Here is a 107,373-nt window from a genome sequence, read left to right as displayed (position 1 = left end):
CCTAGGTAACGGGATGGGCTTACTGAAGACCTTATGCTGACCCGGAAGTGACCTTCTGCTGGCCCGGAAGTGACGATTTGCTAACCCAGAAGTGACGTTTTCACGAACCAAATGAACTGGTTTGCAAACCAGGGTAAGTTTGGTTCGTGAAACGTGACAAACCACAAACCCACAGTTCATTTTTTTCCAGGTTCTCGCCCATCGCTAGTCATGAGTTTCACCTGTATTACCCTGAGAAGAGTTGGCTATCTTTTGTCTCTTTCGCTTTCCAGTGACTAGTTGGGGAGGCCAGAAATGCATTTTTTTGCCCCAAACTGAGTAGGTGGTCAGGCTCTGTAATAAAGTTGGCACTCATTACATACAAATGTCTGGTTAACTTGTATTCAGAATCTAAAGGATACAACATCAGATATGTGCAGTTATTCGTTCGGAAAAGTTTTTCAGGTTGCATCGAGCTGTTGCGTCTGTTTTAAAAATCTATTTTATTTTCCAAAGAAGGACTAAACATGGAACAAGTAAGAAAACATTGTAATATGAAAAATGAATTGTTGACTCTTCAAGCCTTAATGTGATTAAAAGAACTCTTGACTTCAGTGGAAAATATTAACCAAAGCCTATCATTTCGAACATTGTGGGATGCTGGTGGTTTTGTTTCGTGGCTTCTTCCTCCAAGTTTTCTATCTCCTTTTATGTTGGAAACTAGGTCTTCCAATGGTTTTAAGTCTTTGTAATGTGTAAGGTTACAGCTGCAGCGGGTATTGTGGCTCTTGGAAGCTATTATTTGTAAATTTAGCTCTACGTGGTCTTGTGGACTGAATTGAGTAATTTGCTCCTATACTTTAAACCAGGATCAATTGAGAGTGGAAGACTGTAGGCTTAACTAGCTTGTTTCCATGTATATGGTAGAGATGTGTTGACCTTGCTTTTCAGTACTTTGAAAAAAGTCTTGGAACAAAATTCAAGTCCAGTTGCACTTTAAAGACTTAACAAGATCTCTCGGGGCTTTCCTGAATCAAAGCTCATTCCTCAGATACGAATGTGAATGAAGATCCGTCAGCAATTCTATCCGGATGAGAAGGTGGGAGAGGTGTTACAAAGAAGGGCCCGTTCGAATCAAGATGCAGAGGTACAACCAAAATGTAATCAGCTTGATTAGAGCTAGGAAATATGCAAAGAGGTGGGAAAGACAGAAAGCTAGCATCTCCGATGAAATAAAAATCCCATATTTCTATTAAACTCTGGTGGGTCCACTGTCTTGAAAGTAATGAATTTTAGGTTGAGAATCTCATACTGAAAAAGTCCTCTTTTAAAATTGATGTGGTTTATAAATGGTGGCACTTGATACCGCTTTGCTACAGTTCGCTGGAAACATCGACAGTGTATTTCTTTTGCAGTGAATGGGAGATGCTCAAAAAGCACGCGTTACATGTTTCACAGTCTTAAAGGTGAAGGGCTGGCAGTTGAAAACAAGCACTGCTCAGTTTTGTGTTTCTGTCCTATGATATATTGTCGAAGGCTTTCACGGCCGGAGAATGATGGTTGTTGTGGATTTTCCGGGCTGCATAGCCGTGGTCTTGGCATTGTAGTTCCTGACGTTTTGCCAGCAGCTGTGGCTGGCATCTTCAGAGGTGTAGCACCAAAAGATCTCTCAGTGTCAATGTGTGGAGAAGATGTTAGCAGGTAATTTATATCTGCTCAGGAAGGTGGGTTTGGGCTGAGTCATCCATAGTGCCACACCTCTGAAGATGCCAGTCACAGCTGCTGGCGAAACATCAGGAACTACAATGCCAAGACCACGGCTATACAGCCCGGAAAATCCACAACAACCACTGTCCTATGATGTCCAATCAGACTTGGTTTATACCTTGTACAGCGGAATCAGGTAGTCAGCATCATTTAAAAATACAATCACTTGTGTTCAAAATCTTGCATTAAAAAAAAAAAGACTCCTGTCTTCCTCCATCAGCCATTGGCAGTAAAGGCAGCTGGGGTAGGGATATAGGATGGAGGCAGAATCAGACTTTCCTTTTCCTAGTACTGTGGCCCCATTCCAGATGCAGCATTGTATAGTGGTTAGAGTTGGGATCTGAGAGACCCAGGTTCAAATCCCCGCTCTGCCATGGAAACTTGCTGGGTGACTTCGGGCTAGTCGCACCCTCTCAGCCTAACCTACCTCACAGGGTTGTTGCTGTGAAGATTAAATAGAGGAAGAGGTACATTGTCAGCCACACTGGGTTCCCATTGGCGAGAAGAGTAGAGTATAAAGATCTAATCTTTTTAAAAAAATGAACACATACCCTGTGTCTATTGGGGGGGTTAATTCCTATGGGCAAATGTGAGCCTGTAAATCCACACAGATAAAAATGGGGGGAGGGCAGAGAGGGAAAACCACTGGAAGAAAAAAATTACTTTAAGATCCGAAGAGCGTTCACAAGTTTATCTCCCACTGAACAGCCAAAAGGCAGGCAGGCGCTCCGTCGGTGTGGAGACTCTGGCAATGTGTCACGGCAGCGTGTCTGACCGCGAAAGTGTCTTGCTTGAAGGTTTAATGCAGGGAACCTGTCATTGCCACCTTTGGTTGCTAGATGGCATTAGATTTCCAGGAGAGAAAAAAGACAGGCTGGATATGAATGGCAAGTTACCATTGATGCAGCAGCTGCGTGCAACAGAGACTAGAGAACCCCTTCTGCCTTGCAAAGTATTTTCGGGAGGGGGTGATTGGCATCTGGGGAGGGAAGGGAGTGTAATTTTTCCTCTGCCAGCTGGTTTCCTTCTCTGCGCCCCCTCTATCCATTGCTCTTATCTTCATGGGTTTGCAAGCCCCCGTGTCGACAGGGTAAATATTCTTTTGCTTTCATTCAGTAGGGGGAGGTTTTATTAATTTGGAGAGACTTAGAAGGAGCATCTTGAAGATTAGTCATCGTCACCAGCTGCTTGTACACAGTAAAGAGGGAGGGGCACACCTCCAGTTGGAATTAGGTTGCCAATATAATCAGCCAAAGTGCAGGGGAGAAAAGATTTCTAAATTAGCTTGCTTCCACCCCCACCAATGCACGTCCTCATACTTTTGCTCAAAAACTGAAGTGGAGAAGGCAGTGCCCTGCTTAAGCAACTGTACCATGCTCCCTTCTGTGTACACCATGCGTCCTGATGCATTTTCCCATAACTGGCTCGCAAGTGCTTTGTGTTGACCAACATGAATACTCTCCTTGAGGAAGAGGGGTTGGCAGCAGCGCAGTGTTTGCAGCTATGTTTCCGAAAAGTCTGAGCCAATTTCAGCACTTGGGGCTCTTTGGTGGAAACCAAGTCAGGGGTGAATAGACTTCTGAGCATGCACTAACAGCAGGGATAGCTAATTGCACAGCTGTGAAATTGGCACCGTTGCCAATATGTCTGTCTGTGTGCTGCTCCCATTGGGCAAACAGCTCCAGTGGCCTGTTTGAAGTTTTGAAATATAGCCTGTGTGATATTGCATGGCTGAGACACCTGGATTCAAGTCCCCACCCAGTCATGCTCATAGGTGATTTTGGACCAGTAACCCACTTTGCAGGGTTATTATGAAGAGAAACAGGGAAGAACCATGTACCCTGCACTGAGCTCCTTGGAAAAAGGCTGTGTGGGGTAGTAGGATCAAGGGGACTCAGGTTCGAATCCTCACTCTGCCACGGAAGCTTGCTGGGTGACCTTGGGCCAGTCACACTCTCAACCTAGCCAACCTCACAGGGTTGTTTGGGGGATAAAACAGGAGACGGGAGTAAGCTGCTTTGGGTCCCCATTCAGGAAAGAGTCAAGGTAATATATGAAATTAATAAATAAAAATTTTGTGAGTGAGGATAAATTAACACCACGTGCTCTAGTTTGGCTCTTAGATTTCCTGGAGAATCGTTCCTAGTCATAGCTAATGATGTTGAACTAGATGGCCGAACGATCTGATTTGGTATAAGGCCAGTTTGTATGAGTATTTTTACGTTCAGCCCCTCTCCCCCAGTACTGCCAGCCTGCCTCTCAGAGGCACTATAAAAATTCACCAAGTGTTGCAGTTGAACATTTTCGATCAAATATCAGGCAGCATGGTGCAGTGGTTACGGTGTCTGCCTAGGATCGGGGAGATCCAGGTTCGAATCCCTGCTCTGTCATGGAAGCTTGCTGGCTGATATTGGGCGAGTCTCACACACTCAGTCTAACCTACCTCACAAGATTGTTGTGAGGATAAAATGGAGGAGAATAGAATGATATAAGTCCCTTTGAGTCCCCCACTGAGGTTGCATACAAGGGTCCCCTTTCTTTTACCGGATGGATCCTTTAGCTCACAGAAATATTTCTCTCCATTAGAGGAAGGATACTGTAAGATCCAACCCAGATGGTTCTGCTTTTTGGGTTTATTGTGTTATTTTTCTGTTATTTTTCTCCTGTGAGTTCAAGGATGGTGGGAACATTTGTGAGCTGAAGGGTGGAGGGGTGGGGAGGATGGGGGAATATAAGCATTCCAAAAAGTTGGGTTGTTTTATGTGGAAAGGACCTTGTGTTAAAATGTAGTCATGGTGGCATGCTTTGGTTTTGCAAGAAGACTCCCCCGGGGGGAGGCGTCTTTCAGCAAGCATTTTCCACATTACCAATCACAAAGCAAAAGAAAAAAAGAATTTATGCATCTCTCTGGGACCGCAGAGCTGTGGAAATGAACTGATGGTCTTTGAAACGACTTCCAGTGAAGGGAAGTGACTTCCCAGCCAGGCAATTCCCTCTGAGGAAGGAAGGAAATAATTGCTTTTTTGTTCTTTTGCCAGAGAGGGTTGTAACGTGATAGGAATGCCAGCTGGCTTTTTCTATTTGGGTCCCTTGAATTCTTTGAAAAACCTATTTTCTCATTATCCCGTACTCTGGATTGTGTGTTCATCTCAGGATCCCACACTGAACTATAAATAGATTAAAGCCTGAGCTTAGATGCGGAGGAGTTTCTTTCTTACACCAACACGGATTAGAGAATGTGCTTGTCTTTTCGTCGATCTACCTGGAAAGCCAATGTGGTGTAAGGGTTAGATGATAGACAGAGAGCAGGAAGATTTGAATTCAAAATTCTCCTGCAGTATGAAGCTTGCTAGTTGACCTTAAGCCAGCCCCCTTGTCTCTAAGCATAGCCTACCTCACAGGACTGATGTGAAGGAGAGACAATCTTGGTGGTTTTCAGTGGGTTGCCCTCGGAGAAAATGGTCACATGGCTGGTGGCCCCGCCCCCTGATCTCCAGACAGAGGGGAGTATAGATCGCCTTCCGCGCCGCCAAGCAGCGTGGAGGGCAATCTAAACTCCCCTCTGTCTGGAGATCAGGGGGCGGGGCCACCAGCCATGTGACCATTTTCAAGAGGTTCTGGAACTCCGTTCCCCCTGAAAAAAAGCCCTGATTATCAATATGTTCCCATTCTGTGGTTCCCCGAGGACGTTGAAGGGAGTGTGATCCTTGGCTACTTTTAGGATGCTATAAAACTGCTTTATTCAGAGCAAGATTTGAGTCCACCTTGCAGATCCAACAAAATTTTCAGAGTATAATCTTTTGAGAGTCAAAGCTCTCCTCAAAGGAAGCAGCCATTTCCTCCAGGGAAACTGATCTATTTTATCTGAAGGCGTGTTTTAATTTCAGGAGCTCTCCAGGCACCACCTGAAGGTTGGCAAGTATACTCCCGCAGAAGTCCAAAATGCCCCCTGAAGGATATGGGACCCTTAGGAATACCCTGGGAGGCGGATGGTTAGTGAAAATTGTCTTCCCTTCTTGCTTAGAACTCATATATAAGGCTGCACTGATTTCCATCAATTCCCTCAGGACTGAAGAGAACACACACACACACACCCAAAAGTGCTGGTACTGAGTACTAGTGAGTATCACCACACACACAAGTAGTGCCACACACACAAAACATGTACACACAAACACACAAAAGGCTCTGCCTAAAGGCCCCTGTCATATATGGGGTGGGGTGGGGGTGGTAACAAAGTCCATTTCTAGTATAAACATCAGTTGGCAAAGGAAGAAGGTGACCTGGCTTGTGGTTTCTCCCTGAAATAGGAACAGCTGGGCCGTCAAGTGATGTCACCTTTCTGGCGCAAAAGAATGAAGAGGTTTTAAACATGGAAACATTTTTGGCCCTGGCAGATTTCCTCTTTCTGAATAAGACAAGCAGGAGGCAAAAGTAAATATTAATTAGTTATGGGGGGGAGCTGGGGAGGGTGGCAGCGTTGTGACCTTTAAGTTTATTCCACTGGAGGGGAAGCCTCTCTAGAAATATGTTTGCACGGACCCAGAGAGATCAGAGAAACTCCAATGGCTAGAGAATATGTTTTCTTCTTTTTCCCATCGGATTTTTAAAAAACCTGTCCTAGTCTTTATCATATGTGGGAAGGATTTTTATACACTCCTGTTCCCGCCCAAAACCTGTGAGTGCCGCCTCATTTTCTGTTTCTTGGTAGCACGCCAAGGAATTGCTGTATATGTTGATTTCCAGATCGACTTTGGAGCATGGATGGAATGAACAGGTAGGTACCGGCTGAATAAATAAGTTGGGACTTGTCGGTGTCTGTGCAACTTTCTTTATGGGATGTCTTTTAGAAATTGCTAGTTTTTTGTAGCAGCTTTGAGAAACCAGGAGTGGAATTAGCAGTGCAGTCTTAAACAGAGCTGCACCTTTTAAGTCCATTGAATTCAATCTGTTTAGAAGGCTGTAACTCTGTCTAGGAATGAACTGTGTATTACTTTCAGCAGAGGTGCAAAATGAGAGCATTTGAAAAGAATCCTACCTTGTTACTTTCCCCTCTTTTTGCATCAAATGAAAGTGGAAACACAGATTACCCACGACAGAGGCAAGGAGCAAAAATTAACTCAGGATGAAAGTTTATGAAAAGAGGGGGGGCGGGACTATGTATAAAAATATATTAAATTAAAACACTGGAAATCATAAAGATGCAAGGTTTATTTAGCCAAGTATGTAATGGTTGATCCATAATGGGAAATTTAAGTAAAATGGTGATTTTTGGCTATTGTTTTTGGGGGTGGGGTATGAAACCTGACCAATATTGAACAGGATACACAAACAAACAAACATACAAAAACTTGGAGTCCAGTGGCGCCTTAGAGACTCATAAGATTTTCAAGGTGAAGTTCTCAAGAATTAGAGCTCCCTTCTTCAGACATAAGTAGGAATGGAGATCCCTGAGTCTTTATATTCCTGCCAAAAGGTGGGTGAGGTGTTACAAGGGAGGTTATCAGAATTTCAAGTTACAATGTAGCTTGATTAGATGCGGAAAAATCCTGTGTTACTGGACTTGGTCTCCTTGCGAGTAAGAGAATTATGGGGGAATTAGCAAGCAAGGAAGATGGCTATGCGAGAGGCGGGTAACTACGGATCTTTTTCATCCATTTTTACAGGGTCCTTTCCAATTATAGCAAACGAGACTGGTGCTTAAAGTCAAAGAGCAAACTTTTATTGAAAGAGGAAAATGCATGCACATACACACAGGGCAAATAGCAAAAATGGTCTCACACACACACAGTCCTAGGAAACTAGGCAGAAGTTAGAATAGAGTGAGGGAGGGCAACGTATATCTACCTATCCTGAAGAGTAGTCCAGTCCACGGAGGAAGAGAGCAGCTTCAAATGCCTGCATACTCAGCCAGGAGAGCAAGAGGCTTAGGGCAAACCTCAAGAGAACAGCGCTTTGGATCCAGTAAGTGTGTACAGAAACAGAGTCTTAGGGAAGAGACCCTAAGGGAGCAGCCTGGAAGCATGCACAATTTGAATGGGGCCGGGGCACTATTCTTATAGGGTAAAACGCTCCCTGAGGTGGGGGAGCCCAACTAGCAGTTGGAACAAAGACTCCAATGGTCAGTTCCTGGGAGTTACAATAACAAAAGGTTTGATTACCTTGATTGGTAGTTGCTGGGGTGTGTGAAAGAGAATGCAAATCTTGTCCTGGCTATGCACAACAGGGCAGTTTGTTAATGAAGTTCACCGGAGCTAAGTTAATGAATGTAGTTGGGGAATGTACCTTCCCAGGAATGAATTATAAATACGTATGAATGCTAGTTGATTTTCTCCTCAGTCATGGACAGGAGAGCTCATCATGGAAGGAGGGAAAGGAATGTGTTAAGTGGGAAGACACTACAAGACCTTTGTTGCTCTGGAATCCTTTAGAGGTTGGGGAAACTGCAAAACTAATCACCGCAACTCTCTCCACATTAACATGTGGTATTCCATTCATGCCTGGATCTCCCGGGCGGGACTCAGCAACTGTTAGCTGGAATTCCCCTGGCTGCAATTCAAACTGCCATTTTAAATCCAGGGGCCTTGTGACATTTGATATCACAGGTAGCCATATTAAATGGCTATTAAAGATGGCGGAGGCCAGGCCGACTGCTTACATCTGAACTGTCGTAGAGACAGGATGGAATACTAAATTGGTCATGGACTAAGTTGGAGTGGCTGTGGCATCTCAGTTCTTTCTAAAATGGTGAGGCTTTCCCCTTTCCCCACACATCTTTCTTACTCTTCAACATCCTTTCCTCTCCTCTTTGCCCCGCTGGAAGAAACATACAGGATGCGGACCAATAATAGATAGGATTATCTGTAAGAAACTACAGTGGTACAGTGTCCTTTAAAACAGCCAATTCTGTATTTAGAGCAACTAACGGAGGGTGGGAAGGCAGATGAGTGCTGTTGATTGTTCTGGACTTCCTGCCAGATTTCCTAACAATAACCCTCTTCTGGCATGTACGTTTGCCCTTCGGCTCTGGCGCACCCATGCTCTATGTGCATTTCCCACTGTCCGAATGCCACTTCTTTGCGAAGGGTAGACTAACAAATTATTGACCTGCTGGAAGAGACCTCTGTTTGAATGTCCGCATCGCCTGGTTTAGTTATTTTTGAAGTACACCCTGAGTCCAGGGAGTTCAGAGGTAGAGAAAAGGTATCAAGTTCAGTCTCTGCATCTACAGTTTCAGGGGGGAAACCTCCCACCCTCTTCATGTGATAGACTGTGCCAGAGGTCCACCTTGTTTGAGCACAAGGATTCCTTTGATCCAACCCAATGATAATAAAAAGTTGGGTCCAAAAGGGCCCTTTTTCTTACAGAGGGATCTTCCACTCATCTAAGGAGCCTTCCCTCAGCCAAAGGGAACCCTCAGATCCAACATCATACAAGAACAACATCATATAATGACTGTTTTCACACAAATTGAATGCACTTCCTGTTGGAAGAGGAGGGTTCAGCGCTGTCCCTTTCCTCAAGTTCCAGAGGGGGACAAACCAAAGAGTTAGAAAGAAAGAGAGGTCAGGGCACTCTGTTTACTGCTCTGACTGTCCTTTGATATGTAGATTGCTATTCTCAGGATTTCTTCCTCCTGACTTCCTCCCTCTCATTTCTTCTCTTCCTGGCATTGTTCCAGGCAACACCTCTCTCCTTCTCCCTCCATCTTGGCAGCATGGATGCAGGCCTTGTCCTAGCATCCATGCCCATCCTTAGACTAGATAGGTAGTTAGGATCTTTCTCTCCTCCTTTCCTATCAACGTATGTTCCTACAATAAAGAACTCTCATTTCTTTTCTAAATATAAAGCAAGTGTATGATTTATTATTTTCATTCCTGCACATACACTAGCTAGCAGAACGAACTCACAATCACCTATAATTACACTTCCTATGCCAAATGATAGACTCTGCTAATGGCCCAAACATAGAATCTTTTTAATTAGGTTTCTGGGGCCTACATAATGATTTATTTATCACTTTCAATATACTTTAGCCATAATTTGCAACAGGATTTTCCTGTTTCACACAGGAAAATGCAACTTCAAATAATTGCTGAAGTGTATTATTCAAATACAGATAAATCAAGATGGGTAGTCTGTAGAAGTAGAAAAGAGCAAGAGTACAGTTGCACCTATAAGACTAGCAAAAGTTGTGGTAGGGTATGAGCTTTTGTGAGTCACAGCTCAGCTCATACCCTCCCACAAATTTTGTTAGTCTTATAGACATGACTGGACTCTTGCTCTTTTCTACTATCCAAATGCTATGTGTGTGACAGCAGCCACAGATGCTACTTTGGTAACAAAGACTAATAGCACATGCTCTTGAAACAGCTCAAAAATGCTCCTCCCATTCTACTTACATGGTTCCCTGGGGGGGAAGAGGCGAGCAAGGTGGGCAGGGACTTACCTACCCTGCTAATATTTAATCCATATTCTGTCTCCTGGGTCAGGCTAGTTCTCTCGTCATGGAAGCAAAGCTCCCACGACAGTTTCTTTTCTGTGCTAGATAACTAAGCGACCAGGAGAGAGATGGACAGTGAGGGGGTCTCTTGAGGGACTTCTAGACATTTCAGCATGTTCCATTTGCACCGCAGCCCTTATCTGTGATCCAGGAAGCGAACTATAGGAATACAGATAGACGCCAGGAGGTGGAGAGATAAACAAGTGACTGGGATGTGTCGTCTAATAGCAGATAAGGCGGAATGTCTGTTCTGGCAGGATCCTTGAGGCTCTAGTTTGGAATTCAGTCTGCAGCTGCAGGCAGCCCCGGTGGCTTGCCCAGCAAGGGAAAGAGGGTTGGGGGCAAAATGGGGACGTTGTATCAAGGCTCTTCTCTGCATAGGTCACTCCGTTTGAGCATGGGAGGATCTTGCGTCTCGGACTATGTCAAGAAATTTGCGGTAAGGGGACAAGTTTCTTCTTTAAAAGTGTTCAAGAATGACATTTGTAGTATAACAACATTTGGGTTTGAACATCAGATGCACAGCTGGGGCTTGGCATGGGATTTGCGTGCCATTTCCAGAACAAGTCTAACATGCACGACAGTCTAGGGTGTTGGGTTTTTTTTTAATAACCAAAACACCATTTTGTTGTTTCCTGTCTTTTACTAGGTTGGTTCCCATAGTTAGATTACTTTCATATTGCTAAGAGTGCCTTTGGTGCACTTTGAAGCCTGTTTATTGACTCAGCACTATGATGATGACAACAATGATGACTAGATTCTTGGATAAATTCCAAGTCAGTGAAAGACCAAAAAATTCCAGCCCAAACATCTGGTGGGCTGTGTTAATATCATATATTAATAATAACAATAATGATGATGATAAGTGCTTATATATTATTTTCAGTGTTCAAAACACTGATACACCCTATTGTTGCAATCCTTACAACAACCCTCCAAGGTAGGCCAGTATCAGAACAGGACAGATTTGGGGCCAAAGCTAAGAGAGAAACTGGCTTGCCTAAGACAGAAGTAATTTAAGCCCTGGACACCTTCCCACCTTTCTTATCCTCTCTGTACATGCTCCTAGTTATGTCTGTAGCTCAATGGTTAAGAAGTTTGGCTGTGAAACAGCACTCTGTGGGTTCAACTCCCACTACTGCCATGAGCTCAGTAGGTGGCCTTGGGTAAGCCATTCCTCTTAGCCCAGCTCCCCAGCTGTATTGTGGGGATAATCATAACACTAACTTGTTCACCACTCTGGGTGAGGTACTAGGGTGTTTTTTGTAATAGTATTTTGTAAGAGGGTATTTTTTGTAATAGCATCCTTTAGATATTGCTAGCTATCTCCTTAGCTTTATTTGACAAGCGCCCACGCTGGCAAACTTTTAAAAATGCCAGTTAAAGAGACTTCTGTTTCCTCCTATTTGTTGGTGATCCCTGGCTGATATTTACTGAAATATTTGTTTGTTGCCTTTCTCCCCATCAAAGAGAGCTCAAGAACTGGTTGAAAAAGGATGTGGTTTTGATCCCAGTTCTGTTTTAATTCTGACTTTGCTTTTTTTTGTGAACAGAAATATAATCAAGGTAGATGATTTGCCTGCCTCTCCTCCCACACCTTTAAGTCTGCTTGACTACTGAGCCAAAGAGAAGCCAAATTCGTGTGTAGAGGAGAATAGCATCACACCAATTGGCCCCCCCTCCAATGCATACACAGACAGCCAAACATCTGCAATAGGTGTGTGCCAAGACACCTTCAAAGGGGACTTGTTTTGTATTAATCCCAGTTGTGTGCAGAGTTACCCATTTGGACAATCTTACACGTGTGTATAAGCTGGTAGCAGTCATGCAGATGTTTGCATAGACAGATGGGTCAGAGAGGGCCTATTCTCCAATACGTTCTTAAGGCATACATGATTTTGATCAGAACTGTTACTGGACAAATGTATTGCTCACCTTCAAGATTAAAATAATTTCATGGTGATCTTAAAAAAAATCAAACCCAGCTGGATTTCTTCTTCATTGGAAATGTTGTACAGGTAGAAGCACCTATGCCTGGCTACCCCAAAATTTATGCCTAGCCACTCCAACTTTGTCCAATACTGGAGGTGGGGAGAAACCAAGCAATCTTCAATAACGGCTTGAGATAAATTCAGAAACTGTAGGTAGCTTTGATGTCACATTAATAGATTCCCCAAGCAACAGTCAGGCAATGCCTTTTTATTAGGACCAATCAAAATTTCAAAATAGTGAGCAAGATTTTGAGTTCCACAGGGCTCTTTGTCTGGCAGGATGTTCAGAACACACACACAAGCAAAGAAGGCGGAAGGGAGAGAAAGGAATGGAAAAGCTTGTTGCCTGTATTTTGCTGCTTTAGGCCTGGTTTTCACAAGCAGGAAAAGAATGAGGTGGCCCAACGTGACTGGATGACATCGCTTCAGAGTGCACGTGGTGGATTCCACCATTGAATGTTCCTTGTTGTTTCTTTTTTACATCCTCCCTGCAATTAGAAAACTAGCACCTCAGGGACAAAGGTTCCTACCTGTTTGTCTTTGCTTGCTAGGCTGTTCCTTTTTAAAAAAATTGTAAGGAGGCTTTTTAACATAGGGGTGCAGTTCCAAAATGTGATTCTCCATTTGCAGTCTGCAGGGATCTCATTAGAATTGCCGGTTTATAGAAGGTGGGTGGAGATCTTTTAGAATTACAGCTTATCTTCAGGCCACAGAGAGAAAATGGCTGCTTTGGAGGGTGGACTTGATAATATTATACCCAGCTGAAGTCCTCCTCTTCCCAAACTCCGCCGTTTCCAGGTTCCACCTCCCAAATCCCCAAGAATTTCCCAACCTGGAGCTGGCAACCCTAAGGTTGTCCATTTTGCTCCATCATTTTACCTTGCATGTAAAATTTTACCTCATTCCCTTGCATGTGTGAACCAACCTCAGAGCCAATACGATCCATTTAAACCACCCGTTAGAGGATAATTACACAGGTCTATTTCATGGGGTGACAGTTATAGCAAACTGCTGTGTGTGTCTGTAAAGGTCTTGGATGACTCTGAAGTGCCACATAAATGCATTTTATTATTATGGCTGTGTAAACTACTGACTTATCCTGTAGAGCTTTTCCTGCAGACCGACTAGCCATTATTTATGGATTGCTGAGGCTCGGCTTCAAATGCCTTTTTTCCTCAACCGATAAATTATTCTCGTACGTGTGAATGACGTCAAATGCAAAATGTCACGGAGATCTAAATTGGCAGATGAGAATGCCGGAGATTATTATTGTGGGAGACCCTAGTATCAAAGGGACACTTACTTGGCAAGATGGTTTGTGGCGCTATTCCCACTGTTGCGGGGTGAGGGGTGGGGGGGGGGGTGAAATTGGGCATGGCTGTGTGGAAAACGTTCCACTTAGTATCCATGTGAACAAGCAAGAGGCATGAATTGCACAGGAGGCCGGAGAGATGTGGAATGCAGGATTAACCCTATGGCATTCCAGGGCAGCTGCCTGGGGGCCGGGACCACCACTTTGCATCTCTCTTTGAGGTTCCTTCCCTTCCCTGTAGGCGTTGCTGTTCAGCTTTGGCAACTGGAAAATTCTGTACGGCTTTCACAATTGCTCTGCACGCCGATATCGAAAGACACAGGCAGCAAAGTCAATCAAACTGCTGTCTAATTATTTCTGAAAGTCGCTACAAAGACAGCATGACCCTATATAACACACACACATTTGTTTTTGGGGGTGCATTCAGAGTCCAGTGTATTGAGTTGTCACCCCAAAAATCTGGTTTTGGTGGCCAGTGTATTTCACAACCCATTTCTTTGTTTAGATTCTAGAACCTTGCTTTAAAAACAATAGCTTCGATTTTCAGGTGTACAGTATCAGTTTTATGCCTTTTCCTCCTGTTTGCTCAAAATTACTGCAGGCATCCAGATTAAATTTTTTGCTGACGGTAGTGCCTTCTATCAGCAGAACAGAACTTCCTGCCTTCCTTTTCTTTTCATAGCTGCAGTGTTACCTTGTAGAGAAAGTGGGGGCTTTGCTCTTCAGCAGATTTGGTTGTGCAGATTTTTATTCTAGTGCGTTTTTCATTCTTGTGTGTTTTAAATCTTGAGTGCTTTTAAATTTGTCACTCATCTAGTGGATATGACTTGATTTTTTATGTATTTATTTATTTTCAATTTATATACCGCCCATCCCCAGGGGCTCTGGGCGGTGAACAGTTAAAATCGATAAAAACAAAAACTAAAATCAATATACAAATAATAAAACAAATTAACAAGGTGCAGTGGTGGGGAGAACCTTCCCCACCCTAAAGGTGGGAGGCCGACATGGCACCGCCCCCTTCAATCACCAAATGCCTGGCGGAACAGCTCTGTCTTACAGGCCTGGCGGAACGATAATATGTCCCGCTGGGCCCGGGTTTCCATTGACAGAGTGTTCCACCAGGCTGGGGCCAGGACTGAAAAAGCCCTGGCCCTGGTTGAAGTGAGGCGGGCTTCCTTAGGGCCGGGGACCACAAGTAAATATTTATTCGCTGATCGAAGCGATCTCCGGGGAACGTACAGGGAGAGGCGGTCCCGAAGATATGCCAGTCCCAACCCACTCAGGGCTTTAAAGGTAAGAACCAACACTTTGAACGTGATTCGGAATTCAACCGGAAGCCAGTGCAGCTGGCGCAGGACAGGACAATTATGATTTTCTTAATTGGACTGTTATAGTTCGTGTCCTCCTAACAGGTTGCAGCATTTTTTGCTGCCTTGAGTCCAAGGAGATAATGTGGAATAGAAATATTTTAATAAAACGTGACTGCAAGAAAAATCTTGTGATGAATGTGTACACTGTGTGAAGATCATATGCGTGTCAGTCACACCTGAGGCATGTGAAAGTAGCATCTCAAAGCCAAGGAAGCCTCAGATTTATGCAATGCAGTTTTTTATTTATTTTATTATTTTACTTCATTTATATCCTACCTTTCTCCCAAATGAGGAACCAAAGCAGCTTACATCACGTCTCCTCCCGTTTTTTCTCTCACAACACCCCTGTGAGGTAGGTTAGGCTGAGTCTGTGTAATTATCTGGCAAGCTTCCATGGCAGAGTGGGGATTCGAACCTGGGCCTCCCAGACCCACTCTAGCCCACACAGGTTACTGCTGTTTAGCTGTCAGATTATTAGAGTCTGTGCAGGCTGCTTGTAGGTCTATGTGTAGGTATAGTGTAACAACAACGACATTTGATTTATATACTGTCCTTTAGGACAACTTCATGCCCACTCAGAGCAGTTTACAAAGTGTGTTATGATTATCCTCACGACAATCACCCTGTGAGGTGGGTGAGGCTGAGAGAGCTCTGAGAGAGCTGTGTCTGACCCAAGGTCACCCAGCTGGCTTCAAGCGGAGGAGTGGGGAATCAAACCTGGCTCTCCAGATTAGAGTTCTGCCGCTCTTAACCCCTCCCTAACTGGCTAGTAGTGTTTGACACTGTGCTGTGCCATTTCCAGTTCTTAAGGCTGTCGGCAAAAGGAAATGTGTGGTCGTCTCTCAGTATTCAGCCCACACAGGCAAAAAAGTTGGGGATTGGGACAAATATTGGCCTTTGGCCTCGGAATGCCTCTGGAAAAAATATTCCAGAGATTCTTTGCTTAGTCAAGAAGGAACAGGGGTTTGGTCTGCAGAACAGACGCTTCCCACTTGGAACAAACAATCACAAGTGGCTGATAATAAAGTGGAAGGAAGGCAGAGTTCCTTTTCCAATTATGGAGCAGGTCAGGAGGTTCATAGATAAATCTTTGGAGGGAAGGTCTGTCATGGCTGTTGGTCACAGTGGCTAATTAAAAATCGCCGTCTGGACTGCTTTTAGACCTGGCAGGGAAAAAGACAGGCAACTGAGCCTGCCTGTCTTTTTTCAACTACTTGGACTTAGATGATCTGGGAAATGGTGGAAGGGGAGAATTAGCCTACCTCTTTCCCAGTTCTTCAGCCCCTGATCATATACCCCCTCCCCAAGCTACGTTGTAGGTTCTAATTGCTGGAATTCCAGTTACAAAAGTCTAGTATCGTATATAGTCACACTAGTTTCTACAGAGCGAACCAATCTTAGCAGTGCATTTTCCCAGTGGCAGTGTGAGTTTATTTTTTGAACAGCTATAATTTAGCCTTTGGAAAGACAAGACATATTTTCCATTTGGACAATGCAGCCTCTGTCACGTCATTTGAAGATGGCCAGTTCAGGTTGTTGTTGTTCTTTTTAGAAAAAAAGGTGTTGAAGAGTTTTTGAACATGATGTCTGGCTGGTTGAACTGAGTATGCCAAAGAACAAAACTCACCACCTGCATCTTGAAAAAAAATGAACCACTGCAGATTTTTTTTAAAAAATCAGTGGAAGCAACTGTGAAGATTTCTCTGCCTTAAGGTGCTTAAATTCTGATAATAGGTTTCAGCAGAGAGACTGGAAGGAGAGAGAGAGCGAAAGAGAGAGATTCAGGTGGAACAGAATTAATCTGAATGGTACTTCGGATCAGGACTTCTTAGGGTTGCCAGCTCCAAGCTGAAATTCCTGGAGATTTGGGGGTGAAGGCTGGAGAAGGCCCCTGCCTTGGAGAGGGAAAAAATCTCAGCATGGTATAATTCCATACAGCCCACCTTCCAAAGCAGCCATTTCTCCAGGTGAACTGATCTCTGTGGCCTGGAGGTCAGTTGTAATTCCAGGAGATCTCCAGCCACCACCTGGAGACTGGCAACCCTACGACTTCTGTTGCTTTTTAAACCATTTTTGTGAGGTGGGTGGAAGCTCATATCCTTCTAATGAAAACAAATCATTTGAAATGTTTTTTTAAATTAAAAAAACAGATTTCATTCATTTTTCAAACGTTTCTTTTTTAAAATTACGTTGGTTTTATTGTTTACTTTATTACACGAGTGCTTTTCTGTATTGCCTTTCAGCCTACACTTTGAAGGTGGTTTTTAGTTTAAAATATTAAAAAAAAACCAAATTGCACATGCACACAGATAAAGATGAAGTTGTCCAGTGCTCTGCAGAAAGGTGGAGGCTCGATTTCCTGGGGGGGGGGTGAGTTTCCTGGCCTTCCCCTCAGGCGGATGGATATACAGGGAGAAGGCCCCCCTTCAAATAGATCCCGTTCTATTTGTATACATGGTTGTGATCCTAGACGCTGTCAGCTAGGGCTGAGCTGTTCTGTTAGGAGAAAAAAAGTGTTGTGCATTTCTGACTGCAGGGATCTTTGTCTATGGGGAAAAAACCATCTGCCCTGATGTAAATTAAAGAGTGTTACAATTAATTGGGTCTATTGGTTTTAGTTAAATCCTAACTGAAACCAATAGAAGCAATTAATTGTAATGCTTCAATTTCTCTCTCTCTGGGCCAAGCTACACATGACGAATGACACTTGAACAGCAAGTGTATTTCTCCCTGTTCACTTGCCCTCCACTCAATCCACTTGCCGTTCAAGTGTCATTCGTCATGTGTAGCTTGGCCCTGACTCTTTTTAAATGGATTGGTTGGTCCGTCAGTGTTTCTTGGGAAATTTTCTTTCAGTGTTGAAGCACACCTCACATCTGTCCTGATGTATGCTGCCGAAAATGTCCCCTCACAACTTATTTCCCTCGTTCTGTAATGTTTGGATGTAGCTGTGTGCCAGTTTAGAAATGTGGAAAATTCCCAATATGCATGCAGTCCATGTGCTGAGTAACACAAAATGTGTCGAGTCGGCTAGGTGACTGGTTGCTATGAGGGAGCCATTTATGGTGGGAATCCTTGTGGCAAAAAAATAAAAAAAGTGCGTGTCTTTCATGAGATCCTCTGTGAGGGGAAAAAGAGAGATGTCCTCCTTTGTTTTGTATGTGGTACAGAAGTTGTGTCCTTCTGAATAATCTCCACAGGAGTACTGAACACGTGTTGCCTTTGTTTATGTGAACACATGCTCGATTCCTCCACCCCACTGAGGTGTCCTAGCAAAATATCGTTAGCACTGATGCCCTTCAGAAAGAACTACTAGGAAAACCCAATTGTCTGAACAGCAAATCCTTTTTCTGAAGAGGGCGGGATTAATTATTTCGCTGTTAATTGTGGAAACAATTTTGATATGTCATCTTGCGGATTTTTAAAAACAATGGGGAGCTCTCTTGGCACCGATGAAGGAATTTAGTTTGAGTTGTTTCAGTTGACAAAGGCATGCTGGTACTAGATATGTACTTCGTATCGCTGTCATTATATTCTATTTTTAAATCCCAACTGCCAGCCAACCTGAAGCACAGCAGGCGTGTGTGTGTGTTTGCCATTGTTTATGTGTGTGACACCACCTATTTCCTTTCAGGCATCCCTACATTATACCTAACCCAATTTTTATATGTTCGTCTAGTGACAGAAAATGCATTTTATGTGGTGATCATTTTCATTGCCAGTCATTCTCTCTGAGTAGAAAACCTGATCAAAATTCTAACTTCTCTTCAGCCTTCACCAATTCTTAAGATGCTTGGTTTTCATCAGCCTCTTAAGAAAAGAATTTTAAATGGTTCTGTGACGTCAAGGAGGACGGAGGGGAGAGGGGTGGAAAAAAACCCTGTTCAAACCCACTGCCAAGTTACCATCACCATTATAAGCACACTGTAAGAAAACAAGATAATACAAAACCCCAAACACACACACACATTCCACATAGGAACCAATCAACAACAACCTCCCAGAATATTCTAGAACTTCCTTTCATTCCAAAGTGACTAAGGGAGATGGACCTTTTAGAGAGCTACCCTCTCACGTAACTGAGACATAACATAATCTTCATAGCTCAAGATGGGTAGCCGTATCTGAAGAAGTGAGCTGTGATTCATGAAAGCTCATACCCTACCACAAGTTTTGTTAATCTTATAGGTGCTACTGGACTCTTTCTCTTTTCTAGTTCTTAGCTCAGAATGTCTGAAGGTGATCTAGTGTCCGAAAAAGTTTTTGTAGTTAGGCCTCAGATTGCCGGAGGAAACAGTATAGGCACCATGGACAAAAAACTCAACCTGCTCAATGAAAAAGTCGACAAATTGTTATATATACAAGAAGACGTGACGGGAAAACTGCAGAAGGTCGATCGAGGGATTGACGACTTGGGAAAAGGCCTTCATAAGCTCACTGCGTCAGGGACACCTGCCGATCAGATAGGTGGTGCAAAACGGGGTCTGAAATTTGAGGATGGCGCTCATTCGATGGACCCCCAAAACATGTACTCCGAGGTTCTAAACCTTATGAAAGTGGTGCATCAAGATGACACAAAGTACCGCGAGAGGCTGGAAAAGATGGAGAGAATGGTTGACTCGGTGGACAAAGTTGTGAAATTCTTGGCAGAAATGTTAAAAAATTCTAGGGTGATAGATTTCATTCTGAAGGGTGGTGTGCCTTGGAAGAAAGGAAGCTTGGTTGAAATCCTAGAGGAGGTTAGTCGATCTTGTTCTTTGTTCTCTGTTTTTAATTCTGCCTCACTAGGAATGTCTTTATAGCCAATTACTTTAGCCGGTTCTTGCTTGGGTTATCTCTTAGACCTTTTAGCATCTGTGTTGCTCTTCTGTCAGTCCACCCCTTCCTGAATGGTGCACCCAGAACAGGCAGAATCAATGTAAATTATTTATTGCAAATTGTTCCAATCAGATTGAGAATAAAAGGGGGTGAATTCGACTTTAAACTTGCCCTCCCCATGAAGACTGCAGGATGGCGCATGCAATCTATTCCTAATTGCCACAACAACCTTGTGTGGTAGGTTCCTCCATGGCAACTTCACGCACCTGAACAGGGTCTCCTGCAGGTGCCGGCCTGCACATAGGCGAAATCAACAGCAACCCGTACATGGGCTTTTTCTGTGGTGGCCCCTACTCCGTGGAACAGCCTGCTTGAGGAAGTCAGGAGAGCCCCCACTCTCCTAGCTTTCCACAAATGATGCAAAACTGAATTATTCAAATAGGCTTTTGTATTTTAGGGAGGGATCTCAGATGCTCCGCTAATGAGTTAGGGAGGGACCATTGACTTCACCCATAGACTTCACCACTATGTTGCTTTACATGCTACCTGTTGCTTTAATTGTATGTTCCTATCTCAGCCCTAGAATTATGTTCCGTTTTAGCATTTCTTCAACTCTGCATTGGATTCTTACTAGTGTGATGTCTTTGTGACCTTGCATTTATTTACCCTACGGCATTGTTTATGAAATTGTCCTTGATACTGACTGTACTGGTCTCACACTGTGTAATCCACCTTGAGTCTCAGTGAGAAAGGCAGACCTTAAACAACATAAATGACATAAAACAAACAAATGAGTTTTGCACAGAATGTGTGTGTGAGGAGGAAGGAATGCCATTGGAGTAGCAAACTCCACTCCTGATGTGTGTTCACTCGGTGGCGTGTCACTCTCTCCCCAGGATTGGGAACCCTACTTTTTTAGGGATCTTGAATGCACGCAGGAACTTTTATGTGTGCGCACATGTATATGGTATGTGGGGAGTGTTAAATATCTTCACATGACAGAGATGGTGCTGGCCAGGTTTTTTTTTTTCTGGGAAAAGAGGTGGTGGAACTCTCAAGAGGGAAATGAAGAAGAAACACATGGGATTCTTTGAAATATTATTTTCACGCACTGTTGTCGAGTATTTTCAAGAGGTGCCGGAACTCCGTCCCACTGCGTTCCTGCTGAAAAAAAGCCCTGGCTTTTTTCTAGTTCCATGGAACGTTGTGTGAAAGGGCTGCCTGAGGCAAGATCACATCCAGTGAGCTTCATGAGAGACTTGAGATTTGAACGCAGGTCTCGCCAGTCCTAGCTCGACATTCTAAGCACTTCACCAGACTGGTTTATTCGCTGGAATATGAAGCAATTGTATGTGAATAAGAAACGTGTTTTTAAAAATTTATATGTGATACTTCAAAGTAGTTTCTAGTGATGGAAGACTCCTGTTGAAAGAAGGAAACCACACCCCCTTCCTCTCTACTATTGCATTGCTTATTAGATATATTATACTGGAATTTTATTGCATTTTAATTATTGCCGAGTGGTATAATTCAGATCCATTGCATTCTTGTATGTATTATACTGATCCTTATTGCATTATTTTTGTAATTTATTAACGCTCTCAAGGTTTCAGTGAGAAAGGCGAATGATAAATTAAGTCAATACATAAACCAACCATTACCAGTTTTATGTTTTTGGGAAAGGTAGTGCTCAGAACAGGTACAATCATTACCTATCTGCTTTAAAGGAAATAAACAGGACATTTTGACTAACAAAACTGAACTTTTTTTCTTTTGGTTCTATTTCTTAGACGAAAGATAAACCCGAAGAGAAAGCTCCGAAAGGAAAACATGTTCTCATCAAGAAAGGAATCCAAGCCGAAGGCAAGAATTCCTTGGAAGGTGCAGTGTATTCGTCCAATGTTTAGGGCACATTGGTAGGATAGCCATAGCTTGACTGAGGCTGAGCTTTAGTTCTCATCAGGGGTTCTGTTTACGGAGGAGGTGGGAGCCTCTTTCACCTTTGAGCCAGATAGCAGCCGCAAAGAAAAAGAACCTCATTAAGTATTTCCTTCTTCCTGTACAGGAATAGAACTGCAGCAAAGACACCAGAGAGAAAAGATACTAATACTATAATTTTGCAGAATACAGGGATGAAAGGTGGACTGTGATATTATGTCCTGCTGAAGTCTTTCTCCCTGATCCACCCCCAAAGCTCCAGGAATTTTCCAACCTGGAGCTAGCAAACCCACCTGTGAATCTTAGCCCATCTCAGTTGGTATTGTGATGCCTAACCAGTAGTGTTGCCACCTCCAGGTTGGGAAATTCTTGAAAGTTTGGGGGGGGGTGGAGTCTGGAAAGGGTGGAGTTTGGGGAAGGGAGGGACCTCAGCAGCGCATAATGCCATAGAGCCCATCCTCCAAAGCAGCCATTTTCTCCAGGGGAACTGATCTCTGTAGCCTGGACACCAGTTGTAAATCTGGGAGAGCTCCAGTGACTACCTGGAGGCTGGCAACCCTACTTAATCAGTAGAAGTGGAACCCTGACCTGGATAGCTCAGGTGAGCCTGATCTTGTCAGATCTCAGAAGCTAAGCAGGGTCAGCCTTGGTTATTAACTGGATGGGAGACCTCCAACAAAGACCAAGGTTGCAGAGCCAGGCAATGGCAAACCACCTTTGTCTGTGGGGTTGCCATAAGTCAACTCTGACTTGAGGGCCAGATTTCATTTTGAACTTCTGTTGGTACAAAATGCAGTAGTAAATTTTCTGATGGGCTCTGATTAGGAATACACCTTTCTAGTCTTAAAAGGACCATACTGGATGCCTATTTGATTCCAGGCACAACTCAAGGTGCTGGTTATGATCATCTCTAGAGCCCTAAATAGTCTGGGCTCCTCCTTAAGAGTGGCCACTAGAGACAAGGCCTTCTCTGTACCTGCACCCTCCGCATGCTTATTTCCCTGGTTCCTAATGTTTGGAGCTCTCAGTGCCACGTAAAAGCATTCTAGTTCATCCTGACTCTGGGTTGGTTTTTAATTTATGTACCCACCCTTCATGTAGCTGGTTACTTTCTGGTGTGGTGTTTATTATGCTATACATTTTTCATTGCCAATTTTATCAGTATTTGGGTGGATTTGGGGCAGGGGGGTTGGATTTTAGTTTTTCAAACTGATCGATCAATGGAATTGGAAGTAACGTAAGAACAATAGAAGAGCCCTGCTGGATCCGCCTGGCAGTCCATTTAGTTTAGCATCCCGTTTCCTATGGTGGTGAATTTAGATGCTCAGGAAAGGCTGCTATGTCAGGGAGGACCAAGCTTTCCCCGCTGCGTTGCCTGCTCAGCAACTGGTATTCAGAGGTAGACTACCCCTGAACATGGAGGTTCCATTTAGCCATCATGTTTAACAACCATTGATTGGATGAGTCAGGTTTTAAAGTCCCCTTGGCTAGGGGTCTTTAACACCACACCATGTGGCATTCCACAAGTTTAATTAAGCATTGGTTTAAATGCATCTCTGGCCCCTGAAAATGGGAAGGACGGTGTCTAACAATGCCAGATTTCTTTGCAATTTGTGCATCACCCTTTACTGGCCTGCCGTGCTAATGTTCTTCCTGTTGGTAATATAATTCTCGCCTTAGAACACAAAAGGGAGAAAAAGTTGGATGAACCTGATGGAGTGTGTGAAAAGGTGAACTTGGCTGGTATGGACCATTCCAAAACTGACTCTGGTCCACATGGGAAAGAAAGGACGGCCCAGTTGGAAAGGACAGAAACTTTAGAGCAGGCAAATAACTCCAAGGATTGCCAACAGCAAAAAGATGCCAGTATCAGGGGCCTGGACCAGCACGATGATCTTTCCTGCATCGCTGGAGGCGATCCAGCAGGACCTGAGAATACGGACAAAGACCCAGGCTTGGAAGAGCCTCCAACAAAGACTGGCAATCCAAAATCCAAGGAAAGCGAAAAGGAGATTTCTCGACTCGTTTCTCCGGCTCGGGAAGCCGTGCCATCCACCTCTAAGTCTGGTGGTGAAATTATACGGACGAGGTAATGGCATGTCTTTTAGACTTTCCAAGGGAAGAAGTCTTTCAGGATGGGGTGGAGGAAGCAAGCTGTCATTTGGCAGGGCTTTGGAACGGTTGGAAAGCAGAACTAACAAACTTCACATTTGGACGCTGAACTGGAGAAAATGGTTTTAAGTACCAAATGACCGGACTAGGTTTGATTTTGCTTATGGCCAGCAGAGGGAGCAATAGCCCATAGGAATGAGGGCCACTGAAAGGGTGATTTTTGGGGAGGCCTTCGGTGAGACATGGGGAATTTTTTTTGATCCAGACTGTACAGCTGATTGATTCTAGAGGCGTGTGATGGGGCCATTGCCCTCATAATCCTAAGTCTGTAGTTTGCAGACTTGTGCTGTGAAAAATAAGTTGAATTACAGATTCCTGTGAGTCCAATGGACCCACACTTCCAGAGGAGGTTGTCTGTTGCCCCCCTGCATGGCTGCTACATTTCACAGAGAAAAATAAGGACAAGATTATATAAACACAGTTCTCACATCAAGGATTACAGCCTTTGAATCTTTCTTGTAGGCACCGTGTTAGGCTGCATTTCGTTTCCTGCACTTTGTGTGACTTTACTTTGTAATATCTAAATGAAACCTCTAAAGAATGGAAACTCTCACATTAATGCAATTTTAGCAAGACATCCCAACCCACTAGAACAGAGACAATGTCTTACTTCTATATTGCCTGTTTCTAAGAGTGTTCCCAAAGTGTCCCACAGCAGCCACATAATATAATCATAAACAATAGTAATACAATTCGAAAATATAAAATGATTAAAGCCAACATTTAAAACCAGGATAAACGGCTAGTTAAAAGAGCTCTCAAAGTCTAAAAAGGCAGTGTGTGTAGTGGCTACAGTGTAGGATTAGGAATTAAGGAGAGAGCCAAGTTTATTCAACCATGAGTGGTCTTGGGCCAATTGCATGCACCCTCTCATTTTCTCAACCTAGTGGGATAAAATGAGAAAGATGTCCTGCGTAAGATGTCCCAAGTTGTTTGGAGGAAGGGTGGGATAAAAACGTGGTAGATAAATATCCTTGAGAATTGTTATTGCAAGGTCTGTACTGACAGGGCAAGCGTAAGACCTGGGGGAGGGAATCGTGTGGTCTAGAATCAGCGGCCAAGATGGTCTTCGCATGAATCCTCCTCAAAAGTACCTGTTGCAACTCTGCATGAGTAAATGTCCTGGGCTTGCTTCCTGCTACTCAGAATGCTTGGCCAGACAGTGACAGAGACAAAAGAGTGTGCTCTTCCGAAGACAGAGTATTCTTCGTACTACTCACTGTAAAAGGGTAAATCTTTCAAGGTGTCCGAACAACGTGTGGCTAAAGTTGTGGGGGGAAATGCCTTAGCTACCAGAAATTTTCAGGAAACTTCAGGGTGTAAATGTTTTAACAATTGTGGCTTGTCTCGTGTAAATACGTCTGATGGTGCTTGCATGCTTGTTGCTAATTCTCCCAGTACCCGGTCCTTTAATTCAAGACTGCTGCTTTTGTGACAAGCCATAAATTGGTCATAATATTGAAACAGCTTACTGTGAGGTTGGATCCTGAGAGCAGGTGGTTATAGCATTAAAGTAGGATCTAGGAAACCCCGGTTCGAATCCCCACTCTGCCACAGAAGCTTTCTGGATGTCCTTGGGCCCTCAGTCTAACCCACTCCACAGGATTGTTGTGAGAGTGAAATGGAAGAGAAGAGACTGATGTAAGCTGCTTTGGGGACAAAGGTGGGATGCAAATGAATTAAATAATAAGATCCTACAGGTTTTCCTTCAATGGAAGGAACCTCTGCAAGCAGAATGGATCCATGGGATCTAAATCAATAGTTGGCTTGCTTCCCACTGTTAAACCAAGGCCATTTCCACACGTCCTTATAGAGACAACCCACTCATGGTACGCTGGCGACGTCTCTGTTTGCAAAATGGTTGCGGGCTGTTTAGCTTCTGGTTTTTTGGAGTCTTTTCGGGACCGTGGAAAGTGCATTCCCAGAAAAGGTGCCGAAAAAACAGAAGCCAAACATCCTGCAACCATTTTGAAAATGGAGACGCCTGGAGTCAAGGGGTAAAGCCGCCAGCTTTTGGTGCATGAGCTGTGCCTTTAAGGATGTGTGGAAACGACCCAAAACATGATTACTCATTGGAAATAGCATTTTGCTGTGCAGAGTTGCCTGTTCGCAACCCAGAGAGTCTCACGGACACTTTAAATCTGGGGCTGAATTGAAAGACGAGGCAGCCGTAGCTGCTTCTGCATTCCACCCCCGCCTGCTGTAGTTCAGGGTTGTCCTGCACAACTGGGAGAAGAAAGGGTACGCAGCAAGGTGTGTGTGGGGGAACACCTGGATGCTTTCAAGGTTATCAGGGCATGTCTGGGTTCCAGCCTGGCTACCTGGAGCTGAGACCTCTTTGCTTTGCAGGATTGCCATCAACATGCACATGAGCGATGCTCAGGAGAAGCCTTCGAAGAGCCAGGAAGGAAACGCAGGAGGAGGCCACGCTGGTAAATGCGCCAGAGTTTCTGCTCCACCTCTGGCAGGTGAAGGAGCGACACGTTGCCCCGACTCTTGGAAAGGTAAGCAGGCCTCTAAGAGCAGCAGGACTGATCCCCCGCAAGGTGGAAAAGGGGCGAGGCTTTTGGATAAGCAAGGAGAGCGGGCGCCTAAGCCGACGGATCCAAAGCCGCTCACAAAGGCTGATGAGAAAGGGGAGCTGAAAGGCAAGTTGGCGAGTTCTGTTGCAAAGGATTCTGGGAAGGATCCAGGGCCTGCAAGGAAAAGCCCCAAGGAAGTGGCATTGATGAGGAACGACTCTTTAAAAGTTGGCAAATTGGAGGCTGTGGAATCTGGCAGCGTGCCTCCAGTGGAGCCGGAGAGCGGATCAAGCCTGTGTGCAGGGAAGCCACCAGAAAATGCTGCTTCAGTAGGAGCTGGCAAAACGGAAGAACAGGTCATTGGTAAGTAATAGGCAAGGGCACCTACTCACACAATCGCTGCATATCTGAAACTGGTTTCAGTGGCATTGATTTCTTCCAACCCCCCCCCTGCCCCCGATTAGTTACGAGGGGATAAAACTGTTTTTGGATTATACCACTTCAAGCTGCACATGACTGAGCATTCCTCTATAAAAAGAAAATATCTCTTGCAGTTAGAAAGCTAGTATGTCAGGGAAAAAAAACTCGACTCACACTTTGCGCTAGCTTTCTACAGGCAAAGATATAATTTTTTTGTACAGGAAGCAAATCCCTCCCTCCCAGCTTAGCCAGTGGCAGACAATTTGCTGGCTAGCAATGAGATTAACTTCAGTCAAGCAAGATTCACCTTTACCCTGGATCTAAAATCCTTTTAAGGCCATGGCCAATTTAAGAAGAGTGTGTTTGTCTCTCTCTTATATAGTTCTTTGGAGAGGGGCTGTGGCTCAGTAGTAGAACATCTGCTTGGCATGCAGAAGGTGCCAAGTTCAATTCCCAGCACCTCCAGGTAAAAGGATCAGGTAGCAGCAGCAGGTGATATGAAAGACTCTGGAGGGCCACTGCTAGTCTGAATAGACAAGAGTGACTTTGATGGGCCTAGAGCCTGATACAATACAAGACAGTTTCATGGGTGGTCAAGAGGAACCTGGGTGAACGTAACCATGGTTAATACAACAGCGCTGACCAACTGCATACCTGTCATTAAGGTACGCAAGGTGGAATTTACTAGTGGTAGAGAAGACAGTGCACAGTCCTGCCTGTAGAGGATGCTTAACAAGGAGATGGCATTGTATGTGACCCCTGGAGGTAAAGGTAAAGGTAGTTCCCTGTGCAAGCACCGAGTCATTACTGACCCATGGGGGGACATCGCATCACGACGTTCTCACCCCTGGAGACCTTCGTCCAAATCCTACAGCCACAAAGTCTTAGGAACCTATCAGTCACTACACGTTACTTCTTTTACGAGTTCTGCATGGAGACAACTCGTACTCTGCACAGACACGCATCACTGTAGGGGTTGGCTTCTATTAAAAAAAACAGCATGCAAACAGACTCAGAAAGCTGCCATTGGAGGAGGGAATGCGCCTGCCTTTCTTCCAAGCTTCTCCCCCCCCCCCCAAAAAAAAGTGCAGGGAAGAAAAGTTTTCCTCTTTCTGCTGTTGCACATGCACACAATACCTCCATGTGAAGCAGCAGAAATGGGGAAATGTCTCCCCTCCGCACTATTTTTGCATGGGGAAAGTACTCCAAAGTGCGTTTTAAATGCTAAGTATTATTATTATTATATTTGCATGCATTTGCAGAGAGGCAGGCTTCTCTGGACTTGCTTTTCTGTTCTTGGATACATGGATTTTGGAATATTTTTAAGCGGTTGGAAAAGCCGCATCTTTTGTGTATGTGTTTAGTTAATGCAATTGGCTGTGTTTTGATGCGTCCCCTGTTTCGTGCAGGTGGAAGAAATCAAACCACAGGAGCAGACTCTTTGTTGCTAAACCAAATGAATGAAATGGCTGTTTCTTCTTCAGATGACAGCCCTCCGCCCCCTGCCCCATTCGAGCATCGCATAGTTAGTATCAAGCAAACGGAGGTATCTGCGGGCTATCTGGTTTGCCATCACGAAGTCTTGGGAGGGTAAGTCTGGCTGTGATGTGTCCTTAATAAAATCGCTTCTGCCCTAGTCTTTCCAGAGATGAGAATATCTTAAATTTACCAGTATGGTCCCTTGTGCAACTTGGAGAAGATGGGAAGTATCACTTTGTCCATTTTCTTACCTGTACACTTTACTGGCTTACTTTTGTCTCCGAGTCTTTCTCAGTATCTGCTACCCAAAAGGTTTAACTCCACGGTTCTTAAACTTTTTAAAACAGGATCCATTTCTAAAACTACTGTACTTTATAGGACCCTTTTGCAAAGTAACTCCACGTTTCTTTCCCCCTCCCCAGCGCAGGTCACTTAACACTGAACACGCTTCGATATTGTTTTTCATCTGTAGTATTTCTCAGTTCCTAGCATGACGGAGCAACAGGATGTATTTCATAGCCATTTCACGCACTATGCAGAGCCTAAGCCAAATTTGCTAGGGAGCATCGAAAATCTTCCTCTCTCAGCTCCTTGTTCCATCCTCATCCCTTCTGACCTTGCAACTCGGGTTGCCAACTCTGGGCTTTGGTCCTCACAGGACTTCTTGAAGTGGCTGCATATTCACTGTGGCACTATCCAAATCTCACTGCGGTAGGAGAGAACACAGGAAACAGTTTTTGCTTCCTTCTAACAATAGTTCTCTGTGTTTGGTTTTAAGGTGGGGAAGGCCGGAAATTTCCTGTAGTTCTCTTGTTCTAATTCCCTGTGTTTGATTAGTCTTAGGGCCAAGCTACAAGTGACGAATGACACTTGAACGGCAAGTGGATTGAGTGGAGGGCAAGTGAACAAGGAGAAATACACTTGCCGTTCAAGTGTCATTTGTCACTTGTAGCTTGGCCCTCAGTATCTACAAATATTTGCATGACTGTACTTGGAGATTTCAGCAGCCTCACCTGTAAAAGAGACAATTGATATGAGGACGGCATTAAAAGGGTCAGTTCAGAAAGGCAGGGTGAATTCCTAAGTTTGAGAAATGCTGATTTTAAAAACCCTAGTCAGCAACTTGTTTGTCCTGAAGACAACTTCTGCAAAGGAATCATAGGGTAGTGAGCAAAGACTTCACCCCCAAAGCACTCTACAGGAGAAGTATCTTTCCTGAAGCTGTCAATCCTGTAAGAGCTAAACTACACGAGATGCCTGACACGTGTCAGGTTCCCGCAAGTTTACCTGGGAAGTGTAGTTGGGCCCACAGCAGCAGCAGCAGCAGAGCCAGAAGGACGGGAGGGAAAGAGTCAGCGAAGGGAACCTGAAGCTGACAAGCGGCTAGCAGCGGCAAAAGGATCTGCTGAGGCTACAGCCGCCGCTGCAGCAGCTAGACTCAACCATCCCTTCTCACAGAGAGGGGAAGGAGACTCGTGTGGTTTAGCGGTCACTTTTTTGCCTCCATATTTGGTCAGGAGGTAAAGATCACACCTGAAGGGCCTGGATTTTGCCCAAGGGTTTCTAATTGCTGACCGCTATTTTAAAAAACCATGCATAAATGTTCAGCTGGATCTCAAGTAGTTTGTGCTTATGTGATGCTTTGGATTTAAGGGAATTTGCTCCCATATTTTGAAATTAGTCCAACTTGTTGAAAATAGTATGATGATTTTGTCCCTTTGTGGAGAATCGGTGGTGGTGAGTGCCCTCAAGTCAGAGTTGACTTATGGAGACCCGGGTGGGGTTTTCATGGCAAGGGACTAACAGAGGTGGTTTGCCATTGGCTGCCTCTGCAACCCTGGTCTTCATTGGAGGTCTCCCATCCAATTACTAACCAAAGCCGACCCTGCTTAGCTTCTGAGATCTGATAAGATCAGGCTCACCTGGGCTTGTGGAGAATTACTTTTGGAAAAAATTTACATTAAAGATCCACGTGTCTTCTGCGTGCAAGATTCATGGAGATACGCAGGCAGGAATATAATCTACTTTTAACGTATTAATTAATTTTATGTAAAATTTTTATATTCTACATTCCCAACCATAAGTTTCTGATGCCAAAACAAGGATTCTGTCTTTAAAAGCCACAAAGATTTTTGTGTTACCTTTAGAGCTCTGCCCTGCATGCATATGTTCTTATTCACTCACAGATAACTTCCACAAATTCATTCAGCTTCCCCCCACAATTTTAAACAACAAAAATCACAATTCTCTTCTAAAAAGTTCAGATTTAGATTCAGGAAAATCCTGTACAAACTCTGTAATTTGGCTGGAGTGTAGAAGCAAAATTATCCAGAATATGAAACTTCTAATGTAATTACCCTGGGCCTTCTTATAAACCAATCATCACTTTGGGGTCAGGAAGCAATTTTCTCCAGGCCAGTTTGGCTAGGGACCCTGGAGGTGTTTTGCCATCTTCTGGGCATGGAGCATGTGCCACTGGGAGTGGGGGAGGGGAGGTAGTTGTGAATTTCCTGCATTGTGCAGGGGGTGGGACTAGATGAGCTTGGAGGTCCCTTCCAACTCTATGATTCTATGGAAAACGGAGTAAACCTGAAGTTGGTTCCCAATTCCTCAGTCTGGGAACCTGGAATCAATTTCAGCCTTGTAGAAATGGCTTCTACTTGTTGGCTTTCATGTCATTTAGAAAATGACAAGTTCATCCCTCTAAATATCTGCACAGATATAACTTTGGTTAATGCATCTCCGAAGGACGCTAAACGAGAAGTGTACAGTTACTGTCTCGAAGGGGACCGAGCTTCAGGTTGTCATTCCACTGTGAAATGGAGGGGAAAACAAATGAGAGGTAATATTTTAACGAATTAACTGAACAACTGGCTGGAAAGATCAGGCTTAATCCCCCCTAAGCTGGGAGAAAGAGGAGCTCCCGTGCTGCTGACCTCCCGATTCCATTCGCTTTGTACCAGGTTATTTTTAATTGATGATAAGAATAGTCACTCTCTAGAGGCGTCTGCATATTGTTGGCCTTCTAAGCCATTTTCCCTTTGGGCTTCGTTATGTGTGTTCTCCATCCATCAACAGGGGGCGTTTCGGTCAAGTTCACAAATGCACCGAAAAGTCAACCGGACTCTGTCTTGCCGCCAAGATCATCAAAGTGAAAGCAGCGAAAGAACGGGTAAGGACCTCTCCTCCAACGAATGAAGGGGGATGTGGATTGTTTTAAGGGCATGGTGAAAACAGCACAACAGATGCTTCTGCATGTGACTATACAGTGGTTTGACTCCAGATTAAACTGGTAATTTTTGCATATTTGCCGTTCCTGATGCAGACCTGGACCATTTCCACACACATTGAATAATGCACTTTCAATGCACTTTTGCAATCCTTTAGAAATGGATTTTTTGTTCCACACATGGAAAATCAATTTCAAATGTTCACTAAAGAGTAATGAAAGTGGATTGTCCAACATGTGTGGAAGCAGCCCCCCTGTGGGATATACCTAAGGTCTCCTGTCCCCCAGGAACAACATTTGGGGGAGATCAATGGGATGCAGAGCATGTGGAAAGAAACAGGGAGATAACGTCCCAACCTCGGAAAATGTATTAAAGCTTGCCTATCATTGCCAAGCCTAATAATATTCTTGATTTCTAACATTTCAGGAAGAAGTGAAAAACGAAATAAACATCATGAATCAGCTCAATCACGTAAACTTGATTCAGCTTTATGATGCTTTTGAGTGCAAGAACAACCTTACCTTAATCATGGAATAGTGAGTCCTTAATCCTCTTAAGATGCTCTAACCACTATACAGTATTTTACTACACTTATTTTCCCTTACGTATTCTTTGGATACCTTTCCAAGAAATTCAAAAAGCGGGAAGTGGGGGGGAAAGAAGAAATCCGCTAAGCTAATGTGAAAGTATCCTTTTACTCTGCCTGCTTTCCATCTCTGTGTTAGTGTTGATGGCGGTGAACTCTTTGACCGGATCACAGACGAAAACTACCATTTAACCGAACTGGATGCTATCTTGTTTACCAAACAAATATGTGAAGGAATCCACTACCTCCATCAACAGTACATTCTTCATCTTGACCTCAAGGTGAAAGATGTTTCAACCTATTGCTTAGATATTGAAACTGTCATGTTTAAACTCACCCCCAATTCTGGGCCCCATCTTTTGGGAGAGTGTTGGATTGGGCAGGAGAGTCAGCTCTTAATCTGACCTTTTAAAAAAACACATCACCGCCCCTTCAAATGAAGTTGCAGATAACCAGGAGTGAAAGTGATTTATGTTTCTTACTGGTCCTAACCTATGGGTTCAAGAACACTGGAATTTTAGAAGGTGCTTTCCACATCTCTGATTCTATGAATCACTTATTTAATTCTCATTTTGTCCTCTACTAATTCATTGGTCCATAGTTGGGGGCTTGAGCCCCATCTCTTGTCGTGGACAACTTCCTTCCCCTGCTTTTGGCTTTATTCCAAATCTGTGCTATGCTTTGGCTGATATTAGTTTAGGCTTCTGTTTGGTGGGAATGTGCACCTCCGCTACTGCTGTTCTGGTTTGGCTTCACTTATCAGCCAGTCTGGGCATCCGATGGGGAGCAAGGTTGGCCATATGAGAGCCAGCGAGGTGTAGTGGTTAGAGTTGCTGGTAAAGGACAGGGTAGGCAACCCCTGCCATATGTGCTGGCTATGGAACACCAGGTCCTTTTGCTTGGCACTCTGTCTAAGCAACTGAGGGCCAAGCTACACACGACAAAAGACACTTGCCTGGCAAGTGGATTGAGTGGAGGGCAAGTGAACAGGGAGAAATACACTTGCCATTCAAGTGTCATTTGTCACTTGTAGCTTGGCCCCAAGACACTGGCTGCACTGCTGGGCCCAGTAGTCTGGCAGAAGGCAACAAGCACGGCTTGTGCTTGTCGTTGCTTCCCAGACATTCACAAGGTGAATCCCTGAGATGCTGTCAGTGCTGCTGGGGTTTGGTTTGCCCAGGTGTGACTGGCTAAGTGCAGCCCATCACCCGTCCCTGGTTTTTCTTTTAAAGAAAGAGAAGGGCAACAGGGAGGAGAGGAAGAGAAGGAGAAAAACAGGCTGAACAAAGGCCACGTGTTGCGGGCCAGGGATTGAAGCAGGTAGTTTCCAGGTCTGGAAAGGCATTCCGTCATTTCAACAAGCTCTTTATCTTTGCAGCCTGAAAATATCCTCTGTGTGAATCACGCTGGAAACCAGATTAAAATAATTGATTTTGGACTAGCAAGGAGGTAAAACGCTATGGCTATTGTTCTCTTCCCTGTTTTTCCCTCTCTAGTTTTGCATATCTGTGTGGAAATGGGCTTAAATCCAATGCTAGTAACAAGACAAATCATACAGGTGTGCTATGGGGCTGGCATGTGCGTCCAGGCAGTCTGGGTCTGGTAGTTACAGTAAGGGTTGGATCCCTTGCGAGTGGAAGATGTTGGGAAAGGTGAGCTCAAAAGTTGAGCTGGTGATTGTGGGATAAAATCCATGCGAGGTTGGGGCTGCAATGGGGGTGGGCAGGAAGGGAGAGATTGAACAGGAAAGTTTGTAGGACTTTCCCCTACGTTTGTATTCCAGTCGCATGTTCTTCTTACGAAATGTCTCTTGGGCTGCTGCTCATTCTGCAGTCACAGAAACTTGTGCTGTGAAATCCAGGATGTTCAGAGAGCTAGTATGGTATAGTGCTTTGAGTCTTGGACTAGAAAGGCCTGAGTTCAGATCTCAACAAAGACCATGAAGCTCTCTGGATGGTCACTCTTTTCCAGCCTAGGCTACATTGTAGGGTTGTTGCGAAGGGGACTACTGAATAAACCCTCCCTCCTGCATACAGCTTCCTGAATTCCTTGGGGGAAGGTTGCGAAAGGAATGAATCAGAGGAGTTAGCCGTGTTAGTCTGTAGTAGCAAAATCAAGTCCAGTAGCACCTTTAAGACTAACCAACTTTATTGTAGCATAAGCTTTCGAGAATCACAGTTCTCAATTCATTTTGTGAGAATCATAGTTTTTAGGGTTTTTAAAAAAAAAAATTAAAGAGCAAATTGCTGGTCCTTACAGTTACAAAGACAGATAAGAAAATCGTGCGGACAATTCCTGATGAAATCTTAGAAGCCAGCCTGCGTATATGTAGGACGAGAGGAAAAGAGGCCGGGCAGATTTTCCTGCCATCTGAGGGCACCGGTTGAATACCATGCAGACCACTTTTGCCTCTCCCACAACAAAGATCAAAAGTGGACCAATTTGTACAAAAATGCTCACATTGCATCATCTGCAAGGGTTCAGCTTTTTTTGTGGTGTAGCATTCTGGGGATTTTTTAAAAAGCGACTTCTCAGCCTCAGGGATAGTCAGCGTGCCCTTTGGGAGGCATATTCTGCAGACGTCGCCCTTTCTTCATTTCTGTTCAAGGTACAAGCCCCGCGAGAAGCTGAAAGTTAATTTTGGCACGCCGGAATTCTTGGCTCCCGAGGTGGTGAACTATGACTTTGTGTCGTTCCCGACGGACATGTGGAGCGTGGGCGTCATAGCATACATGCTGTAAGTAAACCCTTCCAGAGAGCAGGTTGCAGTCAGGACAGCACAAGCACTGGAATAGTCAAAATGTGGAAAAGTGCTGAAGGACCTCCGGAGAGCTGATCCTGGTGAACTCCAGAACAGGGGAGGGAGACATGACTCGTTTACGTGCTTGAACAGCAATAGCGAAGCTACATTCACCAGCATGTTCTGTTTTTCATGCTGGCAGCCCCCTGCATAAAGAAAGGAAGCTTTTCAGGGCAAAACACCTTTTTCTCTGCCGTTTCTATGTACAGGGACATTTGGGGTTCCTGCCCACTATGGGAAGCGTATTTCTGCTGTTTTTTTATTAAAGATTTTTTAACTTATAGTTTAATAGGATAGGATCTTTTAATGCTGCCATATTATATCGGGAGGGGCCATGGCTCAACTGAAGAGACTCTGCTTTGCACTTCAGTCTCCAGCATTTCCAGTTAAAAGGACCAGGCAGCAGATGATGTGAAAGACCTCTGCCTGAGAGTCTCTGTACACGAGACATCTGACACATGAAGAACACGTGCAATATTAGCCAGGAAGGGTAGTTTAAAAAGACAGAGCCGGCGGCAGGGCAAAGGCTTTGCTATACACTGGAGCTGTGTGAAGGGGCTGTAAATGCCAGAAGGGAAACTTCAGCCCATTATAACCTCTCCAGGTCCAAGCCCAGCTCTAGGAGGCAGCTCCAGCCCATTTCCATTCCTCGCTGCCCTCCGGTTGTGATCCCACACAGTTTTAGACTGGAGAGGTGGAATTGACAGAATCTTTGAGGAGGTGAAGATGAAATTAACAAACCCTCTGAGGAGCGATCTATGCCAGCTCTGTCTTTTTAAACTACGCTTCCTGGCTAACCTTGCATCTCCCTACATTTGACCAACACGTATCGAGGAGTCTCATGTAGAGAGACTCTGAGAGCTGCTGCCAGTCTGAGTAGACAAGACTGACCTTGATAGAACATAGCCTGACTCAGCAGAAGAAAACATGTTCAAAAAGGGTGGGGCACACGGTGCTGCAGGCAGGTTGCTTCATTTCGTGGTCCCACCCTGCCTGTGATTCCTTTGGAAACCCTCTGACTTTCTGCCCAACCAATGGCGCTCTGACAAAATGTAGCCTGGCAGAGCTGTAGTACATTCACGGGGCACAAGCATCTCCCTCCAGGGTCTTCTTTTTTCTTTCTTAGGCTCAGCGGCTTATCGCCTTTCCTTGGAGAGACGGACACGGAGACGATGAATTACATTGTGAACTGCAGTTGGGATTTCGATGCAGAAGCGTTCGAACAAGTGTCAGAAGAAGCAAAAGACTTTGTTTCCAGACTCCTGGTAAAAGAAAAGAGGTACAGAGTGTCTTCTTCAAAGTTGTTTTCAGCACAGGTTTTCATACCACCCCCTTCCCCAAATGAGATACTTCCAGTAAGCCCTTTCCAAAGTCCTGGTTGAACTATTGAAACACTGTGCTAGGTTTTTCTAACAACATTTTGGGCTGTTGTGCCTTACTGTTTTTTTCTCCACAATGTGCTTTGTGGCAGCTTTGCAGCAGTTGTGCAGCAGCTGTAGAGCTAGGTGCTGCTTTTCAATCTTGTCCTCAAAGGAGAACCTTGGTCCGAAAGACGAGGTGTAATAAGATTAGTATTTTGTTGTTTGCCCCACTCTATGTCTATCTGGTCCTTCCAGATAGGTGTTTTTTTTTTCTTCTCCTCCAATTTTATTGTTCTTATGACACAACGGACGTCCGGGTACACCACATGAAAACGGAGTGCGTTTCCTAGGGGCAAAGGAGATAATAGTCCCTTCGTTCCTCAAGAAGACTTGACTTCATTTGTCAATACGTCCTAGGTTCCATCTGACTTATAGCTTGTGTACACCCTGCATTTCTGCCCGTGGAATCCTGGCCTTGTGATATTTTCCCCTTGCAACTTGTTCACACACACACACACACACCCCGTGTGATTTCTCTGTGTATGCTGCAAGACTGGCACCTGAATCTGCAAATGGACTCAGTTGGAAAACTGTGTTCGAAGTGATATGAAAAGCGATGTGGGAATTCCCTGGTCTTACAGCTGTGGCTGCCCATTTGCATACATGAGGCATCAATTGTTGCATGTGTGAATCAGCCCATGGTATTGGACAGTTGGCAGGCAAATCCCAGTTCCTTAAGCTGGTGTAACCACTGTGAGATAATTGTTTTAGCCCAGTAGGGCTGAGTCAGTAGCTAGAGCTAGGCAGCTGAGGAAGAAGCTGGGTGCTGGGGAGCTGAATAATAATATGTTCTTATCACCTCGAATAAGGGCTGTCATTCCCCAAGAAGGGGACAGAAGCCTGGGTTTCAGCTGCTTCTATTTGGAAATATTGTGAAAAAGGACTCTGTCCCTTGGTGGGATCTGACAAGATGAACTGTTTCCCTTTCCAAAGACACTGTTGGCTGAAAGTTTCTGTGTGGTTACATGCTTATGAGTTTAGTTGAAGGAAAAAAATAGTTGTATTTATTGTTAAATGGTTAATTTTTTTTTCTTAACTTACAATTGTATGAAAGTTTGCTTCCTAAGCCCCATAGAACCCATACAAAGTGAAGTTACACTGGAATGATCTCTTTCCATCTGCCATTACTTTTCTTACCAACGTTTCACTGGGTTCCAAAATAAGTAGACCAGTTACCAGAAAATGATCTCTGTTTCTTGCCTAAAACGCCACTCCCTAGAAAGAAGCAGAGACAACTGTGTCCCCAGCCTGCCTATTCACAAATCCTCTCCCCTCCTCATCTTCACAGCGGCAGAATAAGCGCAGCAAACTGCCTTAAACATGAATGGCTGACGGACCTGTTCAGCAAAGCTCGGAAATCAAAGGCCCGCTTGAAGTCTCAGGTGCTGCTGCAGAGTTACATGGCTCATAGGAAATGGAAGGTAAATCTGACGCCCGCGTCCTGTGCTTCCCTTAGCACAGTCAAGGGTTGCTAACTCCAGCTTGGGAAATTCCTGTAGATTTGGAGATGGTGCCAGGGGTGAAGAGGGTGGCGAGGGGAGGGATATGATGCCATACAGTACGTCCTCCAAAGCTGCCTTTCTCATCAGGGGAACTGATCCTTGAACTCTGGAGAGCAGCTGTAATTCTGTGAGATCTCTAGTCCCCATGTGGAGGTTGGTAACGCTCGTGTCGTGCTGCAACATTTACAGTGCAATCCTAAGAAGAGTTGTTCCAGTCTAAGCCCATTGATTCCAACTGTTCTCCAACTTCTCTAACTCTTCTTAGGATTGCACTCTTAGACAATGCATCGACTGAAATTGTTAGATAGCTTCAGGAGGTTGCAACCGATAGTCCTCCATGGCTTCTGCCAACGGTTCTCAAACTTTGTGTGGCGGGATCCACTCCTAAATGTGTGATAATTCTTGGGACTCACAAAGTAACAGCACTCTGCTTTCTCTCCTCCCCAGCAGAAAACAGAAGGATCCTAAATCAGTTAACACCAAGCACGTTTCTATTTTTGTCACGTTTAAGGTTTATAAAGATATAATACGACTGAGTAATGTGGAAGAGGAGGGTTCAGCGCTGTCCCTTTCCTCAGATTTCAGAGAAGGACAAACCAAAGAGTTAGAAAGATAGAGAGGTCAGGACACTCTATTTACTGTTTAATGCTCTGACCGTCCCTTGATATGTAGATTGCTATTCTCAGGATTTCCTCCTGACTTCCTCCTTCTCACTCTTCCTGGCTTTGTTCCAGGCACCATCTCATCTTTCCTCCCTCCACCTTGCAAGCATGGATGTAGGACTTGTCCTAGCACCATGTCCATTCTTAGACCAGATATATAGTTAAGATCTATCTCTCCTCCTTTCCTATCAAAGGAGTTCCTACAATAAAGAACTCATATTTCCTTTCTAAATATAAGCGAGTGCATGCTTTGTTATTTTCATTCCTGCACACACACCAGCCAGCAGAACCAGCTCACACCATCTATAATCACGCTTCCTATGCCAAACGATGGACTCTGCTAACGGCCCAAACATGGAATCCTTTAATTAGGTTTCTGGGGCCAACATATGATTTTTTTATCAAGTAAGAAGTTGGGCGAAGTGTCCATGAAATGCACTGTGCAAAGCCAAATTGGTTATGGTGCCCCCTTCACTTTGTTTCACCTTCCCTCTTCTGCAAGGCAGGGCTTACAGCTTTTAGGTTCCAACCTAACAGTTGGAGAACTCCCATAAGGGATCATCTTTTCCTACGCTATAAAGATGCCATTTCTGAGATCTACCAAGGGTGCTGTTTGAAAGATACCAATTAACTACAGACAACAATGGTATGAAGAGCAGAGATGGAAAAATACTAGAATCACAGTGGTGGTGCTAAATGCTGTCAAGCCACAACTGATTTAGGGTGACCCCCTGAGTCTTTCAAGGCAAGGGACATTCAGAGGTGCTTTGCTATTCCTTACTTCTGCATAACAAACCTGGACTTCCTTGGTGGTCTCTCATCCAATTACTAACCAGGATGGACACTGCTTAGCTTCTGAGATCTGACAAGATTAGGACAGCCAGGGCCACGTAGGTCACAGGGCAGGCAGTGCTCAGTTATACAGTCTTCCTGTACAATGGAGAACATTTCTCTAGCACGAGAAACTTAGGGCCAAGCTACAAGTGACGAATGACACTTGAATGGCAAGTGGATTGTGTGGAGGGCAAGTGAACAGGGAGAAATACACTTGCCATTCAAGTGTCATTTGTCACTTGTAGCTTGGCCCTTACTTAGTTCTGCACTATGAAAACAGATAGGGGGGGATATATCAAAAAGGTTAAGTACTTCTATTAATAAGACTACAAGTACATTGTTTGTAATGATGTATGTGTCACAGAGAAAACTGAAAATGATTCAATATATATGTATTTTTCTTTTTCTTTTCTACTTTTTTGTGTTTTTTCTCTTTCCCCTTCAATGGGATTTTAAGCTTTTTATTAAAATAAAAAATTCAAAATAAAAAAAAACAGGAAAAATTTAAACAATAAAAAAGAAAGGGTTAGGATGCAAGCATGTTATTGATCTGCTAAACATTATTTTGAGTGACAGCCCTACTAACCAAGAAATGTTTTAGGTTGGGTAGCCATGTTGGCCTGCAGTAGAACGGCAGAATTTGAGTCCAGTGACCTAAGTTTTTGAGAGTCAGAGCTCTCTTCTTCAGTCTGAGGAAGGGAGCTCTGACTCTTGAAAGCTTAAAAGGTAAAGGTAGTCCCCTGTGCAAGCACCGAGTCATTACTGACCCAAGGGGGGAGTCACATCATGACGTTTTTTTGGCAGACTTTTTGTTACAGGGTGGTTTGCCATTGCCTTCCCCAGTCATCTACACTTTATCCCCAGGAAACTGGGTACTCATTTTACCGACCCCGGAAGGATGGAAGGCTGAGTCAACCTTGAGCCAGCGACCTGAACCCGGCTTCCTCCAGGATCGAACTCAGGTCGTGAGCAAAGCTTGGGCTGCAGTACTGCAGCTTACCACTCTGCGCCACGGGGCTCTTACCTTGAAAATTACACCCTTACCCCCTGAAAATCTTGTGGGCCCCTAACGTGCCACGGGACTCCAATCCTGATCAGGAACGAATCCCGAATGATATCACTGGTGTGTCTGACTCTCTGATACGGTCTTTGGTGCTTACTTTGCTGCAAGAACGGGTTGCAGTTCTGATTTCTTGGGGCTCCAACTACGGGCCAAGCTACACGTGACGAGTGACACTTGAACGGCAAGTGGATCGAGTGGAGGGCAAGTGAACAGGGAGAAAGGGCCAAGCTACACATGATGAATGACACTTGAACGGCAAGTGGATTGAGTGGAGGGCAAGTGAACAGGGAGAAAGGGCCAAGCTACACGTGACGAATGACACTTGAACGGCAAGTGGATTGAGTGGAGGGCAAGTGAACAGGGAGAAACACACTTGCCGTTCAAGTGTCATTCGTCATGTGTAGCTTGGCCCTACGTTGCTTACAGCCTGTTAATAACTCCAGGAAGGAATGTTGGCAAAATAAGACATTTGCTCTATAAAGAAAGAAAGAAAATGTCACCGTTTCCCGAGGGGGGGGGGGATTGAAGTATCACTCTTCATGGTCAGAAAGACAAAGATCGGACAGCTGCTGTGTTTTCCTTGATCGTGTCAACACCTTGAATCCCCAAAAGGTTGTAACAAACCGTAGGGCAGCCAAACGTAAGCAGATGACACACTGGTTCTTGGACAGAGTTCGCAGCAACCGTGATATATGAGTATAAAGCCCCTTCCAGGGCTGAAAGATGGGATATAACTACAAATAAATAAAACAAATTCTTTTATATAACAGGAATCTACATAGCTATGAAAAAAATCTTGCTCTTAGTCATACTTGACTTATGGTGACCCCTGGTGGGCTTTCCATGGGAAGAGACTAACAGAAGTGGTTGGCCATCGCCTGCCTCTGCAACCCTGGTCTTCATTGGAGGTCTCCAATCCAATTATCCACCCTGCTTAGCTTCTGAGATCCGACAAGATCAGGCTCACCCGGGCTATCAAAATAGCAAAGGTCTTCTTCCTAGAGTGAAATTGCAGGAATCTTGCGAGATCCAAGGTTTTTTTGTTGAAACTGCAAGCATCTGGCCCTCATGGTTTGCAGCAATCATCTAATCCTTTATTTATACCGTTTTCTTCCCAGTGGGCACTCATAGCAGCTTACGTTTTCCTCTCCTCCATATTATCCTCAGAGTATCAAGCCTATGAGGTAGGTTAGGCTGAGAGAATTACTGGTGCAAGGTCAGCAGCAAGATTCTGCGGCAGAGCGGGGATTCAAACCTGGTTCATCCAGATCCTAATGTGCCCCTCTAACCATGGCACTGTACCGGCTCCGAGGGGAAACTACCACTAGACCATCAGGGGTCAAAGAGAAACCGTCCGCCAAATTCTGAGGAGGCCGCTCTCTATGGCTGTCCGGCATCTATGACTTTTTATTATTTCTATTCCTTTGTTACCTTTCAAGTGAGGATCCGTGAGCCTGAAAAAGCTATTCCACAGAACAATTTCATAACTGAAGTTGCTCATGGGTACAAAAAATGCATTTGGGGAGCTGGCTCAGAGTCCAAATGGAAATTGGCAACAAGCACTTCCACGGCTGTCTTGAAAGATGTGCCTTCCACATTTCTGAAAGCACCTGTTTTGGGATTTCACAACCATATACAGTGGCATTACCATACATCCTCTCGATCCTAAAACCCTTTAGCCCTTTATAAAGTTTGGAACTCAGGAGTGTCTTGTATCGACCACGTCCGTTAAAAAGAAAATTCAGAGTGGGGGTACGAAAAGTGGTTTTCTGCTAGCAGAAAGGGGATGATGGCACTTTGTTTCCCCTTCTCCCTGCTACAAGCCCCCGGAAGAATAGTTACTGACCATTACACAGCAAAGATTCTTCTGTTGTGATGGCAGCTGCTGCCAAAGCCAAATATCCAAGAGCCAATCAGAAACCTTGCTGGGCAAAAGCCCATCTTGGCCCCACCCACTTTCTAAAAACACTTGGTTTGCCCGGAAATGTGTCAGTGGCCACCATGGTGTGTATGGTTGAGGACTCCTGGCATAGATAATATTTACCCTATAACATTTCTTACTTGTAGCTTAGGGGGCATTTGATGATAATGTTACACATGTGGATAGCAGGAGCAAATTAAAGGTCAGAGCATGACTTGGAATTGACTACCACTTGCGCTGTTCTAGCTCTCAAAAGTAACTTCCCACACTCTCTCTCCTCTTTTACAGAAGCATTTTTATGCAGTCGCAGCAGCCAACAGACTAAGGAGATTCCCAAGCCAGTCCGAGAACCCTGCCTAGCCTGCGTCAGAAGAAAACCAGTGAACTTGATGATTTTAGCAAGAGTCCCATTCCTCCCTATTTGACAATAAGTTCTTTTCCTCATCTTCTTCCTTCCTGTCCGCCTCAAGTTTCTCTCTCCGAGCCTCGTAGGATAGAATGGGACACTCTCTCGAGTGGAAAGAAACAGCTCCGTTTGACAAATGATCACACGAAAAGAAGCTTGAAGTACGCTGAATATACCTTCGTTTCCCTAATTATTAGTTATGTTTTTCTCCTGGTTGTGAACCTTAGGATATAGTGGGAAGGTATCCTTGAAAACGGAAAACAATTCCTCTCATGAATTTGCCGGGACGTTCTCGAATATTCACTGTGAAAACAGCATATAAGATACAACTGAACGGATTTGCTCTTCTTGGTACCCTTTTGTCACCAAGGTTCTACTGCATTTTTGTTGTCCATGCCCTCACTGTCCATGCCCTCATTTGCCCATACTGATTAGATGCATTACGGAATGCTTCTCCGCCCTTATTAAGCCAGTGTAATTTTGGTTGCACGACTCATTTTTTAAAAAAAATGTTTGGGATGTGTTGACATCGTGGACTAGAAGCATGGGGGCTGAAAGGGGACCCTTCTCCCCCACTGCAGAATTAAACACCAACCTCTGATATATGCAAAATTTTAAAAAAGAATAAAGAATGAAAAGGCACAATTAAAATTTTATTAGAACTTCTCTAGATGAAGCAAGTCCTACTAAGACAAGGTAAAAATTCTCATCAGGAAGATAGATTTCAGAAAACGTGCCATATTTAAAATCATTGTTTAAAGGCTAAAATGTAGGGTTAAAATTGCAGAGTCCTCCATTTAACCCACTGAAGTCTTTAGAAAGGATAGTTAACGGGTAGCTGGTTCTTGCATTCACACATAAAGGCAAAAAACAGTACTTAATTCTTAGACTCTAGGCCTCTTTCCTAGATGCAAGTTCCGCTGAAGACAAAAGATTTTTACTTGTGTGTGGCATATTTAAAATTGTAACGCAAGGCTTGCCTTTTAATCAGGATGGGTAATTTAATAGCACTGAATCCCAAACTTGGTACTGTGGCTTTAGGCTGCATATTGAGAACATGGTTACACGGGAATCAGCTTGCTAAACCTGGATTAAAGGGAACCTGAGGTACATTTAAAAGGCATCTGTGAGGGTTACAGCAATAAAATAGGATGGTTTGTTCAAGTATTACAGCCTTGTTCAGGTAATCTGTATATTGGGGGCCAGGAGTAGCCTTTTGGCAGTTCGAATCGTCACAGCAGGGAAAGAAGTACGTAAAACTGTATTTGAAGCTAAAATCCAGACTCCCGCTCTGTTCTGAAACACTCGAATTAAATGTCGCCCTGCTGTGATTTAGCGGCGTTTTCCAGAATTCTCCTTTTCCATTCTTCGTAGTCGTCTTTGGGTTCGGCTGTGCTTTTCGGACGCTTGCGAGGTGTCTTGACTCCAGCCATGGCAGCTATCGTGGAAAATAAAACACACTTACACACTTGCAGTCTTAAAAGCAAACACAATCTATCTAGCTGCCAAGAATGCCCTTCACCCCACTGGTCTTTTTGATCTGTCAAATGAGCAACTGAGCTGTGGAAAGAGCTCTACTTGGGCAGACAAGTGCAATTTAGGGGCTGTATATGCGTTTGCTATTGGAAGAGGTAAGTTTGGTGTATATAAAGACCACTGACTAGGACAAGTTGAGAAAGCTTAGCTGTGTACAGCTGTAGATGGGTTTTTATTCAAGCCCTGGGTTTAATTGCTTTGTCTGGGAAGGAATTTTCTCATAAAATCTGAATAGCAGGCTTACCCGTCCCCAAAAGAACCAGTTTGGTGTAGTGGTTAAGAGTGGTGGAACTCTAATCTGGAGAACTGGGTTTGATTCCCCAGTCCTCCACTTGAAGCCAGCTGGGTGACCCTGGGTCAGTTACAGCTCTCTCGGAGCTCTCTCAGCCCACCCACCCCACAGGTCCAGAGGAATTAGCCGTGTTAGTCTGTAGTTGCAAAATAGTAAAGAGTCCAGTAGCACCTTTAAGACTAACCAACTTTACTGTAGCATAAGCTTTCACAGTGAACCACAGTTCTCTTGATGCATCTGATGAAGAGAACTGTGGCTCTTGGAAAGCTTATGCTACAATAAAGTTGGTTAGTCTTAAAGGTGCTACTGGATTCTTTACTATTTTGCCACAAAATAGTTGTGGGGATAATAATATACTTTGTAATATACTTTGTAAACCGCTCTGAGTGAGCGTTAAGTTGTCCTGAAGGGTGGTATATAAATCAAACGTTGTTTATTATTATTAATAATAACTGCCTTCCCTCTGCACAATTTGGCTTTGTACCTTGCTTGAAAAAAAAACTGGATTTTTTCCTTTTTGCTGAAATTTTGTATTGCCCAGAGCAAGACCCTCTGTCGAAGGGAACCACAACAGGGACTAATCCAGACCCAGGGATGAATGGGTGTTTAAACTGTGAGTACTCACTGTACAAAATGTATAAGGCAACTGGAATGTGCATAACAGATGTTCATACAGTTATGCACGGAGGGCAGGAAGGAGAAGGGGAGAACTCTTTTGCCTTCTCCTGTAAGACTCAAAGGTAAGGGGACCCAACAACACCGATTAGCCAAACAGAAGGAAGCGCCTCTTTGCATAATGTGTGATTTGCTGATGGAATTCAGTGCTGCAAGATACAGATACAGCTCAGACAGCAAAGAGCACAGGACAAATGTATGGTGTGCCGTCAGCTATAATGGCTAAATGGAGCCTCCATGTTCAGAGGCAAGGGAGTAGCAGTGAGGGAAAGAGGTTGCTTGCACAGCTTGCTTGGAGGCTCTCTGGCGGCATTGAACTGTCCTGTGTGAAAGGGGATGGTAGATTAAAGGGATTCTTCGAACAAAACATTGGCTGTTCTTTCTCTCACTCCTCGTCCCAAGTGTATTTTTAAAAATTACCCCTCTTCTCCCATGCACTTGGGCTTGCTCTGGATGAGCAGATGGCTCTGCCTCCTGTGGCAGCCGTTTTGTGCTCACGTCCTCCACCCCGTGTCAGAATTCTCAAGGTGCCCCCAGGCTCAAAAAGGCTGGAGACCCCCAGGCTAGAGCGCTGCTTGAGAAATGTATAATGAAATCCAGTAACGTTCTTCCCCCTTAGCACAAGAGCTGCAGTGTCTCTTGTGGAAGCACAAAAATTCTTGCCGATCCTCCTCTTGTAGCAACGTGAAGGTTCACAAGGTTTCACTCTTGTGAAACCTGTTGCACAAATGTTTGCAGACTAGCACTAACAGCTGTTTCCTTTCCTCTTCAATTTTCGCATGGAACTTTCGTACAACCGAAAATTCGGTACAGATTTCACTGCATTGTATACAAGTAAAATGGTCTGTATCTTTCCCCACCTCCCTCTTTTCTGTGCTGCCTTTGGGCAAACTTGGATTACCTAGCACAGCGGAGAGCATCTTTCTAAGCAGCCGCCAGTCCTACAGCCTGCCTTACCATGTCATACAAGCAGGCAAGTGAAGTCTTTTGCACTTACAGTCTTCCTTTCCAAGGGTTTCCTGCAAAGTCTTTTGAGGACTTGTCACTTCATCTGTCAACTTCACATTTTCTCCTTTGGAAAGAAAAGGGGAAAACTCCTTAATATGGTTTATAGGATATCTCGGACTTCGAAACTCTCCCCAACATCCCCACTAGAAGGGTCTCCACAGCAGATGCTATGAATGACTTTTCTCCACCAATCACCTTTGAGATCTGCTGCCAATCCAAGAAGGCAATACTGAGCTAATGGACCAATGGTCTGCTTTGATATATGGCAGCATCAGAGGTAGGTTTTTGAGAACAGCCAGTTTGGTGTAGTAGTTAAGAGCAGCAGGACTCTAATCTGGAGAGCCGGGTTTGATTCCCCACTCCTCAGCTTGAAGCCTGCTGGGTGACCTTGGCTCAGCTCTCTCAGAGCGCTCTCAGTGAAATACATACGGGCAACTTGCTGGCTTATCTTCTCCAGCTGGCTGCAAAGGCGGTCAAATATGGCCTTCTTCACACCAGACATAGCCACCATTTTGCTCTTGTCCACTTTCAGTTTCAAGCATCTGCAACAAGAAGCCAGGTGATTCTTTTATTACTTTTTCAAGGATGCAATCCTCTTAGGCTGTTTAAACCATGTGCTCTACGGAACTGAGGCCAGTGGCACAATGGTAGTGCCCTTGCTTTGCACATAGGATATTCCAGGTTCGATTCCCAGTATCTCTACTTAAAAAAAGGATCTCAGGAGTTAGGAAAGACCTTCTGCTGCCCATCAGGGTAGATGAAACTGAGCAAGATTCGAGTCCAGCAGCACCTTAAAGACCAACAAGATCTTCAGGGTATAATCCTTCAAGATTCAACGCTCTCTTCATCATATAGTTCAGAAAGCCAGTTTGATATAGTGGTTAAGAGCGGCAGGTCTCTAATCTGGAGAGCCAGGCTTGATTCTCCACTCCTCCGCTTGAAGCCAGCTGAGTGACCTTGGGTCAGTCACAGCTCTCTCAGAGCTCTCTCAGCCCCACCCACCTCACAGGGTGATTGCTGTGGGGATAATAATAACACACTTTGTAAGCCACTCTGATTGGGCATTATGTTGTCCTGAAGGGCAGTATATAATTCAAATGTTATTAATGTTATATTATTATCAGAGCTTTGACTCTCGAAAGATTATACCCTGGAGATCTTGTTAGTCTTTAAAGGGATACTAGACTCTACTGCAGATCAACACAACCGCTCACCTGGTGTTTAGTTAGATGCACTTGCAGACCACAGCGGTTGGTGTGCATGGATGCATGTTTGTGGGGGAAAAAAACTGCTGGAACCAGATTGCCACGCACCGAGAAACTGGGCTAGGAATCAAGGGCAGCAACTCCATTTCATTTTTTAAAAAAAGTACAAGACCCAAACTAGTTTCTACTCCTTGCGTCTACAGTGTAAAGCCAGGCAACAGATATCTGGTGTTTCTGGGCTGTTAATCTTTGTACCGTCATCAGCAACAATCTTTACTGCATTCGCAAAAAGCCATAGCAACAATACAAGAGAGAATTAAATGTCCAACAAGATAAAATTTAAAAATACAATAAAACTTCCGGACGTTTTCCCAGAAAGGATTAAGATACAAAAACCATCATTTAAATATCTAATAATAAAAGCTTTACTATCTGATAATAAAAACACCAAACAATCCAAAGGCCAATATCATAACAAAACAAAAAAATAACATAACAAATTATGAAAAAGCCAGGAAAAGAGGAAAAGTTAATTCTGAAGATCCTTTCTGGATTGCAAAGAAACGTGGGTGACTTTCCCTTCCTGCTGCCTCTAGCTTTAGGAAAGGATGCCCCCACGTGGTGAGACTGAGGGCCAAGCTACACATGCCGAATGACACTTGAACAGCAAGTGTATTTCTCCCTGTTCACTTGCCCTCCACTCAATCCACTTGCCGTTCAAGTGTCATTCGTCACTTGTAGCTTGGCCCTGAGACTGCAACTCCTGAACCCAAGCTAACAAGTGAGGGTTTGCGTGTTGGGGGAGCTGTTGCGGTTCTCAGATCAATGCAAAAACTGTGCAGACTCGGGACCAGTCTGGGGCAATGGTTAAAGTGTTGGATTAGAATGACCCAGGTACAATTCCCCATGCAACCACTGGGAGACTTTGGATGCATCCTTCACTCTATAAAAGGCAGGATAGCGCCTGACAAGAAAACTTTATCAGATCGGCTTACTGGAAGACAAAGGTGGTTCATAAATTCTGGTTCCTGACTTGTATTTCTTCCATATAGACTCTTTAACCCACTATAGATCCAGAGGAGTTAGCCGTGTTAGTCTGTAGTAGCAAAATCAAAAAGAGTCCAGTAGCACCTTTAAGACTAACCAATTTTATTGTAGCATAAGCTTTCGAGAATCACAGTTCTCTTCGTCAGATGCATAGTACAGAAACAGTACTATGCATCTGACGAAGAGAACTTGATTCTCGAAAGCTTATGCTACAATAAAATTGGTTAGTCTTAAAGGTGCTACTGGACTCTTTTTGATTTAACCCACTATAGTTTCTGAAGGCAAACAGATTTCTTAAAAAAATGTTCCACTCATCTTAAGAATGAACATTGTTCTCTTTTTGTTAAGGAAGATTTAATCTGGGTTAAAGAAGATTTTTGTTGTGTCTTATCCTTAACATGTGTGAAACCCTTAAACAAGTACAAGGAGAACTCCTTGGTGCCGCAATCCCAGCAGGGACCAATGGAAAAGTGATTAACTTTACCTGCAAGCGGTCAACAGTGCGGCTGTTGTGAATAAGGGTTTGGACAAGTCGAGATCAGTTTGCTGAGATGTCGGCAGGCTGGACTCATACCTGAAACGACAAACTTGCTTTCTGAGTCCACAGATATGCCCTTAGAGGTCTAAAATACATCTCTCTTTGACTCATTAGTCTCATAATTTCAGAACCTTCATTCGCCCTCTTAAGTTTCTTTCCAATTCCACTGACCAAGATCCTAGCTGGAGATGCCAAAGACTGAGCCCAACACAACCCATCTTGAATTCTGAGTGCTCTTGATAGACTCCAATTCCTTTCTCCGCACACAGCAAAACAGCCCACCTCAATCTAGTCTGTCATTCAGCAGAACCAGTAATCAATTTTAAAAAAAGAATTGCAACAAGACTGACATGATACACGGATTTTGGTCCCCCATCCCTTTCACTGAAACCGATTTCCAGTCTTTATAAATAGAGGAAAAATAGAATTGGGAATTGTTTTGGTTCAGGGTCTTACAACCGCAACCATCCCTTTTTAACCACACTCTGGCCTTGACATTCCCCCCCGCTGCCAATCCTCCTCACGAGAATTCCCAGTAAAATTTGCCAGATTCAGATTCGTTTTATTGTATATGGCTATTGGCCTTCACAATGTCAAAACACTCTCAAATATCAGTATAATACATAATCAAAATGATCAGATAATCAAACACTTCAAAACCACATAAAATGCCCTACTTAAAAATCTTTAAAATTAATAAAACCTTCTAAAAGCAATCACAGCGAATCAATGGCTGATTCCTTTGCTCTGATCTTCCTAGCAGCTAAAGCAAAAAGTGCCAATCTTAGTGAAATAAAAGAATCCTTGGTTGTTGTGGGTTTTCCGGGCTGTATTGCCGTGGTCTTGGCATTGCAGTTCCTGACGTTTCGCCAGCAGCTGTGACTGGCATCTTCAGAGGTGTGGCACTATGGATGACTCAGCCCAAACCCACCTTCCTGAGCAGATATAAATTACCTGCTAACATCTTCTCCACACATTGACACTGAGAGATCTCTGTCTTTTGGTGCTACACCTCTGAAGATGCCAGCCACAGCTGCTGGCGAAACGTCAGGAACTGCAATGCCAAGACCACGGCAATACAGCCCGGAAAACCCACAACAACCATCGTTCTCCGGCCGTGAAAGCCTTCGACAATACATAAAAGAATCCTTGTTCGGAGAGCATCGTAATAATCTTATCAGAATCAGACAGGGGATGTAAGGCCAATAAGATCTTAGCCAGCAATTTATTCCTAGGTTCTGCGTATGGTGGGCAAGCCAGGATGCAATGAGGGAGGCCCTCCACTGAATTACCACATATACAGATGCGTTGGTCTACTGGCGTCTTTTTATATCGACCCACTAGCATCTCCGTAGGCATTGTTTGAAAGCACAATGAAGTAAAGGTCCTCCTAAGATTATAATAAAATTTGCCATCACATATCTATCTGACGAAGTGGGCTGTGATTCACAAAAGCTTATACTAAAATCAATGTTGTTAGTCTTTGAGGTGCTGCTGGATTTCTGTTTTATTTCGTTGAATATCGCACCTCCCATCTTCAGCCATGTCCCTTCCTTTGAAGCAGCAGATAAAAGAATTATTTTCATGCAGGACTCAGTCCTAGTACTTTTCCTTTATAAGTTAAACACCACCCCTGCTTCCAGCAAGCACATGGAGAGAACATAGTCCCAAAGCTGTTTGTATCTTCTACGGTGCTGCTCCCGTATGACTGCTACATCTTACTCTGGCACGCTGTATCTGATTTTATTCATGCATTGAACAACCATTCTCAGATCATCAGAGACACTGGATCATTTGAACTCCATTTGAGCTCTACCTTCTCTGCTCAAAAGACAAGTTCTGAGCTGTCTATTGACTTCAAGCAATTCAATCTGAACAATGCATTACAAAAATCCCAACCCATGAATAATCAAACCACCAGCACCAAAATATAAGAAGAGAAGAAAAATGCTATTTCTTAACAGTGACGTTCGAGCAGCACAACTTTCTTCAGCATCCCTTACCTCTGCAATATTTTGGAGGCCGTATTCACAGCCTCTGTGCAGTCGAATTGAACGGCCAAGTCTCGGATGCCGACGCTGGAGTGCACGCCAAGCAAGCTTTCAAATGACCTCAAGCAGTTTTGGTAAGCAGCCTTGTTTAAACCGGAGAGTTTCACTACATAGCTCTGTAGGAGAAAGGAAAACAAACCAATGCACAACACTTAGGTTCCTTCCAGGTTGGCAAACTGCAACCGACGCGGTCACCTAGGGTGAACCATAATCTCCTCCAGGTGATCAGACAAGGAAGTTCCACAAAAGGTGGTTTATTCAACCCCGTTCTGCTCCTTAGATTATTTACATGAGGTAGGCAGTTTAATATCTATTTTTGTTGGTTTATTAACTTTTACAAGGCTCATTTCCTCCCAAGTTGACAGTTTATTGATAGCTGGTTTCTCTATAGTAATATGCTGATCCTACAACCAGTCTAGGTCATTTTTAGCTTTAGCATCAAATCCATAGCCTAGTTGTATGTGTTCTGCACCGAGCTGGGCCTGCCACCAAGCCTACATCTCCCTAATTCTTCTGCTATCAAAGCCCTAGCAATTCTTTTAACAGTAAGAACAACAGAGAATACAACCTGTAACTTGACAAGGCAACCAGCATCCATTAAAGGGCTTCTGTGTCCATGGAGAAGCCAAAAAACTAAGGAAAGATGCCAAATTTTGCAATTGCATCAAATGTTTCTGACTCCGCACAGAAGCAGATTAAATTGGAGCTCAGACAGAAGATCATTTAAGAAAGTGCATACTTTATCCACGGGGTGTCTCATGAAGCTTGCGGCCAAGTCGAGGCAAATCACAGCGTTGCTTGTGGCTGTCATCTGAACCAGCAAGGTGGTGCATTTCACCTGAGAGAGCCGCAAGTATTCCTCGGCTTTGCTGTCAATGTACAAAAAGAAGAGGTTAGCAGTCAATGCCTGTTGCATTCCCGGACAAATAAGAAAATCAAAATTACAATCTGCTTGCCCATAGGCACATGTGTGTTAGGCACATGTGTCACAGAAGGGGGGGGGGGAGCAAAACCCACACACCTTTGTGACGTTTGTCTGGTCAACAAGAGGTAACTCTTACTTACCAGAGATCATGTTACAAGCCTGTGTTTATTTAACATTTCCATTGTTTTTCCTCTCACAGTAATCTGACATACAGATAACTCACAGCCTGATTCTCTCTGCACTACTAAGATGAATTAAAGGGTTTTTCTTTAATGTATACAGGAAAAATATCTGGAGCAAAAGTGTATATGTGGAGTGAGGTGGGTGGGTGGGTTTGAACCTCCCAATGCTTTTGCTTTAAGATAAGCAACTGATAATGCAAGCCTAGGCAGAATTACTCCCATTTAAGATCACTGAAATGAATGGAACTGTTAAAATGAATGGTTTTAGACTGGTGCAGAGATGTAATGCCTCCAGAAATTTTGAAAAGATGGAGGAAAAAACTTCTCGCCTTCCGAACGACAAACACCAACAAAACAGAACTTTTGGGAAAAAACCTGAAATACACACAATACAGGCATTCTTATAAAACTTAATTTTGCTGCTTTAACAGAAAGTATGACCCTACTGGGTAGTTCCGTGTTGTCTAAAGTCAGTCCTAGAATTGCTTATGCTCCCTTTCAGCATTTCCTCAACTCTGTATTGGATTTTTGCTAATGTTATGTCTTTGTAAACTTGCATTTCCTTATCCTATGCTACAGACTAATACGGCTAACTCCTTTGGATCTTATCCTACGGCATTGTTTATTGAAATGTCCTTTATCTTGACCGTACCAATCTCACAGTATGTAATCTGCCATGAGTCTCAATGAGAAAGGCGGACTATAAATGACATTAAATAAATAAATGCATCGTGTATAGACAATTGTACTAACTGGGGATATTTGTATAATTTAAAAGTACAAACGCCTTGGTCATCTATAAGAACACTGCAAATATATCCAGCACTTTGGAGAGACAGCTGCAAACCTGCTGTACTATACGTGCCTTTAACACACATCTTATTTCTGGTTATCTGTCAGGTACGCAAAAATAAAAGTTAAAATAGAAAACACAAATTTTTGTAGAAAAAAATAAGGCTTTTTGGACGGAAGCAATTATAATAAGATTGGCTGCCTATCTGGCTATTGAATCAAAAGTTTTATAACATTGAACTCTTCAATAACGTACTATATTCATACATCTTATAGCAGGAGTGGACAAAATTAATCCCATTTAAACAACAAAACGGATGTCTTTTCTAAAACAAAGTATCTTTGAAAATGTTTTAATCTTCTATGGGAAAGATGGAATCATTATTTAACAATGTGAGACTTTTTTCGTTTTCATACTACCCATTTGGAACAACACCTCACCTTAAAAACAGATCACTCATTCCTAAAGAGACATTTTTTCATTATTTTTTAAACATTACCTCCCCTCAAATTTCTAATATTTTTTATTGGAAAAACTGGGGCAAAAGTCCTTAAAAATGTTTTTTCCTCCCATGCCTTCATGTATCTGGACTGGATTGATTCTGTAGAAGATTGCACCATCAAGAGCATTGTGATAGGAGTCAAGGGTGCAATTGTCCAGCTGTAAACTTCTGCAGGTCATTGAAACCAGCGTACCTTGACCGTTTGACCCTTTAATTATATCCTGTCAAACGGCCCTGGATTTCGTTGCTCACATTCTTTTTGTCTTGGAAATTATGTGGATGTCAACGAAGGTCTTAGATTAGACCCACAAAACTTGAGATGCACCCAACTGAAGACAGGCCAGCAGCCACATAGGGTGACTCATAAGGAGTCCATGCAAACAAAGCTACAAGTGGAGTAAGGCAGCTATTAATCAGCAAATCCAATTAAGCAGACCTGGGGCAAGCAGCCATGAGAATACACTTCCTTCATGTTATCGCCTTGTACATTATTATCCCACCCATTCTCCACAGAGAGGCAGCGTGTATAGTGGTTAGAATGCTGGACTAGGATCGGGAAGAAGCAGGTTCGAATCCTCGCTCTGCCATGTGGGACCTTGGGCCAATCACACATTCTCAGCCTAACCTACCTCAAAAGGAGAAGAGGAGCAGGATGTAAGCCACTTTGGGCCCCCACTGGGGAGAAAGCTGGGGTATAAATAAAGAAAATAAAGCCTAAAACACAACAACCCTGCAAGGTACAATAGGCCTAAAAATGTGCCAGGAAGCCACCCACAGTCACTCTTCCAAAACAGCCATTCTGAGATCTCTGGGCCCTACCTGGTGCTTGGCAACCCCAGCTGGAGGCCATTCCAGTATCCGATAACAGTGACTTCTAGGCTTTAGTGATGGATAGAGGTATTGCCTAAACGTGGGCTGGATGCTGTCTTGCTCTTACATACGTCACAGGGCTATTGTGAGGATAAAACGTTAGACTGGGATGTGGGAAAGGCCACTTGGCCACATACTGGAGTAACTCTGCTTAGGATTGCACTGTAAGTTCTTGGACAGGCTGATGGCTGGTAGTCCCACCGGATGCAGAATAAGCGAACCGGAGGCTGCTGTCAATGGTTGCCAACCTCCAGGTGGGGTCAGGAGCTCTCCTTGATTTATCACCGACCTCCAAACGTCAGAAATCAGTTCCCTGGAGAAAATGGATGTTTTGGAGAGTGGGATCTACATCCTGCCCTGCTTATTTCTCGCCCTCCCCCAACCCTCAATATCCAGGAATCTCCCGACCCGGAGTTGTGAAAAACCACAAAATTTATTTATTTATTTATTTAATGCAACCTAACGACCGTCTGCCTCATTCCCTACCGGATAACTCCGGGCGTAGCGACGCCCATCCTGGCCGCCAAGCGCTGGATCCCGGCGCGCTCCATGGAGCGCTCCCTCCCTCCGGTCGATTCAAAGCGAGGGAGCCGCTTCCCGCGCGGGCGCGCCGGATAGAACGTTGCGACACCCGACTGGTTACAACTCGCCGCGGGCCACGCCCCTTTCGAACGCTAGGCCCGCCGGCCACGCCCTTTTCGAACGCCGAGACGCCTTCCCCACTTTCTCCTTTCCAGAATGCGGGGGGCGGAGGAAGGCGAGCGGGCATCTCGATTGGTCCGACGCGGCGCCTGTCTCTGTGCCGGGGAGCCAATCGAGGCCTGTAACGCCAGCCGGCCAATGAGCGAGGAGCAGGAGAGCGAAGGGGCGAGCCTCGTTGGAGGGGTGTCACATGATAGTGGGGGAGGGTTGAGAAGGTGCCCGTCAAAGGAGGAGGCGGTGGAGGAAATTGCAGCTTTGCTTGGCAGGGCGCGACGTGCCAATCATGGTGAGCAAGGGGGGGGGAGTTGTTGGAGGGTCTCCCCTCTTTTTGGGGGGGTCTCCTCTTGCAAGGAGGGGGTTGCAGTTAAAGGTGGTGGAGTCTTGGGGAGTGGGGAGGTTGAGGCTTTTGGCCTGTCTGCTGTTGGCGGAAGGGAGGGGAGGAAGAGGTCGCCCAGGTGTGGCAGCCTCTTTTGCACCCCCAATGTTGTAATGGTGTGTGCGCTTCCTGGACAGCAAAACCCCCTTGAGTCCAGCGGCGCTGGCTTGTGTGTAAATGTGCGCAGGATCGCGGACGCTTTATTCATTGAATGTGAAATTATTGTTATTTATTACTTAAGTTCTTTCTAGTCCGCCTTTCTCAGAGACCCATGGGGGGGGGGGGCGTTGCACAGTGTAAGTCTGTACAATAAGTGATTGGGACATTCAATGAAATGTATATCTCGGGCCCACAGGGAGCTGGTCTAAAATTCAGGTTCCTGCCTTGCCTGGTGCATTATTATTTCTTTTTATTATTTATTTTATAGTCTACTTTTCTCACTGAGACTCAAGGCAGATTATGCAGTGCAAGTCAATGCTATCAGTAGCTGGCACATTTGATAAAGTTTCCATCTCTGGCCCATAGGAAGCTGGTATAAAATTTAGGTTCCTGCCTTGCTTGGTGCGTTATTATTTCTTATTATTATTTAATTTATAGTCTGCCTTTCCCACTGAAACTCAAGGCGGATTACACAGTGCAAGTCAATGATGTCAGCAGCTGGGATATTTGATAAAGTTTCCATCTCAGGCCTGTAGGAAACTCGTCTAAAATCTAGGTTTATGCTGTTTCTGGTGTGTTGTTGTTGCTATTATTGTTATTATTTATGTCATATTTATATCTTTCTCACAGAGACTCCAGGTGGATTACACAGTGTGAGTCAGCACATTCAGTTTGAAAGACATTTCAATAAATAATACAAGAGGGTACATAAATCCAAATTTGCAAAGGTTTAAAACCAATGGAAATCTAATAAATGTTGATTCTGCGCATATTGGATAATGCACTTCCAATCCTCTTTAGAGATCATTTGGAACTGAATTTTTCGTGTGTGAAACAAAAAATCCACTTCAAAACAGTTGCTAAAGTGCATTGAAAGTGCATTATCCAATGTGTGCGGAATCAGCTACTGAGTTGAAGAAATACTGAAATAGACTATAAGCACTTCTAAAATGGGCATATTGAAGAACAGAGAGAGCACCCAGTAGGATCGTACTTACTGCAATGGGCAGTATATAGTAGTAAATTCTGTAGTCCTTAACCCTGTCTTTATGCATCTCTTTGAGACCACTTCCTTACAATAGTCTTTCTATCCGAATAAAAAAATCCTCATGCAATGAGGTTGCTTTGTGAGTAAAAGAGCATGTTAAAACTTTGGCGAAGGGGGGAGGGTTCTGGTAACAGTGTAATAAAATTTCTTTTACTGGGACCGAGCAATATGTCACAATATAATGCAAGCTTTTGAGCCTCTTGGAAATCTGAGCTGGGTTGGGCCATGTTCTGGGGAAACTTGAAAGCGTTTGCTTGCTATTTTGTGACGTTTTGATTAGTTTCACTTGAAAGAGGATTATGTTGCTAGGGTGTTTAGGATTCTTGTTGGGACCTATAAGGTTGTATACATTTTTGTTGTTGAAAATCCTCTGTCTTTGTGCATACGTGTAATACAGTAAGTTGCATCCGTGGGGGATGCTTGAGTAAATATGCAGAAGTCACGTTGTCGGACTGCATTCCTGCGCATCATGCTTATAGGGCCGTAAATCTTATTGTACATAGTAGGACGTATTTCAGGTTAAAGGTGCATAAGATCTAGTTGTTAAATCCAGCAGGAATTAGAATGAAACCGCTGTAAGACTTCTTTCTGTTTATCTGGAAGAAAAAGAAAAGTATTTTTTGAACAGCTTCCATCCTAAATGGTTGATTTGAAGTTGTCGCCAAAACAGCCCATTGTTCAAAAGAAAGATGAAAGGACCTGAACTAAATCTTCAGCTATCAGAATTTGGAAAGCCCGTTCATACGTATATTTGTACATCCTCAGTCCCGTGTGCTGTATTTTTGAGATGGATTTTCATTTGGTATAAGGTACTTCGGAAACCCATCTGTTATAGTAAGAGTAAATATTTATTTACTTATTGACTTCATTTATACCCAATGGTGACACGGAGCCGCTTATTTCGTTCTCCCCTCCTCAATTTCATCATCCCCACAACCATATGAAGTAGGTTAGGCTGACCTAAGGTCACCTATCAAGCTAACATGGCAGTGTGGGGATTCGAACCTGGGTCTCCCAGATCGTAGGTTGACACTCTAACCACTGTATCACACTGGTTCTGCCTTCTTACTGAAAGTTAGTGCCTTCTGCTGAATTGCAGCTGATAACGAAGTTCAAGACGATGAATCCACCTGGATTGAATTGAGACCTAGGCTTCCTGTCTCATTACGAATGCTGATTTCTCCACACCCACTACCCCTCTGCATACCCCACCCTATCCAATCATGCCTGCTATTGTCATTCACTGGCTATTGTCATTTACCTGATATTGTCATTTGGAATCTGAAATCATTCCCCTCTCCAAGATATAAGAACAGATGGACTCACAGTCTAGCTGTGCATGGAGTAGTGAGCTGTGACTCACAAAAGCTCATACCCTCCCACGAATTTTGTTAGTCTTATAGGTGCTTCTGGACTCTTGCTCTTTTCTACTGCTACAGACAGGCTGACATGGCTGCCCGTCTGTACCTATCTCGGGTGTTTTCTGTATCTTATGCATGTAAAGTCAGTTCCTGATATTATATCACCTTCTGGTATGACCAGGAAATGGAGTATGGGATCGGCCCCGGGGTGGTGGTGGAGGGGGGAGTTTCATTCCCTGGGGTCAGTAGAGGAAGGAGGGTCAGGGTGCATCTCTGCTTGAGTGAGTGTCCACCCATGAGTTTTTCTCTTATTAAATGCTATGCACATTGCCTGTGAGGATATCAGTGTATTGTGGGTGATATCTGAATGTGACTGTGATAAGTTCTGGTAGATGTGTGCAGGTTAGCCAGTCCGATGTCCTATTTCAAGATGCAATTTTCAAAAAAGGGTCTGCTTGGAACATGGTGCGATCTGAGCATGTGATGGTTGTACGAAAGCTGGGCTTTGTGTGCGAGTATTGTGCAGAGCTGTGTATGGAGCCTGCATTTTGCAGCACGTTCTTTCAAGGAAGTCTAAGGTCTGTTTGTTTGTGTGTAAAATCACAGTTGCAATCTCTATTTTTGACCTGCAAACCATTTATTTCCATGTGTAAACCACCACAAGAATCAAAGTTGTGGGATAGAAACGTTGAGAATAAATGAATGTGTGGTAACTGTGGCATGTGGTTATGTTGTTGTGGGTGGGTGCCATCTTCTGTACATTTTTCACTGATTCTGCAAGTGTCAGGTTGGCTGTAACCAGCATTTGATCTTGCTTAATAGCTTTCCTCTCCACGTCTCCCATCCTGTGTTGCTTTTATCAGGTCTCACAGTCCCCGGCATAATCTTTTTAGCAGTCAGAAAGGGCCTCTTCCTCTCCTGGTGGAAAAGCTAGTAGAATCAGCGACTCCCCAGTTTTAACTCTTGGTGGCAGGGTAATTGATGCTGCAAGTTTTAATGATGGTGGACGAAATTGATGTGGTGTGGGGAGCACTGTGTATCATACTTTGGTCACATTGTGAGAAGACAAGGTTCTCTGGAAAAGTCAGTCATGCTAGAAAAAGTGGAAGGCAGCAGGAAAAGAGGAAGACCTAAAACGAGACGGCTGGACTCAATAAAAGAAGCCACGCCCGCCAGTTTGCAGGATCTGAGCAAGTCTGTTAATGATAGGACGTTTTGGAGGTCTTTCCTTCATAGGGTCGCCATCGGTCGGAGGTGACTTGACGGCACATGGAGCACTGTGTGGGGAAGGACTGTTGCTCAGTGGTAGAGTATTTGCTTGGCATGCAGGAGGGCCCCAGGTTTGATCTCCAGAGAAAAGGATGAGGGGGTAGATGTGGTGAGAGGCCTCTGCCTGAAACCCTGGAGAGCTCCTACTGGTCCAAGTAGACAACACTGAGCTTGATAGTTCAGTAGAAGGTAGCGTCACTTGTTCATTTCTGAACCGTTCCTGGGACGGACCTCAAAACGGAGAAGGAATGTGGCTTTTGGCTTGTGCTAGCAGAACTGGAGGTATGTTTGGAGACAGCTTAAAAACCCTTTCAAGGTCTCACGCGGCAGCTTTGGAGTCAAATCCTGGGTGCTGCTGTATCATAACCACTTAGCTTCTGCTCTGCTGCCGGGTTCCTTTCTTGTTAGGGCGATATTCTGAGTGTGAGATCACCCTTCCTTATTATTTTTCCTTCTTTCTCCAGCCGACCACACAGCAGTCCCCGCAAGATGAGCAGGAGAAACTCCTAGATGAAGCTATTCAGGCCGTCAAGGTCCAGTCCTTCCAAATGAAACGATGCTTGGTGAGAAATCTGGGCCAGCCTTTTTGTCCTTCCTTTGCAAAGAGTGGAGATTTGTTTTTGAGCCTTTCTGGCCCGTTTGGGTGTGCCGTGCCCGTTTGCCCAGGCCTTGTTTGAACACAGACCTCGTTCTGCTACTGGCAACCTAAGCGCAATAATTTCTAACCTATCTTTTCTTATCAGGCCCAAAGGGGCTAATAGTAATCCACAAAAACACATTGGAACAATCAAGATAACACTCCAAGGTTTAGTTGTTGCTCAACCTTGTCAGACAACAGAAAAGTTCCTTTGACCCTCCTAAAATCAAACAATGAAGAGTTCTCTTAAGACCAAAAAGAGGGAGGGGAAGAAAAATCTCAGTCCAGAAGAAAACAGGTAGACAAAAAGGTAGAAAAAAGAAGAGACCATTGTGTATGGAAACAGCAAGGTCTATATCCAGAAAAGCTAAAAAAAAAAATGAAATCATAGAATCTTAAATCACGTTTTAAATATTAAAAACCATTTGCTGTTATTGTTAACAACAAAGCAACAACAACAACAATAATAACCGCTTATATACCACTCTTCGAGAGAGATTAGTGCCCCACCTAGAGCAGTAAACAAGTTAGCGCTATTATTACCCCCACAATACTGCTGAGGAGCTGGGGCTGAGAGGAGTGGCTTACCCAAGGCCACCTACTGAGCTCATGGCAGGAGTGGGATTCAGACCAGTAGAGTGCTGATTCGCAACCACTTAACCACTGTGCTACAGCAGCTGTCAACATTGGTTGCATATATAAGTAGGTAAAGGTAGTCCCCTGTGCAAGCACCGAGTTCTTACTGACCCATGGGGGGACATCACATCACGATGTTTTCTTGGCAGACTTTTTACAGGGTGGTTTGCCATCCCTAGGAAACTGGGTACTAATTTTACTGACCTCAGAAGGATGGAAGGCTGAGTCAACCTTGAGCCGGCTACCTGAACCTGGCTTCCGCCAGGATTGAACTCAGGTCGTGAGCAGAGCTTGGGCTGCAGTACTGCTGCTTACCCCTCTGCACCGCGGGGGGTCGGGGCATATATAAGTACCTTCTCCTATTACAAAAAAACCTTTATACGTACGGTTGTGACACCATTACAAGCATCTTTCCTATGACCAGGTACAGTATTTATGTCGTAAAATACACGTAGACCAAATGCATTTTGACTGTGAGGCCTTCCTCGGTGGCTAAAAATTGTGCATGACACACTATACAAGATTCCGCTGTTCAAGTGGCTTCTGTGTCTGCATACAGTATGTGACTGCTTTAAAAAAGAGGAACATTTAAATGTTGATTGAATAAGAGCCAACCCTGTTTTTATGTTTGGGTTAAACTGCATTTGTTTTATTGCTTTAAGAGGCCGCTCTGAAATGATGGTAATTATAAAATTAAGCGGCATGGCATGCTAGACAGATTAACCGAGAGGCCGTTTGAAGAAAAACTGAATGGCTGAGAGACGCTCTTCTGGGTCTGCTTGAAAGCTAGCAGCAGAATTCTCCATTTGCTGGTCTGTTGCTGTGGAAAAGGAAAAAAAAACAAACAGGCAGTCTTTTAATTCTTGACATTGTTTGTAGGATAAAAGCAAGCTAATGGATGCTTTGAAACATGCCTCTAATATGCTCGGTGAGTTACGGACTTCCATGTTGTCTCCAAAGAGCTATTATGAACTCTGTATCCTCTGGATGCCGGTGGGTGTGCTGGGAGTAACGTTGCCGCTGGGAAAGCATTTAAACAAACCATGTTGCTAAGCCATGGTTTAAGTTAAAAATGTGCATGACCGTGGCTTGTCCGTGGACATGGCTGTGCCTTTTGGTCCTCCCTCCTGCCGTTCTTGTAATGAGAACAGTGAGGCCACATTTCTCTGCAGAAGAAGGGAGGAAAGGGGCGCACCTGAGTGCTGCCATGCGCTGGGGTCATGCATGTATTTGACTGTGGTTCCGTGAGATGTCTGGATATTGTAGCTGTCTCTGGCGTTACCTGTGAGTGGGATTGGGTGGGGGATCCATTCTGCAGAATTGCAGATGGAAGGGACTTTTTGGGAGGAGGGGGGGTCCTATCCATACCAGTGGAGAAAAGGGGCATAAAGGCCTGCTGTCGAAGTGGATCTTTCAGGCTGTCATTATACCTGCCACGGCATTGGATTTCAAAACAACATGGTGGCTGTATAATTTTTTCTTAGTGATGGTGATAAGAGGTTGCTGTTATGGTTACGTACTACCTCTAGCAGTGATGCTGCTAGCTAAAGACATGCACACCTATGTTCAGACAGGTCGGAAAACATTGAAGGCCTAGCCGTCTCCCACCCACCCAGCCATACTCCTCTGACAGCAGTGACAGCTACACTAAACCCAGACCCAGAGGTTTGATTCCAATCACGGCGTTTGATACGGAGGGCCTCCATTCCAGCCCTTGCCCTGTCAATTCTAATACATTATTTGCAAATGTAATGATTAGGTAAATTGCTCAACGGATCAGGCAGGTTTTTTTTAAAAAATTTTATTTCTGGTTGGTTCCAAAGTTTGTTCCTCCCCCTGTCGATGGCAGGCAGTTTTTCAGCGGAACAGCGCTTTACTGCCTTCCTTCCGCCTGTTGCAGTCTGCCCCAATGCCGCTCCTTGGATACAGGGGACTGGTTTGATCACGTGATAGTCCTACGGGGGGGGGGAAGGCATAGAGGGTGCTGCTGGCAGGTGGGCATGTTAAACGGGGTGTTTCTCCCCCATCTTCCCTCTCCGCTCCTTAAGTCCTTACCTGCCCCCAGGCTCAATTTCTACATCTGTCCAGTTAACCCTGCCTGCGGACTAAACCTTCTCCCAGGGTCGTTTTCTGAAAAGTCAGCTCCCTTGCCTACCTCTTCACGTCGCCTGTTTTGGATTCTCTGATCTTCTGGGAGTTCGATTCCCTCTTGGTATTGCTGGGTGACGAAGCCCCAGGTGTTTCTCTAGGCACGTGTTAATCCTTAACCGGGCGGAACAGATATGGCTATTTCCGATGAGCTCCACTACTTGGAAGTGTATCTGACGGAAGAGTTTGCCAAGGGACGGAAAGTGGCGGATCTCTACGAGCTGGTACAGTACGCTGGGAACATCATCCCGCGCCTGTAAGTAAAGCGCGGTCCGGCGGCAGAGTTTCAGCCCTGAGGCTGTCGGTTGCAGTGGGGGAAAAATGGACTCATTTTCATAATGCTTTGTATCTTTTGCTTGGGAATCTGTAGGGGGATCTTTGTTTTTGCTACACTAAACAGTGCATTCTTGTGCAGGACATCTCCGCTCTAAAGCTGATTCCGCACATGTTGGATAATGCACTTTTTTTTTTAAATCAATTTTTTATTTAATGGGTTAACATACATTCCCATAATACATAATACAACTACATTTACCCTTCAAATCAGTATTTATGCCCCCATCCCTTCCCCCTCCCCCTTTTCCCTTTTTGACTCCCAAAGGCACTATAACCCCTTTATTTCTTAATATTATCTCTATTCAGATACTTGTCCCTATTATAAAAGGTAAAGCTTTTACATATTCTCTATACATCTTAATAATTGTCCAGAGACCACAGCTGTCCTTTCACATCCCACTTACTTTCAGGGTACTCCTTAAATTTCCCCCAGTCATTTAAAAATTCACTTGGATTTTGTTCTTTCAGTTTTCTTGTCATTTTATCCATCTCCGCCATGTACAACAGTTTTTGGATCTAATCTTCAACTTCTGGTATTTCTTCTTGCTTCCAGGATAATGCACTTCCAGTCCTCTTTAGAGATCATTTGGAACTGAATTTTTCGAGTGTGAAGCAAAAAATCCACTTCCAAACGATAGCTAAAGTGCATTGAAAGTGCATTATCCAACGTGTGCGGAATCAGCCTTAGTCTGTTGTTACTATTCTGGAAGCAAAGGAAGCTTGAAGTTTCTGAAGGAGGTGTGACATCGTCTCCCCCCCACCCCCGTTGTGGTCAGGGCCATCATCCACCTGGGACTCTCCCATCTTTTATCAGAGTAGATACAGACAAGCCTACGCCCAAGAAAGGCACAAGTGGCATTTTTCTTGCACCAGTTTCTCAGGTTAAAAAGTCTCCTGCAGCCTGGCTGGTTTATTCCTTATCACCTCCACTTGCTCTCGTCCAGGTTCTAGGTCTGCTTTCTCCGATGGGAGTTCTTCCCAAGTTCTGGTAATACTTCTAGCTGCTGCATTCTTCCTGCATGGTTAAAACGTAAGACAAATACCACGTGGGAAAGAAAACCAATGGCCGTGGAAAATAAATCCAAACGCTTCTCAACACATAAGTCAATACAAAAGTACAAGAACAAAAAATACTACTATTGGATGCAGATTGGCTTCCTCTTCTACCATAGAGAATCTTTTCTGGAGAGAACCTTACTAACTTTCTTCAGCGTCTCCGTCATTGTCTTTGGGACATTAGAGACTCTGTCCCTCGGGACGCTGGGATTGATTACTACTCAATACGGTGCATTGGAAATTAAATTGTGTTTAATATTATATATGAATTTAGAAGTAAGAGTAGCATATATGAACTTGTGAATCAACAGTAATAGATTGTTCATAAAATACTTTTGTATTGACTTATGTACTGAGAAGTGTTTGGATTTATTTTCCACTGCTATTGATTTTCTTTCCCACGTGGTATTTGTCTGTAGTTTGTAATTTTGGGAAAGCCTCCTTATTGTTGTACTCTATTATACAGGGTTAAAACGTAAGGCAGCCGGGCCACCCATGCTTGGGGGAAGAGATACTTGCTGTCCCACAGCCAGAAATGTGTCTGGCCTGATTCAATGCTGGCTGCTCTCCTAGCTGGCCCCAGTCAAGTGCTTCCCCCCTGCCCCTGTGAACCCACAGGGTGTCTCCTTCTGCCCCATGCTGGCGTTGCTGGCACGCTTAGGGCAGTGCCCTGTTTGCACGTTTCCTTCCCCAGGACTGGGTTGCCCAGGGATGTGACAGGGATTTTTGTGCTGATGGTTACGGCGTACAAGACGTTGGGCTTTTCATTTGTTTTCACTGATTTGTGCTTTTTCGTGCGTTTTTTAAAAATTGATTTTAAATTTTTGCAAGTCGCCTTGCATTTGTATGGAGAAAATATTTTTCCAATTTTTTTATGCTGCCTCTCCCTTTAATGACACCCAAAGTGGTTGACAAAGATTAAAACCTCAATAAATAGTATACGTTAAAATTGGGAAGAAACCACCAGAATACAACCAGTAAAACAACATAATCCTAATAACTGGGACAACCCAACATTAAACAGCCAGGTGGCATAAATCCCGCCCAAATTATCAGATGACTTATAAGCAGGGGTCATTTCATAGAAAAAGAGCTAGAGGAACTCATTAGCATATGCCACGCCCCTTGACATCACCAGAAATTTGTCGTTAGCATAACTGATTTGCATATGTCACACCCCCTGACATCACCTATCCTGGCTGCTTTGGACCCAAGCCTGGCCATTCAGGTGCGAAATTGGGCCCAAATTGGCAAAAAGGGGCTGAAAAGGGGCCCCAAATGGTCATGATTGGGCCGCTGCTGAATGGGAGAGTGATCCACCACCCGTCAGAGGCCTGATCCGGGCCATTTCGGCCCCAATCTAGTACGAAACGGGCCCAAAATGGGCAAGAGTCAGGTGGGCAGGGCCACCTGACATGTGACCTCTTTGGGGAACTGCCAGAACTGTGTTCCTGCGCGTTCCCCCTCGAAATGAGCCCTGTTTATAGGAAATAAATATATTAGCCTATTTATACTAAGCCCTGAATTGCAAAGGGACTGTGAAGCAGTTTCCAGATGCAAAGATCTGGCTTGTCTCTGGGTTTTTAGACACAATCACAAAGGATAGGTAAATGGGGCCTGCATGTTCAGAGGCAGCGTACTTCTGAATTACCAGTTGCTGGTGAGGCACCAGGTAATGCGAGGCTTCGGCTTCTCAGGCCATGCTTTCTAATCCTTCTAGAGGCATCTGGGGTTAGCCGCTTGAGAAACAGGAAGAATCTTATACCCGGCAACTGGAGGATGCCGGATATTGAAAGAACAGTGTTCAGAAAGACCGTGGAGGGGATTCTCTGGTGTGGCTTTACTGCATGCGCTTCCACTTCGTAAATGAATTTTTTTTTTTGAAAAAGTCTTTTCTTCTTCTGATCTTTTCAGCTATTTACTGATAACAGTTGGGGTTGTCTACGTGAAGTCCTTCCCTCAGTCCAGGAAGGATATTTTAAAAGACTTGGTGGAGATGTGTCGCGGAGTCCAACATCCTCTGAGAGGCCTCTTTCTCCGCAACTACCTTCTTCAGTGCACGCGGAATATCTTGCCTGATGACGGAGAGCAACCCGAGTAAGAACATCTGATCTTTAAAAAAAAATCCTTCCTTCAAAGAGTTTGGCTCCTCGTTTCCCCGTTTTGTCCTCATATCAACCCTTCGAGTTGGGTGGGAAGAAATGTGACGGGCTCATTGTCACCCAGAGCTGTGTGGGATTTGCACTCGGCTCTTCTATACCATTGTCCAACCCCTGAACCGTGCTGGCTGTCCGTGTGAAACTTTTGTAAATGAGCTTGTTGGGGAAAGGAACGCTGAAGCAGGAAAGAGAACTAGATCAGAGAATCTAGCCCTACCAGTTTCCTTCCGTGCTGTGAAGTAGCTTAGTGTTTTCTCCTCAGGGAATGAAAAAACCATGAGTAAGGGGCTTACACACTTGAGTTCCAATATCCTAATAAGACTGAATTTTTTCATATATATTTTATTTCCACTCCCTTGCTCTCATATCATAAGATGGGGTGGGGGACTGGAACGAAGTCTACGTAGCCACATCGATATGATAAGAGCTACAAAACATAAAGATAAGGAAACTCAGCAGAAAATAGGGAGAGAGAATGAAGAAAAAATGAAGGTTTAAAAGCATCTGAGCAGAGCACCGCTATGAGCGTCTTATGGTGTCGAACTGCAATCCGTGTTTGGGTTCCTGACTGGTCTAACACTTGTTTATTCCATGCATTTTTAAGCCTCCTTTCAACCAAACAGATGGCTTTAAGGAACAGTATATTAAGCAATATTAATACAATTGGATTTTTAAAAATGCGCAACTCCCTAATATGGCATCAGCCTGAAAATGGATTAATTCCTTTCTGGTGTTAAATCCAGCCAGAAGTTCTTTTAATAATAATAACTGCGCTTATATACTGCTCTTCTAGACAGATTAGTGCCCCACTCGGAGTGGTGAACAAAGTCAAGTATGAGCTCAAAGAGAGTATTTAATGAGCATCGCCCTTCCCAGCTCAAAATGCCCGTGGTGTTAAATCACAGTCCACAGCCAGGGCATCTTGTTCTCATGTCCTTGAAGTGGGTACAAAATCGCTATATTTATTCTCTCGGCTTGCAGTGAAGAAACCACCGGGGACATCAGCGACTCCATGGATTTTGTGCTGCTGAACTTTGCGGAGATGAACAAGCTCTGGGTGCGCATGCAGCACCAGGGGCACAGCCGGGACCGCGAGAAGAGGGAGCGCGAGAGGCAGGAGCTAAGAATCCTCGTGGGGACCAACCTGGTCCGTCTCAGCCAGCTGGAGGGAGTCAATGTAGAAAGATACAAGCAGGTGAGAAGGGGGCCCTCTTCTGTATCTTGGCAGTGGCTTGCTTGTCGTGGGGGCTTGCTTGTCTTGATATTGATAAATCTGCAATTTTAATTGTGAGCCGCCTCAAGCGGGGCCCTAAAGAGCTTTCTAAGGGCTTCACAAATGAAATGGCAGACATGCACACCAGCACATTGAAATATGAGACCGCAAACATGAAAGTTTGACAGAAAGCTGATTGGGTATTCCGTTGGAGGATTGTCTTAGATGTGTATTGCCCTTGAGAAAACACGGTGATAAAGAGCACAATGTGTGAAATGGATGCGGCCAACTGTCCGTAGGGCAGGGACGTCGGTTTGAGGACAGTTTTTTGCCTAGAACTCTTCTTTCTTCTGCACTGCACCTTGGAAATTTACTACATCGCATTCTACTGTATCAAGGAGTTCATTTTGTCTGGACTTAAGAATTGTACTGGATTTCTGTGACCACCCAGAGTCTTTCCTTCATACCGGATAGAAGTTTGTACTTTTGTATTTATGTATTTATTATATCTGATGATTTGTGTATGAATTGTATTTATACTGAGCACTTAAAAACCATCGAAAATTTGTAGTATTGTTAAGTATTTTGTAAGCATTTATTGATTGGGTGGTTAGACCCGTTGATAGGGAGTTTTGTTTAGTTAGACAGGCACACCAGCCAACTGAATCCTAGCTTAGCTAGCAACATTACACACACCTAAGCAGGGCTCTCTGTTTTTTAAATTTTTAGTGTGGTATGCACTTTAATCCACTTGACTGGCTTGCCATCTCAATTTGCAGGGGCCCCCAAAGCAAGGCTTCTTCCAAAGACGATTAGAGAGGTTGGGTAGGTTCATAGGTAAGGTATGGGAATGTAATAAGATACGGGGTGGAGGAGTAAATAATAGTTGTACTTCTTAAAAATCTGCACCTTGGCTCCTTTAATGCTGGCTAGAACAGATAGAACCAAAGATCCCAATTTTCAAATCTGTAGTGGGATATACACCCTGACTTGGTTAGCCCAGGTGAGCCTGAGCTCGTCAGATTTCAGAAGCTAACCAGGGTCAGCCTTGATTAGTAATTGGATGGGAGACCTCCAGCGAAGACCAGGGTGGGTTGCAGAGGCCGGCAATGGCAAACGATCTCTCTTGCCATGAAAACCTCACCAGGAGTTGGCATGAGTCAACTATGACTTGAGGGCTCTCTCCACCACACTGGGATATACGAGAGGAGCATTTCGGCTGCTGAGTGATTTTTATGCTGTCTTTATGCTGCTAGATTTTTAATGTTTGTGAATGTTAATGAATTTACAGTTACAATTTTTCCTTTCATGTTAATCACGTGAGCTGCCTCTTCAGAGACCTGCTGGAGATCACTGTAAATTAAGCAAGTAGCTGCTAAGAGAAGGAGAAGGGAACGTTAATGTCTCTTTTCCTTCCTGGTTCGCAGATTGTTTTGCCGGGCATATTGGAGCAAGTCGTCAATTGCAGGGATGCGCTAGCTCAAGAATACCTCATGGAGTGTATCATACAGGTAGGCGCACGGGCGGCTTGATTTGATTGACCTCTCTGGACATAAATGGCATGTAGCAGCAGCTTTCTTCCTGTGGCTCCCTTTGTTATGATGACCACTGTAAAGAAATTGGAGGTGATAGATGAGGGGGAAGGAATTGCCTCTTCCTGGCTTATTGCAAGCTACAAAAACTGACAAGCTTCAATGGCCTGGTTCGGACAATGTGCTTCTTCAACTGCTTTCTATGGCGAGGGAGTTGAGGTCGCATCTTCCCTCCCTCCCTCCCTATCAGCACAGCTTACCTATTACACTCACATGCGGTTATCCCATTTGAATTGAGCTTCTGCATGTAATGTTCGAAGTGTGAAGAACGTGGTGAAGTCCAGAAATTGAGTGTGTAGTCTGAGTTTACTTTTTTTTGGCATGTATTACATGATGTGGCTCTCTGGTAGCTTCCAAGAAAGGGCACATGTGATAAGATAGTAAGGAGGAGAAATTCTCTCACTGGTCTGTCACATGTAGGAGAGCGATTCGAGAACTGCCGTCCGAACTGAGCTAATCAAATCTTTCCCAGCAGGTCACTTTTGGTGTAGACTCTAGAGTTAATGGAAATAGCTGCCTCAGTGTGCAAGGGTGAACTCGAATGTTCGGTATGATTCGATGCTTTAAAAGCATGGAGACCTGGATTCAAATTTTGCTCGGCATCTCATAAGTACAGCAAGGATGGGAGTTACCTTTTGTGCATCAGATCTCTGCATCAAAGCAGAGAGAACGGAATTGGTCGAAGTGTGCATTTTATCTGTAATGTAAGGATGATAAAACAGCATCTTAAGTATGCCCAGTGTTACTGGTTTATAGTTATGTGTAGTAGATTTGGGTAGGAAGAAGCGAGAGTGTGTGAGGATGACGATTAAGGATTGGAAGATAACTTGATGGTTTAGATTCTTTTGGAATAGGGTGTCTGTGTGAGGCTTTCACTATATGCAGGGTGGGGGGGAAGGGGAGGCAGAATCGGCCAACGACTAACACTTTTTGCTGTCTCTAGGTTTTCCCTGATGAATTTCACCTCCAGACCTTGAATCCGTTTCTCCGAGCATGTGCAGAATTGCACCAAAATGTGAATGTCAAAAATATTATTATTGCATTAATTGATAGGTGAGTATATATGCCGGTTCAAGCCTTTGCACGATTAGAATAGAGAGAAAGCTAGCACATGGATCCATGGATGGTGGGGAAATCTGCAAAGAGCTAATTCCCTGCCCCCCTTGACCTCTTTTCATGGTTTCCATATCATGGTCTGTTGATTTAGGATAGGAGTTGGCTCCTAACCATTAGTTGAGCTATTGTGACATGAGAAAATGCTCACCTTGTAATCGCAGCATTTGAAAATTAATGCATGGAATATCCGTGTAGGATTCACTGCTAGAAAAAAGAAATCATATAGGATTATTGGGCCTAGGATAGTGTCTGCACTACTTGGAAATAGGAACAGCCCAGGAGGCTGTGGAAAAAGCTGTGGGGGGCCGTGGCAGAAGGAAGGAGCTAAAGTAGGCAGTGGCCTAAGGAGAAGAGGCTAGAATGAAAGAAGTCCAACCTCTATGAATGAAAGAAGTCCAACCCCCTGCACTGGGCAGGGGGTTGGACTAGATGGTCTGTATGGCCCCTTCCAACTCTATGATTCTAAGAGCCAAGCTACAAGTGACGAATGACACTTGAACAGCAAGTGGATTGAGTGGAGGGCAAGTGAACAGGGAGAAATACACTTGCCGTTCAAGTGTCATTCGTCACTTGTAGCTTGGCCCATAGTCTGGGGGTTGTAGTGGACAGAGGGACAGTTGAATAAAGGAGAAATGCTGTTTATTGGTGCCTCCTTAGTTATATGCATTCTATTATTGCCTCTGCATACTTGTTGGTACTTTTTGTATAAACCTTAGATACTCCTTTAGAGTAGAGTACCCATTTCCTTCAGACTGGTTTAAATATTGAGAGGCAGGGGTGCAAACATACACAATCATTGTGTGTACTTAGTTCTCTGTGTGTAACAATACTGTGCTTGTTGAGAGATTCCCCCCAAATCTTCAAACTGCCATGTTTGGCAAACACCTTTAATGCAGCGGGGAGCTGGATTGTTCCTGCTTTTTTGGCTTTAATAAGAGAGGCAGGCAGCTAAGGCCAGATTGCATTTCCAAAGTAGTCGTAGCTCTTCCTTAAAAGAATGTAATTCTGAGATTGCAATGTGAAGCGTGCTTACCCGGGAAAGAGCTTCAATAGGATTGTTCTTCCAAGCAAACCTTTGTAAGGTCACTCAGCAAGTCCCATTTTACAAGCGAAAACTCAAGTACGTGAACTTTGGCATTTAACAGAAAATAATTAATATTCTGGTCCTCACTGCTCTATAAGCAGCTGGAATTATGAGCTTTGGTGGAAGACAGGGCCCTGCGGTACGCTGGCTTTAATGAATTTAGCTGGGATTGTTATCTGTACCTGTCTCCTCTTGTTTAATCTGTTGAAGAGTGACTTTAGCGATTTTTCAAATTGTATTTTAATTGGGTGTTTATGTAAGCTGCTTTGGGGACATGTTAGCTGAGCAATAAAATGAGAAACCGCAATCCTGTTGCGAAGTGTAGCTTGATCCGTCGTCTTGTGTCTTAAATCCACCACTTGGCTAATTGGTTTATAATAAACCTTTCCCAAAAACATCCCGTGACAGGGAATAAATGAAATGAGTCATTTAAAAAAAATCACAATAAAAGAACTAAAACAGGTGTGGCCTTGCAGCAGAGAATCTGCATTTTATTTTTATTTTATTCATGTATAGCCCACCTTTCTTAACGAGATTCAAGGTGGAGTACAAAAAAAAATAGGCAAACGTCTTACATCAGTCTAACAAGTCTCATAGGCATTCTGGCCTGACTAATAAAAATGAAGCGTACCATCCAGCCAAAGTTAGGCAAAGTTAAGGTTTGTTATTTCACTAGCCAAGCTTTAACTCCCAATCTCTATGAAACCAAAGTGCATAAATCAAGGGGCATAATGTAGTCTGGATCTTGCTCAACTCCCTTTCTCTGGCTTCAGGCTCGCGCTGTTTGCTCATCGAGAGGACGGACCGGGAATCCCTGCTGATATAAAGCTCTTTGACATTTTCTCCCAGCAGGTGGCTACCGTCATACAGGTATGTTTGGGGTTGGTTCATTTCAGCAAGGGATTTTCTGATGAGTAGCCATGTTGGTCTGCAGTAGAACAGCAAGACTCAAGTCCAGTAGCACCTTGAAAACGAACAAGAGTTTCCAGCATATAAGCTTGACTTGTGAAAGCTTACACTCTTGTTGGCGTTTAGGGTGCTATTGGATTTGAAGCTTGCTGTTCCATAAGGGAGGCCCAGGGCCAAACTACAAGTGACAAATGACACTTGAATAGCAAGTGTATTCCTCCCTGTTCGCTTGCCCTCCACTCGCTCTTCCCTTGATCCACTTGCTGTTCAAGTGTCATTCGTCACTTGTAGCTTGGCCCATAGTTAGTCTTTAAGGTGCTACTAGACCAGAATCTTGCTCTTCTACTGTAGACCAACGGGGCTACCCACCTGAGACACGTTCTCTGGGATGACTTTATGCTGGAGTTTGATTGCCTGACCTAGAGCCAAGGTTGGGGATTCAGTTCTCCCTTATATAAAGGAAATAAAACAAAGTCCAGTGGCAACTTGAAGCTTAACAACATTTATTTCACTATAAGCTTTAAGACAAACCTTGCTTCTTCAGGTAGATATTCAGAGGGAAAGATGTGAGAGAAGACAAGCCTTGGTGTGATTTACACCATGAGTCTTTGAAGTGTAAATTCTCAGTGCCTTGGGAGAAGGGAGAAGTTGATGTAGAGAGATTAGATGCGAATCCCATCGTAAAACAACAAAATTAGCAATTGGGCCCTTTCTTGTTTTTTGGACTTTGATACAACTCCTGATCCCTGTTAATCTCTTGCCTCCTTCTGTGCTGGTTCAAATTCCAGTCCAGGCAAGACATGCCTTCGGAGGACGTGGTGTCCTTGCAAGTCTCTCTCATTAACCTGGCCATGAAGTGCTACCCGGATCGTGTAGACTACGTTGACAAAGTCCTGGAGACTACGGTGGAAATCTTTAATAAGCTTAATCTCGAACAGTGAGTGGTTGTTTTCTTTGGCTTGTGTGTTCAGCATATTTTTATTCTGCCCCTCCTTCAAGGAACTTGCAGAGTTCTCCCACTCCTGCATTTTATTTTCAAAACAACCCTGCGAGGGATGTTGGGTTCAGAGAAAATGACTGACCCATGGCCACCCAGTGAGCTTTATGGCAAGTGAAGGTCTGAACCCCGATCTCCCCAGAGACTGTCCACTATACCATGTGGGCTCCCCTTTTTGTAGCCTACAAGGCAGTATCTTCTAATTGGTGGGTGGGTGTTAGGGGAGTAGAAACTCCTTGAACAAAAGCAGCGTTCTTGTGAATGAGGAACCACAATGCTGACCGAACCTCAGTGTTTGTTTTGTGTTTTGTGTTTATTTCCTCTCTGATGTGATACTTTCAAAACGACTCTGATCTTAACAGCGTATCGCTTCTGCACGTTTTGACCTGGGCAAGCATTTTGTTTCATTTATTGGATTTATTATCCGCTTTCCCCGTAAATGGGCTCAAAGCGGATTACAACATAAATAAACAAATAACAATAAAAAGAGCATTAAAATCATAAAATAGGAAAGCAATGCGTTTGGGTGGTGACCCAAATTGCTCAACCCCCCAACCAAAAACAAGCTGGAATGTTCGTGTTACCCGAACCTTGTGGAAAATCATTCCGTTTTTGATCTCTGCTCCTGCCATTTATTCTGCGCTTCCCAAGAGGCCGACTTCTTAAGAGAAGGGGCTCGAGTATAAAAGATTTGAGGTTTGCCAATCTATTATCTCTTCTGTCTTTAGCATCGCAACGAGCAGTGCTGTTTCAAAGGAGCTGACACGGCTCTTGAAGATCCCCATTGATACTTACAACAACGCCCTTACCGTCTTGAAGCTGAAACATTTCCATCCCCTTTTCGAGTATTTCGACTACGAGTCCAGAAAGAGCATGAGTTGTTACGTGCTTAGCAATGTGCTAGATTATAACACGGAAATCGTCTCCCAAGACCAGGTAAAGAAATGGCGTGAGCCAACACCCAGCTACTTTATAGAATTGTAGCATTGGAAAGGAGGAATAAAGGGTGCCTTGCCCAGTCTATGGAATTGTAGCCAGCTAAAACTCTTCTCATAGAAGGAATATTTTAATGCAGATTAACTTCTGATGCATTAAATCAAGAAAATACATCTTTACTGTTATGTCTGTGTGTAGGGGTCCCAATTCTGCCTCAGAAAATGTGAGGAAATTTGGAGTGGTGGTGCTTGGGAAGGGTGAAGTTAGGGGTGGATGTGATCTCACTTCTGGGTGATATTCTAGGCTTGCCTCCCTTCGTCTCTGTGGTCTTTGCTATAGAGCCTATGGGAAATTCCTAGAACGTCAGTATGCGGAAACCACTTTTTCTTCCTCCTCAGTTCCTCAGGGACAGGAAATTAGGGCTGGGGGTGGGTTTTTGCATTCACCTAATGGTGAGAACCAAGCAGATCTTACTTGTCCGAAAGGGTCCAGGACTTGGATAAGCAGCAGGTACCAGTTATAGAGTCCAGTATTTGTTAGACTTTGCCCTTCACAAATGGTATTTCTTACTGTTAGTTAAGTGTTCGGCTGATTTGTGACTCACTAGTCTTTGACATGTACTGTATAAAGTAGGAGGACACCTGGCTGATTGTATCTTCCTTGCAGTAACGGTTTGGGTTGGTGATTGTTGGGCATATTTGACACTTAGGGGGTAGAGGAGGTAGCTTGGCTAGACTTATCCTTACACTTGGCAAATGACGGCTGTACCAGATGTGCTGGGACCACCATTCATGTGTCTGAACTGTTCCTGGAGATGTGGGTGGCAGTTTTAACTGATCCCCCCCCCAACTTCTGCATCTTACCTCCCTGCAACTGAGCTGTTCTTCCTTCCTAGCTCAGATACTTTTAACATTAAAAACTGTCAATACAGTTTTCTGCTGCCTGGCTGCGTTTGGACAGTTACGCTGTTACTGTTTTCTGGGAGCTCTCATTCAGAGCCATAGGCCTTTCAAACCTAATGTAATTTTATTTTCCCATTATAGGTAGACTCCATCATGAATCTTGTATCCACGCTGATCCAGGATCAGCCAGATCAGCCCGCTGAAGATCCGGACCCCGAGGATTTCGCCGACGAGCAGGGCCTGGTGGGCAGGTTTATTCACCTCCTTCGTTCCGAAGATCCTGACCAACAGTACCTGGTATGAACGCTTCATTGCGCCTTCAGTGTGACCCTTTGATAATCCAGTGCATAATTCACCGATGATATGATCAAAGTCATGCATAGTTAGTGTTTCCATAGATGAACCATGCAGGGACAAGCAGGATTTGAGTCCAGTGGCACCTTAGAGACCAACAAGATTTTCAAGGTATGAGTTTTCGAGAGTCAGAGCTCCCTTCTTCAGACTACTTGCATCTGAAGAAGGGAGCTCTAACTCTCGAAAGCTTACGCTCCGAAAATCTTGTTGGTTTCTAATGTACCACTGGACTCAAGTTCTGCATATCAGAGAATGAGGAGGTAAAATACTGAGGAGGTAGAATGGGAGGCACCCATTCAAACTGGATTATGGATTCCAACAATTGTCTTCCTTTTTTTTCAATTAATAGTTTTATATAACAAAAAGGGAAAAAACCTAAAAACCTACAATTACACAAAAAATAATAAAACAAACAAAAACAACTAACCAGCATACAGGAATAACAAAACATACAAATAATACCATAAAAAGAAAGAACAGACTAAATAAACTAAAAGGGTTTCCGATTTTCTCTGCAGTAAATATTGGTATCATTTTCAAATTTACTCTAAGTAATGATTAAAAACTCTTTTTTCTAATATCCAAATTCCTTAGTCCATAAAACCACAAATCATTATATCATTATTATCTATGTCGTGTAAATAATCTATGGAGGGTTTCTATTAATCAACAAACGAACGTATTGAGTTTTATAATAATAATAATAAATTTATATATTGCCCTTCAGAACAATTTAACATCCACTCAGAGCTGTTTACAAAGTTTATTATTATTATCCCCACAACAACAATCACCCTGTGAGGTGGGTGGGGCTGAGAGAGCTCCTAGAAGCTGTGACTGACCCGAGGTCACCCAGCTGGCTTCAAGCGGAGGAGTGGGGAATCAGATTAGAGTCCAGCTGCTCTTAACCACGACACCAAACTGGCTCTCTTTCTAATCAATGAAGTAAGTTTTGCCATCTTTGCAAATTCCAGCACCTTCGTCAGCCGTTGCTCCATTGGAACAGTGTCGATCGAACTCTTCCAGTTTTGTGCATAAAGTAATCTTGCTGCTGTAATCATATATAAGAAGAGAGTCTCCCCAACTTTTGTGTCTTCCCATAAACACATCCATGCAAATAAATAGAAAATGAGCTGTGGGGAGAGAAAACAACGATCTGTCCTCCTCTTTGCTTAGTTTTCTATTTGCATAAGTTTTTAACGTAGGAAGAAGTTTTAAACATGAATGTCCACCCTGAAGCAGTGTGGTGGTCCGTTCCTCTGCTAAACTTTGGGGCCAGGTTTAGGTCATGGGGAAAAGGGACAGTTAAGAAAATTAAGCAAACTTCTGTAATTAAGTTTTCAGCCCTATTGTGTTGTTCCAGATTTTTCCAAAGATGGCGTGCTTCCACCCTTGAGTATACCTAGTTTATAGCAGGTGCTAGAGAGAGACAGGAGAATCTTTATTTAGCAATGATCATCTCACATGTGCGCGCACACGTTTGTGACTAAAATAATTATAATGGCTGCATGTGTTGTGGGAGATTCGTCATCTGGCTCACGTTTCTGTGTTATGAATAGACGTATTGGCCTCCAACTATGAGTCACAGTTGGTAATTTTATACGCCGGTCTTTTTGAGAGTTGTTAACGTCATTAATCTAGTTAATTCACAGTCTTTTGGTAGCTGATCCCCCTCTGCTGTTTTTGCGGGTTGTGAACAGTTTCCATCATTTTCTGGAGAGGAATCTTGCAGCAGTTTACAAACACGGACCTGTTTTGTAATACTCTCCGGATATTGCATATTTCACAACATCAAAAAGAAATAACCGTGGATCCAATGATAAATGGGGAAACAAAAGACTTCTGAAACTATGTTGTTGTCTGTGCATTTCCTACACGACACATCGCCTTGGGCACCATGACTTTACAGTGAATTACTAAATTTGGAGGATAAATTTTTCTCTCTTCTGGTCTGCAAATTTAGCTTGGCCAACCAGAAACATGGCATCTGGAAAAATGGCTGCCATTTTATTTATTATTAGAAATTTTTTTTGCCACCTCTCTAGGAAACCTGCCTGCAGTGATTTGCAAAATGACTTATGTTTACAATAGTTTTTGGAAAAGGTTTAAAGGGCATAGGTTTTATAAACTGGTACAGGCTCTTGTGAATTCTTCCTAGAAGCTAAAATGGCAAAACTGAGGCTATCGTACTTTGCGAAGTACTTATCATGAGAAGATAAGATTCTCTGGAAAAGTCAATAATGCTAGGAAAGGTGGAAGGCAGTAGGAAAAGAGGAAGACCCAAAATGAGATGGCTTGACTCAATAAAAGAAGCCAACTCCTCCAGTTTGCAGGATCTGAGCAAATCTGTTAATGATAGGACATTTTGGAGGTCTCTCATTCGTAGGATCGCCATAGGTTGGAGGCGACTTGATGGCACATCTCACAAGAGCCTGTGTGTGCGTGTGTTTTCTAGTGGTGGTGTGATTAGTATTGGACTAAGATCTGGAAGATCCTGGTTCACGTTTCTACTTTTTGTCATGAAACGTGCTTGGTTGACTCTGGGCCAGTCAGGGAGCGTTTCTCTCTGATTCCGACTCTCAGCTTAGTCAACATCACAGGATTGATGGTGAGTATAAAAAAGAGGAAGGAAGAGACATGTATGCTTCCCTGAGCTCTTTGGAAGAAGGGTGGTCTAAAAATGTGTGGGATTGTATTGCATTATTTAATTTTTGCTGGTTTAAATTGACTTTTCTGATTTTTAATGCTAACGTGGGCATGTACTGTTACGAGCTGTTCATTTCCGGGAAGGGTCGAAGGAGGAGAGGAGTACGTTGATATCGCTTAACTGAAAATACAGATTTAAAAACAAATACTGTAAATGGCCTTAGCCTCTTTTCCTTCCAGCTGCCTGACTTGTTGAATAGAGAAAATTAAGACATACACATTATGGCTTGCTGAATAGTTTCAAGGACAGAGAGTCATTAGCGTTTTCTTAAATTGCAGGAAGGATTGAACACTTTGCAACTCTGTTTCTTTCTTGCAAAAGGTTGACTTAATTTAAAAAAAAAATTTCAAACCATCTTTGAAGAAATATAAAGGCTGAGAAATGAAATTTATTGAGAATAGTTCCAGCTATAGCTCCCCTCCCAAGGGATGCTAAAGCTCCCACTTGCTTGTAACTGCCTTGGCTTTTCCGCCCTTGCTTTTCCCAGGATGTCCCTTCCATATCCAAATCTCTTGATTCACATTCTTTGACGTACGAAGTTGGTTTTTCCTTTTCTTGCAATGTTCCATCTCTCTCTGGGCCTGGATACACCAACGTAAAGACTCTTCTCTTGTTTTAGATCTTAAACACGGCTCGGAAGCACTTCGGCGCAGGAGGGAACCAGCGCATCCGTTTCACGCTGCCGCCTTTGGTCTTTGCGGCCTACCAGCTCGCGTTCCGCTATAAGGAGAACTCCAAAGTGGTGAGTGCGTGAGTTGACATTGCCTGTTGGGTGTAGTTTTCATCTCTGGTCTCGAAAAAGACCAGGAGGTGGGCTGGAGATAGCTGAGTAGAAAGGCCTCAAAAGTGCCATGTGTTTGTCTTACTCTGCACTCTGCTTTTCACCCCTAAGCGTTCTCAAAGTGGCTGATGTAGAAGGTAAAACTTTGTAAAATGTAAAGCTTAGCAATATGCAAGAGTAAATAAGAGTGCTCTTTGTGAATGGAGTTCTACACCGGGGTTGTTACTCGGTTTGATTCCCCTTCTTTGCTGGTTTTTAACCCTCTGTTTTAATTTCAACCTGTTTCTCTCTTCCCCTCTCTTTTTTTGAAAGGATGACAAATGGGAGAAGAAATGCCAGAAAATCTTTTCCTTTGCGCATCAGACAATCAGTGCTTTGATCAAAGCTGAGCTGGCAGAGCTGCCCCTGCGCCTCTTCCTCCAAGGGGCTCTCGCTGCGGGGGAAATTGGGTTTGAGAACCACGAAACGGTGGCCTATGAATTCATGTCCCAGGTGGGGAATCCACATTTTTTCTGTATTTAAAAACAACACAGAAACTGTGTAGAAATCTTAGTTCAACAGCTGTGCCATATTCCAGTGGGCAATGAGGTACACTCAGGCCCCTTGATTTCATCTTTTTATTGGAGTGGAGCTGCCCTATAGAACTCGAAATGTGATTTCTTTGATTTGATATCTGTGATTCCTATTGGGGGGGGGCATAATTGGACTGTGTCTTGGGTTGGACCGTACCAGTTTTTTGCTTGATCTATCTCAATTCACCCCTTCACAATATGCTTGGATACAAATCCAGAGGAGTTAGCCCTGTTGGTCTGTAGTAGCAAAATAGTAAAGAGTCCAGTAGCATCTTTAAGACTAACCAACTTTATTGTAGCGTTAAGCTTTCGAGAGCCACAGCCCTCCTCGTTAGATGAGAGCTGTGAGAGAGATAGATGAGAGAGAGAGCTGTGGCTCTCAAAAGCTTATGCTACAATAAGGTTGGCTAGACTTAAAGGTGCTACTGGACTTTTTACTATTTTGCTTGGATACAATGACACAGATGTGGGAAACATAAATAGGTATGGCACAGATCTGCTTGCGCAAGATCTGCCGATATATTATAGTGCCTAGAAATTTCCTGCCGCTATATTAGTGCCCAGAAAATTCCTGCTGCTACATTACAGCGCCCAGAAATTTCCTGCCGCTACATTAGTGCCTAGAAATTTCCTGCCGCTATATTAGTGCCCAGAAAATTCCTGCTGCTACATTACAGCGCCCAGAAATTTCCTGCCGCTACATTAGTGCCCAGAAATTTCCTGTCGCTACATTAGTGCCCAGAAATTTCCTGCCGCTACATTACAGCGCCCAGAAATTTCCTGCCGCTACATTAGTGCCCAGAAATTTCCTGCCGCTATATTAGTGCCCAGAAATTTCCTGCTGCTACATTACAGCGCCTAGAAATTTCCTGCCGCTATATTAGTGCCCAGAAATTTCCTGCCGCTACATTACAGTGCCCAGAAATTTCCTGCCGCTACATTACAGTGCCCAGAAATTTCCTGCCGCTACATTACAGCGCCTAGAAATTTCCTGCCGCTATATTAGTGCCCAGAAAATTGCTGCTGCTACATTACAGCGCCCAGAAATTTTCTGCCGCTATATTACAGTGCCCAGAAATTTCCTGCCGCTATATTAGTGCCCAGAAAATTCCTGCTGCTACATTACAGCGCCCAGAAATTTCCTGCCGCTATATTACAGTGCCCAGAAATTTCCTGCCGCTACATTATAGTGCCCAGAAATTGATTGCACAAGATTTGTAAGCAGAAATGCGAGTGGGCATACAATGAGTCTGACATGGCGCTAGTGCCTACTTCTGTCTTTCCCTTGCATTTCTGTTTGCACAAGGGGAAGCCTTGCTTTAAAGCGAGCCCATGTGGAGTAGTGGTTGGCGTCACGCTAGGAGCTGGGAGACCAAGGTTTGAACTTCTGCTCTGCTGTGGAAGCCCACTGGGTTACCACGGGCCAGTCACTTTGTAGGATGATGGTTATGAAGATAAAGGGGAGGAGGGGAGAATGTTGTAAGCTGCTTTGGGTCAAAAGTGGAGTGAGCAAATGAAAAAATGCAGGCTTACGGGCGAGAGCGCACCGTTTCTTTGACAGCTGTTGCAAGCATTCCCTTTTTTGAAACTGTGCAGAGAACTTAGACTGATTACTAGTAGCTTGGGCTTTTTTTTTTTTTGGCAGAAGGAAAAGTGGTAATCAGACTTTACTACTTAACACCTCCCCCCCTTCACTTTTGCTTTTTGTCTGAATCAGGCATTCTCTCTGTATGAAGACGAAATCAGTGATTCAAAAGCGCAGCTGGCCGCAATCACCTTGATAATTGGGACGTTCGAGCGGATGAAGTGCTTCGGCGAGGAGAACCATGAGCCCTTGAGAACGCAGTGCGCCTTGGCGGCCTCCAAACTACTGAAGAAGCCAGATCAGTGCCGGGCTGTCAGCACCTGCGCTCATCTCTTCTGGTCCGGCCGGAACACGGACAAGAACGGGGAAGAGGTGAGAGGCTGCTTTAAGGGCGAGCGGGTTTTTTGTGTGTGTTACTTTTCTACGTGGAAGTCGGGCCCATTTAGATGCCAATGAGATCTGCTTGTGCCCTTTTTATCTGGCGCCTCGCCGGGATCTTCTACATCCTATCTTAGCCCAACTTTCAGGGTTTTCTGATGATTTTAAGGTTCAGTTCCTGCTTGACAACCCAGATAAGGAAATAACGGAAAGAGTAGCTAAGTTTCTCTACAGTGCCATGGCTATACGCCCTGGCAAGTCATATTCTGTACTGGTTTTGCTGCCCTGCTGCCCTGCTCCTATCTGTAATTTTAATCTCATTTTGTATGGAGTCTCTGTATTTAAAATTTTATATTTTATATATGCCAATAAAGGCTTGCTTGACTTGAGACCTGCTTGAGTCGTAGTCCTTCTCTTGAGTATTTTGGAATAGCTTCATTTAACATAGTCGGATGGACTTCTGAGTAAACCTGTATAGGTTGGTAGTCCAGAAGAGCGCTGGCCCTTTGACTCAGATCCTGTCCCTTAAACCTTGGTTCATCCCCTTGTGGAATTCTACTTTATTAACGAAATTAGCATATTAAAGGACCCAGAGAGATCATTTTCAGTGTTCAGATAAATGCATTGGTTGTTGGCCGTTTTTTATAATGTTACGGGATAATAAGGTAAGGTAAAGCGTTTCTTTATGCCTCTTTGTAAGTTGTTAACAATGCTTCCGGGGTTTTTTTTTTCTGTAGTTGGGTGTATGAAATGTTGTGTGTTGGGATATCTCTTCCGTTTGTGGTGATGGATTTTTGAGTACATATAAAGAAAAATCTCGCTATTCCAAGGCGGTGGAACAAAACAAGGGACTGACTTAGGGGCGTATTAGGTGTTATGGGGAAGCTTGGTGAACATATTGATGCGGAACTAGAGACCAGCCTCTATTTTTTTCTTCTTGGCTTGCTGTCTTAGCTTCATGGCGGGAAGAGAGTCATGGAGTGCCTAAAAAAGGCGTTAAAGATTGCCAATCAGTGCATGGACCCCTCTCTCCAAGTTCAGCTCTTCATCGAGATTCTGAACCGATACATCTACTTCTACGAGAAGGAAAACGATGCGGTAAGCGATGCCGTATTGAAGAATGCTGATGGTGCTCCAGTTTCTAAGGCTTCCAACTAAACTTTGGTTGCAGATGCCTGCTGCTTCCTCCCTGTAAAGTGGTTTGAGAAGGGTAGGGACAGACTGGGAGGAAAGCAAGTCCCTGCTTCCCTGCCTCAGCCCGCCTTAGCTGTGTCTGGCTCAGCCAGGTGCCTCCTTTTCATGCCATGCAGAATACAGCATCTGCCCTGCACAGGGCTCAGGTATTCCTTGCTCGGCTATTGGTCCACTGGGACTTTTCCTAGTGCCCTTAATGACCGATCCTCCCTTGGAGAAGGGAGGAGTAGAAGCAGAGTCGTGTTAATGTGGGAGGATAACGGTGAAGGGGAGAGGCCCAGGAACGGAGGAGGGTTGCAAATGCTTGTCTGAAATCATGTGGTTGGAAACATCGGGGGTAGAGGATTTGCAGAGTGGGAAAGGCTTAGGCACAGCTTGCTGTCTGTTCTTCCTCCTTTACTCCAGATCGCCACCTCTGGAAAATGCCTTGCACCAAGCATGCACTTCGTTGAGATTCCGTTGCTCATGTTTTCACATAATGTTCAATGTTAGGCTTGCAATGCATGGGATGTAGTTGGATTCGTCTTAGGGGAAAATTGATAGCTTTGGGCAAGGTGTACTTTCTTCCGGGAACTTCCTTTGCTATTGCCAGTCTTCTCATAGGGCCTTTTTAAAGTTGGGGTAGAGACCAGAGTTCCTTGCAGCATAGTTTGGGAAGCACTGGGTAGTTCAGTTGAGTGCCTTTTTTTACGCTTGTCTAAGCATAAGTGTACTACAGACCTTGTTATCCGCAAAAAATAATCTTAGCAGTTCTCCCATCCCAGCTAAGTGGCTTCTCCCTCCCAATATACTGAAAACCAGGGCTTTTTTCTGGGAAAAGAGGTGGTGGAACTCAGTGGGTTGCCCTCAGAAAAAATGGTCACATGGCTGGTGGCCCCGCCCCCTGATCTCCAGACAGAGGGGAGTTTAGATTGCCCTCCGTGCTGCTGGAGTGGCACAGAGGGCAATCTCAACTCCCCTCTGTCTGGAGATCAGGGGGCGGGGCCACCAGCCATGTGACCATTTTCAAGAGGTTCCAGAACTCCGTTCCACTGCGTTCCAGCTGAAAAAAAGCTCTGCTGAAAACACTCTCTTTCTCTCCAGGTAGTCATAACTATCTCTTGACTTATTTCTATCTCCTTGCCTTCTGTATATCTAGGTGACAATTCAGGTTTTGAATCAGCTCATACAGAAAATCCGGGAAGACCTTCCGAGCCTGGAATCGACAGAGGAAACCGAGCAAATCAACAAACACTTTCACAACACGCTGGAGCACTTGCGATTGAGGAGGGAGTCGCCGGAGTCCGAGGGGCCCATCTACGAAGGGCTGATCATTTAAAAAGGAAAAGGAAAAAGAAAAATAGCTTGTGCGCTCACTGTCCTGCTTATCTTTCTTATTTACACAGAGTACATGATTTTTTTTTCCTTACGCTAGAGTTCATAGATTGTGCCTTTCGGAAGTGCCAACTTTGGCTACTTGGTTGCTTTTCTTCCCCCCTGCTGTGTGACTCGTTCAGTGTTGCGCTTCTGAACACTTCTTCTCCCAAATGTTCCAACAGTTTGGACCAGCGGCTTGATCGACTGATACCGTCAGGAAGTTAGCATGGCTGAGAAGCCCTTCTCTTTAAAAATCTCCTGCAGTTTCCTTGCCCTGCCTTCCACAATCTTAATTTCTGTCTCCTCCTAATTCTGTGGCTCCTTTATTTTCTGTCCTCTTCTAATGTCTAATCTGGCTTTCCATTTTCAAGTGTTATAGATGTGTATTTGGTTTATTTTTATAGAATTCCCCCCCTTCCCATTTTCCTGTATGTGGGATTTGGCTTTTTTCATGTTTTAAAAAATGCAGCAAATTATATCCTGTTTTTGTCCTTCCGTCTCCCAATAAATAAATGCATGTTTTTGGAGTTTAAGCAGTCAGCGCTCAAAACCCAGAAGCTATATTTTGCATATGGAGCCTCCGTGACAGTCAGATTGTTAACACGGGGCATATTTCTCAAGAAGGTAACTTTTTGTTTCCAGCATAGTATTAAGGAAAAGTAATGGATAAATTGTGGTCTATATAGTTATATGTATAACCTTCATTACTGTAAAATTGGCCAGGTCTGGGGGAGGGAGGGATGTATTACACAGTTCTATCATGAATTTGCACCAGTGAAAACAATAAAAGTTGCTATTAACAAGTGACTCTGTCTGTCTTCTGGTATGGTTAGCGCCTAACGTGGTCATCAACCATGTATGAATGCATGAAGTTGCCTTATTCTGAACCAAGGTCAGCATTGTCTATGCAGGCAGCTGCTCTCCAGGGTCTCAGGCAGAGGTCTTTCAAATCGCCTCCTACCTGATCCTTTTCACTGGAGACGCTGGCGATTAGGACCTTTTGCACATCAAACAGATGCTCTACCTCAGCCATAGCCCCTCATATAAGTATGCAGTTGCCTTCTACTGAGACACAGGATTGGTCCGTCCTAGCTCAGTGTGATCTGCTATGATTGGCAGGGTTGAGAAGGGTCTTTCCCAACCTGTGCATCCAGTTTGGTGTAGTGGTTAAGAGCGACAGGACTCTAATCTGGAGAGCCAGGTTTGATTCCCCACTCCGCCGCTTGAAGCCAGCTGCGTGACCTTGGGTCAGTCACTTAAGAGCAGCAGGACTCTAATCTGGAGAGCCAGGTTTGATTCCCCACTCCTCCGCTTGAAGCCAGCTGCGTGACCTTGGATCAGTGACAGCACTCTCAGAGCTCTCTCAGCCCCACCCACCTCACAGGGTGATTGTTGTGAGGATAATAATAACACACTTTGTAAACTGCTCTGAGTGAGCATTAAGTTGTCCTGAAGGTGGTATACAAATCAAATGTTATTACTATTATTATTATCTGAAGGTTTCTTCACAGGAGAGGGTCGGGACTGAACCTTGAAATCCTTTCATGCAAGCCAGTTGCTCCCCCGCCAAGCTACGGCCCCTTCCCACAAGGCCCTGAAAGTGTGCTGTGCCTCACATACAATTTTTTAAAGACACGTTTGAACACATGAAGTTTCATCTTATCCCCCAGTATCAATATAAAGCATTCTTTGGGCTGCTCCATCTTCGTGCCAGGCTCCTTGAGGTTAAGAGAAAAGGTTCTTTGGCTGCTTTTTGGTTTTTGAATGCCTGTTGGGAGTCTTGACTTTGTGCAAGCCCCACTTAGGCTGCCTAAGGACAGAAGAATGTATCTTACTAATTTGTATCAGAAGTCCTCCTTGATCTATTCTGTCACCTGCAGCGTGAGCCAGATGGCTCCCAGGTTGGTCATGGAGTTCCACTTCTGTATTTTGTAGAGTTGCCGTCCTGTCTGCTTGGACCCAGTAGGGTAACTGTCAAGACCTCCCTGTTTCACAAACCTTCGTTGTGTTAGGTTTTCTAACTCCTCTAGCTCTGTATCCAAGTGATCAACACAGCTGCAGTTGCTATATAGCAATGATAATTTTGCATAGAATGCTATGTGTGTGTTGGTACTTCAGTTAGGTCTTTACCAACTGCACGGAAAGGGGCATTTAAACCACACCGGCTCTCTTGGTCTGCCTGGCTGGGAAGTCCCTGCCAAGCAGCTGAAGCCGGGGTTTAAATGCCCCTTTCCGTGCCACTGTGCAGCGGCAGGAAAAAGGGCATTTAAACCACACTGGTTCGCTTGAGCTGCCTGGCTGGGAAGTTCCCACCAAGCAGTTGAAGCACGGGAGTTTAAAATTTAAAGAGCCCCTTGCTGTGGAGCCCTGTGGAATGACGTCATCGTGCAATCCCAGGAGCACACGTGGAAAGTGTGTGTGCGTAGTGGCAGGGTAGCCACCTCCTGTGGGGAGTTGTCCCAGGTGCTGGCAAACACTACCCTGAGTTCCACCACCTGTTTCCCCAGAAAAAAAAGCCCTGATCATCATCATCATCTGTGCTTATATACTGCCCTTCTGGACAGATTAGTGCCCCACCCAGAGCAGTAAGCAAGTTAGTGTTATTACCCCCACAATACTGCTGAGGAGCTGGGGCTGAGAGGAGTGGCTTACCCAATGCCACCTACTGAGCTCATGGCAGTAGTGGGATTCGAACCAGTAAAGTGCTGATTCGCAGCCCAACGACTTGAGTGCATAACTAGAAATTGAATAATTGTTTGGCCTTAATGCTAAATAGCTGCAATCGACAGAGTTGGAAAAAAATTTGTCATAAAATAGTACTTGTTACGAACCACCTTTATTTTAATAACTGTAAAACGTTTCACAGATCCATGTGTGCGCCATGCTGAGAATGTATGTCAGCAGTTTAGAACAGCTGTCTTGTTCCAAGGGAGTGTGTGTGGAGTGTGTAGGCTGCACCTGGGCTCCCTTACAATTGGAATCCTTTCATTTTTAGTTGTATGCTGCCTCCAAAGCCCTCCGGTGGCCCCAAGGAATTAGAAACGACACGAAGCCTACAAACAAAATGCAAGATGAAACAGCAGCCTCTTGACGTGAAACGGCGTAATTGTCAAAAGGTCAGAACAAGATAAAGACTCTTTGACTTAGTCCTGGAGAGGTGATACGCTTGGTGCCACTCACATTTCTGTAGGGAGGGGACTCCATATATGGGCCACCATCAAAGACCAGGCCCTGGATCTATTCACCACCAGCCTAATCTCCGAAGATGGAGGCACTCCGACCAGGATGGGGAAGTTCATGTGGAAGAAGGGAGTCATTCGGTTGTCCTGGTTCAAAGCCATCGAAGACCTGTCCGATGAAACTAGCACTTGGAAGGCCTGCTAGTTCAATAGTTAATATGAACGTTACCAATGTGAAGAGCTAGCAAAGCTCTTTATCCAAGAGAGAGAACAGCTGGTGCACCAGCCTAAAGCGCTTTGTTACAAAAATCAAGATGGGTAGCCATGTTTGTCTGTCTGTAGCGGTAAAAAAGAGCAAGAGTCCACGAGCACCTATAAGACTAACAAAATTTTTGGTAGGGTATGAGCTTTCATGAGCCACAGCTTTTTCAGGTATCTGAAGGTATCAGGTATCTGAAGAAGTGAGCTGTGATTCATGAAAGCTCATATTCTACTGTAAATTTTGTTAGTCTTATAGGTGCTACTGGACTCTTGATCTTTTCTTATGATACAAAGATTTTTCTTGGTCTCCAGAATAAAAAAGTCTCATCTAGGAGCGCCTCTGAGCTGTGAACTCGGTTCTTGAGGTGGGGGAAGAAACATCCCTGTCCAGTTCTGGTTGATACCAATTTCCTGAATACACAAAAGCACCCATCTCGTTTGGGTTGAACTTCAGTTTATTAACTCTCATCCAATTTGCTCCAGGCATGAGTTTGAGATTTCATTGCTTCTTCTTCTCCCTGCCCCCACCCTCAAATGGCTTAAAAATAAGAGTCGGGTTTCTCATGATGATTCGTGTAATTGGAGTGCCATTCTATGCAACTTTGGCTCCCAAATCTTATTTTAGGACACCGAGCTTAAGCTTTTGCAATAGAGGCAACGAGGTTATGTTCTGACTCCATATTGGTTGAGACGAACGTATGAAGATACCGCCTCCTTGATTAAATGTTGGTCTGGTATTGTCTACTCGGACAGTGATCTTCAAGGACTTTTCCAGCTGTGAGATCTTGCTGGAGATTAAAGCAAAGTCTTCTATATGCTGGAGATTGAACCAAGGTCGTCTATATGCACAACCCACGTGGTGTACTGTTGAACTAAGGGGCAAGGCCATGTGTTGACAGGCAGGTGGATCTAATTTGTTGTAAGCCAAATGCTGAAACCTGTCTTCTGTAAAGCAGTTCAGAACTTGACCCCTGACCCAGGTTGCTGTTGAGAGGTGGTGCAGCTAAGCCAGAACTCATCTATAACCTCAGCTATAAACTCACTGTACAGCAGGGGTTCCCAATCTTAAGCAGCCTATGGGCACTTCTAAAACTTCGAGAACTGAGTGGGCAGCACCACAAAATGGCTGCCATGGGGTACTGGGGCTAATTGCAAAATGCTGAGAAATCACCTGCCAAGCACCAGTGGTTTCTGGGTTCTCCTGTTCCGATGAGGTGGAGGAAAGCTAGGATTGGCTGCTTGCTTTGTTTCCAAAGCATTTGTTCCACAAAGCAAACAGGCACCAGGAAACCATGGACAGGTGCCATGGTGCCCCTGGGCACCATGTTGGGGATGACTACTGATATAGCCCTAGGTAAGGTGTTAGTTCTTTCCCTTCATTGGTAAGATGTTGACATTACTGGCATGTTTGATGGGGCTGTTATATGAATTACAGAGAACCCATAGCAAGTGTTTTGCGCAGTGTAGGTTTGGGCCAAGAGTTGAAATGTTCGTCGACCCAGTTTCTTACCTCCATGGAGAGGGTGAATGTTGGTTTTTATCTAACCAAGTTCACAGTAACGTAATTGTCTCAGCATGCAGTCAATTGCTGCATAGCTCCAGTGAACCCATCTCTTAGCAACTGGAATATTTTCCTCTCTCTTTGTTCGCATCTCATCCAGTATTTCAACACATGAGCCACCAGGTGTTTGCTTACTCAACGTTTCATCCATTCCTTGGTCTAAATGAGATGCAACAGTACACAGGGGGAACCCGAGGGATACTTCTGGTTGAGATGTCCACTGGCTATGGGAGGCATTGGCACACAAAGATATGGCCATTTAAAGTTGGTTGAATCAGACTTCCGAAAGCTTGAACAGACAACATAGTGTTGGTCTTGCTTCTAGTTCATGGTCCATATTGGCTAGCGAAGACTGGAGGAACTCCTAAGCCTGTGTTACTTATGACTGAAACATGGTAACTGCTGTGTGGAAGGCAACTTAACGTGGTGTTACGCTGGTGATGCAGATATTATATGATGCTAACTGCTGGAAGTGAAATTACAGATGCAAAGGTTATCCTCTGATGACTTGCTTATATTTCTAGGCACTCTAGACTCAACAACCATTTCTGGCTGCGCGAGCTGGAGTCACGAGTTTTCGTTCACATGCAATGAGGTAAATGGCTGAACATTGGCTCTTTTCACAGCTAAGACTTAGACTTTTCTCCCCTCTCACTCCTAGAGAGCTGGAAGTGTGCAATGGTTTTATAACGGGGCCCTATCTGTTGAAAAACCATTCTCTAGGATTCTTTCAGGATCTATGAAGGAAGAATGTAACTATGGCGGGAGCTTAACGTTTGAGTGTGCGTGTGTGAAAGAGGAAGTTGTGCTAGAGTTCAGTTGTGATGCTCATGGGAAGTTCTTGATGAGCGGGGTTTCATAGCATTACTGAGTGGTGCAATGTCGGTTTTGGTTATGTTACCCACTAGTGCATAGTGGAAGATGTGCTCGTAGAACTGCCACGCTGAAAAGAATAAAGAAATCTTTGCAAAACACATTGGAACACGTAGAATGTGCGTGTCTGGGATGTCAGGCAGATTTTTTCTTTCTGTTCTTAAATCCATGTGCTATGAAGTGGAAAAAATGCAGCATTTTTAAATCCATAGAAGTCATCTTTTTTTAAAAAACTTTTTGGCAGTCTCCCTGCCGAAATTATAACAGAGGTTCAATTTGAAATGACTGCTGTGACTGTTCTTAAGAGCTAAGACTCCAGTTTGGACAACCAGCGGGTTGCTGGCAGTTTCAGACTTCTTAAACATACCCCTAAGTTTTTATCGTGAACAGAGTCTGGGAGCTATCAAGAAGAAGACATGTTGACTTTCCTTTGCAGGCCTGGATGAGTCAATTCTCATGCTTTATGCTTGCATTGCAAGGTCTCGTTAGCAGAGCTTTGTGTTTTAAAGCAGTATTCTCCCTGGATTTACATATATTTCAGTACAGAATGTTTGAAGGGCAGCTTTTTAACGTGGTCTGGTCTTTACTCTAGATGAGCACCTGGCTGGTGTTCTTCTTAGAAGCAAAACAGAACCACTGTAAAACTTGCTTTCTCACAGTACACTTCCTCATGTAAACATATTTGGGTGAATTTTAGCCTTGCCAGGGCACAACAGTTTAAAAAAAGCCTTTCTGAAGCTCATGTGGCACAACGGGTACAAGATGGGGTTAATGGCCGAATTCAGCCACAGGAGCCAAAACGACGCCTCGTAGAGAGCGTGAGGGATGCATTGTCCATGGCAAGCTGCTCTGATGATCATCAGGAGTGTGTAGGGTGCCCAACACAAGCCGAAAACGCAGACAATGATTGCTAAGGATTTGGCTACCCGTTTATCCCGGGAAAGCCGAAACCTGCTAGCCATAGTGTTGGCGACATCCGTCCTCTTTGTGGAGGTGGAAATGCTCTCGAGAGCTTTGTAGAAACTGTCCCATGGTGATTTGGTCTGAACATCCACTTGCAAAGGTGGGAGGTCTTGAGTGATGTTAAAGTCTACAGATGGTCTTTCCGAATTGTGGTCATCAAGGCCAGAGGTTGCAGGCCTGGCGGGTGAGAGGCTGTTCGACCTCTTCTGGCTTCTTTTCCTGTTGGTCGGTTTCACGAAAAACACGGCATGTTCTCGTTTCTTCCCTTGGGAGCGTAATTCGCAGTGCTCTTGGCCTGGCGGGAGATTCCCTGTTCTGACGGGCGTCCGCTTCCTAATGTTGAAGTAGATGCTTAAGTTGAAGTAAGTGACGCTGATGAAAGGGGTGAAGAACTCGATGGTGGAGGCGATCATGAGAAAATACCAGTTGTAGAAGAACTCCGCGTAACACTCTTTCTCGGGAAGGATGCTGCGCTGAGCAATGTACTCCCAGCTGATGATGGCAGGACCGTAGAGGAGAAAAGCTGCTAGCCACACCATCACCATTTTTACTACTGCATTCCGGGTCATACCCTTCTGGGCTCGGTAACTGACCTAGGAGAAGAGGCAGGAAAAAATTATCAGACATTAGGCTAGCACTGACTTACCTATCCTGAAGTGGAAATGCCTAGAGAGAAGCTTTAATTTGTATGTATATGTTGAAGTAGCTTTCAACCAGACTTTCTACTGAAATAGTTCAAGGAAGTTTTTAAGTGTGTGCATTTGTGTGTGTGTGTGTATATACTAGAGATGGGCACAAACTGGAAAAAAACCCCGAACCATGTAGTTTGTGGATCGTCGCATTTCATGAACCACAAACTTTCATGAACCTGGCCCAGTTCGTGAACCGGTTTGTTTGGTTCGGGAAAATGTCACATCCAGGTCAGCAAATTGTCACTTCCGGGTCAGCAGAAGGCCACTTTCAGATCAGCAGAAGGTCTGCAGGAAGTCCATCCCCTGTTGCCTAGGAAACTGATTGATTGGTGCCAGGCTGTCTGCAGTGACAAACCAAAAAATGAACCAAATGAACCAGCCTAAAGTTCGTGGCGGTTCATCAGAAAGGGGTTCTGACAAACCACCGGTTTGTGAACCACAAGCCTGCCCAGTTCGTCACGAACTTTGATTCATATTTTGGTTCGTGCCCATCTCTAGTGTATACCATACACACACTCAAAAGACAAAAATTGACTTATCATGCCTTTCAGAACTGAAAGGCAGCTGAGAGTAGCTGAACCAAAACAGAAGATTGACAACAACTACTAAAGAATAATAAAAGCAATACACTTATCATCCAGCAGCAAGGAAATTAAATTACACCATGATAGAAATCAATTCAGTTAATCTACCAGCTTCCAAAATAATAAGGTTTTTACACCTCCATAGAAATGAGGGGGCAGAAGAACGTAAGAAGAGCTCTGCTGGTTAAGACTAGTGCTGCCTCCTTGCATTGGATGAATAAAATCCTGCCCTCAAATCATAGTTGACTTACGGTGACCCCTGGTGGAGTTTTCATGGCAAGAGACTAACAGAGGTGGTTTGATCACCTGCCTCTGCAACCCTGGTCTTTGTTGGAGGTCTCCCATCCAATCACTAACCAAGGCCAACCCTGCTTAGCTTCCGAGAGCTCATGAGATCAGACTCTCATGGGCTATACAGGTCAAGGTACTTGTATTGGGAATTCAGAGGTTTTCTGCCTCTGTAGATGGAGGCTTCAGTCTAGTAGCCATTGATGGGATCTCTCCTCCGTGAATCTACTTTAACACCCTTATAAAATTATCTGTGGCCATCACTACCTCCACTGGCAGTGAATTACGCAGTTTAATTGCTCATTGAGTAAAGAAGTATTTCCCTTTGTCTCGAACCTATTTCCCAACAATTTCCATCGGTTACCTTTCTGCGTCCTAGTATTACGGGAGGGGAGGGGGAAGCTCCCTCTAACCACTTTCTCCTCTCCAGCCAAGGCAAGAGAGGTGTCTTGAGACCAGGAGTTTTAAAGTCTGGTGGTCACAGCTTAGACATTGCCTGGTCCCATGTGCCCATTGTTTTGTATATGTCACTGTGTTTCTTCGGGGATTATGGACAGCAGTGCAATTTGGCTTAATGGCTGCTGATGTCAGAAGTGAAGTGATCGATGCTTAGAGCAGAGGAAAGCATCACTGCTCTTTTATGGGAAGAAAGGGATAGCTCAAGATGGGTAGCCATGTTATTCTGTCTAGCAGCAGAAAAGAGCATGAGTCCAGTAGCACCTGTAAGACCAGTAAAATTTGTGGTACGGTATGAGCTTTTGTGAGTCACAGTTCACTTCTTCAGATAGCTGTGAGCTCATGAAAGCTCATACCCTACCACAAATTTTGTTAGTCTTATAGGAAGAAGGGGATATTAGGGGTGATCTTTCTTCCAGATGGCCATAGTCTGCTACAATTGATTCTCATCTATAGAGTGGCACCTCTTCCAGCTTTGGGAGGAACCCATGGCTCAAGGGTAGAGCATCTGTGTGGCATACAGAAGGTCCCAGGTTCAATCCATGGCACCTGCAGTTAAAAGGCAGAAGGGTGATGTGAAAATCTCTATTGGAAACTTTGGAGAGCCACTGCCAGTCTGAGTAGACATTACTGACCTTAATGGACCCATGGGTCCTATTCAGTATAAGGCAGTGTATGTTCCTGTGAGAGATCTCAATCGATATTAGGTCGTTTTCTATGCTCACCCCTGCCGCCAAAACGATTCATGAACAGACAGCATACAAGTGCCCTATGTACAGCAGCAAAAGCAGATGTGCCACCCAACCTGGAGTGGAGATCCAGTTTGGTGTAGTGATTAAGAGCGGCAGGACTCTAATCTGGACAACTGGATATGATTCCCCACTCCTCCACTTGAAGCTAGTTGGGTGACCTTGGGTCAGTCACAGCTCTCTCAGAGCTCTCTCAGCACCACCCACCTCACAGGGTGATTGTCCTGAAGGGCGCTATATAAATTATTATTATTATTATTATTATTATTATTATTACGCACTTTGTAAGCTGCTGAGTGTGGAATTAAGTTGTCCTGAAGGGCAGTATATAAATTGAATGTTATTATTATTATTATTATAAAAACGGGGGGGGGGGAGCTTTGATGAGGGCTTCAAATTAGTTACAACAATGCCGTCTTTGCAGACAGCGAAGCTGAGGATTCGCAAGTCAGATAATGCAGTTCACTCCAGCCCACGAATACAAACTGCTTCAATAAATTAGGCTTTGAGGCTTGTTCGTTGCCGCGGCAGATTAACACAACCGCCCCACTGGAATTTGAAGTCTTAAGTAGCTGAAGGAAGAGACACAGACTATGTGATCCGGGCTGATCATGACTGGAGGGGGAAAGCCTCACATGGGGTTTAGAGTAGGAGAAGTTGCGTGCCGTTGACAGGTGCGGAATGACGACAGGTGAGCTTTGAAAGGTATGGGCCCAGGAAGTCCCAGTGTTGATTGTGTATGTACGGCGAGGAAGATGGCATGCTTGATTTAATTAGCTCTCTGATTCTTTAGCTGCAGGTTACGGCACCAATGGATTCAAGAAGCCTCTTTAAAATTCAATGTGTCTCTTACTTCCATAAGTGACTTCTCAGGGCTGTTTTTGTGCTCAAGCACTAATTGCATGTGGGTAGAAGCTAAGCTCTTAAGCAACTTTGCGTTCTGATCTTGCACGCCTGTGTCTGTCGCAGGGCCGAGGGCTGGGAGGAGGTCGGCATATTTCCCCAAACAAAATCAAAGCTGCTCTGCGTGCCTGCTTGTTATCATCGGTCGTGCACATTTAGAGGAAAATAGAGCGGCACCGTGAATCAAAGCACTGGGGAAAATATGAGAAATGTAGTACAACCAGTTCCTTTCATGAAAGACCACCAAACAAAGTTGTCTGCTCAATAACGCAAGTCTAATGTTGGCATCTATGGAAACTACATTGCTCACCCCACTAGGGTTCCCTAAAGGTCACCTAAACCACTTAGATACTAGCAAAATTGGAGCGGGACGGGGGATTCTGCACTGATATTGGCAAAAACAGAAGGATCTGCTGAATGTTAATTAGATGGTTTGTTTAGTGATGGAGTCAACGAAGAAGAAAAGAGATGACTGACACAAAAAGATAAAAGCTATGTTCTCTTAGTATCAGTGCTGCGTCTCCTTCCAACAAGCGCATGAGCTGCCCTTGTCGGAAACAGCGTAGGAGGCTCGGTGTCAGAAGTGTCGTTCAATAGAAAGTAATTTCTCTTACTGCTTTGGTAACAGAGATGAACCTGTCGAAGCTGATCAAGACAATGTTGAAAACGGAGGCTGTGCACACCAGATAATCCATCACCAACCAGAGTTTGCACAGGCTTTTCCCAAACTTCCATTCCCCCGTCAGAATGTAAGGGATGTAGAGAGGAATGCAAAATCCACCTGTGGATGGAGAGCAGATAAATCATCATATGTCAAAACATTTTTTAAAATGTATTTACGTTATTGATAGTCCGCCTTTCTTGCTGAGACTCAAGGTGGATTATACAAGGCTGATTATAAGAGAGCTTTTTCGGTCCTGGCACCAACCTGGTGGAATTCTCTGTCCATGGAGGCCCGGTCTCAACAAGAGAATTTTCGTCCAGTCTCAATAAGAGAAATTTCACCCGGTCTCAACAAGAGAATTTTCGCCCAGTCTCAACAAGCGAAATTTCACTGGGCCTCTAAAATGGAGATGTTCCACCAGGTTTATGGGGATTGAAGCAGGCGGATAATCCAACCTGCCCCTCCCAGTGGGGGGAAGAATATGTGCCCCAACCTGTATTTATTAAATCTCTGTCACCCTTCCTCGCAGATCTTGAGGACGTTAGATGTAGGGTGCAATGTGGGCTGTCTTAGCATGTTTTTATCGCTCTATTCATATGATTGCTACCGGTTGTTTTATTATTTATATTTATATGCTGTTAATCTGCTCTGAGCCCACTTGTGGAGAGAGCGGACTATACATTATAAATTAAATAAATAACTAAATTTACAGTGTGAGTCAGTACAGTCAATATCAAAGACATTTCAATAAACATGTAATGAGTATATATGTGAAAATTTGCAAAGATTTAAAAACCAGCAGAAATCCAGTACAGAGCTGAAGAAATGCTGAAACGGAGCGTAAGCAATTCTGCGACTGACATATTAAACAACATAGAACTACCCTTTAGGATCATACTTATAGTAACAGTGGTGAAGTCTATGATGCCTCAATATTTACAGCAATAGAAGTAAAGTCTGCGGTCCCTTCCTATCCCTGAATAAAAAGCCCTCTTGAATAATTCAGTTTTGCATTGTGTGCGGAAGGCCGGGAGAATGGGAGCTTTCCTAACCTCCTCTAGTAGACCATTCCATAAACTGGGGGCCACCATGGAGAAGGCACATTTATGGGCAGCTATTAATTTTGCCCATGTAAACCAAGTTCAGAGTTGGTATAGTGGTGTGTCCTGTACCAGCATCTGCACAATATCATGTTTGAACTGACTTATAATCTAAGCAATTGTAGGTATTTAGCAATACCTTGTGCACTGGGTTAGATATTCTGGAATTCTTTAACCTCAGATCTGAGCTAGAACAAGGGATTTATCAAATGGAGCTGCACCTGCTGAAACGCAAGGCAACAAAACAAAACCCTTTAGTATTCTCTGTATATGGTCTTTTTCTTTATATGACTGTCTCGTTCTTTTATATTGGGGAGTATTAGCACCATCTACTGAGGCCTGGAGAGTGTGAGGGGGATTATTTCATTCTAGTAAAGAGGCAGAATAGTTTCATGAGATTAAATGTATGGCAGCGGTTTTTAGACTTTTTGGCGTGGGACCCTCTTCTAAAGTTAATGCCGTGTTTAGGACCTGGAGTTCCTTGCCAGGTCACTCCACTTTGCTTTCCCTTGCTCCAATATAAAATGCAAGAATCTCACATCGGTGAGCACTGACCAGGTTTTATATTTCATGTTTAGTGTTTCTCTATGTACAAGCAGGGGACCCTCACGGAGTTGTGGGGTGTATCTCCCCACACTATTTCTTCTTTCCCAGAAAGCTCCCATAGTCTCTCCCCTTTCTCTGCTTCCTTCTCTCTTACCACTCACCCACCAACCTACATTTCATCTGCCCTCCTGCCTTTGGCTGTATTTATTAATTTACTGCACGTAGACCCTGCCTTACTTCCCAATGTGGACCTAAAGCAGCTTACATCAAACTCCTCTCCTCCACTTTATTCCCACAACAACCTTGAGAGGTAAGTTAAGCTGAAAAGCTGTATCTGTCTCAAAGTCACCTGGGGAGCATCTGCAGCAGAGTGGTGATTCGAACCTGGGTCCCCCAGATCCTAGTCTGAAACGCTAACCACTACACAACACTGGCTTTCATGGGGTTGCTGCAGTTGGACAGTAGCAAGCAGCCCAGCTTAGGTGAGTCAGGCAAGTCTGGTGCTATGAAATTGCTTGGTGGCTGCTGCGATAAGTCCTCCTGTGATGTCCTCCCTCAAGGGCCGAAACACCCTGACCTGGATAGCCCAGGTGAGCCCAATCTTGTCAGATCTCAGACACTAAGCAGGGTTGGCCTTGGTTAGTAATTGGATGGGAGACCTCCCACAAAGACCAGGGTTGCAGAGGCAGGCAATGGCCATGAAAACCATACCAGGAGGTCGCCTTCAGTCAGCTATGACTTGAGGGCACTCTCCACCACCACCAAGGGCCAAAACAGCCTTGGAAATGTCCCTGCCCCCTCCCCCCGCCTTTTACTGACAAACCAAGGTTTAAAAGTGGGAAATCCTGTTGTGATTCCCTAGCAATTGCTACTAAGGGCACTAATTTCATAAAACTACAGGTGCTGTTTCTATTATTTGGGGGGGGGATTTAACTTCCCTATTTTTTTTTAAATCAGATTTTTCTGTAAGCCTGGGCCATTTTTCAGGTTTGTAGAACCTTGTCTGTTCACGTCTCTGCCATATAAGCATTCACAGATTTGGCCAAGCTGAGAATTAGATATATTGATGATAGCTTGACTCAGCTACAAGCTGTGGTCCAAGGCAATTTCCCACATCATTCATAGGCAAACCCAGTTTTGCCCTTGAGTCTTCCCCAAGTCTTTCCTTGCAACTCACCCTTCTCTTTTTCCCTCCTAGCCTTTTCAAATTTTGATTTATTTATTCCTTGCTTTTGTCTCCACTGGGGACCAAAAACAGCTCCTAACAGCTCTTTCTTTCTCCGTTTTATTCTTGAAACAACAGAGTGAGTGAGTGGCCCAAATTCATCTGACAAGCTTCCATGACAGAGTGGAAGTTTGAATCTGGGTCTTCCAGATCTTAGTCCAACACTCTAATCACTTGTCACCCACTCCCCAACTTTTATGTCCACAGTAGGGTTGCCAGCTCCAAGTTGGGGAATTCCTGGAGATCTAGGGGGTGAAACCTGGAGAAACTGGAATTTGAGGAGGGACCTTGGCATGGCATAATTCCATAGAGCCCACCCCCCAAAGTAGCCATTTTATCCAGGTGAACTTATCTTTGTGGCCTGGAGACCAGTTGTAATTCCGGGAGATCTCCAGCCACTACCTGGAGGCTGGCAACCCTAGTCCACAGTTTGAGAACCAACAATATTGTGGGTGTGAGCATGTACAAACTGTACCAGGCCCAGAGGGATGTTTGGTAGTGGTAAAGCAAGTTTCAAGCCCAGCAGCACCTTAAAAACCAACAAGATTTCCATGGTATAAGCTTTTGAGAGTCAGACTCCCTTTTTCAGTTAGGAATGGAGATCCCAGTCGGAAGGTGGAAGTGAAACAAACCCATTTCTGAAGCAATTCCTGCCCTGCAAAATACAGACTGACATGAAATCCAGACCTCAAATGAGCAAGATTGGGGTCCGGTAGCATCCTAAAGACCTACATCTCGCTCTTTTACTAGAGATCAACACAGCTACAAGGCCATATTAACCCATGGCCGGGCCCCTGGGCTTTCAGGTATTTTGGACCCCCTCTGGTACTTCGATCTTTCACTCCGCTGCAGCTGACAGCCTGACCCTGGTATGGCAGGTACTAAACCACAGTACACAGCCCTGTATCCATAGAATTATATTCATATATACTTATGAACAGGGCTTTTTTTCAGCTGGAACACGGTGGAACGGAGTTCCGGCACCTCTTGAAAATGGTCACATGGCTGGTGGCCCCGCCTCCTGATCTCCAGACAGAGGGAGTTTAGATAGCCCTCCGTGCTGCTCCAGCCATGTGACCGAGGGTGATTTAAACTTTAAAAAACTCCCCCCTTGTTCCAGCTGACTCAAAGTGATGTCATTGTGTAGTCCTGGGAGCATGTGGTACCAGGGGCACTACCTCCTGCCAAGAGTTGCCCCCTGTGCGGGCAATTCACTGAGTTCTACCACCTCTTTTCCCAGAAAAAAAGCCCTGCTTATGAGAGTATATATATGGATAAATATATATGTATACATATTGCTACGGTGCGGAGTGTAAAGTGCCTTTAACCACTGTAGCCCTAGGGCACAGGTAACTGTGCCTCAGCAAAAAAATTGATGGACCCCTAGTCCCTGCAGGGCCCCTAAGCGTCAATCTAGTCAACATTATGAATAATATGGCCCTGCACATCTACCTCCCCGCCCCGCCCCGAGACCTCAGGTTGTTTCCTCGAGCTTCTTGCACAGACACCGACCAAGTGAAACGTCCCTTGCTCAAGTATTTCATTTATCGCTTGCTCGGATGGTTCAAGCCGTGGACGGCTTTCATGCCTTGCCCAGAAGGTAAGAAACCAGCTTTCCCCGCTGAGCAAACCCGAAGGGAGAAAGTCCTTCCTGCTTCCGGATATTGCAGTCCATTTAGATTGCAACTGAAAACAAAAAGCAGCTTTTAAGCAATTTATCATCAGCTTGAAGTCAATTTAAGCTTACGGTGACCGCAAACCGAGTATGCCTATGGTCATTAACGATATCTGCTGTTGTTGATCATTTATATAACATTTGTGCAACAACAACAAAAAAAGCTTTCCCCTTCTTATTTGTCCTCGCAATACCCCGGTGAGGCAAGTCATTATTCATCTCTTTAGTGATGGGGAACTAAACCGATGCTGAAAGAGACAAGGCCAAAGAGATACCATTGATACCCTGACTAGCTTTGCAGGACAACTCTGCACAGAGTAAGTACAGTCTAAACACTGGCTTGGATCCAGATTCATGTTTCTGCCGTTGCAAGGAATTCCACCAGCAGAGCACCATTTTTACCCCGCCTCCCACTTCCTATGCCAGCCCCAAACGCCCCCCTGAAATCCTGTTCCTGATGGTCTCTTCTTCCCCAGGAATACGTGTTGCAGAAGATGACACAATCATGTGGGGAGTACTTCTATCTGTTGAAACATCGGGTCTGGATCCAACCTACAGATGGTCACCGTTTTTCTCCAAGTCACACGTCCACATAGCAAAATGCTTTATGCTTCGCCTTACTGAAGCATATCTTTGTTACCATCTTCCTCATGCAGCTAATAAAAACTAAATTTAATCAGTTAGTTGATCATAGACATCGGTGAAGATTTAATTGAGGCACGTTGTGTTTGTAGGTAATGTGCACAATGCGTCATAGCGGGCTCCATTTCAGAAGAGACATGCTTTCTTTTCCAGGGGAAAAAGAGGAATGCCTCCTCTAAGAGAAGATCTCACCACCTGCCAACTACTAAGAATAATTAAGCTTTAACCCACTAAAATATTTTGATCAATTAATCAACTAAATTAATTGATTAAAATATTTTATTGGGTTAAATGGGAGCCCTGTTGGAGCTGGTGATAGATTTTTTAAAAGGTTAATTATTCTTGGCTAAATGTCCTGACCTGGATAGCCCAGGTGAGCCTGAGCTCGTCACATCTCAGAAGCTAAGCAGGGTTGGCTTTGGTTAGTAATTGGATGGGAGACCTCTAATGAAGACCCTGGTTGCAGAGCCAGGCAATGGCAAACCACCTCTGTCAGTCTCTTGCCACAAAAACCCAACCAGGGGTTGCCATAAGTCAACTGTGACTTGAGGGCACCATCACACCAATCAGCTAAATGTCAAATTATGGTCAATTAACAGGTGGAGACACTTGCCCAAAGCTGTATGATGAAACAAGTGGAGATGCCCGGTATAATCTTTGGCACGTCCAATGAAAGGCATCTCAGGTAACTGCGGGAGGGGGAGATCTTCTCTGCTTGAGATCCCACAATGTTATACCAGCCCAGAGTAGACATCAGGGCTAGATGTATTGACAGTCTGGCTTGGTATGAAGTGTATGTTCTTATACATGTATGAAGCCTGTATGTTGCAGGGAGAAATTCCCAAGTTCTATCCCTTGATCTCCCCCCTGGTCGTGTTGTCTGTTTTTTACAGCTTGCCACCCCCGCCCCCACCCCTCCGAGGGCGGGATCAGATTGTAGGGGTTGTGCAATGCTGAGCACCACACTGAGAGGCTGTTTTATTGTATTTACAGTTCTAATGGATCTTGTTCTATGTTGCTGTCATTTTATCCTTATCTGTATTAACTGATGTTGTTACCTGCTCTGAGCCCATTTGCAGGGAGAGCGGGCTATAAGCTTAATAAAACAAAAATCAAAAATTGCATTTCCAGTTGGACACGTGAAGCTGCCTTTTATAGTGACTTCAGCCACTGGTCTATCCAAGGTCAGTAGCGTCCACTCTATAGCTTTCCAGGATCTTAAGCAGAGATTCTTCATATCGCCTACCTGATAGCTTTAACTGGAAATTGAAACGGGGAACTTTCTGCATGCAAAACAGCCCCCCCCCCAATATTCAGTAAACAAGCCGGACACTTGATCCCTAGAAAATACATGTGGCTGCTTTACATTGAGTCAGATCATTAATCAGGACCAGTATTGGCAATGTCTGACCGTCAGTGATGTCCCAGGGTCTCAGGTGTGTCTTTCACATTACTTCCTATCTGACCTTTTAAACTGGAGGTTGCACCTAGGGCCCTGCACATGTAAGACAGATGCTCCAGCATTGACACATGCCCTCCCATATTCTCAGCAAAGAGGGATCAATATTTGTTTTTTTTTTAAAAAGAAAATATTTATCTTATAGAAAGATATTTATAAAGCTGTTTGCAAAATGAGGAGCTACTTTTAGGAAAAAAAATGCTAGAGAGGAAAGGCTAATTATCTTATTTTTCTGACAGCATCTATAAATGCAGACGGTTGTAAATACTGCTGCTATACATATTGGAGCTGCTAAGGCAGCAGTCTTGTTTATTGAATCTCTCAGTTGTTGATTGTATTGACTTATCCTGTGTAATCCGCCTTGAGTCTCAGCGATAAAGACAGACTATAAATAAGGCATAAATAACACCATGAAGCTGTCTTTTGTTGAGTCAGATCATTATCACAATCAATATGGTCTACTCTGACCAGCAGTGACATTTTAGGGTATCTGGCAGAGTCCTTTCACATCTCCTCCTGTCTGAAAATTTTAACTGGAAGTGCCGGGAGATGTAACTGGGAGGCACCTTCTTCATGACAAGTGCGTGCTCTGCCTGAAAACCACAACCTTTCAGGTCACAGGTAATAAGAATACAAGAAGAGCTCTGCTGGATCAGACCGATGGTCAATCTAGTCCAGTCTCATGTTTCATGCAGCAGCCAACTGGTTGTCCCAGAGAGCCAAAAAACAGGTCCGTGGAAAATCCTGTCTGTGCTGCATGATTTGATTCCAGTGGCACTATGTAGTGCAATCCTAAGATGAGTTACTGTTTAGGATTGCACTGTTAGAGACCAACAAGATTTTTTAAGGGTATAAGCTTTCGAGAGCCAAAGCTCCCTTCTCCAGAAATCCAAAGAAGGGAGCTATGACTCTTCAAAGTTTATACCCTGAAAATCTTGTTGGTCTCTAAGCTGCCACAGGTAGCTCTGCTGCCTGTATCTGAAGAAGGGAGCTGTGACTCTTGAAAACTTACACCCTTGAAAAATCTGGTTGGTCTTTAAGCTGCCACTGCACTCAAATATTGCAGACTGACATGGCTACCTACCTGAAAATACCTCTCTGCACTGGAAACCCTGGCAAACTGCTGCCGGCCAGAGCGGACAACTGTGGATCTAGAGGAAAAGTTACGTCCTATGACCCTCTAGCCTCCTCTTTCCTAGCAAAATCAAAAAGAGTCCAGTAGCACCTTTAAGACTAACCAATTTTATTATAGCATAAGCTTTCGAGAATCAAGTTCTCTTCATCAGATGCCTGATCAAAACTGGGCAGATACAGAAGAGGAGGGGGAAAGAGAGAGAAAGAGAGGAAAGAAGGGGTCATAAATCACAAGGGGACAGAATGCAATTAGCATGGAGGCTATCAAAACATTCCTTTGCTTGGAAATGTAAACATCTCCTTTTGGTGTGCAGTCAGTTTGCTGTATTAGTTTGTAGCAGTGAAGGTATCCAGTTCCTATGTAGTATAAGCCTTCGGTAACCACAGCTCTCCCTGCCAGCTGCACCTGACAAAGAGAACTGTGGTCCCCGAAAGCCCACACCAGGCGTCACTGGGCTCCCCCAGATCACGCCTCTGTAAAGAGAATCTGTTACCTGTGATAATGTGATAACCATTCATAGTCTCTATTCAGTCCCAGCTTGACAGAGTCAAATTTGCATATGAATTCCAATTCAGCAGCCTCCCGTTGGAAAATGCCCCCTTCTTTCCTCTCTTTCTCTCTCTTCCCCCCTCCTCTTCTGTATCTGCCCAGTTTTGATCAGGCATCTGATGAAGAGAACTTGATTCTCGAAAGCTTATGCTACAATAAAATTGGTTAGTCTTAAAGGTGCTACTGGACTCTTTTTGATTTTGCTACTACAGACTAACACGGCTAACTCCTCTGGATCTTTCCTAGCAGTAGCTCCCCTTCTGCATCTCCCCAAGCCCCGTCCCGGGGCTGTACTCACCCACTAACAGATCCGCAATAGCCAAGTTGAGGAAGAAGAAGTTCCCCTGGGTGCGCAGACTTTTGTCCACCACGAAAGCCAAGACGACCAAGGCGTTGCCCAGCACCGTCGTGAGCACGACCAGTCCCATCAGGGCGGCCAGGAGGATGGAGACGGGCGCCGAGAACTGTCCGTGGTGCTGAAAGAGGCGCTCCTCTCCGGCCGCGCATTCGTTGCCCAGCGAGGCTGAGGAACGGCTGGAGAAATTGAAACCCAGAAGCTCTTCGGACATCGCGGCAGCAGCTGAGAAAAGGCTCGGCGGGGAAAGATCGTGAGGTTTGGAGGGTCTTTTTTTTTATTACATCCCTTTGCTAAGAAACTCCAGGTTCGGCTCCCGGGAAAGCGAATGGCAAGATTTTGGTCCTCGGAGACCAACAAGCTTTCCAGGGTAGAAGGTTTGGGGAGTCAACGCTTCCTTCCTTCTTCAGACTGGAAAGCGAAGCGAGAGCGCGGGAGCTCTTCCCCTTGGGCTTCCGAAGTGAGTCACCCTTCTCTACTTTAGTCGGGGAGGGCAGACATTTGGACGGGAGGGGAAAAGAAGTGAAGTAGAGCGAGGGAGAGAAAATCGCTTGCGCGCTCCTAGCTTAGCATCCCCGGGAAGGGATGGAAGTGGCTGGACTTGGTTCAGCCCCCGAAGCGGTGCCCCGTCGTCCTAGAGTCACCAGCTTTCGGTCTGGGAGCTGGCAAAGGGGCTTCCCGGAGAAGGTTTTTAATTCAGAGCGCAAAGATTTTTGCCAGGTGCGAAGTGATTCAGAGTGTCCAATGAGGAACGCCCCCAAATGCAGCGGGAGGGGCGAGGCTCCTTTCTCAGGCAACTGGGGGTGGATGGAGAAGGGGTGGGGGGTTGATCCCGTGAAGGCTTTTGAAAAGGCAAGTCGTGTGGGGGCAACGTAGTAAGGACTGGAGAAGATCTGGGTTCGAATCTTCTCCTTGCCACAGGATTTGAGTCCATTGGCACCTCTAGAAAGCTCATATTCTGGAAATCTGGTTGGTCTATAAGGTGCTACAGGATCCGAATCTTGCTCTTCTACTACAGACCAACATGGCTTCCCACCAGTGGCACCTTAGAGAACAGCAACGTTTTCAGGGTATAGGCTTTCCGGAGCCAAAGCTCCCTTCTTCTTCTTGTTCATCTGTACTGGACCATTGGACTCAAATCCTACCGTTCTACTGCAGACCAACACTGCAACGAACTTGAAATTATCTCCTTGCTCTGAATTCTTTCTCAGCCCATCCTATCCTGCAATGTCATTGTACAGATACATTTGGGGGAGGGAGAGGTCATGCGCACTTCTTAAGGCTCCTTGGAGGTGGGCAATAAAAATGCAATTAAAGAATTAAAAACAGCAGTGTAAACGGCCCGTCTGGGAGCCAATAGAGATATGTCTAACATGTTAAGCAGGGACACTTGGTTCCTTCTTGCGCCTCGAGGCCAAACTACGTAGACCTTACAAATAAAAACTTGCCTGTTTTTAAGGTGCCCAAAGACGGCTGTTCTTCTTTGCACCAGAGGTCTGTGATCGGATCTCCTAGCATTTACATCACCATATTTACCTCTATTACCACCTCCCGGCCCCCCACATACACATATACATTTTGTTAGCTCCAGGGGGAGATAATAGAGACACAACCAGAACTCACTTGGCCGATTTAGATGCATCTGTATCTTTTGGTAAATGTAAAGACATTTCTTCTCCCAAACATATATTTTAATATGTGCTATTTGATGATGGTGGGGGGATCCTGCCCCTATCCTACCACTCAACTGAGAGAACTCCGTTAATTAAAATATTTATAGCCCACCTTCCTTTTGGCTCATATTTAAAGCTTTCCTCCAACTTAAATGGCTCTTCCATTGGTAGAACAGAGCCAAGTTTGGTGTAGTGGTTAAGAACGTGGGACTCTAATCTGGAGAGCTGAGTTTGATTCCCCACTTCTCCACTTGAAGCCAGCTGGGTGACCTTGGGTCAGTCACAGCTCTCTCAGAGCTCTCTCAGCCCCACCCACCTCACAGGGTGTTTTGTTGTGGGGATAATAATAACATACTTTGTAAACCACTCTGAGTGGGTGTTAAGTCATCCTGAAGGGCAGTATATAAATCGAATGTTGTTGTTGTTGTTACTACTACTACTACTACTACTACTACTACTACTACTACTACTACTACTACTACTACTACTACTACTACTACTACTACTACTACTACTTATGTTGCAGGAAGACTATTCTGTACTGCCTCTTTAAAAGGCTAAAGGCTACCTGGGGATGGTTAGAGCCAACTTGGGTTCCTCATTATTGTTAACATTTGGGTTAATTGATTTTGTTGCCCCACTATGTATGCAATAGGGTGAGCTTATGCAGGAATACTTTTTTTTACTATAGTTTATTCAGTGTGTGGTCATATACAACAAATAATAAACATCTCCTCTGTCCAAAGAAGCAGGGAATGGCTTGTACCAAGCCAGGTCAGCTTTGTACATAATCTGCGACAGATGCCAAAAGAGCACAATGTCCAAAACTCTTTTACATGTCAGGCAGTTCTTAAGCCAATATTCTAACTTTCTTCCATGCAACAGATATGATGAACTAAATGGGAACCTAACAAAAGATTTTACTTTTGCTTTTTTTTAAAAAAAAAAAAGGAAGAAGAGGAGGGCCTGATCCAAACGATTCTTCATCAGGAGGAAAAAGGAGCATCTAGGGATCCAAATGGGAATGTACCGGCTGATTCCGCACACGTTGGATAATGCACTTTCAATGCATGTTGGGCCTGCCTGAAATGAGCCTGAAATGAATCAAAATGTGCTGGAATACCTTTTGTTAGTCTTTAATGTACCACCAGACTCCTGTTTTATGTTGTCTCACTTGGGTAGAAATGAAGAAATTGACTTTCAGTGCTTGTGGGCTTGGAGCTGAGGATAGTTTTTTTTGTATCGATGCACCGGGAACTTCTCCTGGAAAAACACCATTTCAAATTGACACGTAGGAAAGAACTCTTGCTCCGTTTCCCACTCATTTCAATGAGGTATGGTAGAAGTGTGCAGTGGTTGGTGTCCTTTCCCCACTGCCTGCAGTAGTGGTTGTCAGTGAAATCCTAAGAAGAGTTACTCCAGTCTAATCCCATTGAAACTAGTGGGCTTAGACTGGAGTAATTCTTCTTAGGATTTCACGGTGTGTTCTTTTTCTTCAGAGAAGCCATCCTCGAGGTGTGATATAACCAATGGGACTGACTTCCAAGCAAAAATATTTTGGGATGTTTATGAATCGCTCATATGATTTTGCCCTGTACTTGCATTTCATGGCTCTTTTACCCCACTGGGTCCCCCCCCCAAACCTCCTATATAAAAGATCTGCATAGTGAGGATTTACTTGCTGCATCTGAAAAAGTGAGTTGCAATATAGGGAAGCTTATGCCGAATTAAGACATTGTTATTCTGTAAGATTCTGCATTTGGGTACCTGTATGTTTCCCCAAAGATGCAAATAGCCACTCACCAGGGCTGTTTCAGATTGGGAAATTAGTGTGTGTGGGAAAGCTTAATTTTACTTCCTCGAATCAGAATTGGACCCTTGCACAGCTGAAAATTCAAATATAAAAATGCCAGGCGCTCCATTCAAACAACTCCCAGCATCCCACATAATTCAGA

The 107,373-nt window shown here is 44.3% G+C and overlaps 4 protein-coding genes across 9 annotated transcripts; 2 read left to right on the top strand and 2 right to left on the bottom strand.

The window, feature by feature from the left end:
* Nucleotides 1-6,323: 6,323 nt before the first annotated feature.
* MYLK3 (myosin light chain kinase 3) lies at nucleotides 6,324-43,243 on the top strand. Of its 6 annotated transcripts, none has more exons than XM_055000745.1 (13): nucleotides 6,324-6,523; nucleotides 21,534-21,624; nucleotides 23,362-23,770; nucleotides 26,203-26,738; nucleotides 28,205-28,385; nucleotides 31,353-31,446; nucleotides 31,931-32,040; nucleotides 32,230-32,371; nucleotides 33,469-33,539; nucleotides 34,699-34,827; nucleotides 36,017-36,169; nucleotides 37,600-37,732; nucleotides 42,582-43,243. In XM_055000745.1, exons 1-13 carry the CDS (start codon nucleotides 6,479-6,481, stop codon nucleotides 42,651-42,653), a joined length of 2,166 nt encoding a protein of 721 aa, XP_054856720.1. In that variant the 5' UTR covers nucleotides 6,324-6,478; the 3' UTR covers nucleotides 42,654-43,243. The 6 variants fall into 6 exon arrangements, with proteins under 6 accessions (XP_054856720.1, XP_054856719.1, XP_054856718.1 ...); XM_055000744.1 differs by lacking the exon at nucleotides 6,324-6,523 and adding an exon at nucleotides 10,257-10,688 and having other exon boundaries at nucleotides 21,534-21,606; XM_055000743.1 differs by lacking the exon at nucleotides 6,324-6,523 and adding an exon at nucleotides 10,257-10,688.
* Nucleotides 43,244-43,331: 88 nt separating this feature from the next.
* ORC6 (origin recognition complex subunit 6) lies at nucleotides 43,332-54,898 on the bottom strand. The gene is made up of 7 exons (XM_055000746.1): nucleotides 54,810-54,898; nucleotides 51,791-51,920; nucleotides 51,004-51,167; nucleotides 48,947-49,036; nucleotides 46,640-46,752; nucleotides 46,200-46,274; nucleotides 43,332-44,137 (listed from the first exon to the last, which is right to left on the bottom strand). The coding sequence occupies exons 1-7, from the start codon at nucleotides 54,872-54,874 to the stop codon at nucleotides 44,010-44,012; spliced, it is 765 nt and encodes a 254-aa protein (XP_054856721.1). The 5' UTR covers nucleotides 54,875-54,898; the 3' UTR covers nucleotides 43,332-44,009.
* Nucleotides 54,899-55,222: 324 nt separating this feature from the next.
* VPS35 (VPS35 retromer complex component) lies at nucleotides 55,223-84,693 on the top strand. The gene is made up of 17 exons (XM_055000840.1): nucleotides 55,223-55,311; nucleotides 59,703-59,801; nucleotides 61,391-61,487; nucleotides 62,792-62,915; nucleotides 65,966-66,148; nucleotides 67,192-67,405; nucleotides 68,851-68,934; nucleotides 69,959-70,068; nucleotides 71,989-72,085; nucleotides 72,913-73,061; nucleotides 73,850-74,057; nucleotides 75,101-75,256; nucleotides 78,640-78,762; nucleotides 79,114-79,293; nucleotides 81,091-81,330; nucleotides 82,291-82,434; nucleotides 83,669-84,693. Exons 1-17 carry the CDS (start codon nucleotides 55,309-55,311, stop codon nucleotides 83,846-83,848), a joined length of 2,391 nt encoding a protein of 796 aa, XP_054856815.1. The 5' UTR covers nucleotides 55,223-55,308; the 3' UTR covers nucleotides 83,849-84,693.
* Nucleotides 84,694-90,428: 5,735 nt separating this feature from the next.
* LOC129344252 (histamine H3 receptor-like) lies at nucleotides 90,429-103,857 on the bottom strand. The gene is made up of 3 exons (XM_055000816.1): nucleotides 103,689-103,857; nucleotides 95,010-95,176; nucleotides 90,429-91,316 (listed from the first exon to the last, which is right to left on the bottom strand). The coding sequence occupies exons 1-3, from the start codon at nucleotides 103,816-103,818 to the stop codon at nucleotides 90,429-90,431; spliced, it is 1,185 nt and encodes a 394-aa protein (XP_054856791.1). The 5' UTR covers nucleotides 103,819-103,857.
* Between the last annotated feature and the right edge of the window lie 3,516 nt (nucleotides 103,858-107,373).

The sequence above is a fragment of the Eublepharis macularius genome, chromosome 16 (genome assembly GCF_028583425.1).
Source record: "Eublepharis macularius isolate TG4126 chromosome 16, MPM_Emac_v1.0, whole genome shotgun sequence".
NCBI classification, from domain to species: Eukaryota; Metazoa; Chordata; class Lepidosauria; order Squamata; family Eublepharidae; genus Eublepharis; species Eublepharis macularius.
Note: the sequence above shows the minus strand (reverse complement) of the source record. Positions and strands in the feature narration are given on the sequence as shown.

Excerpts from the sequence above, each read along its gene's own strand:
- VPS35 (XM_055000840.1), top strand. Across the intron at positions 70,069-71,988 it reads ATTATTGCATTAATTGATAG|GCTCGCGCTGTTTGCTCATC; the intron begins GTGAGTATATAT and ends CTCTGGCTTCAG. Across the intron at positions 82,435-83,668 it reads ACGAGAAGGAAAACGATGCG|GTGACAATTCAGGTTTTGAA; the intron begins GTAAGCGATGCC and ends CTGTATATCTAG.
- MYLK3 (XM_055000740.1), top strand. The coding sequence starts at position 19,233 with ATGGACAAAAAACTCAACCTGCTCAATGAAAAAGTCGACAAATTGTTA. Across the intron at positions 26,739-28,204 it reads AACGGAAGAACAGGTCATTG|GTGGAAGAAATCAAACCACA; the intron begins GTAAGTAATAGG and ends TGTTTCGTGCAG. Across the intron at positions 34,828-36,016 it reads GGCGTCATAGCATACATGCT|GCTCAGCGGCTTATCGCCTT; the intron begins GTAAGTAAACCC and ends TTTCTTTCTTAG.
- LOC129344252 (XM_055000816.1), bottom strand. The coding sequence starts at position 103,818 with ATGGGACTGGTCGTGCTCACGACGGTGCTGGGCAACGCCTTGGTCGTC. Across the intron at positions 95,177-103,688 it reads TATTGCGGATCTGTTAGTGG|GTGGATTTTGCATTCCTCTC; the intron begins GTGAGTACAGCC and ends CTCCATCCACAG. Across the intron at positions 91,317-95,009 it reads TCATCTCTGTTACCAAAGCA|GTCAGTTACCGAGCCCAGAA; the intron begins GTAAGAGAAATT and ends CTCTTCTCCTAG.
- ORC6 (XM_055000746.1), bottom strand. The coding sequence starts at position 54,874 with ATGGAGCGCGCCGGGATCCAGCGCTTGGCGGCCAGGATGGGCGTCGCT. Across the intron at positions 46,753-48,946 it reads GCACTGTTGACCGCTTGCAG|ATGCTTGAAACTGAAAGTGG; the intron begins GTAAAGTTAATC and ends TTCTTGTTGCAG. Across the intron at positions 46,275-46,639 it reads GATAAGCCAGCAAGTTGCCC|GAGAAAATGTGAAGTTGACA; the intron begins GTATGTATTTCA and ends TTCTTTCCAAAG.